Source organism: Uloborus diversus, chromosome 6, assembly GCF_026930045.1.
Source record: "Uloborus diversus isolate 005 chromosome 6, Udiv.v.3.1, whole genome shotgun sequence".
Classification (NCBI taxonomy): Eukaryota; Metazoa; Arthropoda; class Arachnida; order Araneae; family Uloboridae; genus Uloborus; species Uloborus diversus.
Genome location: NC_072736.1, coordinates 141,891,138 through 142,035,316, shown reverse-complemented (window position 1 = coordinate 142,035,316; position 144,179 = coordinate 141,891,138). Strand labels below are relative to the sequence as shown.

At 32.6% G+C, this 144,179-nt stretch overlaps 1 protein-coding gene across 1 annotated transcript; it reads left to right on the top strand.

Moving 5' to 3' along the window:
• Positions 1-32,555: 32,555 nt before the first annotated feature.
• Positions 32,556-111,612, top strand: LOC129225014 (agrin-like). The gene is made up of 15 exons (XM_054859561.1): positions 32,556-32,754; positions 34,432-34,662; positions 38,597-38,812; positions 44,334-44,609; positions 57,229-57,441; positions 63,912-64,006; positions 69,216-69,330; positions 71,868-72,083; positions 73,605-73,838; positions 88,400-88,552; positions 88,774-88,866; positions 91,173-91,337; positions 93,573-93,716; positions 95,351-95,596; positions 111,590-111,612. Exons 1-15 carry the CDS (start codon positions 32,556-32,558, stop codon positions 111,610-111,612), a joined length of 2,619 nt encoding a protein of 872 aa, XP_054715536.1.
• Positions 111,613-144,179: the final 32,567 nt, after the last annotated feature.

The window sequence follows — 144,179 nt, the reverse complement described above, 5'->3', positions numbered from 1 at the left end:
ATTTCTGATACTTTTGCAGCAAAAATATTATATGGGTTCTACTATTGATTTGGATCTTCCAGAATCTACTGTTAAATTTAAAAAAAATATATACGTTTGGCCATCACTGTCAGATATTGCGACTGTTGAGAATTGTTCTATTTTTTGGGGTCCCTTTGAATCATAGGTTTAATGTTTCTTTTTATGTGAAAACAGCTATAGTTCTTAAAATAAAAACTGCATGCCGACTGATGAAACAGCAATAATATCAATATTTTTTTTTTCATGTAACACTTCAAATTTTTATTTCTCTAAATGCGTGTTTAACGTCACGATGTGTGATTAAATATTAATTTATGTAAAATTATCTACTTTAAATTAACATTAATTATGTTTCTTATGATGATGAAATTTGTATGTAATCTGAAAGTGAAAAATAAAGTGATTTTCCAGTTCTATTAACAAGTGCCAATCACTGGATCACAAGGTGTCTTACACTGCGGTATCAGGTGCAAATTACTGGTGATTTGGATACCTTTTTATACATATATTTTTATAAAAAATATCCATTTAAATATTTTTGCTTTTAGTGAACTGAATAGATACACAGATGTGTATTCTTTGGTACAAAAATATTTACAAGTAAATATTCCTTTTCTAAGAAATGAAAACAGAGGTAAGTTTAAGGATAAACTCTTAAAGTGCCAATTACTCGGGTAGTTACCCTAGATATTTCCAAGTTGTAGAAACTTGTTTTACACATCTAGATATATCTTAATTTAATTTTTGAATCGTGATCAATTTCTAAGTATTTTTACCCTTTATTATTGTTTTTTATTTGAGCCAATGCTACCCTTGCGTTAAGGTTACTTTGACCCAAAGTGATTTTTCCTATTTAAAATCATTGTAGAACTAACTAATGGCAAAAAAAAAAACGACGTGTTCATTGGGGAAAATATTTATTTGAAAGATAAATATAGTTTACAAGAAGTTTCAGTCCCTCATACTTCTGTTAAGGAAAATTATTATTATTATTATTTTGAATGTTTGTACATACCTAGTTATTGTCTCAGAAATTACTTTTAAAATTTTAATTATTATTACTAATTTTTAAGAAATTATATTTTATTTACCTGAATAAAAATAATTAAATTAAATTCAAACTAAACAAAATTTGTTGAAGTACCAGAACCCATTTTATGTAACAATATAGTTACTTAAATAGATTTGGAAGTGTCCCCTTTAGCCACGGCTGAGAATATTTAGCCAGACAATATTGCCAATAGCTATTTCACAGCTAACAGATAAACGTCTGCTTTCGTGACTGCTATTACTGCTTTCTAGATACTGCAATCAGCTGATGCCATTACACCAGCAATTTAGTAGAGATCATTGCTCCAAAGATTGATTGCAACAGGGCGTAGAAAATTGACTTCTTCCAAAATAAATAAATTTGTGTACTTTGCATGTTAGGGTAATGGAAAAAAAACAACTGAAAATCCATATATTTAATGCTGTAGAATTAAACTACTCATATTTTATTAAAGCGTTTATTGGAAAAAGATAATGCTGTACATTTTTGTTAGAAAGTATGAAAGGACTATTTGTTTATTTATTAACACTTAACGCGTTTGACGTTTTCCGAGAAATTTTAGTGATATGCTTAATAGAAACTATGTCTTTGTTTTCTGAGTTTCCAAAGAGATACTTCACACACACTGACACATACAGACGTTTTATAATTTTATTTTATTTAATTACGTGTTTATAATTTGATTGAAATGTTAATATGTACATTAAAATATGTACCTATGTTTTTAGCCTACTTTCCCAGTAAGAGTCAGAGAAAGAAGAAAAAAGCATGAAAGAAGGCGTAACGCATCTTAAAAATATCGCTAAAAACGAACAAAAAAGGTCAAAAATAAAATAAATAAATATCGAAAAATTAAAAATAGGGTTTTGAGATGGAGAAATTTGTCTGTCGGTCTGTTGATCAGCCATCCCCCCTCTCTCCTCCTCACTAATAACACATTCTTTTTTCTTCGAAAAATCTCACCAAGGGAACCTCATTCCCTTTTTTTATTTTTTTGGTTTGAACAATTTTTCGTTCAATTTTGAGCAGTTCAAAAAAAAAAAAAAAACTTAGCATTAGCGCCTACGGGGAATTTCAAGGCAAACATAAATCCCGAACTTAGAGGCAAATTTCCTTCAAATAAATTTTGTAGGAAACAGTTTTGAGAAAGGGCATGTAAACAAAATATCTTTTTGATTTGAACAATTTTCAGCATTTCAATTCCCCTAACATTAGCGCCTTTGGCGAAACTAAAAGTCAATATCGATCCTAAACTTAAAGGTGGATGTAATTTTGTTGGAAATTGCTCTTGATGACCGACTCCCGACTACTAGAATTTTAAAGCACTCGACACCTATTTCGACTCCTTTACTCGAAAATTAATATGACTTCGACTCCCTGACTCCAACTCCATAGCATTGAAAAAAAATTAGACACGTAGAGAAAATGACTGACTCCGAACCTTGAAAAAGTCTTCAACGCCGATTCCGCCTCCTTTATCCTTAAATAAGTATACCAACATTACACAAACATTGGAAGAGTTACGGACTTGGAGGGAAAATAACCGACTCCGAGTCTTTAAACTTAAAACCTTCGACTCTCGGCTTTGACTCTTTTACAAGAAAATGATATTGACTCCGACTCCACAGCCATGGTTTTTGCTTTGAAATAATTACTGCTCATATGATTTGTTTTTATTTTCACGCTAAAGATTAAATTTATGTATTCAGTGTTTTGCGGAGAAATTCGGAGTCATTTATTTTCTAACATAAAAATACGCGCAGAAAATGTTTTTTTTTTTTTTTTTTTTTTTAAATGTTAGTTGACATTTTTTTCTTTTTTTATTTATTTTTAAAAGTATATTAATTCATTTTTAATAACTTTTCGGCAACAGGGGGAATTTTCTTCTTCTTTTTTACATAATATATTTATTTAAATGAACTTACTATTTTCCATTCGTTTACTTTCTTTTTGAAAGCGACTAAAGATTTTTTTAATGAAAAAAAAAAACCTGTTTAAAATGTGCTGCTATTTTATTTGTTCGTTCATTTATTTTTTATGCATATATTTCTTCAAATGAGTAAGGTATGATTTATTTTTAGAAATCAGGTTTAAATGTTCAAAAGTTATGTTTAAAATAATTTGCGATTTTTGCTAATTTAGAACATTAATCAGATACTATAAAATCTATATTGGTATATGGTAAAGTAGGCTCGTTTAGTTCTAGACGGAACTTATTTAAAATAACTTTACGACTGTATTCTATATATTTTTCCTAAAATTATGTATCTTGGTGACGAAAATAGTTTGAAAATTATTAAACTAATTTCTCGTGAAATTGATTTTACGACTTTTATTAACAAATCTTTTTTCATAAATTTTAGATGCGTAACTTTAAGTGCAAATTTGATGGTTTTTCTAAAAAAAAAAAAAAGAAACATTGTGAAGTGAATGTGCTTTGTAACAAAGCCTAATACTGAAACTTTAAATGATAAAATATTACTGCGATAAAGGTAAGTAGAAAAAAATTTTTTTTTGAAGCTTACCCAAAAGTAATGTAATTTTAAAGGAATGAAATAGTCTTCTTTGGTTTTTCCTTTATTATAATTGTTATAAAACCCACTTTTACTTTCTTCTATATCTAATATATAGAAGAAAGTATTGGATTCGTGCAAATTTTCGAATTTCGAAGGATTCGAACGTTTTGAGGTGAGCTAAGTCCATTTCGACTATTTTTGGAAAATGTCTGTCTGTCTGTGTGTGTGTGTGCGTGTATGTGTGTGTGTGTATGTGTGTGTGTATGTGTGTCACGTCTGTGTGTGACCAGTTTTTTGTGGCCGTTCTACAGCAAAAACTACCGAATGAAATTGAACGAAATTTGGTACACATATGTGCCCCTATGTGAACTTGTGCCCATTGGTTTTTGGCGCGAATTCCTCCAAGGGGGGTGGAGCAATGGGACGTTTTTTGAGTTACGCGTGCTTGCTATTCCTCAGGAAGTAACTAGCGGAATCAAACAAAATTTGGTCCACATGTTGCCCCTAACAGGAGCAGGTTCTGATTTAAATTTGGTGTCAATAGCTCAAACGGGGGTTAAGTTATAGAACGTTTTTTGTCGTCAATTGTGACTGCTGTATCTCAAGAAATAACGAACGGAATCAAACAAAGATTTTTTGACAAGTAGCCCTTAGAGGGTATAAGAGCTGATTTTATTTTGGTATCAACAGCTAAAAAGGGGGTAGCGCAATCTCCTGTTCTTTTTTTCCATTGTGAGTGCCCTATCTCAAGAAGTAATGCTACGTTCTGGTTGAAATTTGGAATATATGTGAATCCATACGTAAACAGGCTTTGGTTCAATTTTGACTCCAATCGCTCCAAGAGGTGTTGATTTTTTTTTTTTTTTTTTTTCGAATAAGAATAGCTTTATTAATGCAGCAATAAGAAAGATAAATCGTAATAGATTGTCGTCTGCGTATTTCTCGTGATTTTAATTGTATGGAAATGATCGGAAATATTATCTCAATGGTTTAAAATTTTTAACTGTTGCCATCTTATGTTTGTTAACAAATAAAATATTTGTAATTAATTCAAGCAAGGCTTTTAAAATAACTTTCAATTTTCGCTCTTTGCTTTGCTTTTGCAATAATTCTGACATTAGGATGGTCATCAAGTTTTTGCATGTGTGATTTTGTTTTTGTTAGGAATATTGCTTCTTCGTCAAGCATGAGGAGGGATCAGAAAAAGGAAAAATATAGAAGAAAGTTTCGTGATGGCCACAACATACTAGTTTCAATATGAATAGGGTGTTCTAGTTTAAACTGCAAGACCTATATTTTCGCAACCTTAGCTCTAGATGCATACTTCTGATTGCAAAAATGTTTTCAAACCAGATACAGAGTTAAGATATTGAAAATTTTAAGCAAAAATAAAAATAAATCAAAAATACAAAAGTTTTAAAGGACTACACAAAAGTTGAGATTGGAATTTATCGTCCTTTCACAAGAATGGCAGGCTGTCGAAGTAGTAAAAAAACGTATTTATATTTTTCATTGCTATTTAAAAAAAAGAAAAAATGCATTTAGTATGCCATGATACATAAAAAACACAGTAGAAAACCTTGTACAATTTGAAAAAAAAAAAAAAAAACACACACATTTTATAAACACGTATAATTTAAAACCCTGGGTAATCGTTAAAATTTAACCAAAAGGTGTTATTGACGGCAAATGTAAAGTATTGTAAGTCAAAAAACGCTGCGTTTCATATCTCGGTGAATATGGTTCGTTATAATGTCAAACTTTTTGTGTTGAAATTAATTTTCAATGCAGATTATTTCCCTAACTATAAGTTAGAGGATCTAGGACCCGTATAAAAAGTTCATTTTTTGACTCGTTTTTATTTTGCTTCAAACTTTCAATATCTTAACTCTGCATCTGATTTTGAACTTTTATCTCTTTTGGCTTTTGTGACATAGTATACTATGACTTTAGTGATTAATTTTCGCAATCGTTAGTCTTAGATGCATACTTCCAATTGCAAAAATGTTTAAAATCAGATGCAGAGTTTAGGTATTGAAAGTTTGAAGTGAAAATAAAATTGAGTCAAAAAAGACAAAATTTAACTTTTTAGACGGGCCCTAGGTCCCTTAACTTATATTAAGGGAAATATTCTCCATTGAAAAATATTCGTAACACAAAAAATTTGACTGTTGTACGACCAAATTAAAGGAGATATTCAATTTCAAAGTTTTACGGGGTCGGACAGAAGATGAGATTCGAACTTATCGGCCTTTCGGAAGAATGACCGGTTGTCGAAGTAAAGAAGCGAAGTATTTGTGTTTTTCATTGTTATTCAAAAATAAATGCTAATGTTATGCTATGATACGCAAAAAAACACACTACAAAACCTTGAAAAATTTGGAAAACCTTACTCCATGCACACATAACATTTTAAGCACTTGTTAACCTCTATATTTTCCCCCAAAAGGTGCTATTGACTACGAGTGAAAAGTGGTGTATGTCACAAAACGCTGCATCATCATATCTCGGTGAATATTGGCCGTACTAATTTCAAACTTTTTGTGTTGGAACCATTTCTCATTGGAGATTATTTCTCTAAACATAGGTTAGGGGACCTGGGGACCGTATAAAAAGTTAAATATTGTATTTTCTACTCCTTTTTTATTTTTGTTTCAAACTTTTAATCCCTAAACTGTGCATCTCATTTTGAACATTTTTGGAATTGGAAGTATACATCTAGTACTAACGGTTACGAAAATAAATGTCTTGCAGGTTAAAAAACGAAATCTTATATATATATATATATATATATATATATATATATATATATATATATATATATATATATATATATATATATAATTAGAGTGGTCCTTATTTTTGAAGTTGTTGATATTTTATACGACGCCCCCTCAATTTGTTCCTTTATACAAATAAATGATCCATGCAAAATTTTTAACACGTGCCCCTAGGGTCCCCTTTTTTGAGTTTCGAGGAAAAAATTGCGAATTTTCTCATTTTTTTGTAAAAATATTCCCAGGGGTTTCATATTTAAAGTAACTACTTTAAGTAATACTTTAAAGTTTTATAACTTCTATAGGTGTTGCTACTTCCAGACCAACCATTCTCTCACTTTCATATGTACCGGGTCTGAAGTAAAAACTCGAAGATTTGTGGGAAAATTATCAAAAGTGTTAAAGTTCAACGTCCTAGGGGCACGTGTTATTATTGACCGATCGAGTTCAAATTTTGCACCGATTACTTTTTATTATAGTGTCACAAAACTAGGGGACGTCACTTGTTGAATTACAAAAAAAAAAAATTTTCCCATATAAATAAGGACCACCCTAATATATATATATATATATATATATATATATATATATATATATATATATATATATATATATATATATATATATATATATATATATATATATATATATATATAAAGGGTGTTCCTTATTTTTGAAGTTGTAGATAATTTACGTGACGCAACCTCAATTTGTTCCATTATACAAGTAAACAATCCTTGCAAAATTTTAAGTCAATCCATGAAAATTAACCCGTGCCCCTACGGCTCTCTTTTTTGGGTTTCTACGAGAAAAAATCGGATTTTCTCATTTTAATGTAAAAATATTCTTACGTTTCATATTTAAAGTAATTTTAAACCTCAATATATGTTTCCACTTCCAGACCTCTCACTTTCATTCTGTAAACTTTTACATTTTACAGAGAGTACATGTACACCCATGGCCTAGGATCAGGCATGCCGCTATTCTGCGCTCGTTTCAAGCCAAGCGGCAGGGAAACATTTCTTTCCACCAATATGGAATCAAGGGATTTTAAAGGCCATTAATGAACGGCCTAGGCCATAAATGAATGATTTGCCTCCTCCAGGCTTTGAGAGTGTTCATTTACAAAATTTCATGTGTATGTAATAGGTTTGGCAAATAGGTTCGCTAGGTTTCAATGCTATATATATATAATAAATAATGGCAATTCTATTTTCATTCGCTGTTCTTTAGTTATATATACTTAATGTTTCTGAAATTTTTAATTCTTAAAGTGTAAAGTTTGAAAAATCCTCGATTACTCGAACATAAAATTACACTCTATTTTCCATATCTAAAATATAAATAAAAAAAAATTCCAGATTGGAATAATTTAAAAATCTATACTTTTAATTAATTTTCTTCTATTTCAGTTCATAGTCCTTTTTTATCATCTAGTTCTTATTGCAATTCAAAAGATTTAGAAACAGAAATGGGCATCTATCCTAACTTGTTGAACCTTTTTTCTATATCTTGTTTACCACGACGCAAAAAAGCTTGACAACTATTTATTGATATTTACTAGTTTTTCATCACTGTTAAACAAATACTACATGAGGGACAAAGATGATGTTCATTTATTTACAGCCTGTGTTGATGAAGTAAATTTTAAGTACAATGACCTTGTGTTCAATCGTACATCGCCTAAGAGAGCAAGAGAAAATCTTCGAGAAGTAAAATCAAATTTCATGAAATCAAATTTAGATTTTTTAGTTATTCACTGCGATACAAAGCTACATCCAGATGTAATTGGAAAAAAAAATGCCGTTAGGCTTACCGTGATAACTTTAGGTCCCAAAGTTGAACAGCTACTCGGGATTTCTGAGATATTTCTTCAGTTGTATATGATAGATGATTAACCGTTCAAGCTGTAGTGTTTGATACAACGGCTTGCAATACCTTCCGTATAAATTGTGCATGCATTTTTTAGAGCGAAAACTGAACGGTGATATATTACATATGGATTGCAATAATTATGCACTTGAAATTGTACTGCAGAGTGTGTCTTTAAAGAAGTTCTTGCCTTTCTTAGTTTTAGACTCGATATTCCATTATTTAAGCGCTTCAAAACTTTGTGGAAAAATCTCCATCATTCTGAACTTATAACATTTCAATCAAGTACACATACCACTTAAATTCTAAAAGACGAAGTTTATGATATATTATTGTGCGTAAAAAGCGGAATTGAGAAAGATTACAGAAAATTCTCATAACTTGTAATACTATTTCCAGGTGAAGTCATATTTCCTGGATATGTCTTCGGAAACCTGGAGCTTATCCCTGAGGGTGGCAAAAGAAATTTACTGCTTGAAAATTTATGTATTTAGGAAACAAGTCCGAAAATGCTGTTTTACAATTAAAGGTTTTATGAAGATACGGGTTTTCGCAGCAACCTAATCTAGGCTCCTTTAAATAATATAATGTATCTAAAAAACTAGCAGCGCACAAAATGATGACAAACTTCCAACAGAAGCAGTGATTAAAAAATAAATCACTTATAGTATTTAGGGAATGAACTAGTACCTTTGTCCGAACTGTTAAAGGAATTAACTTTGAAGATAGGAAAATACTACTCGAAAAAATTCTTGCTGATAAGGAAGAGGTGTCTGATGACTGCATAAAAAATTTCAGACAACAGAAGATGATTTGGAATACTTTCTTAGTAAAGATTTTCGACTTTGTAGAATCAATTACAATTCAATAAAACTGTTTGATAAGTTATAAACACGAAAAGATGTTTTCCTATTTGATCCTGATTCATGACAAAATGAAGGAAGCTCTTTAAAGAGGAAAAGATACCACTAAAATACTGAAAGTTGTGAATGATACAACTGAAAGAGGAGCACAATCAATAGAAGAATTTCCCAATCAATTTACCAAATGTGATTTGCAAAAACAATTTATTTTAGAGACAGTCCAAGACTATCGGGAAAAAATGCACACGATTGAGATACATTAAGAAAAGATTACGATTAAGGTAAAGTTTCTAAAGCACTATTTCATTCTTATTCAATGTAAAATCTTTAGATGATATGAAGCAGTTAAAAAGATTAATTTTAGTTCTACCACATATCAAAAATATTTTGCAAACCTAAGAGAAACAATGTACGGGATCTAAAGTAAAAATTCAAAGATTTGAGCGAAAATTATCAAAAGTGTTAAAGTTCTATGTCCTAGGGGCACGTGTTATTACTGACCGATCGAGTTAAAATTTTGCACAGATTACATTTTATTATAGTGTCACAAAACTAGGGGAAAAAACTCACTCCGAGAAACATCTTCGAGTGCTCATTTTTGACCTTTAACATCCTGAACGCTTGTGTACTTACTACGAAAAAGTCATTTACAGCACAGACGCACAAAATCTACCATCTGCAATTCCCAAAGTTTTTGGCAAGATATATGACTCATTTTTTGAGTAATCACGAATTGCTTCTTGTTTTCACTAGACCGTTAAATGACGTCCGTGTCTTTTGATTTTACTTTTCTATGCTTATAATGCAGGCATCCATGTGCCTCGGAATCAAATTATTTATACAGAATCTTCATGGCTTTACAATATTTTTTATGCGAAAGCAGTATCCAGTACACAACATCCAGTATGCACCTTTCCTCTGGCATTCATTTGAGATTTGACGTCTTGAATCCAAGTTATGGTTGCGACAAAATGCTTTAACAGAAACAAGAAACCTAACGATTAGGGTCCTAATCATTTTGTGATTGCGAAAACAAATTGAATTCAAAGTTTCAAAATTCAAACTATTTTTTTTTTTCATTTTTATTTTTTTTTATAATATATTTTTTTTATTTTCCCCCTTCTTTTAGCCTCGTCCATGAACAAGAAAACATCAGAAAAAATGGAAAATCCACCAAAATCGACTATTAGGTTTTTAAACAAATCGAAGAATGAAAAAACGATAATCTGCGCATACGTTACCGCATATTCAGCTCAAAAAGCTGTATTTAAACCGTAATATAATGATCATAATCATCACGAACAACTACGAGTATTGACGATTTACTTTGTATATAATCCCTTCTGATCAATGCAATAAAATATTTCGGATATCCCTTCATTCTTTCGTGACTTCGATTATTACCCTGGTGAAATGTCATTCCACGTACTTGGTCTCATTATAACAGCTTTTTGTTTCACATCATTACCTGTAACAAGGAAAATTGATTCCAACAGTTCCGCAAGTTTGGATTCTTGAAGTAGAAATAAAACGAGTGAAGTTGAGAGATTCTTATTGCATATCGATATCGTTGCCAAATCTTTTTAATCCCTCGAGAAAGAATTATTGAATAGCAGAACAATAAATTTAACTGCACGCTTTTATTAACGATTGTTAAATTGAAGAATAAGCATTTGAGAGGCCTTAAAGAAAGTTGGAATTGAGGATAAAATATCCGGTTTGACGATTCAAAGCTACAAGCATTGTCATTAAAATTGAACTCTTGCGCTTGTTTTATAATATGCTATGTTATGAAAATTTGGGATTTTATTTTTCATTTAAGTATTTAGGAAATATTGCATTTTGGTTACAAATAGTTTTGAGAGAATCTGAACTTGTGTCTTTCAACAAAACGTTGTGATATTTTTTTGATTACTACTTGAAAATTGTTTTGGGCGGTCAAAAAATATATTTATGTCGTAAACTTGAAACATCCAAACGCTCTTATCTGAAATCCCGATTTTGTTTGATATAGCCCGTTTTAACGCAAAACCTGAACACACTTTAAATTTTTTTCAAAATTTTGTTTCGATGAAATATGGAAATATCGTTCATGGCGTGCACATGCTACATTTGAAACTTCTTATCTTAAAAACCAATTATACTAGATATAATATAACGTTTTTATACGTACCAACTTTACATATTTTGATTTTCTTTTTAAATTTGTTTTGAAGAAGAATAACAGTTTTAACCAAAGCAAACCTTCATTGACAAAAAAAAAAAGCAAAGTAGCTATATTTAATTGTAATATTTATCAACATTTGGAGCGTTTTTAATATCGGAAAAAAAGTAACTAATTCTTATGTGCAGTAATGAATTTTGATCAAAGAGCATAGCTAAGGTTTAAAATGATTTCTTTTTCTTGGTTTGAAATTCAAAAGCAATTTAGAAGTTCTAATCTAAGGTGACAGCAAAGTTTCTGCCATTTTTATTATTAAACTAGCTGCATTGCGCGGCTTTGCACGGTCTACCACGAAAATAAAAGTTATGTCAAGTGACGCATGTTCAACAATCGGGCTTCAAATAGAGAAAAAAATAAATAAAATTTCCCGTTAAAATAATCATTCTTCAAGAAAGAAAATGGCAAATCAAAAATTCTCGAATAAATTAAACGCAACCCTCCATAAATAAAACAAAAACTCTAAAAAATGAACAATCACCAAATAATAATTAAAAGGGGAAATTTTTAGCTCGGAATAAAAATAAAATTTTATTTAGTCAGAGCCGAGAAAAAAAAATGCCAACCTTCTGAACGCTAATTTAAAATGAGATCGCGTGAACGATAGTTTTACAGTTTTTCGACACTAAAATCGAGTTCCATTAGGTTTAAAAGAGCTTTTTAATTTTTTCCAGGGGATTTTACAGCTTTTTCTTTTTGAAATTCAAAGGAAGTGACTGAACTCTGTGGTTATTTTTCGCGAGCTTTCAAATGGTGCCAAAATCGAGCTGGTTGCATAATTATTTTGGGCAGAAAGAACCGCTTAATGACATTTTCGGGCTTTAAAGTTGAAACTCGAAAAGTTCGGGGTTTTCTTTGGCGTTCGAACCCCCCCCCCCCTCCCCCTATGTTCCTTCGCAGGTGCCTAAGTACCTCCCGGCCACATTTGGTTCAGATCCGACGAAAACTGGATTTGTAAAGGGAACATACACACATACATTCTTAGCTTTATCTATATAGATATATGACTTACATAAGTTATCACCGACTGTTAGACTTAAAAGTGGCATCCATTAGCATCCAGAATCTTTAGCCGGCGTGTATTAATCTGTCCTTTGCGGTCCTTTTACTTGGAGCTTTAGGACGCAGTGAATTTCGTGAGCACTCGGAGCAGGCCTGCTTCATAGTTGAAGTATTTAAAATTAAGATGATTCTCAACAGAGTGAAAAACATGGTAGTTTGTTACTGAAAGGTTAGGTGTGAGTTAAAACTCTCTATTCTCAATTAGTTAGTCTCAATCACTCTCAATAATAGACGACTCTCAATTAATTTGTCGTATGATATCCACGGTCCTCCACTCCACGCCAATAAGGGAGTAAAATACTATTAGCTAGTCGTTGGTTCAACCTGGTTTCAAACAGCGTGTGTGGAACGATTTGGTTCCACATACGTGAAGTTTCACAAGCGTGATACATTTATGTGTTCTTCTGAAACAACTGTATTTTATTGCTGTGAAAACGGAAAGTTTAACACATAATTTAGGTTCGAAAGGTTAGTGAAAGTAAAATTTTAAACAAGACTGTTCCCTTCCATATTTTTTTTATTTCTTCTTTAATATAAATTATTTACCAGTTAAACTTTTCTTTAATATACGACGAAACGAGATCCAACGCTCAGATTTCAAATTTATAGATAAAGAATAGTTGCTGCTTATATTTTTGACTTTTACGTTTGTTTTCAGCAGTTTTGTTCCAAAAAAAAAAAAAAAAAACACACAAATAGATTAAAATTTTTTAGAAAACTCCAAACTACATCTCTAAAAGAGAAAAACAGGAAAATAAATTTATTGTTTAAGAAAGCATTTTTATTGTTCTTGTTTTCGGCAAATATGTTTTTTTTTCGTATCCAAAACATTTCAGAATGCAAAACAGTTTATCCCTTTGAAAGTGTTCCTGTTGTTTAACCCGAGATTTATAAGCGTTTTATGAATAATTGATAAACAATGTTTATTATTATAACTGTTTTTATAACTTTCAAGCTATTGTTTATTTAAATAATAAAGTCCAAAACAACCACTGGCATTTCCTGCCCACATTTCACAGCAAAATGTATTCATAAAATAAAATATTAAACAAAATGCATTTTTTAAAACTGCATTGATTTTTTTCCCACAATCATAGCGAATTTCTAATTTTTATTCATGGAATCCAACTGAAATTCATTCAAGCTGAAGTATAAAAAGATTCAACTATCAAAATACGCTGCCGAAACTAGAAATGTAAAAAAAGTGAGAGAAATGTTAAATAAATTCATTTATTATTTCATTTTTACTTTTGAATTCGCTTTTCAATAAATCATAATTGGAAGTAAAATATAATTGAAAAATTATCAATCGATTTTTATATGAAGTTTATTGTTAAACAGGACTAGGTTTCTTTTCAAACACAGTCACAGAAGTTATCAATCTACTTTCATTTAATTTGCTTTAATCATATTAAGTGAATATAGTTTAATATAAAACGAAATATAAAAGTTGCCTGTTTAGTAACAATGAATACAACTTGTGAAGAAGTGTAAATTTGTTAATATGCTTTTATGTTTTACCAGATTTTCTTAAACCAATAATCTCAATTGTATGAAATTTTACTGTTTATTATAACACATTTTTTACTTGGAAAAATATACGTTACAATTTTTATGTTTTGGAATAAATGTATTTGCTTTAATAATTTTGTGATTAAAGAAAAATCTATTAAAACGAATCCAGTTTTTTGAATATGAAACGGAAAAGGAAAAATGGTATTCATAAAACTTAATGCAATAAAATGTGTTAAAATTGTATTCAATATTTAATTTATCAAAAGTCATTTAGCTATGATTTTACTAGTACTTTCTTTCTTTCTTTTTTATTTTTTTTTTATTTTTGTTTCTGAAAATGGATTACAGTACATATAAGTGCTTAGTTTATAAAATCCAAAATAATTGGATTTTGCCTTTTTAACGTTAAAAGTTCTAATCAATTTGTACATAAAGTGTTCAAAATGGGGGTCATCAGGAATATAAGATAAATTCCAGCCTTAAGAAATCTTTGCTCAGGTTTTATTGTTTGTTAAACTATCGGTTGCCGGAATGTCTACAATAAAATTTGCACATGCGTAAAACCTAAAAAATTGAGCTGTTTTTTTTTTTTTTTTTTTTGTAGTTAGCTAAAGTTTTGGAATTTGTAAAGGTAGAATTTTAACATGTAAAGTAAAATATCATTTCCATATTTGCGACTTATTACGTATCGGAGTAAAATGACAAATGTCAGGAATTAAAGATTTAGAAACGAAGTTGTATTTTGCCCTTACAAAAGGATACTTTATGCAACAAACAAATTTATAATTTGCTGTTGGTTACTCGGCTTAAAGTTTAACTTTTTGAACGCAAAGAGAGATGGTTACAATAAATTGTTATTTTTTTCCAGAATGAACAAATTGCAAATCTAAGTTTAAGCACTCTTGATAAGAGAATTTTTGTTTACACGTCATTTTAAATTTTAACACGCTTTTATTAGCGTCACTTGTATGTTTGTGGGTAACGCTCCTTTGGACTAAGAAGTAGTGGCTTATTACTGTTAGTACATTCCACCACTTTATGAGCGTTCGTGGCCAAGCGGTCTAAGGCGCAGGTCTTCGCTGACGTAAACCTGCGGGAATCATTGGGTGTACGTTCTAATCCCGTCTACACTAAAATTAAATTTATAACCTTGCAACTCAATTTTCGCCCACTTTTTGTGATCGGATTCTTTTAAAATTTGGATTGCAACCTCAGACCCGATGACAATGCAATATTCAATAATCAAATTAATTTATAAGCGACAAGTTATTAGCTTGTTCTAATTAACATGTTTTCATTAGCTTAACTTGTCTGTTTGTAGATATGTTTGTGGGTCCAACTTTCCTTTGGACAAATATCCAGTGTCTTATTAGAATTACTTACAACGTACAAATCAGAGCTGCGGAGTGTAGCAATGTTTGCACATGAATTTACCAGAAAGCATTCAAAATGTCTGATGCAAATAATGCAATAGAATACTAAGATACATTGCATTATAAAAATCGAACACACGCACAAAGTTTTCATTCAAGAGTTACAAGTGTTAGCAACATTTAGTATCAAAATCTTATTTGAAATAATAGTTTAAAAAACTAAAAAAACACGCTTTTGTAGCAAAATGAACTAAAAAGTAAAAAAATAAAATAATAGTTTAAAAAACAAAAAAAAAAAAAAACACGCTTTAGTAGCAAAATGAACTAAAAAGTTAAAAATTATAATTGGATGACAAGCATATAAAGTGATTGTCCAAACACTTAATTTTACTGTAATAGAAAAAAAAGCGTGGGGGGCTTCTTATCTTGTCTTAAATTTCTTCCACTTGTTATCCATGCAAAAAAGTAAATAGGCAACCCCCCACGCTTTTTTTATTACAGTAAAATTAAGTGTTTGGTCAATTACTTTATATAATTGTCATCCAAATGTTATTTTTAACTTTGTAGTTCGTTTTGCTACTAAAACGTGTATTTTTTTTAGTTTTTTAACTGTTATTTAGCTGTAAATTTGCACCTTCAAAAGAATTTGAAAATGACCACTTTGCCTCATACTATGGGGCAAACGGACAGTAAGAACACTTTTGTTATGAAATGTTTTCTACGTGTTTATTTTTTTTTCCTTTAAAAAAAAGGAAACTAGTAAATACACACGTAAATGAATTTATAAGTGAAATGATGAATTTTTGATTAAAAATACTTGACTGATTTTTAAAAAGTTGGGAATAAATTAGTTAATGATGACTAAATAAACTAATGTTTCAGATTTTTTGGTTATAGGAATACATTAATAACCATGCAAATTGATTTGAAAACGAAAGGATAAATAAATGAAACACACAATCCCACCTTGCCCAATTCGCTTTGTGTAGCAAGCACTGTCACATTCTACTATCCAATTAAAATTTAAACACTCTTAATGTTCAACAAGTAAGTGCTACATTGAACATTAGAACTTACAGTAGGTCTCAATTAATATTTGAGAGGTGAGTATGTTATTACCATTTCAAATATTAATTGAGACCTACTAGGAGTAGGTTTCAATTACTATTTGAAATGGTGATAACAAGAACTTTCTGAGATTATAAAGACAAAACAATTTTCTGACGTACCACAGAGTATTACAATATCACAATCAAATTTTCAGATGTAGCATGATATTCAGAGAAATTTCCTCTAACTGGAATTAACAGAACATTGAACAACATTGGTAAATATTGCGTGATTGCGCACCACAAAAAAAAAAAAAAAAGCTCTTAAACAGTTTTTGATTTTACTCTCTTCTGCGATTTTATTTTACTCCAATTTCCCCTACAATATTTTCATTAGTTTGAATAAAATAAAGATAGTTCAATGTCCTGAAAATGTGAAACCTAATACTTGTTACATACTGCATGAAACTTCATAACACCTGGAGCTTTGTTTTCCGGAAGGACATGCACTCCAAACTATTGTCGTGTGGTTAGAAATTTGTCATGTTTATGAAATTCAGAGTCTCTAAAATATTTTGCTAAGTTGTTGAAAAAATAACGTAGTGAAGTACTAAAGCCAGGTTTTTAAGATCGTATACAATATTTTTTTTATTTTTTTATTTTACATAACAATCACAACAAATGCTAATTGTTTAGCCATCATAAAGTAATTAGTTGCTATAACTTGTTACGTGCAAAATTCTTTAGACTTCTATTTACAAAAGCCCTCGCAAATAGGCCCTACGATTTAGAACATGTTATATGAGGATTTAAACAAAAAAATATGCATTGATTTAACTCGGGTTATAGCAGGAGAAGGCATTTTTAGAGAAAATACTATGTTTGAGGTTCTTGGTCCGTTTCTTTACATTTTTACCCCTCTTTAAAGGAGGAAAAGAGAAAATTCAACCTGGTTGTTACTTAAAATAAAGTGATTTTGTGATATTTCGGAGGCTAGAAATACGTAATGAATTTTGTATGCCTATGCAATATGCCCCTTTGATAACAGCAAAAGTATATCAGTTATAAGGGAGGAAAGTATTTTTCAATTGTAAATAATCATTGTTAAAATAATATTCTTCAGCAAAAAAAAAAAAAAAAATCAAAGCTATTAATCCAAAGTTTTTTTTTTTTTTTTGCAAACACTTCAATTTAAATGTAAGCATTAAAATTAGACAAATTGAAACTAAGGGTATGAACTTGTAGTAGATAGGTGTTTTGGGTTACTCCCTTTTCAAGTTAAAAAAATAGCTAAAAAATTAAGAAACATGCAATACACTTTTCATTCTTAAGTCCACTTTTTACACTTAAGAAGACTGTTCTTAACCCTAAAACACATGTCTCTTTTTTCCTAATTGCCATTTGAGCATTTTTAAGTTTTTATGTTTATCGTAAAAGCTAAAAGCGTTTTATTTGTAACTACCAGTTACACACCGGTACTATTTTTTTCAATAAAAAAACTCTGTAATATCACATAGACGTATTACATTAATATTAAAAACATAATTCAGCTCGAATCTTTTCGCCCATAATGCCCTATTTACTTATTTTAAGCACCACCTTGTTCCCAAAAGAAAAATCACCTATGACTTCTCCAATCCACATCGAAATTCTTCTGTCACATCCAACTAGTCTCTTTTTTTCTACTGCTCTTACTCCACCCGACATTATTTGTTTCATGCCATCCAACCCTCCTGGGAGAATTAAGTGGTCCGTTACTCGTAGTGTCACGGTTCATTACCCCACCTTTTAACGCACGCACACGGTAGTCCCTTGGGCCACCCTCCCTCCTGCTCTGTCTTGCCCTGCGAACAGTAATTGTGCCCTCTCTGGATTATCCTTGGGGATACCAGGGGGGTTGTCGAGGGAAGGTATGGACGTGACTCTGGATCGCTTGATTCGGGATCAGACGATGCCTTTTTGCTGCTCTTTCGCTGTTCGGCTGAGGTTGGAAACAATAATTTCTTCTTTTGCAATGAAGAGTGAAGTTTTTATGTGTGTGACCCTTTGTGTTTGTCTTTCTCGATTGATGTTGCGCATTTTCCCTTGTAGTTATTTTTTAAAGAACTTTGTCAGTTTTTTGAATACAGATGATGTCTTCTTTCTTTCTTTTTCTTTTCGTAAAAATGTGTGGAAACCTTTATTTTACCTTTTAATTTCTATATTGAAACTTTCATGCCTCCTAAATTCACATAGCACAAAGATGGATTTTTTTAAGTTATAGTGAACAGTTGAAATAAAATAAACTGTTAATTTATTAATTTTAAACTATTTTAAACTGATTAAAACAACAAAGAAAATTGTTCTTCAGCATGTAGACCAGTGTAACTCATAGAACATATTATATATATATATATATATATATATATATATATATATATATATAAATGTAGCGCTTCACGTGTGGGTTGCTTGCTGGGTAGAAGGAGGTTACAACACATATTATAAGAAAATACAGCAACGTATAAATGCAGCACCCATAAAAATGTTTCTAATTTGCAAGAGAAATCACCGGATAAATCTGGATCCAGAGGATTATAATCGTAATCCTCCTTTTTTGTGCCCGTAATCATAATCGTAATCAATTATTACAGTCCCTCGTAATTGGCTCCAAGCATGATGTAAACCATACAATGTTACTCATAGATTTTGTTTTCAAACCTGGTGCCACATGTAGCACTTCACGTGATGGTTGCTTGCTGGGGTAGAAGGAGGTTACAACACATATTATAAGAAAATACAGCAACGTATAAATGCAGCACCCATAAAAATTTTTCAAATCTGCAAGATAAAGGTGATCCAGGGACTCATTCGCCCTCATTGAGAAAATTGTCAACTTGGACGGAACGTAAATGAACTAAAACCGATATACTTATAAAACACGCTCAGTCAATCGTGAAACCGGTAGCTAAAAATATTTTTCACAGCAATGAAAAATCGGCATTTGTGTGACTTGTAGCAATTCAGGAAACGTTTTGCAAATATATTTGATTTTACACGGAAATAGAGGAAAATTCAATCCTGAAAAGGTCCACGGAAATAATCAATAACTTTTCGAATTTCTTTTTTCTGTGTATATACCGAGACGTGGTATAACGATGTTCTCCTGCATCTTAATCCTTATAGCATAATTAAAAAATGGTGAAATAGTTAGCACTTAAATAAAAATTGAAATACTTTTTCCTTTTAATTTCTTCATGTTTATAGTCTGGAGTTTAAGCCCTATTTTTTTATACATTCATGAATAGTTCTTATCCGTCTTAAACGAGCAAATTAAACACTTTTTTGCTCTTAATTGGAACTAATTAATACTAAAAGAAATTTAATTGTTTCTCTAAACAGCTTCCTTTTTTTTCAGATGTCCCTCGGGCAAAGAAAATTACAACCATTGAAAGTAAGTAATTTTTTGTTTCATTCACTGAAAGAAATTTACTTAATGGTAGATTGAGAAATCTACAGAAAATCTCGCTTTTTCGTAACGTAGTTCATAGGTTACTAATTGCCCCTAAATTATCAGTTTGTTGCAGAAATATTTTTTTTTCAATTAGCTAATACTTTTAGATTAACAAATTGCGGTTACAAAATAAGACTTCTGGTACTAATTATGAGCTGTAAATTTGCAAATTTATTTATACATATTGAGGACATAATTTAATTTGAAAATCACGCTTTATTATTAATGTTTTTTTAATTCTTTTGATTACAAAACATTACACCATATCATCGCCAGTAGAATATCTTAGTGTTATTCCTGGGATTAGATGTCTTAGTGTTGCTCTGACGCGAAGATATGTTTTAAAAGATACTAGCAAAAATAACCGGCGTTGCATGGGTCAGTAATAATTGTGAGAAACAATCGCTACTATCTTTCGTTATCTGTTTTAACTGAAAGAACTCAATACACACAGCTTTGACGTAATTAAAAATCGAGCTTCTTTCTTACCCATAAAAGTGAAATAGCAATAAGTATAAAGAACGAAAGAGTATTCATTTAGAAACGAAAGAACGAATTTAAGAGCCATTGTCTAGAAGGATCAGGCAGGTTGTGATTGTTGACATTTTTAATTTTCTTTATTTTTGCAAATGTTGTTCCTTATCATTAATGTAATGTTTGTGCAAAATATGAGCTTTGTCTGCCTTACCGTTTTTGGGAAATTAAATTTTTTAGTTTAGGGGGAGTGGCACATTTTTGCGTGTTTTTCAAATTTGCAGATTTTAAAGTTCTTGTTGCTTTAAGCGCCCCTATAATGACATGGATTTTTAAATTCTATACTATTATATGGTCTTCTTAGATACTATTACAGCTGTCAAATCGGTGTCACTACGAGGGCGACGGTCACGAACTCCGTTTAAAAATGACCGAAAATGAATTTTTTTACTACATTCAATGCCGATTTTCTCAAAGCGCCATCATGATGACACCAACGTTTTTACATAAATTCCTAGCTACACTTGCATACATCAAAAATATGTAACAAAATTGGTGGCACTATAAGAGCGCCAGAAGATATTGGAACTTTTATGTGATAAATTTCACAAAAATTCAAATGTTTAAAACCTAACTACTACTCTCGCCCTCATAGCAGAGATCTGAAACTAATTAAGTTTGATAACCAACATGTTCGTCTAACATATGAACTAAAAAAAACGGTGTCACTCCTATTACTTTCGAAAATAAAATCATTCGAAATTAGTACGTTATGGAGTTATTTAAAAAAAGACTTTTCTAATTCGAATGGCTTTTTGCACGGTTTGTTTTAAACTTTAATATAAAATTACAGTAGTGACACCTAAAATAATATGTCTCTAACGCTTTTTATTAAAAAAAAGCTTTATAAAAAGCATTAGAAACACAGTAAATCGATATAGGTACAGATGGACGTATTGTGTAATGTGCATTATAAGCTAAAATAGTCGTATTAATATTCATATTTTTTCAACCATACTAATTTTTTTATCTTTTATTTATATTTAAAATGCAACTACTTACAACATAATGTCTTGAATAGTTATAAACATAATACACTGGTGTGCAAAAGTTAAGGACGAGACGGGTTTTTCAATATAACTTTGTACAAAAGCTTTCCAAATCAACACATTTAATACCGTAAGATCTCCAATACGTAAGGACATGTGTAATGTAAGCAACACTTACTAAAAGAGAAATCAGAGGGATAAAAAGAAGCTTTATTGAAAAAGTAGCATGGAGCGCAATGCGACTGAAGGCCGAAACATCCCTGTGATGGGTGTCCAGCAAGAAACATCCGGTCTTTAGTATGGGATATGATCTCCGCCGACTGCTAGGCAGATTTCACAGCGTCTGCCCATGCTGAGAATGAGGGTGTCAATGAGTTGTTGAAGCATTGCTGCCCATTCGTCTTGCAGCGCCAATCGAAGCTCCCGAATCGTTACTGGTGGTAAGGTACGAGATGCCAAGCGTCTGCCTAGAAAATCCCATACATGCTCGATGGAATTGAGATCCGGAGATCGTTCCGGCCAATCCATACGTTCAATATCCTCACTCTCTAAGAACTGTTTGGCAGCTACTGTGCGATGACATGGTGCATTGTCGTCCATGAAAAGGAACTGCGGACCCATAGCGCCTCTAAAAAGACGCACATATGGAAGAAGAATCTCGTTACAATAACGAGTCCCGTTGACTGAACCTGAGTCGAAGATGTGAAGGTCTGTACGACTACCAAGCATGATGCCTCCCCAAACGAGAACACCGCGACCTCCATACCTGTCCCTTTCAATGATTTTCGAGGGATTATTCCCGGCTTCCCCGCTCTCTCCAGATGAGTATCCGATGAGAATCGCTACTCAGACTGAATCGGCTCTCATCTGTAAAGAGTACTCGTCCCCATTCATTGTCTCTCCAATTCCGGTGTTCCCGGCACCACAGAGAACGCCTTCTCCGATGGGCAGGCGTTAGAGTTACACACCGTATAGGGCGTCGTGTAAACAGACCACCACCGTGCAGTCTTCTGGCCACGGTAAGACGCGATATCGGTCGTCTAGTCGCCTGTGTCGTGTGTCTAGCAATTTCTCCCGCTGTCTGCCGCCTGTTTCTTCTGGCCTGTAAGACAATATACCGGTCATCGCCGGGTGTGGTTCCTCGTGGACGACCACTACTGATCCCCCCGATAGCTGTTCCTGTAGTTTGAAATTGTCTCCAAAGTCGTGAAACGATGCTGTGAGCAATTCCGAACTCTGCAGCTACACTTGTCACACTGCGGCCTTCCTCCAACTTCCCAATGATTCGATCTCGGGTAAAAACATCCAGATGTCGTCTAACAGATTGATTATTCGCCATTTCTTGCTGAGGCAGCAACTCGGTGTGATTTTAACTGCTATACGGCGTGCAATCTCTTTGCCAGAAATACTGATCTTACACCGACAACATGCTTTATACTACTCAGACACTCCCCCATTACGTCTGCCTGCATATCTGCGCATGTGCTACCGTACATCACCTTACTTAATCTCCTGATTGGTCTTTCTGTCCGCTCTGCCTCTTCGTTCAGCTGATATGCTAATTTTTCGACTTCGTCCTTAATTTTTGCACACCAGTGTATATTATATAGCGAGTATTCAGAATCTGAAACATAATTTGAGGATGACGTAGACTAAAACAAAGAAAACATAAAAAATCAAATCACCCAGTTTCAGATAGACGGTCATCTCTTATTGATATCTGGTAATTTTGTAGCACTAAAGCTTGGGAAAACATGGTATCCCGGAGAAGTAGTAGAAGTTGACCATTTGCTTATCTGAATACAACTAGCCCCCTCATAGCAGAGATCTGAAACTAATTAACCAACATGCTTGTCTAACTTTGCACTAATAAAATTATTGTAATTCCTACTACTTTTGGAAATATAATCATTCGAAGCTAGTATGTTGTGGTGTATTTTTTTCATTTATTATTATTTTTTTTAATTTATTTGTTTATTCATGTATTTTGTTAATTTAATCTTAGCACATCCAGATAGTGTTTTTTACCATATTTATTTTTAATTTATTAAAAAGAATTAACGTTTAACATAAACAGCTTTGGGCAGTAAGAGCGTCTTTATCTTGAATAGAAAATGCTCGTTTTGATATAGGTACAGGTGGATCTATTGTGCATAATATGTTTAGATTATCATACCAATACTCGCTTTTTTTCCGGTGAAATAAATTTATTTATTCCAATCCTTCTTGCCATGCATTTGACCTTTACTTGCAAATGGTCAACTTCTATTTCTTCGGGATACCATGTTTTTCCAAGCTTTAGTGCTTTAAAATTACCTGATATCAATAAGACATGACCGTCTTTCTGAAACTGGGTGATTTGATTTTTTATGTTTTCTTTGTTTTAGTCTACGTCATCCTCAAATTATGTTTCGGATTCTGAATGCTCGCTATATAATACATTATGTTTATAACTATTTAAGATATTATGTTATAAATAGTTGCATTTTTAAAATAAATAACAGATAAAAAATTAGTATGGTTGAAAAATATGAATATTAGTACGACTATTTTAGCCTATGATGCACATTACACAATACGTTCATCTGTACCTATATCGATTTACTGTGTTTCTGATGCTTTTTATAAAGCTTTTTTTATAAAAAGCATTAGAAACATATTATTTTAGGTGTCACTACTGTAATTTTATATTAAAGTTTAAAACAAACCGTGCAAAAAGCCATTCGAATTAGAAAAGTCTTTTTTTAAATAACTCCATAACGTACTAATTTCGAATGATTATATTTTCGAAAGTGATAGGAGTGACACCGTTTTTTTTTAGTTCATATGTTAGACGAACATGTTGGTTATCAAACTTAATTAGTTTCAGATCTCTGCTATGAGGGCGAGAGTAGTAGTTAGGTTTTAAACATTTGCATTTTTGTGAAATTTATCACATAAAAGTTCCAATATCTTCTGGCGCTCTTATAGTGACACCAATTTTGTTACATATTTTTGATGTATGCAAGTGTAGCTAGGAATTTATGTAAAAACGTTGGTGTCATCATGATGGCGCTTTGAGAAAATTGGCATTGAATGTAGTAAAAAAATTCATTTTCGGTCATTTTTAAACGGAGTTCGTGGCCGTCGCCCTCGTAGTGACACCGATTTGACAGCTGTAATAGTATCTAAGAAGACCATATAATAGTATAGAATTTAAAAATCCATGTCATTATAGGGGCGCTTAAAGCAACAAGAACTTTAAAATCTGCAAATTTGAAAAACACGCAAAAATGTGCCACTCCCCCTAAACTAAAAAATTTAATTTCCCAAAAACGGTAAGGCAGACAAAGCCCATATTTTGCACAAACATTACATTAATGATAAGGAACAACATTTGCAAAAATAAAGAAAATTAAAAATGTCAACAATCACAATCTGCCTGATCCTTACAGACAATGGCTCTTAAGCATATAAAAATTTGAAGAATTTCCAAAATATGAACTAACAAAAACAAAGATCACTAAAAAAAAACCGTGCGCTTTATTTAATTAAATAGTAGACACATACAAAAAGGGGAAAAAACTCTCTACTATGTTCCCCTAAGTGTGCAAAAAGTAGAGTTTCCAAATGTTTAAATTACTTTAAACCTTTTTTTTTCTGCGGAGAAGCCTTGATTCAAAATTTTCAATATGATTACTGTTACTATTGATGTTATAAGGCATTGAGTTTTTGTAACAATGTGTTTTGTATTTAATCATTTAATGGGGAAAGTACATGAAATTTACTGTTTTCGATCATAACTTTTTTAAATTACATGAAATGTACTGTTTTCCACCATAACTTTTTTAAACTAAATTTTAAGGAATAAATTATAGCCTAAGTTGCTCCCTGATAATGTAGCTATCCATGGTGAAAAAATGGTTAAAATATGTCCAGTAGTTTTGAAGTTTACCCCGGACATCCCGACAGAAGTTGCCATTTATGTATATATATAAGGATACAATTTCTAAGAAAGCAATAAATGTCATGCTTGCTCCAGAGAAGCCTTGATTCAAAATTTTCATTATGATTAATTTTAATATAGCTATTGTTAGGCAACGAATTTTCGTTACAATAAGTTTTATATTTAATCATTTAATGGGGCAATTGCATGAAATTTACTGTTTTCGATCGTAACTTTTTTAAACTAAGTTTTTTAGTAAAAAATTATAGCTGAAGTTGCTTCCTGATAATTTAGCTATCTATGGTGAAAAAATGGTTAAAATCCGTCCAGTAGTTTTGAAGTTTACCCCGGACATACATACAAACAGAAGTAGCCATTTATGTACATCGATTACATTTTTATAAAGTTTTCATTCGCACAAATTCCTTCAAAGTGTACTGCACACTAGTACCTAGTATATCTCTTCTTTTACATGGTACAATATCACAACAAAAATAACAATTGTAGAAAATTTTCATTAGTTTACAGACCTTTGAACAGTTCTACAGAAAAAAGAGTTTTTCTATATTATATCATTCCCTTTTTTAATGTAAAAGAAGAAGACATCTTAATATAAAACAACTAAATATAGGATGTTTTTAGGCTAAGAAAACATTATTGGTGCAGCGGTACCACAAAAGTTAATGAATCTTTTGTCGAGTTGTGATGTTACAATTGTAACACAACACAATTGTTGTTACAATTGTGTTGTGTTACTTATTCCACTCGGGAACCCGAGCCCGAGTAGCGATTCTACTCGATTTTAAGGCAGAGGGTTTACGGCTTCCGTTTTCATCGAGCGCCTATTTCTAGGTGGAAGTTAGTGATATTCCGGATATCCGTATCCGTATCCGCGGATATCCGAGGGAAAATAAAGATCTGTATCCGTATCCGTTACTTTTTTGACGAATCTTAAACGGATCATTTCTATTCTAAAATTTTTTAAATATTTGAATAAAAGACTCTTAAATTCCGTTTAAATTAGGTTTTATTCCCTAAAATTTAAATTATAAGGTATAATTTCAGAAATCAATTTGTACCCCCCCCCCCCGTTGCAAAAAGGAAGGGAAAATAAGTTTTAAAAGTGTGTATCAGTGTGTCTTTTTGTGACACCGTAGCTACTAAACAGATGAACCGATTTCGATAATTCATTTTTCGTTCAAAAGGTGACTCGATCGAAAGTGTTCTTAGCTTGGTCTCGTTTTTGTAGAACTTTAACTGCCGGAGATATTAATTAAAAGCCAATTTAACGTTTTCCACAATTATGGTGGTAAAAATTTACCCGTACGTTAAAAATGTTGGCTCTAATTGAAAGAACGAAGTTTCCTGCGTTTGATATTTATTTGAAACTTCCAACTTATATTCAGTAGGAGCTATAATCTTGTTAAGTAAATTTTAAATGCAATTCTAAGCCTTTATACTCGTGATTAGTAGCGATTTCATAGTCCGAAGATAAGGAGAAAAAGCTCAAAGATTTAAAATTTTTACCTGCTGTCAGTTCATATTTGTTAACAAATATATGTTCTGACCCGCGAAATTCAACCGAATATGAGGTCGGCTCTCTGGAACATGTTTTGTTTTTTTAATTTTTAATTTAATATTAGTTTTTATTATTGATTTGGGGTTTCTGTTATTCTTCAATTTTGTTTTTCTCGGCATCATTTAAAAAAAATTAGACTTAAATCTCTATTTCCTGTTTGTAAAGGTCATCCCGGCTCTGTATTTCGTCGTCGGAGAAGTTCGGGGAAATGGGTCAGCGCTGCATTTATGCTGAAATAAAATGGGAAAAATTATTTCTAGCCTGTCCAGTTGCAACTTTACACTCTTTCTCCTGTATCCTACATCTACCGAGTAAGCTAGAAATAATTTTTCACATTCCATCTAAGCATTAATGCAGCGCTGAACCATTCCTTCCGACTCTCCCTCAATTTTAACGGAGATTTCTTTAAAGAGTGAATCATAGTCTTGATTATATTTTTGTCGCAGTAGACATTTTTTAAAGAAACTGCCATTATTCTGACGGGAATACCTTCCGTAACAAATTTTACACTTGGATAGTTGAAAAGGGTAAAAAAAAATTGAGATCCGTATCCGTGGACCTTGACACTAATGATCCGGATCCGTAGATCTATTTTTTTAACGATCCGGCACATCACTAGTGGAAGTCCGATTTGGCTCAGACAACACGATAGATGGCAGCACCACCTGCGGACAGTTCGATAATTTAGAACCAGATCAGAGGACGAATAACTTTCTGGTCTTGTACCCCCAGAGGTATCGTTTCATTTGGAGCACATTGTGACCACGAGCATATTGAACGTCGCCCAGTCACCATTAATGACGACGGTGGATCTTCGACCAGCGAGGATCGAACCCGAAACCCTCCGGTCACAAGTCCGATGCCTTACCGATCAGGCCACCACGGCCCAGAGAACAATTGTTATTTTTTCTTATATGACACTTGTCAAATTTCTAGGTAAAATGAAGTGAACGCGTGATAATTTTCTTGTAGTAAAGATTGATAGTTTTCAATGGAAAGCAATTAGATTTCTGCCACGTTGATGGGAAAAGAGCTACTATAACAATTATATTTCGATCACATGCTTCACTCAGAGGTATTTAGGAAAATTACATCAAATTATAAGGTATTATATGCCAGAATTCGACTCTAATTCCCTGACATAATTCGTATCGTAATCGTTTAAAATGGTTTCAACGAATAAGCAATTTAGAGCATTTACGAAACAATTAAGTGATTTTCATTGAGATCCATCTGTGCTTTGTTTCACTCCTAGTATCACTGCTTGAAAACAAAAAAATGTTCGATTCCTCTTAATACCCTCTGTCACCCTCCTTGGGGTTGTAGGCAGTTTGCATTTAGGTCAACTTTGGCACATTAATTTTATTTGCATCTTTGCATTTCAAAGTATAAATAGAAATCGCCATTGAAGATGAAAAACCTTCAATTGCAAATAATTAAATAAATAAATAAATAATGGACCAATTGAACCAATGAGTCAATAGTTAAAATAAATGAATCGAAACCAGTCTCCTTTTGTGTTCAAACTATGTTCCAGATTCTGCCTGAATCTTTGATTTTTTTCTTAAGATATCGGAACCACAATTCAGTACAAGAAAACGTTCATTGCTCCACTTTAAGTTAATTTTCGCAAAATAGCATCAGCTACGGTACCCTCTGAGTATTGATGATAGTATAATTCTTATAGGGATTCTTCCATTACTTCTTGAGATATAAGTGCCATTAGAGTAAACACTAAATTTCGCCCCTCGACTTGGCCACACTTGGCGATTAAAAACTGTCAAGGCAGTCGCGAAAGCTGGTCTAGATTTCTCCTCCCTCCTGAATGAAGACGGCGCAAAATTATTCATTATGAAAGTTATATTTGTACGCTTTATATTTTATTGGTATGGTGATTTTATCACCTATAATTTTGGAATCTTTTTTTAAATATTAATTCTATTTTTCAGAAAAGATATGCAATTACAATAAAATAAAGCAACTAAGGAATAAGTAAATTCATAAAGTAAAAATTTACAGAGCAAAAATGGTATACTGGGACGTAAAAATTAGTGTCAGAAAAATTTAGTTGATTAAAATATGTTTTAAGCTCCATCATGTAAAAAAAATAAATAAATAAAAGTATTGAAATTATTATATTGGAAAAGTGTAACTAGAGATACAGCGCTTTATCTAAATGAGTTACCTTAAGTAAAGTATTGCTAAAATTAGCTCGTTTTGACACTTAAAGCGTTATGTCATATCCATTTATCTCTTTAAAAGGAAAATAAACAATCATCAGTTTAAAAGCAACATTTTAGTACTCATTAAATATTATTAAACTTTCAAAAGTCATGGTTTTTTGCACATTTTCTGCTTAGATACCTTAAAGCTTTTTAAAATGTATAAGAGCAGCAAAGATCAATATATGGCAAAGCGTGGCAAGCTATTGACACATTAAGTAATAGCGAAATTCTTATTTGTCGTTTGAAATGCCTCGACTTACAAAACTGATTTTAGTTATTGTACCGAAACATCAAAATAGCTTTTTCTTTAAAGCAGCGGTTGATAAAAAATGAATGAAGTCAGTTGTTGCCATAGTAACGCCAACTGAAGCTGTAAAAAACTAATCATCTTTTTCTTAGTTTCATTTTTTTCCCTTCAGCCTTGTTGTTTGAGACTGACTTCATTCGTTTCTCGAAATATTCTTTTTGAAGCAGAGAAAAGTTTTTTAAGTAATTTTGCTGAAATTTCAGCGCTCCTTGTCAGTGGTTTTTATTTCTTTCTTGAAGTTTCTAGACATATTTTTAAACTAATTTTAAAATATGAATATTTTATAGGTTCTATTTTCATGCTTTAGTTTTTCTTTTAAAGAAAACAAGATGAAGATATAAGGATGTAAAAATGTAGTCAAGATGTGAAATAGTGTAATAAGTGACATTTTAACAAATTATTTAAAATGTTTCTTTAATATAACGTTAATATTAACTAATGAGCTGCTAGTTTTATCCTATGTATTTATCTATATCTACATTTATTATATTAGTGAAAAAAAAATATTTTTCATAACTCACAGCGTGAAAAATCTATGAATACATAAATTACGAAAATAAATAAGAAAATAAATCGGGTAGTATTATCTGATCTCGAAAAACAGATTACGTTCGAAAAAAATTGAGAATTTCAGTTTCTTGGTGGTTTTATAAAAATAACTAGTGGTACCCGCACGGTTTTGCACGTAGTAGAAAATTAAAAGGTCTTTTGGTTTGCCTGTATATTTACAAATAATATATGGTGAATTTCTCGCCAATTGGCTTGCCCATGTTACGGTTTCACGTTATGATAACTTGGTAATTTACTCGTCCATCTTATGATAATTTTTCTCGGGAAAATGTCCTTAAAATTGGAATAGAAAAAGAACAAAATCAAATTTTCAAAAAATCGCTTCGAGGTGCACACTCCCATGCTACAAACTAACTTTGTGCCTAATTTCATGAAAATTGGCCGAACGGTCTAGGCGCTATGCGCGTCACAGATATCCAAACACCCAGACAGAGATCGAGACATTTTCAGCTTTATTATTAGTAAAGATTTATTTTTTTAAACTTTAAGACAAAAATTTACAGCGTGTATTACGATGTCAGAAAGACATTTTCTTTTTTATTTTTCAATTTAAAGAGAACTTTTTATTTTTTCAAAAATTTTTGCATTCACAAAAATTGCATTACACTCAGTTTCCGCAAATTTCATAGTGTATTTGGTTTAGGTTACAAAAATATCACAAAAACGTCGGTGTGACAGAGTTGATCCGTGGACGAACTTCTGGTTTTAGAATTAGAATGATTGTTTTTGAGCATGTACTACAGGTTACACTCGAGAAAACGATTTCTTTTATTTTCAAGTCGCTAAAGTGCAGAGAAGTTGCGATTGAGGACGACAAATTTGCCAAAGAAAAAATTTGGAAAGGCATTGAATAATTAGATAAAAATGGAACAACGTTTAAAAGCACAAAAAGGATAAAAAGTTTTTAAAAACGCAGACATGTTTCGGAGGCAATAGCCTCCTTCCTCAGTGCGAAATGAACGAATGGATGAATCGAGGTCAAGGGAGAGTTTAAATGCGTAACCGGAAAAAACATTGACCAATCAGCTATCAGCGAGTGCTGAGGCAAAATATGACGTATTCTAACCTCTCCCTTGACCTTGATTCATCCATTTGTTCATTTCGCACTGAGGAAGGAGGCTATTGCCTCCGAAACATGTCTGCGTTTTTAAAAACTTTTTATCCTTTTTGTGCTTTTAAACGTTGTTCCATTTTTATCTAATTTACCTTGCTTAAAGCTATCGCTTTCCAATCATTGAATAATATTTCTTATCTCCCGACGCACTGAAATGTCTGGAAAAAAAGAATAAAATGCGACTATTTACTTTTTTAAGGCTTTAAAAAAATATTTGTCATTTTTTGTTTAAGTTTTATACACTGGAAGTGTTGCAAAAGACATGACTAATATATTTTTCTTCGCGAAGGGGGTGAGATGTATTAAAAGGGTATATTTTGCGACACAACCGCTTAACTCTCATTGTTTGCAAAGTATAATGTTTATTTTATATTAGTTCAGAGAATCTTCAGAAGTAGAATATATCAGAAAATTCCGTCAAAATAAAGATATTATCTCTGGTTTCAACTTTGTGAACGTTAGCATTCAGTGGGAGTAAAAATTTCCCCGTTCTACTAAATTAATGTCTCTTCTGCCAAATATTCCTTTAAGTTTATAGGTATCTGTAAAAAAAGCAGAAAATATTAACATTGTAATATTTTAATATTCAAACATTCAACAAAATAAATTATATTGATTATTATAATTCACCCAACACATTATTCCAGAGATAATAGAGTGGGAACAATACATTTTTAACTGAAAAATCCCCTTTTGATGAATTTTATCTTGAAAATTGAACTTATTGACGGTCTTTTTTATTTTTATTTGTCTATTTTTGTAAAATAATCTTTTATCATTTTTTTTTCTTTTTTTCAAAATTATGAGGAAAATTAATTTCAATAAAAATGCACCAGCATTAAAATATTTCTTCACATCCATTGTTCAGAAAATCAAAACATAAATAGATAATTACAGAGCTTTAATAACTTACAAAAAACTACCAATGAATAATAAAAAGTACAGTCAGATCTCGATAACTCGAAGTTTATAACTCAAATATTCCTTTATCTCGAAGTTTTTATCGGGTACTAAACTCTTGAGACTGTTGTGGAAACTTCTCATAACTCGAACTACCAATTCTAACTCTCCATTATTTATTATTCGTGAAAACGAAAATAAAAATAATTGTTGAGAAGGAACTTCCGATAACCCGAACTTTTTTGCCGGTCCATAGGATTTCGAGTAACCGAGAGTTGACTGTAATTGTTTGCAGGTGATGTAAATATGTATGCGTATTTTTTGCGTAAGTATCAAAACTAAATACTTCCGAAATGAGATGTAATACAAGATATAGTTCCAAAAACAGAACGAGGCAAGCCAAATGTGCCAAAAACAGGGTGAGATTCAAGCTAATGATCCAAAATATAAACCAAAAGTTTACGCTATTTTTTTCCCTTTAAACTTCAAAAAAAAAAAAAAAAAAACGCTGATAAATATCGACCTAACGTCACAAAATAAATCAATTTCTTCGAGTACTGCTCAATGAATATGATGTTTTTCTAGATCCATGTGATAAAATGCTCTGCACGTTCGGTGCCGAATGTCTTGTTGATGACACGACCAATCGAGCTTATTGCCGCTGTGGACAAACTTGTCCTGAAGTGTTTGCTCCCTTGTGTGGAAATGACGGTGTCACATACTCCAGCGAGTGTCAGCTACGTCTGTCTTCCTGTATTCAACAGCGCCCAATCTTCTTGGATCGTCAAGGAGCTTGTGGTATGTATATTTCACTGCAGATCAAAATATTATGCCAAAAAAAGTTGACATGTGAAAACCACTTCATGATATTTTTCCGAATTGATATTCAAGAGGAATTATGGAAAAGAAGATGATATTTGTTGAATTACCCTTTTTTGAGACATTTATAGTAATTAAAATTTATTAAGAAGAAATTATCCTTATAACACTAAATAATTGATTTAGATATTTTTAACATGTCATTTTAGAATTTTAAGCCTATATGTTTTAAATGGTTTAATAAATAATTTGTTTTAATTGATGTTTTTATATTATTTTTGCCACTGTAATTGGATTTTGTCTGTAGTGTGCAATACGTTTAATAAATAAATAAGTAAATAAACTTTAAAAAGTGTCCTAATTATTCACGTTAAAAACTGCTCAGTAAAAAAATAGTTTTTGTCACCTTTTTTAACATTTTAAGGAATGTGTCCATACCAAAATCCTAATGCTGGCTATTTAAAAAATTAATGAATAAATTCGGCTTTTTTTTCATACACGGTCGGATTTAATAAATATACTCGCTGAAAATTGTTATGTGGGGGAAAAAAAGGAAGCTGATTTCCGAAAGCCAATCTAAATAGATGAATTGGCACTATATGGACTTAAAAAATGACCTGTTTCTAAAATTGTTATTTTTAAATTGATATGCTTAACGCCACTCCCCCATTTTAGGAAGAATCAGATTAAAATACTCGATACGATTAGAACAAAATAAAGTTTCCGCTTACCCTACTTAAAAGACTAGAATTTATTATAATGAGATGTATTATAATTTGAACAATGCAAAAATTTCGTTCCTGCCTGAAAAAAAGGGGAACTTGATGAAAATATATTTAAAATTTTCAATATGCTATTTAAAAAGCGACTAAAAATCCGAATTCATAATGTATCGTGTCACATAAATCTTGTCGCAGTTATGATTTTGAAAATTTTTATTGTATAAAAGTGAAAAGATAAATTTCAGCAGAAGAAAATTGTACTCTTTGGGAACCTAGATAGTCCACATAAAAATGAAAATTCTGATAAACGAACATGGGTGTAAACAGTTTAACCAGCATAAAACTTTAAATTGCATTTGCAACTAAAAGCAGCATTGAACGAAATCATTGAAAAACATAATAACTGGACTATAAAAAAAGAAAACTTAAAATGTGCAAAACTAAAACTATAAAAAAGTCAATTTTTGAATCATTTCACGTAACTTTACGGCATAGTGCGGACTGAAAACTCAATAAAATGTAAATATTTCTTTTAGATATGAGGAATGAGGTCAAAAAGAAACATTTGAATGGCATTAGAAAAGAATGCCATTAGAACAAGATATATTAAACATTTATATTTTCATAAAAAAATTGAAAACTGACCATTTTCCCATAGTTGTGGAGAAAACCAAGCCTCGATAGAGGACTCTAGTAGTTGTTCAAATTCGATAATATTTTATACTTGTATTGCACTTACAAATTCGCAGCTTTTAGTAGGAAATTGCAAATTAAAATTCCTACCTACTGTTTCTTTCGACCCATCCTAATCCTCACTACTGGTTTGAAAATCGAAATTACAGGCTACTGGTATTATTGCGAACTTGTATTCTCACATTCTCAACGGATGGAATTCCCCATGGAAGTGGGTTTATTAATTTGTGTTTCAATTTAGTTGTACAAGATCCATGTGAAGGTAAAGAATGCCGGTATGGTTCTTCCTGCAAGACAACTCTTGATGGGAAGTCAGCGCAATGTGTTTGTGCCGAAAGTTGCTCATTCTCCGACGACGATGCTGTCGCTGTTTGTGGGTCAGACGGGAAAAAATATCGTAACGCATGTGAGCTGAAAAAGACATCTTGCAGAGAAATGAGACACATTGAAGTGAAATTCACTGGCGTCTGTGGTAAGAATAACATTTTACAAACGTTCTTAGAGAATAGTATAGTTTGGTTCGTGTAGCTTTAAGAAGACTTTCCAACAGTTAAAAGAAGCAAAAATACAAGGTTTATTTATCTACCTTAAAGGGCCCCGTCCCCTTCTATATTCTCTCACCAACCGCCGTTTGCCACCTGCACAGATGTCCGGCCCATGATGACAGAGGGGTGAGACAGGATGAAAAGACTTCCCCTGGTGCAGACCACTGGGCTACAAACTAATTTTTTTGCTAATTTTCATGAATATCGGCCGAATAGTCGAGGCTTTGTGCACGTCACAGGGTGTTAGTAAACTCTTGGGGAAAACTTGACGGGGTGATAGTACACATCAGGATAAACAATACAACGACAAAAATAAGGGCCCCAAACGTCTTACGAAGGACGCCAAATTTTAGAGTCCAAAATTTCAAATCATCATAAAAAACAAAAAACCGATGGTCGATTCGTTTGCGGTTTTCGTTAAAACTATTCGTTTTATCAGTATTTTCTTGAAAATAAATTTTGAAGCTGTAGTTTAAAAAATGCAGATAGAGGGCGCTTTAGACTTTGCAGTAACGAACAACTATTTTTGAATTTCATTAGATTTTTTCTAATGCGTGGAATTAAACTTAAATTTTCAGCTCAAAATTAGAATCATTGGGCGTGATTAAGTCGCGCAAACTAAACTGTGTTCAGAAGTTAAAATACACTCTGCCACAAAAAACATTAACACAGAAAAGGAGGAGAGGGAAAGGAGCGATCTTCCCGAAATTTCAAATGTATTTGGTCTATGACTAGATAAGGAAATGATTACAAATTCAGAACCAAAAATTGTTTTATTAAGAAGTTATGACACAATAAAGGTTACAAAACCGTAAGTTGTACAGTGTCCTCTAGCAGCTGTACAAGGCGTGATATCGAGTGAAATAGGTTACCTATAACTAGTGATGTGGATCGGGTAAATACCCAGCGGGTAGGTAAATATTTTTTGGGTATTTACCCTAGGCCTGGGTAAATACCCCAAAACTGGGTATTTTACAAAAAAAATGCAAAAAGTGAATGGGGTTTTAAAAAAAAAATCTAAATATGAAATAATTGGTAAAACTGATACATACATATGTATTACACAGTTTATGATATTTTTTATTGAAAGACTTGATGAAATTATGAAAGAAACACACCGTGAACCAAAGAATCTTTCTTTTCAATGCCATAATTGGAGAAGTATAAGCAATTCAATGATGAACTTCAGGATTTCAAAGTCACAATCTAGGTTAGTCATATCCAAAATGAAAAAAAAAAGCATGAGGGATGTTTGGAAGAATAAACTGAGAAGTTATTAAGACTATGATGTTATTTATTTAATTGCTGTTTAAGTGATAATGTGGCAATTATAAAACAGTTTTCACATTAATAAGCAAAAAAAAAAAAAAAATTCCAGTGTAAATCACTTTTTCTGTGGCATACAATTGAAATTGTGAAAACGATAAAACAAAGCTGTGAATTACAAGCAATGTTCGTCAAAATTCAAAACCAAGAGGTTTTTAAAACTTCCAGTGAAAGTCTAGATGGTGCAGTTATTTGTACTGTTTCCAAAGCTTAAAAGCTAACAAGTTTGTACTTCAAACTCTAACAGTCAGTGAATCACAGTTGTCCAGTGAATTTAAGAAAAGGCTCCATGATGAAGTTTTTTGGCTTCATGTTGATAAAATGGTTCATATTTTAGAACCAATGGTGAAGTTGATTTTATCTCTTGAGTTAAATGATCTGCAAATACATTTGGTCTATAGGCAGTTCAACAAATTACAGATCACATTACTGGAACAGCTTCATATGTCCCCTTTTCAAAAAAATGAAGAAAGAGAAATTTTGAATAAGTTTAAAGAAAGGAAAGAATTTGGCATTGGTCCAATTCATCTTGCTGCAGATATTTTGGATCCAATGATGCAAGGCGGGGATCTGAAACCACCCAATGGTTTAACGTTTATCTATCAAGTTGTGAAGCATATGAAATTAGATAGTGTTCAACTGAAGACTGAACTTGTTCATTATAGGAAAAAGACTGGGATATGGGGAAGGAAAATATTGTGGGAAGGATTAGACAGAATGAATATTTTGTTATGGTGGAGAAATTTACGTGGAACCAGTGTAATAGTAGAAGTGGCTTTGTGAATTTTAAGTGCTCATGCCATGCAGGGACATATTACTGGGCTGTAAAGACTAGAACCTTAAAAAAATTGATGTTTGCTTTTTTTTTTGTAACCAGTTAAGCTTTTTACTTTTTGTAGAATGGCTTTTTATATCTGAAATTTGGGTATCAACATTGATTAGGTATATCCAACACATTTAATGTGAATATCATATTAGATTGCTAAGTTGTTTCACACAATAATTCTTTAAATATGTGATAAAAGTACAATTTTTGGGCAAAAATTTATTGTTTTGTATATGGTTGGTTATATATATACATAGTGGAATAGACAGAAAAGTATTTTAGTCGAATATAAATTTCTGAAATAAATACCCGGGTAAATACCCATTTTGGGTATTTACCCGGGTATATACCCTGGGTATTTACCCCTAAAAATAAATACCCAGGTATTTTACATCACTACCTATAACCAATTGGACTAAATCCGAATTCATCATTAAAGATAACATGTCTCCTGTCTGTCACAAACCAGCTAATCATGTGCAGCGAAAATTCAAACCATCGCAATGGACGCCGGTTCGAGACGCCAACGTCTTTCAGTCTACTCAGGATTGTTTTTCTTAATACCATCAGTTTCTCGGAAAGTGTTAAATGGCATGGAGTTAATGTTATCGACCTTGTTGATACGGCAGTGGCCGCTCCTATGATGTATGAGCTTCGCGCTCATTTATGCTTCTAGAAAGCCTTAACCGACCTACTCTAAACTACTACCACATTCGCTCCGGCCGATGTGGTGGCAGATACGCGCGTACAACCAACCTGCTTCTCTGAGACCGACTGTTCATCCCTTTAAAAAATTCAACAATTGTTCGTATACCTCTAAAAGTGCGTCCTAGTCAAAATGCCCTTTGACACAAGCTTTCACACTTTCAGTCGTACTTATCTGCGCATCTTGTATGCGCCTTGTATGCGCATAGCGTGTTTATCCTTTCGTCACTGGCAACTCATATTTGAAATCATCTCTTACCAAACTACATTTATGCCGAGTTTGCTGGTTGCAGCTCAATTTATTCTTGATGCATACATTTTTTGTGACAAAGTGTATTTCAACCTTTGAAGAAAGTTCAGTTTTCACTACTTAATCAGTCCCAACAATTCCGATTTTGAGCTTAAAATTTAAATTCAAGCATTAGAAAAAATCTAATGAGATTCAAAAATAGCGGTAAAAAATAGTTGTCCGTTACTCCAAAGTTTAAAGCACTCTCTATCTGCATTTTTTAAACTACAGCTTCAAAATGTATTTTCAAGAAAATACTAATAAAAAGAATAATTTTTTGCGAAAACCGCAAACGAATCGGCCAATTTTTCCGTTTTTTTATGATCATTAGAAATTTTGAACCCTAAATTTTGATGTCACCTATCTCCTTCGGAAGAAATTTGAAATCCTTATTTTTTCCATTATATTTTTTGTCCGGATGTGTGCGCCCCCCCCCCTTAAAGTTTTGCTCAAGAGTTCAGAAACACTCTGTAGATCCAGACATCCAATTTTTCTGCTTTAATTATTAGTAGAGATTAAGGCAAACCACTTCATTAAAATATTGAAACGTTTAAGAGAAAAATAAAACTATAAATTAGTGAATATTTAAAAACCGATTGTAAAATTGAATCGAATGCAATCAATATGAAAATCAATCTAGCGTGAAAGATGAATATATGAACTTAGCCAAATGTATGTAATCTCATACCTTTTTCTTCTTTTCACTTCATTGTAGACCCTTGTGATGGATACGAGTGCTTACCTACTCAAGTTTGTCAGTTGGATGAAAACAGAAATGCTATTTGCCGTTGCAACTCCGTGTGTTCACCAGATTTTCGTCCAGTTTGTGGTTCTGATGGTAAAACGTATACAAATGAATGCACAATGCGAGTTGAGGCGTGTAAATCTCAAAAAAGCATAAGAATCATCTACACAGGAGAGTGCTCAAGTGGTAAGCTTTTTTTTCACTTCACAATAGAGTGGGTCGAAAAAAACGTTTTTTTTTCTTTTCGAAACGCCGCTATACCGCGGAAAACTTGCCTCTAGGTAGGTTTGTTTAATGCAGGTGAAACAAAGAAAAAAAAATTGAGTCCCTAGCTAGCGCATTGTACTTGAAATTTCGATTATTTTCGAAAATCAAGTCATTTTGCAACTTTGTTCGCAGTTCTCAGCTAATAACTGTCTGACATTTTAGAGCAAAATAGTAAGTATTTTTTAACGTTAAACGCAAAATATTCGTTGTGCAAACGATTACTCGAAATACATGTGGTTGATTTTTAAAAATCGGCTAAAAACACGGTAAATGACTGACATTTTAAAAAATACCATGTCAGTCAGTTACCGTGCTTTTGATATTTTTTTAATCATCCAAAACGTATTTCAAGAATTAAATTATACCATTAAAGTCAGCTTAAAAGATACAATAATCTTGGGTAAAATATCGTTTGCACAGCGTATATTTTGCTTTGAATGTGGCAAAATACACACTGTTTTGCTCTAAAAACGTCAGTCAGTTACCCGTGAAATTGACTATGTATGCATATGTGTGTGAGCGCGTGCACGCGTGTGACCGTTTGTTTATTTTGCGATAAGGTTAGAATATTACTGATACGTTATGCAGACGTGCATTTGTAATGCTTTTAAATCAAAACACCTTTACAAGTCTCAAAAGTTTTTGTAACTAAATTGGGAAATAACATATTTCTTGTTTAGCTACCAAATTGTACTTCTCTTCATCAAAAATTCAGCAGGGATTTTTTTTTATGCATCCCAACCACCCCATTTTTGTTTTGATTGGACAACTGCAGTAAAAAAAATGTAATTTTCTTTCAAACTTGAAAAAAATAACAAAAAAATGCTATTTAGAGCATTTTTTGATGTTTCTGTGAGTGTTTTTTTTTTTCTCGTTTAGACGAAAAAAAGTGACACAGGCGGAATCTTGTGCATAAAAATGAAAAGTTTTTGGTAAAAAACAACTCACAGTTTAAAATGAACGAGTGCTTTTAAAATTTGGATTCATTTGCAGACTTACTTTTTTTTAAATATTAAACTTAATTGTCTTGTTCAAAAACTTTATGTTCATTTTCTTGAGAACTCAGAAATATAATAACTGCAAGGTAACTGCTTAAATTACTAAGAAGCCAGGACTAATTTTATGAAATATTTTTAACACTAAATGAAAAAAAAATCCCAACTAAATCTATATAATAGTTAAAATGTGATGTAAAACTTTATTGTGCTTGAATTCAGTCAATTTATTTCTTTGCTTTCCGCAGAAAGAAAGTTCCTGCATGTTTTTTTTTTTCTTCTTACTGTAAATACAAAGCATTATGCTTATCTCTAGAACTAATCAGCTCTTGTGATAAGGGAGAGAACAAAAAAAAATTTTGTTGAAAATCCCATAGAATTCGAGAAAAAAAAAGCAAGAGACGTAAAAAATAGGAAAGAGTTTGTGTGTTTTTTCTTGTCAATCAGGATGAAAGAGTTCATTTACAGTTCGCAAGAGTGAAATCACTTCATGTTAATGATTTACAGATTTTTAATAAAATGTTTACCGAAAGCTAGCAGTGCCAAACAAATACATTACATTTCTTATTAACTGCTTATCTATTGTAATTTATTTGTTTACTTGCTCTAGCTATCATTTATATGGATAATAATCCCAAAATCTCAGATAAAAATAATTTGACGAAAGTGAAACAATCGTATAACTAAAAAGATTTACTACTTCGTTTTAACCGTTTAGAGTACAGCGGTTTCGGTTGAAGTCACTTTATATATATATATATATATATATATATATATATATATATATATATATATATATATATATATATATATATATATATATATATATATATATATATTAGGGTGGTCCTTATTTTTGAAGTTGCAGATATTTTGCGCGACGCCCCCTCAATTTGTTCCATTATACAAATAAATGATCCCTGCAAAATTTTAAGACAATCCATGAATATTAACACGTGCCCCTAGGGCCCCCTTTTTTGAGTTTTGAAGAAAAAATTGCGTATTTTCTCATTTTTATGTAAAAATAATTCTAACGTTTTATATTTAAAGTAATTTTGAACCTCAATAGGTGCTGCTACTTCCAGACCGTCCATTCTCTCATATTCATTCTGTAAAATTTAACATGTTACAGAGGGTACATGTACACCAATGGCCTTGGGACAAGCGTATTGCTCTTCTGCGCTTGTTCCAACCAAGCAGCAGGGGAACGTTTCTTCCCACCAAGATGGACACAAGGGATTCTATAGGCCATTAATGAATGGCCTAGACCATTAATGAATGATCTTTGACACCAACAAATTGCTTCCTCCAGGCTTTGGGGGTGTTGATTTACAAAATTCCCTGTGTATGTAATAGGTGTGGCAAATAGAAGCGCAAGGTTTCATTGCTATAAATATAAGTAATTGCAATTATATTTTAATTCGCTGTTCTTTAGTTATAAACATACCTAAATGCTTATACAGTTTTTAATTTTTAAAATATTAATTTCGAAAAATCCTCGATTACTCCTAACATAAAAATATACTTTATTTTCCATAGCTAAAATATAAATTAAAAAAAAAATATCCAGATCAGAACAATGTAGAAATCTAAACTTTAAATTAATTTTCTTCCACTTCAGTACATAGTCCTTTATTATCATCAAATTATTGCGATTCTTAAGATTTAGAAACCGAAATGGATATCTATCCTAAACTGTTGAACTTTTGTTTTCTACAGCTGGTTTACCTCAATGCAAAAAAGCTTGACAACTATTGATATCTGCTCGCCTATCATCACTGTTAGACAAATGCCATTAGGAATCAAGATGTTCTTCATTTGTTTACTGCCTATGTAGATGCAGTAAATTTAAATCCAAATGACTTAGTGATCAATCGTACATTCCTTAAGAGAGCAATAGAAAATCTTCGAGAGGTAAAATTAAATTTCATGAATTTAAATTTAGATTTTGTAGTTATTCACTGGGATACAAAGCTACATCCAGATGTAACTGGAAAAAGAATGCCGACAGGATTACCGTGATAGCTTCAGGTTCTAAGATTGAACAGCTACTCGGAATTCCTTAGATATTTCTTCAGTTGTATATGATATCTTAGAGGATAGTTCTATATTGCTAACTGTTCTAGCTGTAGTGTCTAAAAGACGAAGTGGATGTCATATTATTGTTCGTAAAAAGCGGAATTGAGAAATATTAGAGAATTCTCATAACTTGTAATCATATTTCCTGGTGAATTTCCTCCTACAGGGACATGTTTTCGGCAACTTGAAGCTTATCCCTGAGCCACATGGGTGGCAAAAGGAATTTTTGTTTGAAAATTTTTATATTTAGGAAACAATTTAAATTGACCTTACATGAAAAGAAAGCCCTTCAATGCCGTTTTACAAAGCTGTTTTACAATTAAATGCTGTATGAAAATATTGTTTTTCGTAGCAACCCAATCGAGGCTCCTTTGAATAATATATCTGAAAAACTAGCAGCGTAAAAAATGACGACAAACATGCAGCAGAAGCAGTGACTGGAAAATTCATTAATCACTTATGGTATTTAGGGGATAAACTAGTAGCTTTGTCCGTATTGGATGAAGGAATTAACTTTGAAGATTGGAAAAGACTAGTCCAAAAAATGCTTGTGATAAGGAAGACGTGTCTGATGACTGTTTAACAAATTTCAGATAACAGTATAGGTGATATAGAATACTTTCTTAGTAAAGATCTTCCTCTTTATAAAATCAATTACGAGTCAATAAAATTGTTTGATAAGTTGCAAATAATTAAAGTTTTTTTCCTATTTGATCCTGATTCACGTCAAAATTTTTAAGCTATTTAAAGGGAAGATTGTAAAATACTGAAAATTGTGAATGATACAATTGAAAGAGCAGCACAATTAATCGAAGAAATTCACAACTAATTTACCAAATATGAGTCACAAAGCAATTTCTTTTACAGACCGTCCAAGACTATCGGGAAAAAATACACACTATCGAGATACATTGAGAAAAGCGTACGATTAAGGAAAGTTTCTAAAGCATTATTTCATTCTTATTCAAAGTAAAATCGTTAGATGATATAAAGTAATTAAAAAGGTTAATTTTAGTGCTACCTGACTGTAAAAATATTTTGAAAACCTAAGAGAAACGACGTACTGGGTCTGAAGTAAAAACTCGGAAGATTTGTGGGAAAATTATCAAAAGTGTTAAAGTTCAACGGCCTAGGGGCACGTGTTATTATTGACCGATCGAGTTAAAATTTTGCACACGTTACTTTTTATTATAGTGTCACAAAACTAGGGGGCGTCACTTGTTGAATTCCGAATTTTTTTTTCCCATATAAATAAGGACCACCCTAATATATACATATATATATATAAAACAGGAGATACAATTTAAGACAATTTTAAAATAGAAATTCAAAGAAATTGAAAAAATCAACGACATTAAACGCCATTGTGAACTTTAGGACCAATCCCCCCCTTGAGAAAGTGTTGGTCCTGGGTTCACCTTTTTCATTTTCCATTTTGATGTTCTCGCTTTTTTCATTTGCTTTTTCATTTGTATTTTGACTGTTTGTGTGAATATATATATATATATATATATATATATATATATATATATATATATATATATATATATATATATATATATAATTTTTGGGTGTATAGTATCGGACCTCGATTCCGGAATGCTAAAGACCCCGACCTTTCTGGATTCTGGAATTTTACAGATTTTGAATTATGACTCAAAAAATAGTGAAAACTCTCTTGTTGTGCATTATGTGTGATTTTTTTACTGGTTTCGTTAATGTTCGCAACAAATTTCTTTAATCATCTATCTGAATGAAGATATACTTCATTAATCTAAAATAAAAGTCTGAAATAATTTGCCTCGGCGTTTAGTCCATGGATTTTGAGTTTTATCATTAAACAATTTGTCGACTGGTACAATTAATATATCATATTTATTCTAAAAATAGCTTTGTACATTTGTTAAATAGACTTTGTATTGGTACTAAGAAGAAAAACAAACAAATTACCGTGAACTAAAAGTGGATGTTAAACGATCGCTACAAAATTACAGCAAAACGCAAATTTATGTATGACGCGGCGTCGAAGAAACGTAAAAATAAGTTGAACTGAAAGTACATTGTCAACAACAGCCAGTATCCAAGTGTTAACAAATTTCAACATTTCAAAAGAAAAAAAAAACACTTTTTTTTTTAAATTCCTTATTTTAATTTAAGGAAACAATTTCCGGATTTTGAGTCTTCCGGATTTCAAGGATTCCGAAACTTATGTCTCATACATATACGTATTTTTCAATTGTATGCATTTCTTTATGTCAACATACGTTTTCAGATATGCTAGTTCCGGTAGTTTTTTGTTTCGGTAGATATAATTTTTGTATACACAATATATAAAACCCTGATATTAACAAAAAAAAATTATTAAGCATTTTTTAAGTTATACCCTAAACCAATCCCTTCCAATCCCTCAACTAATTCTTTTGCAGGAGCAAACCCTTGTGACAACCTCCAGTGCGGATCGTTTCAAGAATGTGATATTGACAGGAATGGAAAAGCAACTTGTCAGTGCGATGACAACTGCGAGTTGGTTGTGAGACCCGTGTGCGGCTCTGACGGGGACACATACGACAACTTGTGTGAAATGAAAAGGCGAGGTTGCGTGTTGAAAAAGTCCATCAAACTCGCTTATAGCGGCGAATGCGGTAAGAAAAATATTGATAGATTTTGTGTAGGAAGTGGAATCATATTTAATCAGCAACAATCATATGTAAAGAAATTCAATGTAAATGCTGAATAATTCATAACTAAAAAAAAAATTAAATAAAACATATGTAGGTTTGGCCTACCAGTGAGCAGAATTTTATTTTCGAAAATTAATAACACAGTGAAAGCCAGTAGCATTAGCTACATGAATCTATTATTTCAGAAAGGGCGTAAGTTCAATGGATTTCCGTAGGACTTAAGCCCTCTCTGAAATAATCGGTTCACATGACATTAAGATCATTTTAACTAATGTAGTCTGGCTATGTTTGGATGCTACTGGAAAGCAGATAATTTTGATGAGCCTACCTTTATGAGGAAGAAAAGCAAAAATTTGATTCGTTAGTTTTGCTCATTGCAATGTGAATTTGTTTAATTAAGAGGATAACGCACGCCTGCAAAAATCGGAATTCCAGCAAACTGATAGATGATTCAGTTCCCGTCTGTAAACCGGATTTTAACCTTTCTATCTCATTGGTGGTCATATAGTAAGTTATTTTCATTTTTAAATGGAGTAGACCCTCATTTTCCTCTGATGCGACATTAAAAGTTGAAAAAGAATTCCCCTTTTTTCAAAATCCAAACTTTTGAAATTGCAGATAACATGCAATTAACTGGATTTTAGCGAGTTAATTCTCCCTTTCATCTTATCGGAGATAAGAAAATGTTTGTAGCTATTAAAAACAAATTGGATATCTTTTACATCTCAGTTCGGTCACGTTTTCTAGGTGGTTAAAATGAAAAAAAGGGCCCATCTTAACTCCTAAAAGCAGTATAGAAGCACAGAGTTTTCTTTTTTTGAAAAATAGAAAGAAAAAAGTTACAGTGTTTCCAATTTATCTGAAGAAACTCTTTTGAAATATATATATATATATATATATATATATATATATATATATATGTTTTTTTTTTAAACCAAGGGACGTTTATTAAGCGATCTCTTAATTGCTGTTAAACTTTCTTGAATCACATAAATGTTTGCCCAAATGTAGAAACTATGACCAAATATACTACATTTAATATAGGTCTATGCAAGGATGCCCATCTTCCAACATCAATTTCATGTCCTACCCCCTCAATATTATTAAAGGCCTCCCAAAGAACGAGCATCCTCCCATAAAAGTTAAAAGTACCCATAAAAACACTCCCCCCTTAAAAACTTCAATGACGCAGTCTGCATCATCACCCCCCCCCCTTGTGGGCACCCCTGAGTCAATGTAGCGAGAAAAAAAATGGTAATTGCAATGCGTTTTCCTTTACCAAACAAATAATTGCTAACAGATGCAAAATTCTGACCCAAGAGTTGGAAGTTTAAAAGGATCAATCGACAAAGAAAAAACAAATTTTTGTTATTGTCCTAAAGTTTCTTTACGAATACAAATGTTTGATTTCAGACTGTAAAAGTATCACATAGGAGTTAGCAGTTAAGAAAATGTAATTTCCAAATAGTTTTTAAAACTCAATTATATTGCTTTGAAGACTTTTTTACTCACCCAAATGTATGTTTTTGGATCAAAAAATGTGACAGCAGATAACAATTCAAATATAGGTTGCTGCACAAAGGGCAAAATTTGAAATGAGAACAGTATGAAAAACATTGAACATAGACACTTCAGATTAATTTCATATGAAATGGATAGTAGTTACGTTACAAAAACTAAATCAGTGTTGTTAAAGGTGCTTAAAATATCGGCTCTCAGAACGAAAATTGGAATTTATCCCCAGATGCACAATGTGCTAAATATGTGCGGCACGTAGCCAAAGACGGTTTAAAAGTCACTTAGCAACAGTTTGTAGTTGATTTTGGGCAGATTCTTAAACTATTAACCTTTTTTAATTTTAGTTTTCTTAATTTGTGTAAAATATAAGAAAGGTTTCACTGTTTGTTTGTTGGAAAATGTAACTTGAGAGTACTAGCACTTTGAATTTGAAATTAAGGAAGTGATTTGTTTGTAGTACTTTGACCTCCTCAAAACGCATTAATTTTTTTTCTGTAAAAACATAACCGTCTAAAGAAAAAAGAAACATTTACATATGCCAGAAAATGCAGTTTAGAAACATATTCAACTGTTTTACGGATCTTGAAATGTAAAAGTCCATTGGAAGAATAAACATACAGTATGCATCTTTTGATGAGTGAAAACTGTTTTAAATGCTCTTGTGACTGGTAGAAACTAATCTGAACTTAAAAAAGCATCTTTTTAGTTTTTAAAATAGACCTTAAAACCAAAAATACCTATTAGAGAATGAAACTTTTTTTTTTTTTTTAATCCTGAATTGCTATTTGGATTCATAAAAACTTGAAACAATGTCCAACTACTGAATCTGTTCCTTGAAAATGGAAACCAGGGCTGCGGAGTTGAAGTCGGACTGATTTTGGAGTAAAGGAGTCGGATTCGGGAGTCAAAGTTTCAAGGTTTCAAGTGTAGGAGTCGGTCATTTTCCCTCTGAGTTCGCAACTCTGCCATTTCTTGTCGAAATCCGACTGATTTTGAAATAAATTAGTCGGAGTCGGTGTGAAATATTTTACAATTTCTGGAGTCATGGTTGGCCATCTTCCTTCCAAATCCGCAGCCCTGATAGAAACACCGTTTGACTGCTAAAAAGCAGAATACAAATGTATCTTCTTGAACAATGGTACGGCATATTAGAAGATAAAATGTATTAACTTCTTGTGTATAACCGATTATGTTTACAAGAATCACATTTTGATCACTTAGAACCCTCTATTTTGAGCAAAAACTAATGGTTATATCTTATTTCAAGGCCTTTCTCCAACTATCATTATTTCATGAAATGCACTTGTCCTTCCAGCTACCCAAGTGCATTTATTTCGTAACTTCACTAATTAGAAAAAATACTACAATATTTTGTACATTTTTGTTTTACAGTACTGTTTCATGGTCTGATAAATCTAAATTAGTAAACCTAATTCCACCAAGCATTGAGAAAAATTTACATTTTTCAAATTCAAAAAAAATATAACTCACTGTTGAAAATGCATTTAAATGCTAAAGTTAATGCAGTAAAAAGAAGATGAAATAATAATTTAGAAGGTTTGATATATCTTGTAAAACGGTTTACTTTAGTTTATAACTGTTCTATAATGTATATCAAACCTACTAAATTACTATTTCATCTTCTTTTTACTGCGTTAACTTTAGCATTTAAATGCATTTTCAACAGTGAGATATAATGTTTTCGAATTTGAAAAATGTTAAAATTTTTTTTCAATACTTGGTGGAATTAGGTTTACTAATTTATTCCATATTAAAATATTAAATAGTTGCTAAATTCAAGAGAAATTGTTAAGGGGCTTTAAAACCAAGTATATGTATATCATACATACATTTTGTTAAGTACAAATTAAAAAATAATTTTAAACAATATTTATAAGCAAGAAGATTTCATTAGAGAACACAGAGGAAAAAAAACATAATGTGCTTCCATTTTAAGTGATTACAAACTGCATCTCCAAATGCATTTCGTATGCATGGAATTTTATTTTCGTTTTTTACATTAATAAATGGACTTGAATATTTTAGATTATCATCTTTTGATTAGTTAAGTGCTATTTAGATGCAAAAATATGGTGATTTTTTATGCTCTTAAAGGCCATTTTACACGGGAAAGAAAGAAAAAAAGACATTGCACATTATATATTCAAATAGACTTTAACATATTGAACAAAAAGTTCACAGCTACACTGCTTGCGACACTGCTCCAAACTAATGAATAATTCGAGCTTCAATATCTGCGTTTGAAAGATAATATTTCGCCCGAGGTATATAAAATATTTTGATTCACAACGCAGAAAAGCGAAAAAACGAATTTTTTACCCCTTGTCGAATGAAAAGAAACTAAAAGCCAAACTTCTTTCGCCATTTTTTTCGCTCTATGTTTACATCATACGGTTGCCCCCCCCCATCCCCCTTAAACCAGTTCGCACTTTCACCTTCCAAGAAAGAGGGTGCAAATTGTTTTTGCGGCAACATCGCATGCCTCAGGGGTAATATCAAAATCTCTAAATAAAAAAAATATAATAAAATAAGAACCATGGGGGAGAGGGAAGCATTCGAAAAATAATAAATATGAGTCTTTTGCTGCGTAGGTAAAGACATCGAAGAAGCTATTGGCTTTGATGGATTTCCCCTTCATGAAAAATGCATTTTGCATTCACTGTTAGTCTTACTTTACTTTTATAGAAGAAAATTACTTTTCGAATTCAGTTCCGCGTTTACTTTTCTTCAAAAGTAGCACTTTTCTGCCACTGTTTCGCCCGACGAAAAAAAAGTGGTTATAAATTGAAATAGGAACAGATTGAATTATTACTTTAAGATAGGAAAAAAAAGCAACGTCAAAACAGATGAGTTTTGAAAATTTATTATACAAATCGGTGACATTGTCAATTGAATTTTAGAAAATTGACTTTCGGGAAAATATGTCTTGCAAAAGACGCAAAATTAATATCCTTTTGTAGGCAAAATACTTTCTGGCTCCAGAAGGAAGTACCACCAAACATAATTCAATTTTATTGCAAAAATAACAATACAATGTAATGCCAATTACTTTTATGCATTTGTAACCTAACTTATTTATTAGGGAACATACTTATTTATATAATAGCCAATTCATTGATCGAGTAACGCTGTCATCATCAACAATGAAACTTGCGCCAGAGCATGCGTGACGGCATTATTTCATTGTTGAAGCATCAAAATTTCAGTTAAGTTATTTAAATTTGATAATATTATTTGAAAATGATTGACATGCAGGGAAATGCTTTATTTTAACGCAAGGCTGAACTGGATCCGGTAACTTAACTATCTTAATATTAACACTGTCATTTAAGGAAAATAAAGAAACGAAAAAGTGGTCAACAACTAACGCTATCTACTGGGGTTTAGGGTTAATCCACTAGAGTAAGGGTTAAAATTTCAACTATTGAAATATTCCCAAACCTCCAATTGCTTCGTTCAAATGTAGAAGCAATTTTCTCCCGCCATAGCCTTAAAGGGCGATTCTCTAATTCATAAAATAATAGTGCTAGTTTATAAGCAAAATGTTGAATGATAAATATATTTATTGATCTTTATACTCACACGAATGTACAATATTTATACAGAACGTGGTCTCTAACTTACACCCTTGATAACATAGTGATTGCAGTACAGCCTCGATTATCCGGAATAATTGAGACCAAAATGGTTTGCAACCAAACTACAAAGTGCCGTTTCTAGCAAATTTTGTCATTTATAGTTCGCCTGCAGTAGTGTTCGACTGACACTCCAAAAACTACGTCATATTGGTTGTTAAATTTGTACTATACTTCAGTCTACGTTCCATGCAGTGGTTTTTTGTTTAATTAAAACAAAAACGTAATATTTTGTGCATTTATGGTTCACTTCTTATGAACATAATTTAAAATTTTTATTGAAGCAAATAAAATTTTTCAATTTTGCAAATTTGTTCCGGATAAACCGGCGATCCAGATAAACGGGGGATGGGTAAAGAAGGTTCTACTATAAGTTCAAATCAACTAAGCGTCATTCAAAATAAATTGGAGTTGGTTGGGGGAAATGAGTCACTGGGGTAAGTGGGTCACCCCCCTAAAACTGAGATAGGGATAACGTTTTTAAACGTTTTCACACTAATCATGTCATATTTCATCACAGTCATGGATTTTGCGTATATTTGGGCTTTGTGGATTTTTTTTCTAGGTCATAGCAATTAGTCAAAAAAAAAAAAAAAATCTGAAAAATACTTTTTTCTTTGTGAGTTCAAGCAACGTTTTTCAAAGAAGTGCTTCCAGGTAAGTTTTTATAGGGTGAGGATTTAAAAATCAAAGGCAACTCTGACGAAAGATTTGTATAAGTGAAATACAAGACAATTTCGATGCATAGCAGGAATTGATAGTTCAGCTACAAAACTGCTAAGGTTGGTGATTATGTAATGGTGAAACATACATCAAAGTAAACTATAAAGCATTATGTAGGTCCAATGTTGGAAGTTGATGATATACATTAAAAAAAATACTGATGAATTTGCAAAAACGAATAGAAATACTGGCTTTTTACTCTCCTTGTGCAGTTGCTGGAATTATTACTGAGGGTGAAGTTCGGTGTGACGATGGTTCTTCCTTAGCTAACGTAAGACGGACACCCTTTTAGTGTTTCCAATTTAATTTTCAGCTTATAGTTTCGGCAAATTTACCTAAATTGACTTTAATCAACTGTAGTACATTTATTAAATACACTTCTATGTGTAAAAACAATACATGTATCTATAGGCTTTCAATGAATTCTTCAGATGTAATTGTTGTGTTTTTCGTTTCAAAAGTTTCCGTCATATAGATTTAAAAGACAGTAAATATCTCGTAAATAGATGCGTTTATAAGAAAATAATTCACACAAAAAATTTACATGCTTTATCAAGTAAAATCCCCTTACCCCTTTTGTAGATATGATTGATTTAAATTTAAATAAAAGGGGTTTGACACACTTACCCATTATTATGGGGTAAGTGAGAACCCATCTAACTTTTAAAAAAATATAATCGTTGAGAATATTTGCATTATTTTCGAAAATAATGATGAACTTATGTTTATTAATAATGTCCAAGATAAAATAAAACCATAAGTTTAAATTTTTTTGGCTTCAAAACTTTTGTAGAAGGTTTCGAAAACGAAAGGGGTCCCACTTACCCCAACCAACCCTAAGTCAAAATGCATAATAACCAAATAAAACTTGCATTAATTTCACTCATGAATTCGGAATCCCTCCTAAGCTTATCAATCTTGTCAAAATGACTTTGCGAAGCGTAAAATGCAGAATTAAGACGATGTCCGAAGTATCGGAGGTCTTCTATACTCAGACAAGGAGACTCTCTGTCTTGCATTTTGTTCAATTTAGCCCTTGAAAAGGTTATACGAGACTCAGGTATCAACACTAGAGGCACAATCCTGCAGAGAACTATACAGATATCGGCATACGCGGACGATATCGACATCGTTGGGCGAAGAAAACAGGATGTGATCGGGGCATTTGTTGCCCTTGAGAGCGCTGCCAAGGAGTTGGGCTTGGCTGTAAGCGAGGAAAAAACTAAGTTTTTGGTTGCGAGCACTAGAATTCATGATGTGCAGTCGCTTAATATTGGAAACTATACTTTTGAAGGAGTCACCCAGTTTAAATTACTTGGGTGCACTTATTACCAATAAGAATGAGTTTAAAGTTGAAATTGGAAATCGAATTTTGATGGCAAATAGATGCTACTTTGGCTTAAAGAGCCAATTAAAATCTAAGTCCCTTTCCATTAATACAAAAATAAACCTATACAAAACCTTCATAAGACCAATCATTTTATACGGTAGTGAGACATAGGCAATTAATAAAACAGGAAAACAGACTTCTCATTTTTGAAAGAAAGATCCTTCAAGCAATTTTTGGAGCAGTAAAAGAAAATGACATTTGGAGAAGTTTATATAACTTTGAAGTATACCGTAAATACAGACAAAGAACATCTTAAGAGTAATTAAAGCCAATAGAATCAGATGGCTGGGGCACGTATTTAGGCGTGCAGATCTGGATCGATTAAAAAGCTAACTTTTTCGAAGATTGAGGGTACAAGGAGAAGGGGAAGACCAGCAACAAGGTGGCTGGATAGTGTTGAGAAGGACCTTAAAATTTTGGGAGTGAACAGGTGGAGAAACCTGGCAACGTGTCGTACCGCCTGGAGGAAGCAGACGGAGAAAGCCTTGGCTTGCACCAGGCTGTTGTGCTGATGAAGAAGAAGAATTTCACTCATAGTTTCAAATAAACTCGATTGTATTACAACAATTTTACTTCTTACCAGGAAACATCACGAGTTCAGTAATCATGAAAAAAGTTAAAAATGGTCGCATTCGAAAGAGTATCTTTAGAAAAAAATTTGACCCAAATATTGGGTGCCCTCGTCCTTTTGTTTTTGAGATATGGGGGGTCAAAGTCTGTCGAAATCTTACGAAAGTTCGCCAAATTTAAAGACTTGGCAAGAAATGGAAAATACCACGTGATTTCATCGCCTGCGTCTAGCAGGACTCTCATTTCCATTTCTGGTCATCTGCAAAGCGCGTAAACGATGTTTCGAATTAACCCTTTACTTGTGTGGGTAAAATTAAAAAGTAACTATGAAGCCTGTGAAATGGAAACTAGTGAGCTTTATCCAGAGGAGCTACTACTTTATAACGAAATTGAACGTAGGATTTAACTTTGTAATCGTGATAATAATGCATTTCAGAATTTAAGTGCATTTCAAGTGTGTTTTACTTAACTAATTTAAGTTTGTACTCTTGTAATGAAATGTGCTGTAAGTAATTAATAATTATGTACGAGAATTAATATGAATAAGTAAAAAAAAAACATGCTTATTAAAGCTTATATGTTGAAAATAAAATGGAGAGTTTTTGATGTTGAAAGAACATGATCATGGATTGTAGTATCCCAGCTCTTATTTATTTTTTCAAAAGTTATTATCATTCATGAAGTTTTATTGTCTGACCACTGCTAGCGAAAATGTTTAATTTAAAATCGAAAAAAATAATAATTAAAAAAAAAGAAAACAACGGATAGTAAATGTCAAAAATTTGCACAGAAAAACTAACGATGTCGGAAATTACTTCATAACAGATTCTTATCAAAAATTTTATAGTCGACGTTCATTACAACAACCCCTGTAGTTCGAAAAAGTCTGTTACTGCAACTGAAAGTCGCTATAACGTAACTGCACATCATATTGCATGTTATTTAGTCATTTTTAAAAATACTGAAGTCACTTTTACCAACTATGTTTCACGTTAAAAGGGAATTCAAATACGAGCAAAATAAAAATCAATACAGTTTTTTTGTTTTCTTTTTTTTGACTTGTTAGAGGGTTTACACATAACTTGAAAACGATACACATAACGAAAAACACACTGGAAATAACTGACAAAAATCGTTTTTTTTTTAATTTGAGAACATGGTTTGAAATCTTTAAAAATGTTGTTTTCTTCGTATTTAGATACTGTTGAAGATTTCAGATTTACGACTTTTCAAAAAAAAAAAAAAAAAAAAAAAAAGACTTTAAAGTGTGTTTACCGTTTCTCTACGGTTATCATATTTTTTTTTTTTTTAAACAGTTTCATCATCGAATAAACTCTTTCAGTGGAAATATTTCACCCGCAGAAGCATAAAAGTTTTAAACATCAGTTTTTTAACAGACAGTCTTAAGAATAACAAAAAATTCCATTGTTTTTACAATAAAATAAAACAAATATTTCGGGCTGTGGCGTTTTCCCCTATACAGTTGCACGTTAATATCCCGGAACAGTGACCAAATATGGAAGTGAAATGTCTTGTCAGATGCAGATGTTGAATTCGCGCCGTACCTTCCATTTCGGAACAAAACTCGCTAAATTTGGCGATTTTACTAAAAATTTCGGCAATTTTTAAGACATCATATTTCGATAACGTGGTCACGAGGGCACGTAGTTTCAGTGCCATAAACATGTTTTCCAATGCTCTTTCGAATGCCACCAATTTGGAATTTTTTTGAATTTTCTTGATCGTGATGTTTCCTGGTTAGTATTTTTACACGGATTTTTTGTTAACTGCGTTAAAATTATTCATGACTACGTCAATTTTCAATGGCGTGCGAAAATCAAAATACATCCCTCATGATATACTGAGTATTAAGTCTGGCGGTTTTAATCAACTGATTCGAAAATAGATAAAAAAAAGGTCTTATAATTTTAGGACTTTTGTACCATGCAGAACAAATTATAAGCAATCAATAATACTGCCTTTAAGTTATTTCGGTTGAGTTTCCGTATTAAAATAAATGAATATTTTTTTATCGAAAAGTCGGATCAATTTAAATGGCTAAGGCACATAAGTGATGAATTTTGATGAAAAATAGCAATATTTTCTTGGATGACACAATAGTTTTAGTTATAGAAGTCTAAAAAAATTAAATACTTTGAATTAAAATTGCACACATTTTGTGAAGAAATTGGAAAATACCAAACGTTTTAAATTTATCACACTTCGTTGGAAAACGCAATGATTTTTGATGATCACGGTCGTAACCGTCAAAATCCGGTTGCATTTTGTTTTCAAAATGTTTTACAAAACATATTGAATGAGCGTATTGTACTTATAAGACTAAAATAAATTCATATGATTTTCTCAAATTATAGAAGGGCAATATTATAATTAAGTTGCTTTACGGACAAAAGAAATAAAGGCAATGTATCGGTGTGTTCTACCTTTAAGAATATTTTTTCAAAGGAAAACAAGCAAAAAAAGAATGATGTAAACTTTAAAAAGGTAAACACTATTTTCTGTTGAGTTCTGATCTTTTCGCGCCAAATAAATATATTTTAACAGATTAACCTAAATATTTTAACTTATATAAATATTTAATCACAACTGCATGAAAGTTTTGTAATTTAAGCTTGACAAAAATCTCTGAAACTGTATTAAGTAGCATGGATATTTTACTCTGATCATATGAGGTAGTAAGAAGCAAAGGGATGCAAGTGGCAAAATTAAAAATTTAGAGGTAACCAGTACAAATGGTAGGTGAACCTCTTCACTGTCTTAGAGTAAGAAATAGTACTAGAAGCCCTAGTAGGTGCTGCTGTATAGCATGATTTAGAAAAAAAATACAATGAAAGCCTACCTAGAACCTAACCTTTATACGCGTTTTACTCAAAACTTGAAAATGCCCACTTACATTCCTTTGCTTGTCACTGCCTCATATGAACTATTAGTTAGCTTAACTGCAATTTATCATTAATGAAAACAAGTCGAACTTTTAATTATATGGGGGAAACTATTTTTTTAGTATTGATGTGTTTATAATTTTATTACAAGCACAATTTAGTGTTTTAACTGCTTTTTTGAATTACAATCATACAAATAACATTGACTACACAACCTAAAACAGGTTTCACTTTAATATTTTTAGTTGAAGTTACTTCATTAATAAATTTATTTATTTCTTATCGGTTTATTTTTACTATTTGTTTTAGTTATACGTTATTGAGCCTCTATTTCCCAGAAAAGATACTAAATGTGTATTAAATACTGGTTTTTAACAAATATTACCTTGAAAATTTTTAATTAGATATAAACTTTTAAAACTCAGTAATCCTAAATAAATAAATGCAAACGTATATGCATGAATTAGCGCCCTGCACACAAATAATTCATCCTTTCCTGAAGGACATGTAAGATAAAACATGCAGCACAGCCCATGCAAAACTACAACTATATTTCCTAACAAAGAAAAAATATTTTAAATAACTTCGCTGAAGCTCAACAGACGCTACGAAAGGGAAACGCCGAGCTGCATACGATATATTTAATTATGTTCCATATCCATACTGCCAGTGCGCATTACAAACAAGAATTTGTAAACTAAAATGGCAGAAAATTTTAAAGAAACATGGTTTGAAAGCAAACTTCGTTTTTCTTGCGCATTAGATTTCTGCACGAGATTTCTTTCTTTATAAGGTTTTGTATTTTCTTTTTTCGAATTCCTCTTTTTTCGAAAAAGAGGAGAAACCAAAAGGTGGGTGGTATCACGGTGGGCATTTTTTATACTCATTTTTTAGTTTTATAAAGTTATAAGATTATAACTATTTTTTACTACAGACATTTGTAAAAATTGTGGTTTTTTGAATCAATGAATGTTCAGTTATTTAGCTAAAGACTTGAATGAAAGCACAATGAAATTAAATATCCTACTATAAATGCAGTGAGTTATCTATTATTTTAGAAATATATTTAAAAATGCGTAGTTTAAATGCATATTTTTAGTTAAAGACGCAGTGCAGGCTTAAATACGCCAAATACAATATTATTTATGTTGTTACATGATTAAGAAGATAATGAGGTAGCGTGGAGAAAATTACGATTCAAAACTAACCCGCAAGTATTAAAAGGTTGAGAAACACTGGTTTAATGTAATGACTAGTAGTTGTATATGAATAATAGTTCATTTCAGGTAGAAACATATGTGCAGAGTTTTACTTATTGTTTTTCTTTGAATCCATCCACTAAATATTTCTTCAATTGTATGTCCAAACATCTGAGTTTCTGCTCATTCGTTATTTTTTTATCTTGCCAATTTATTTTCAATGTTTGAACAAAGCAAACTTTCCTACAAGAAAATCGAAAAAATAATTATTTATCCGAAAAAGTGGATTGTGTCACTGTTTTGTATATTTATTTTTTTTTTTTAATTTTGCTTCCAAGTATCTCAATTTCTGCTAATGTGCTAAATGTTTTCCTCCCCCCCCCCATGTCTTTTTTTTCTTACATAGGTTTTTTTTTACTCTGTTTGAAAATTGCGCCAATGATTTTTTTTCTAAGAAAAAGTGGAGTACGCCATTGTTCCTTCAATTTTTTACTGCCAAGTATCTCAGCTTTTGATAATACGCTCATCTCTCCCCCCCCTTTTTTTGCATATTTATTTTTTACATTTGAATATAGCAATCTTTTCCGTTTGAAAATTGTGAGAATGATTTTTTTTTAATAGGAGAAAGTGGACTATGTCACCAGTACCATTGTTCCTATGGTGCAATATGCACGGTTAAAGGAATATTCCCCAATTGCGAATGTCCGACGTGTACCGAAGAATTCGAACCTGTTTGTGGAACCGATGGCATATCCTACACTAACAATTGTAAACTAAGAAGAGAAGCTTGCGAACAGAAGTCTGAAATTGCTGTAGCCTATACTGGTTTATGTAGTAAGTACATTAATTGCACTGGAACATTCGCAATGAGGTGATGATTCGTAAATTGTAAAAGTCTAAAAGACGGTTTTGATTATGAAATGGCATGCCATTAGCTGGATGAGAGGGAAGCTGATTCAATTGAGGCAGTGAGAATCAGAGAGATGTAAGTACCAAAATTAAAATTTTGGACCATTATTTGTTGATCAGTACAAATAATGGGGGAAAATCCCCTGTTTTGGAAAAAGTGATAGCACTAATTGTACTGGTAGGTTATGAAATTCAGTATTATTCAGAAAAAAGTTCTAATAAAAGCCTACTTAGCATTTTACTCAAACCTTTAAAAGGTCTACATACATCCCTTTGTTCCTCCGTGCCTCAATTCTTTATTAACACTCAAATGTATTTTAACCTCACTTATCACTAGTTATTTTTTTGTTTTCAAAGGAATATTGAAAACGTATTTCTTTAAATCGGAATTATGAAAATAATCAAAAGTAAGGACACTAAGCTACGTAAATCTGCGGGAATTTCTAAAGAAAGCTGACAACGTAAAGAAGGAGCCGTAAACAACGCAATTCTGTTGAAACTCCTAGAAGAGACTCTCTATAAAAAATATAAACAAAATAAAATAAAAACCCATTGCAGTAAACAGCATGAATTTTTAGGCTTTCCGAAAAGAGAAACTTAATCAAAAAATAGGGCAGCGTGTCTTTGAGGGAATTTAGAGGAAACTCAAAATGAAAAATAGTAAATATTTTGTGAAATTCTAAAGAGAAACCTTAAACTGAAACAAAGAGCAAGAACAACGTGATTTTGCGGAAAATTAAAAAAAAAACACTTTGAACAGTAAACAACGTTGATTTCTGCTAAAAATAGTGTTGTAGGGTATATGGGGAGAAGGTAATTGTAAAAATCTTTGTTTGTAGTAAAAATCCTCTTTCTTTTTTTCTTTACAATTTTGCATAAAGAAACCTTGCAATATGAAACTGAGGTTCGCGAATAGGTAGGAGTAACTTTATTTGGTTTGCTTTATTACGGTTTGGTAGAAGAATATGCAGTAAAGTAAAATAGTGAGGCAACACTCAAAAAACAACAATTTCAAAAATGACGAAAAGTACTCATGTTTGAACCAATCGCTGAGTCAAAATGGCTCCGACTGTGTGGTATTAAAATTTAAAACATTCAAACACTAATCAAATACTCAAATCAACAAGTGCTCATTTTTGAGGCTATTGTGCTTATATTTGAATATGTAATAATTTTTAAATTGTGTATTAACCAAATTATGTAGTCATTTTTGAGTATAAAATAATTCAGCACACTATTTGAAAACATGGGTACTCATATTTGAAACAAAATGTTCCAATAAAATTTAAAAGCATGAATGTACTCATTTTTGAAAACTTCATTTTTCTCAGTGAAAGTGCAATGAAAGAATATTTCATACTGTTTCTTTGTCCCCTATCTAGACATATTTTAGGCATGCTATTCAAGCTATTGTTGATTCTAGTAAAAACACAACTTACCTCAGGACTTAAAGGTACAAGATAATACTAGACACTTTCAAAATCTGATGCTACCATTTACTTGCCCAAGGCAGTAACCTTTTCATCGTTACATATGAAAAGATCGAAAATACAAGTCCGCGCCGTTTGCCAAACTAAATTTTTATGTATTTAAAACTAAATTACATAATGAAGCAAGCAAATGTATTCTTTTCAATGTGAACCCCTTGATTTTAAGAGTTCTCTTCTTCCGTTTCATAAGAGAAAATAAAATTTTCTGTTAATGTCAATTTATGCATTAACGGAAATAAGTAATGCATGTTTAATTAATATTTAAATTTTAATTTTTACAAACTAAAGTATAAGTAACGGTACTTCTGTCAAATTTTTATACGAAAATTTCGTTTTGGCTAATCAAATATTTACTGAATGAACAATTTTGGTATTTCAATTGTGCTCGAAGTTATTCAAGTATTATTTCGTTTTTTTTTGCCCCTTTGTCGTCATTTAGAAATTCATAATTTGCTTTCATTTTTCTAGTTCAAGGAAAATCTTAATTGCGTTATACATTCATGAATCAATATTTATCCTTATTAGTTTTTTTCTCCTAGCATAAGCAAATCTGATAAACAAAATAAAAATCTTAAATTAGTGAAAATGTTTTACAGAGGGGTTTTCTGAATGAATTAGTAATAACTGATGTATGCATATTCGTTCTCATAAATTTATTAGCGATACATATTTCGTTTCATGCCCCTGAAGGTCTTAAATAAAACTTAAGAACTAAGTTCATTAAACCAAGAAGTAGAAATATCGATTTCTTCATTTTAATTAGCCGTTGCTGTCTTAATTAGGCTATTTTTTTCGATAGTTCACTATCTTTGAATCAGGGACATGCCTCAGACATTGTTGAATTAAGTTTTTATTCTTTTTTCTTTCGGATTGTAATAAAGATGTGCTTGACAATTCGTTTGATTTAAATGCAAGCTAAATTAATATTACGGGGTATTAGTGTGTAAAGATAATTCTAAATTTAACCGTTCCGTGTTTTTCTGCTGTGATTTTATTAGCCGTGTAATTTCTTGGTAGATTCTTATGATTATTTTGGGAGCATGAATTAGGGACCATTCATTAATTACGTAAGGGTTCCGACGGGGAGGGGGCTGGAAAAATGTCTACATAGCCTTGCTTGGGGGGGGGGGTCACACTTATTCTTAAATAATATTTTCCAAGTCGATGCTTTATATCAGAAATCACGCGGTCAAGTGGTTTGGCAGTGATTTTACTTCATTTGCGTCTGAAAGGTAAAAAATATATATATATTAGGTTGAGTTGTTTTTTATTTCTTTTTCAAAAAATGAATTAATGTAAAATATAATAAAAGAATCGCACTACGTTTGGCATGTTTTACTTTTAACCAGTATCGCATCATGTACAAAGATATGTTACATGTCATGTACAAAAAAAATGTCAAAAAAACATTGTCTAGATTCCAGGAAACATTCCCTTACACAAAAAGGTTTAATTCAATAATAGTGAATTTAACAACGATTCCAGTGATGTAACATTCGTTATTTATTATTTTAAAAAACGAAATGGAATCTTACGTAAGAATAGGGAGTGAGGGTTGAAAATCTTACGTACCCTTACATGGGGGAGGGGTCAAAAATTGACAAAATCATACTCACGTAATTAATGAATGACCCCTTACTTCTCAGCTGCATTACATAACAGAAACGTTAAAGGTTTAAAGTTTGTTTAAATGTTATTTTTCAAATCATTGATTTATTTTCTCTACATCTAAACAAGTGCCAGTTAAAAAGTAAGGTAGTAACTGATCATGCTTTTTACACAAATATACCTTACATTTCAACAGAACAAAATATCAGAGATCAAAAACGATGAAAATGCCAACACCTCAGGTCTCCTTCAAACGAGGTATCTTACAAGTAACCCTACCCAAGTGTGAATCTCCGATTGGAATTAAACTTTGCACAACGATAGAACGCTGAAAAGTACTGAACAAGCATTTTCTTTTATCGGCAAGATACACCTTTAACGGGGTAGAATTTACCACAAAATATTGGATAATTTGGACATTAGAGGGTACAATATATTCTTTTATTTTAAATATTGAATTCCAAAAATTCAAAAAAAAAAAAAAAAAATGATAATTTGAAAAAACTAAAACTAAAGTTGATGTGTTTCAAGATTTTTCTGAAAATACTGTTTATGGAGATAAAGCACACACGTCCCTCGTAATATTATCCTGTCACGGGTAATAACCTTAAAACTTAAATCTACGGTAAGAAAGTCATGTCATGTATGAATAGATTTAAAAAAATTTTTTTTTTAGCTTTACTACAATTTTTAAATTTTCATTCTACTATAGTTAAGAGAGAAGTTACAGTCATTTGTAAGAACACACTTTTCATTTTTTTCGCACATTTTGAGCTTTTTTTACTGGCTTATATTTCAAACAGTTTTCAAAATAGAAATCTAAAAATTGGCAAGACTACTTGTTTTGTCATATGTGTCCTTCATGCCAAATTGTATAGAAATCTGAAATGAGAAAGAAGGTGATTTTTCTTACATCAAAGGCTTTTCTCAAAGGCAACTTGCCGCGCGACGAGGTAAGATTTGCCAGAGATAGTTTACTCCTATAAAAAGAATTTTCAGAATTATCCCGAAACACGTCAACTTATAAAATACGCCGCCAGCTCAGTTATTTCATCCGAAGACTGCAGTTTCGTGCTTTTAGCACTCATTAGCCCGGTATAGGAAGTAACTAAGCTGGAAGCGGAAAACCTACTAAAGGAGCCAAGAGAGCCGAACAAACTGGTAGCTAATGTAGAATTAGAACACCAGACGAGTGACCGAAGCTATTGGTGCGGTTCAACTCTAAGATTGAAGGCAAAGCTTGGTATTTTGCAAAAAGTTCGTCAGCTTTAGTTGAAGTTTTTTCACTTTGTCAATCATTACTGATTTTTTTTTAAATTTAAAATAAAATAAGGTATTGTACCCTGTAATACCCAATTAGTCAATATTTAGGGTAAATTTCAACTCGTTAAAAGTGTTTGTTGCCAATAAAAAGAACCGCTGGTTTAATATTTTAAGTGTTCTATCGATGTGCAAAGTTTTATTAAAATCGGTGATTCACATTTACGTAGAGTTACTTGATAGAAGAATCTACTTTCGATAGGGGGATTATTGGGTAGTGAAACCAGGTAGAAATGTGTAGGAATCTCCAGTCGTTCTTCACACGACTGAGGCCTAGTGTACCCGACACACCAGGCACATGTTCCACTACACTTCTCATCCTGATAAGCCTAATCAACGTTTTAGTTAAATAAAACGGACTTAGCCAAGCGTCTGCTCTACACATGATTAGACTAGTTGAGGGTCAACTCGGTTCAATTTTAATTGCGTTGGGGAGCAGCTGCTGGAATAAATTCGGCTTATTGGAAGATGGTATTAGAAGAAAATGCCTCGTGTGTGAAGACAACGAAAGTGCCAGTCAACTAGCTGACAGGTAACCTTTTCGAAAAGTTGATTTCACCAACCAAATAGTGTGTAGGAGGCCTTAGATAATTTTCAGCAAAGTGATAAGGAAATACAGAAATTAAAATATAAAAAAAAAATAAGTAACAAAAAAAAAAAAGTCTTGGAATAATTATTAATAAATTTGCTTAATATTTCCAAGGAAATTTAATGAACTGTAACTAAGCGAATCATTTCGTTGCACTTAGCTAAGTGAAACAAAAAAATATCTGCTATTTATTTCAATGCACACTGATAAATAAAAAAATATGTTTTAAAGGCATTATTAAAAAGCAGAAAATGTATGGCGAAAAGCAATTCTTCTAAATTCAACAACGTTTGCAAAAGCATGAGCTTCAGTTTGCATTAAGCGCAATAATATTCGGAGAATAATTAGCTTGAAAACCTTTTATTTCTTTTTCTTTTTTTTTTTTTTTGAACATCTTGTTCTTTGGGTTGGGTTCCTATTTGTATCTTCTGTACTTTGCATAACAAATATTTAAAAGATCCAGAAGGGAATGAGCCAATTTGATCGTAAAGTCACCGGATTTCAAATTACATTTTGCTACAATAATTGAAAGTTTTTTTTTCCTTCTAAATATGAAAATTGTTTGCAACATTGCAAAAAATGTGAGTGAAAAACTCATGAACAACTCTCATTCACTAATGTAGAGAAACTAATGGGTCAATCTGTCTAAATGTCCATTTTACTCTTGCTGAGTAGTTGTTTTGATACGGCTTTGTGTACCGCTAGTGTTTTCGTGATGTCTGTATGTACGTATATAATTATGTGAATCGGCTCGTTTCAAACCAGGGGTGTAATTCCGTACTTATTTATTTGTTCACACTAATTTACAAGTATATTTTTTTTTCTTTACATAAGTTCAAAGTTTTTGCGTAATTTTGGGTCTCTGTCGCCAAAGAAGTATCACCTTTCTTTATATTTGAAAGCACAATTTTCTGTTGACGCTTAAATTAGAGTAATAAGTTTCAATTAATAGAAACATGATATTGCACAGAAATATCATAAAACACATTTTGTTCATTATTAAGTATTTAAAAGCAATGTGTTTTAAAAATATTCTTTTTTTTTCATTTTTTAGTTTACTGGAAGTTTCGAACCATGAAACTTATAACGAATGCTTTTGAATGATATAGCTCTTATATTTAAATTTTGAAATTGACAGAAATTGAAAATGTCCACTTACATCCCTTTGCTTCTCACTGCGTCATATAATTTTGAAAAAAAATTTTGAACAGTGATGAAAGGAACCACATTTAATTTCAATGCTTTATATGCATGTAGGCTGTTTAGTGAGAACGTCCCGTTTTTCTCTTTTATTTTTCCTGTTTCAATGTTGTTATTTATGTATTACTTTATTTTCGATGTTTATGCTATGCCTGTACAAAGGTTTTATATTCTTTTCCTGATTTTAGCTGGTTGTGAAAATAAAAGGTGCGAGTATTATGCAGTTTGTGAAAGTGATGGACGCGGGAACGGAAAATGTGTCTGCCCCAAAACTTGCATAAAGGTACATTGTGTTAATCATAACCTTGAAAACTTTGTTACGTTAGCTTATTAAAGGCTATTAAATGACAATTTTTCCGAATGTATGGATAGTAAAAAATTTATTGCACATGGAAGCAATATTATTTACTGAAGAAAGATTCCGTAAACTTTTCTATATGGAACTGGCAGCTGTGTTGGTAAAGATAAATGACCTTGACAAGTGTCAAGAGAAAATTTAGAGAGAATGAAATGACGGAAGGAATGAGATAGCTGCATTTATTTCGAAATGAAATGTGAAAAATTAATTCTAGCTCATCCAGAAGGTGTAGACTTTTGATTGATTCCCATTTCTTACATCTAGAGGACGAGCTAGATATTTTTTTACATTTTATTTCGACACAGAATAACTGTCCCCCTACCTCCAACTTTTCTTAAGTTAAGCTTATTGATCCATTATAAATAAATTGAAAAGGCAAAAAAAAAAAAAAAGAACAAAATCTTAAGAAATATTTTAAACTTTATAGTGAAATAGGAGTTTTCGGTAAAACGTACTATTCCCCTCTTTACCCCACCTTTCAGCGTGTAAGCTTTGGTTGTACCGCACGGAGGTCCGTGGAGTACATTTTTCGTATACACACTTAACCTCCTCGCAATGCACCCTTCGTATGGCTGGGTTGAAAGGTCGGCAAAGGTTTGTGGACATTCTCTGTGGCGGATCGTCGGGGAAGGTCTCAAACTGGGCGTCAGCCCAGTTCACCCATAACATTTCCGACGCTATATAGAAATATTAGTTTGTAAGGTAAAGTGGAAATGTCAATGTTGAATGAGTTCTTTGTAGAACATAACGAATTAATTAATCAATAGTTATCCTGAATATGAATTAAATTGCTATAAAAAATTTCAGACGGCATTTGTGAAAAGTATTTCTTTGTTTTGCTTACTTAATTAGTTTCTCACACCCTGAGAAAAGTAGCACAACGAAGAAAGTTACTGTTGGTCAGGGATATTAAAAAAAAATTGACATGACAAAACGGGAAAAACTGTTTGTTTTAAGAATATTGGAAACACAGCGGAATCGGAAGGTTTATAGCTTCCTTATAAGTAACTACTTCACACCTTACTGATGTTCTGTTCCAAAACAAATTTATTTCCTCTGCTCAAAAAACAACTCTTTTTCATTTGTGATAGTGTTTTTCTAGTTATGTAATACATTCAACGAAAACAAGTGATTCTCCATTGTAATAAAGTCTTTTAAAAACAATAAAAAGAACTGATGTTCGTATGTTTAAAATAATCACACTGCTTTTCGCTAATTAATGTTTTTTTTTTTTACAAATTTTGCTATTAAATGGAAAATAGGGGGAAAAAAACATTTCATGAAATATAAAATAATTCGTATTTTCAAAATAATTTAAATGGGAAGTTTAAAATATAATATGAAAATTGCAGTGTAGTTAATTGTACTTCTGACACAAATAGAGCTTATTTAATGGTATTCATCAAAAGTAACTTGTTACATGCAATTAATGCTTGACGATGAAGTTCCGAACAAATGCTAGTTTTCTAGCACGACAACAAACGAAACCATGTTAATAGAAGACAAAAAAAAAAAAAAAATATAAAAAAAAAAAAACTCGCGGAGTTTAACCCATTTCAAGCCGAGCATGGAAATTCTATAAAATGTGGTAATATTTTCTAAAAATTGGATTTAAAATACATCTATTAAGACATAAAAAAAGTTTCTTGAATAAAAAATATTCAATTAAAAAAAATAAAATGGTGAGTATACGCACCATTGGCCAAATCAATTAACAAATATTTCAGTGGAACAATATTATTCTTAGTCGAATTTTCGCAATTTTAAATGAAAATTTTCGAAGCATTTTCGATGTAAATGGACTGTGCATTTGAGGCACAAATAAATCGTGTGGTTTTTGAGCACTTTTCATCGTCTGCGGGCTGTTTCTTCGTGTTCATTTATGGTATACGAGGGGGGACCCAAAAGAAACCAGACTAATGGTGCGATGTCAATCCTAGATGTAGTAGAGTGTTCTCCAGCTAGATGGCTCAAGTAGAGACCTTCACAAACCAGCTGTGCAAGTGGCGTCAGTTTAATTGATACCGTCTGATCGTAGGGTTATTTTTCTCAGGTGCTGTTTCTTTCCGCCTGCGAACTCATTATATGGCAGATTTAAAAGAGCAAACTAAACTTGAAATTTTGCTTCTCCTGCTTGAAAAGTCGGCAACGGATTAGCTTACCAAATGTTTCAACAAGCTTTCAAGACCGATGCTATGAGCCGTACATAAGTTCTCGAGTGGTTTGGGCGCTTTAAATGCGGTAGTATGAATGTTGAAGATCATGCTCACTCTGAGCGCCATTCAACGTCTTGAAATGATGAAAACGTTGAAAAAATTTGCCAAAAAATCAACGAGAGTGGTCGTTTTACGATTGACGAAAATTTAGAAGAAACAAGAGTGAGTTGGAGCTCGCTAGGGCAATTGGAAGGATGGTTCCTTCACAATGATAACGCTCCCGTATACACAACCTTTACTATTAACCGCTAACTGGCTTCTCAAGGGTGGCCAGTCGTTCTTCGACCACCCATTTCGCCAGACCTGGCCCCCAATGATCTTTTTCTGTTCCCGAGGATGAAAAAAAATCTGAAAATGAAGCGTTTTGAGGATGTTGAGGCTGTAGAAACTACTTCGAAATGGGCACTGGACATGGTCAAAGTTAGAGAGTTCCTGGGGAGCTTCTAAGAGTGGAAAAAAGGAATTAACAAGTGTATTGCATCTAAGGGTGAACACTTTAAAGGAGACAAAATAAATTTTGTGAATAAACTAATATATAATTATTTTAGAACAAAAATCCGGTTATTTTTGGATCCTCCCTCGTATGCGATTCTATCAGTTCGTATTTCTCTCGGTAGAGCTGTGGATGATTTACGACCCTTGTTTGGATGTGTTATTTGTACCGTATTTTCACCAAATAGATTGTCTTTGAATTCAGCTTTTAATAAGGCAATCGCTATGTATGACCTAAAGTCTGTAAGTGGCATTTTTGTGTTACTAACAATTCTATGTAGCTTCCATGAATTCACTATCACACTATCAATAATATTTGTAAAAAATGGCCACCCCAATTTTTTGTTTTGAATTGACCTGCATTGTCATGCAGGTCAACGATTCCCATATACTTATTGTAGTCCAAAATAAAGTTCGGTTGTGGAATAGAAATTTCCTTTCTTTCACGTTTGGCATTTACAATTGGCAAAACGATCCCATTATTGGTAACAATCGTTGCTACAGCATTGTCGTTCTATTTGATAGTCAATGTCTTCGCATCCTTGTTGAATGCAAAATCATAGGAACCCCAAGGTTTTTTTTTTTCATATTTTTTCATAGTCATCCAATACACATTCAGCAATGCGATTTTCGTGAGCTGTTCCAGATGCAAAAGAAGAAAAAAACGTTTTCTTTCAAAATTTCGAATGAACTGTAGGAAGAAAAAAAAGTATATTTTGTGCATTTTAGGTTTTGGAACAACGTTAAGTAATTTCATAATAACACTTGTTCCTAATGGCATTTTTGTCGATTACTGCTAGTCTCAGCACCTCCTTACGGAATAAATTGGAAATGGTATCCGTTTGATGAGCACAAACACCAAAGTTTGAATCCAAACCTTACTGGCTATCCCTTTATGAACATTTTTTATGAATGCCTTCCAAAGTAAGGCACCATCTCTTCGTCAACTGACTAATTTTGAGAAAAGATTCCAAATTGTAAATGCTTTTTTTTATATGCAGGAGAAATGGCCGTAATTTAGAAAACTTGTCTGTTTTATCAAGGCAAGAGTTATCGGATAAATGGATATTTTGTTTTATGATTTTAAATCTGATTCGGCTCGTGCTTTTCCAAATTATTGGCAGTCCTTTATCCTCATCTAAAGACCAGTACATATCTACTCGGGGAAGAGAATGATATCCAGAAAGAATTAGTATTTCTAAAAATCTTTTCAAGTCGGTTGCTGAAAATTGGAAATCGTGACTATTATTGTCATTACCATATTTTTTTGAAAAAAGAATAGACAAATCTATTAAGACACATGATTTAGACACATCTATCAGACAAATTTAAATGAAATAACAACAATTTGCAAAAAAAAAAAGAAAGAAAACGTACGATTCCTTGAATAAAATCTAGGTTTTCAATTTTTGCTTATTGTTCATGCATTCGGCCAATGGTGCGTTTACGCACCATTAAATTTGAATAACGATTTATAAGATTTTTTATGAAATTATTTTTATTTTTATTTTATCTATAGAATTTACAACTTTAACCCGTTATAAGAACGTGTGATTAATCTCAAGTCGATTGATTATGCAATTTCAAAAACTCGAATTCGACAGTCGACGTTTCAAGGTAAAAAACAAGCATATTTTGAAATTTTCTCTAAAGAAAGTGCTTGCTCCAAATGAATTACTATCATTTTATAGATGCCTTCAAACCCTTTTAAAATGGCATAAAAATTACATTTGTAAAAAATATACGAAACAGCGTTAATTAAAAAATCTTCACTGAAATGGTGCGTGAAAATGCCGAAAATGGGTTAAAACATTATCCAAAACGTCCAAAATAAAATGACATTATATATTAAGAAAAGTCTGTCTTAATAGTGCTACTGGATATGTTAATTTTGCGAAACATTTAATGCAAGTCTTGCATGTATTAACATTGTGTTTTGTGCGCTAGTGGACAAATTATAGGTTTCTATTTATGAAACATAATTTTGAATTTTTTCTTCAGGTACTTGTTTGTGGAACTAATAAAATTACTCTTTTTATTGAAGGTAAAATTTGAACGTGTAGGAAAGAGCCATCGAAACATAATTTTAAATTATTTTTTTGGTTCAGTTTCTTGTTTGACGAACTAATGAAATTGTTTTTTTGATTGACTGTTAAATTCGAATGCAACATGTAGGACAGAGCGATCTACATATAATTCGACTTTTTTGTTTTGTTTAGTTTCTAGTTTGTGGGTATAAAGATATTACTTTTTTTGTATCTAAAATTACATTGCAATATGTAGAAAAGATCAATCAACGAAAAAAATTGAATTTTTATTTGTTTAGTTTTTTGTTTGTGGAACTAATGAAATTACTTTTTTACTGAATGTAAAATTTAATTAAACATAAAAAAGAGTAATCGAAAAAATTTTAAATTATTTTTTAGGTTGAATCTTTAGTTTGCGGAACTGATGAAATAACGTATTTGAATGAATGCGAAATGAGAGTGGAGGCATGCCGGAAAGCGCAATACGTTATGGTAGTTTCTAAAGGACCATGCAGTGAGTATGAGTATTATTTTCCTTTACTATTTTAGCATACCTAAACTCTTCAAAACTAAAATTAGTAAGCATGAGTACGAGTACTTAAACTGAAACTCAAAGTTTCAATCGATATGAAGAAAACAAAAAATCATAAAAGCTGTCAGTTTGACAAAGAAAGGGCACATTTTAACATTGTTTTGTTATGATTACTTAAAGCAAAAAATCTTGAAAAATTATCTAGTGATGCCAGTAACAGTCGTACCTTTTGCCCTTCCTCGGCTTTTTTTTTGCTAATTAGTCCGTAGATAGCTGATGTGGCACTGGTAAACATAACGTCTGGGGCACAATTAAAGCGACCGTATCATCTCCGTAATATGAATATTAGTGTACGTGTTTAAAAAATGTGTCTTCATTAACCATTAGTATTTTTCTACAATCAATTCACAAATTTATTAATATTTTTTAAAATTTATATATTTATGTATTGATTGTTGATAAATAGTCGGTCAAGAATTCAGTGTTATAGTGCAGTTAAATGAAATAAAGAAGACACAAAATATTTTACTTTAATACTAAAAATAAGTCTGAAACCATTTTAAATACCTTTTTATGCTTCTTACGAAGCTTATAACCAATATAAATAAGGATATGCTTCTGAGAAAACCGCTCATCCTTCATTTGAGGTTGAGAAAAATGGAAATTTAGGTCGATGTTTAAGTGAATTTTTTTACACGAGTAAAATAGGGGATACCGGGGTTAGTTGTTGCACGGGATAAGTTGTTACATTTGAATTTAAAATTAACCGCCAGGAGAAACTGACTTTCCTTGCAGTAGATGATAGCATTCACCCATCTGCATTCCCTGACAATTTTTGAAGGGCTTGCAGTCAGTAGCATGGAGAGTGCTCAAGGAAAATGGTTTTTTGAGTCTGGAAGTAATTTTTCTTTCCGCTGTTATTTTTCTATTTGTGGCGAAGCCGTTGTAGATAACGAGTTTATTTCTAAATAACGTGAAAGCCTATGTTTTTAGATAAGTGCTAACATATTTAAAAGTTTTGTACAAATATATAATACCAGTAATATGTGCAAGAACTAAAGTGGCGTCGTATGGGGCAAGTTGTTACAATTTTGTTCGGGTTAGTTGTTACAAGTAATAACTTGTCCCATGTAAGTTTTTATTTAATATTATGTTTTCTTTTTAAATGTGATATGGCGGGGAACTATAAAAACAAGACAGACAAGGGCAAAACACCTAAAGAAACATACCTGGATGTGGCTAAATAAGTAATTGCAGGTAGTTCATTACAAAAGGCAGCCGATGAATTTCAGGACACTAGAAAGATTCTGCAGCGAAATGAAAAAATGCTACTGGTGGTAAGTCTTATTTCTGATCTGTTTTATTGCATGATTTAATTCATATAAAGTACTGTAGTTGGATGATGATAGTAATAATAGTAATAACTCTGATCTCTTTCATTCTATGATTAATTTATTGTTAATATGTATGGCTGAATACATAATAATAATAATTACAACTGATAATAATAATAAATAATGCATTATTCGAATGTAGGTCTAACGTTGCAGGAAGAGAGCAGAAGTGAAGACGGTTCGCAAGCGGAAACCATAGCCAGTTAACAGCGCCAGTTAAAAATGTTTTGCAAGCCGAAGCTGGGAAACAAAAAGCTGCGAAAAGGAAATTGTATCAACCAGAGAAGAAAGCAACAGACACAAAGGCAAAAAAAAAAAAAAAAAATGCAAAAAGGTGCGTAAGGTGCGTCCAAACAGTGCGTCCTTCGGATGAAGACGATGAAGACTGGTTCTGCATAAAGTGCTCTAAACCGTACTCAGAACCCAAAAAAACAACTAAACGGCTTCAAATGTAGTAATTGTGACAAATGGGCACATGACCGATGTGCTAAGTATGATAAATTATATGCTTGTAAAAGCTTTACTTCGGACAATGATAATGATATTTTATTAGAATAAGTCAATAATGAAGTGAATCTGTAAAGCCAAAAAGTTTTTGATTTTTACCGTGGTAAAGAATTTTTAAAATTGAACAGAATAAACAAGAAAATGTGTAAAATTCATTTCATTACTAAAATATATCTCATGTAACCCAAATACTGTAACAACATGCCCCTTGTTGGGGTAAGTTGTTACAATCTACATCCATTAAAAAAAACTTGAAATATTTTGGCGTAGTGGCTTCTAATCATTTTTTAAAAAATATGTTATGAATGTTAAACAGTCTAGATGCATTTTAAAGTTTCACGCGTGTAAATAATTGAAATAGTTTAGCGTAAAAAAAATATTGAAAAAAATTGTAACAACTAACCCCGGTCTTCCCTACTTCCTTTACTATGAAGGACTTCTTAAAAGGAAGTGTAAAGCATAGCACTATTGAAATAACTGTATTTCGTCATTAATATACATTATTTGTGCCCTCTTTAGAACAAGGCAAGTTTGCTACAGTCTTGTTAGATTGTATTATAAGAACATATCATTTCTTCCTGTAAACCCTCCTAATCTAGAAAATGTTACTTTTCTTAGATCTTTGTCAGAATGTTCATTGTAAATACGGAGCTAGATGTGAGGAAGGGCGATGTGTGTGTCCTACTGATTGCCCACATGTCTCTGAAACTGTGTGTGCAAATGATGGTGTGACGTACAGAAATGAGTGTGAAATGCGACATGCTGCGTGCTTGCACGATCAAGAACTAAATATGCTGTTTTATGGAGAATGCGATGAAGTGGGTGAAACGCAAGGTAAAATCCATATAATTAAAAAAATAATTTAGCTTAGTTTTAAGGTACGGTATTTAGTGCAACATTATAATCAAGTTTCTTTTTTTAAACCACCCTACCAAAAACAACAAAAAAAAAATTTAATGTATGTATTTGTGAAATGTTGTTTGTGTGGGATATCATAGCTCCTAAATTGGATGAATCGAGTTTGATTTGATCGCGAGTATTCCTACAGCTATAATTCAAATATTCATATAGACAAGATTTAAAAAAAAAAAATTAATCGAATGTTTATTTTTGGAAATAAATAAGGTTCAAACCTCATACAATTCTCTAACTCTCTAAGTTTTGAACCTTGAAAAAAGAACAATTTGGCTTCAAGTAATTTAATTTATTTATTATTATCAGTATTATTATTTTGGCGATTATGCTTTGCAATATTTAGATTTGGTTTTAATATTTTAAAGCAAAGCAGGTTCTTTCATTGTTCTTTTTTTATGCTTCAAATTTGCGAATGAATGCATAAACGCTTCCCTTGGTTCATAAAACAAATAATTTATCATAATTTGTGTTGTATACTAATTTGTGACACAAAATTTGTTTATACTGTATGCTTCCCGTTATTCACAAAACGTATTACGTGTTACAAATTAGATTGTACGCAAGCATTGCTTACATATTTCCTTACATATTTTACATGTGTATCTGTGTAATCTATACATGAATTATTAGGTTAAAGCAGAAATTCAGTATAATTCATAAGATTTTCTTGCAAATGTAGCTTTTTGCTTTATTTTGAATCTTCGGTGTTTTTACATAAAATGTACTATTATTGTTACTGGTATGTAAATTATTGCAAAAACAATGAAACAAGACACATTTTCAGAAATTAAGATGTAAAATTGTTTGGGATTACAAAACGAGGGAGCTTCCCTCGAAAGATATTTATAACAACGGGTATTTGTAAGTTAACAATTTTCAAAATTTGATAATAGGAAAAAAAAATCATGCAAACAAACTGTCCGAAAAAAAAAGTACTGAAGCAACGGTTGTAACAGCAAAAAAAAAAAAAAAAAAGCAAGAATATCATTTAAGTGATATGTTCTTTAAAAGTAAAAAAAAAAAATCATTTTTAAATATTATTTTAACAAAAATGTCCTCACAGATCAATTTTTGGGCCTTTTTAAGTACTAAAATATGACAGTATCCGACGCAAATATTTGTAGAAAAAGTTCTAAAAGGGAAATCTGCACTTCAGAAACAATTTATTGTTCTTTTAAAGTTTAAGATTAGACCAAGTATTAAATTAAGTGTTGGAAAGAATAGTCATGACATTATTATATGTATTTGAGCTTTATTTAATGCTCCGATGGTAATAAAATACGTATCCCAAATACCGGAGCAACTTATTTTCAAATAACATTTTCTTCGTTCAATATTAAGGAATATCTTTTTTCCATCAGTACTGTTGTCTTATTACTAAAATTGCATCCCGATTTGTGCTCAAATATTGATTCGCACAAATTGTTTGTCATTTTTCAGACGAGGGATCTGGGGCTGAAACGGATTGCGAGGAAAGAACTTGCAAGTACGGAGGTACTTGTGAATACAACATCGAAGGCATGCCCTACTGCGTCTGCGATTTCAAGTGTCCTTTGGCTATAGAACCTGTGTGCGGATCCGATGGGAAATTGTATGATAATGAATGCAGGCTGAAAGAATCTTCGTGTCATCTTCAAAAGAGTATAATGCCAGTTCATATTGAAATGTGTGAAGGTAAGGGACACTATTAATATTTTATTTTTTATTGTCAATTATTAAATTTAAATTTAAAATCTAAAAGTCACATTGAAGTACCCCAACATAGTTCTATGCAATATATTTTTAAAATTCAGACAGTTTGAAAATTAAATATTGCCAGCCATTTAAAGTAAGAGTTCCAAGTTGTTGTCCCAAGGAACAACATCCTATTGTACCTTGTGATACAATCCTGTTGTACTATGGGAAAGTCTTCACGATTCAAGAAACAGCCATATAGTTAAACCAATTTTGCACCAAAAAAAAAATCATTCCTGATAATGAATTAAATCATGAATTATAATAATAAATTATGAATAATGAATTACGAATTATTATAAAACATTAAATGTGTTTAAAACACTACATAAGAGTAAACCATTGTTCCATGTTCCTAAACATATAATTATTAAGAGTCATGCATATGTTGTACCTTGGAACGTGTCCTAAGGTACAATATGTTTGGCTATCTCGAGGTACAATCACCATGTGATTTAAGAAAAACCACAATGTTGGTCAATCTAGATGCAGTATTATTATTTTCCCACAACCATAATATTGTTACAAATCCTGTAAATAGTAATTATTGTAGGAACGTAACCTGTAAATAGTTTCCCGTAATGAATATACAACCCCTTTTTCATTCGGCTAAAATATACGACCCCTATTCCCTTTTTGTTCATTGATAAAATTTGATAACGGTCAACGCATTTCGAGAAGCGTGTGGAATATTTGAGAAAATTCTTTTCGGTGTATTTAAGCCGTTAGCGATGGATAAACAGTGAGTTTCGATTCAGATTTCGAACTGAGTGTGTGTATTAGCTCTGTTTATAGCGAGGCATTTCGCTGTGTTGTTTTCGTATTTGGAAGTAAATACGTGTGTAAACGTTGAGTTTACGGTGTTGTGTGATAATTGCTGATGAATAATTTAGCAGTTGTTAACGGTTTTTCCTGTACATAGTGTAAATAAATTTCCTGTGTTTTATCAAGAACTGTGTCTTCATTTCAAGAAAGTGGAAGTCGCACCGAATCCGTTACAATTGGCGCCCAACGTGGGGCTTCTTCTGGACTTTCTTGGAGTAAGTGTGACTTTGGACATTTTTTCATAAAGACTTTTTTTGAATTAGGACTTTATTTTTATGGTGATTACTCGCGCAATGGATGAACAATTAAAACAACTTCTTGACGCAATCACCTCTGTGAAGAGTGATATGGCGGCTAATCAAGAACAATTAAAAAGTGACCTGACTGCAAGTTTTACAGCCAATCAAGAACAATTAAAAAGTGACTTGACTGCAAGTTTTACAGCTAATCAAGAACAATTAAAAAATGATATGGCAGCTAATCAAGAACAAGTAAAAAATGATATGGCAGCTAATCAAGAACAATTAAAAAATGATATGGCAGCTAATCAAGAACAATTAAAAAATGATATGGCGGCTAATCAAAACCAATTGAAAAGTGATTTAACGGTGCTGAAAAATGACCTAGTTTCTAACCAAGAGGAAATTAAAAACGATCTTACTTCGGTAAAGACTGTGATGGAAAATAAATTTAATGAGATAGAGCATCGAGTTGATGCTATCGAAGAGAAATTTGAAGAAAAATTAAGTTCCGTGGAAGGCCGATGCAATGCTGTAGAAAATAAACTGGAAGAAGAAGATAGAAAATTTCATCAACTTAAAGAAGACATCTTTAAAGACCTGGAAAGGAGATTGGCGACCGCGGAAAGCAGCTCTGTACAGTTTGGCGCTCCCACATCGGTTGCTCGACCGTCCATTAAACTTGCCACATTTGATGGGAAAACTTCGTGGCAGGTTTACAAAACTCAGTTCATGATAGTGGCGGAAGCGAACGGATGGGACTCTGCTACCAAGGCCTGCCATCTTGCAGCATCCCTGAGAGGTGACGCAGCGGACATTCTTCAGAACCTTCCGGACGGCCAGCGCCTGGATTTCGCCGCCCTCACATCTGCGTTGGAGCTTCGCTTCGGTGAGAAGTGCCAGAAAGATTTCAGCCGACTCCAGTTGAAGTCCCGTTTCCAGAGAACCGGAGAAACCCTGCAAGAGCTCGCGGCGGACATCGAAAGACTGTCTCATCTTGCTTTTTGCGACTGTCCTGCGGATGTTCGGGACAACCTGGCACTCAACTACTACATCGACGGGGTTCGAGATCCGGAAATCCAGAAAGCTCTACGGATGGCGGATGTCAAAGACCTGAATTCTGCTGTTGTGTATGCGATGAAGTTGGAGGCCGCCCAGCAAGCAACCCGCAAGGATCGCCATTCGATCCGCGGCGTCAAAACTGATGAGCCTGATCCGGTTTCGTCACGCTTTGCTGAAGTGGAAAATCAAATAAAAGAAATTGCAGGAATCCTCAAAGGGACTTCGGCTCCCAAGGACCAAAATGGACAATCACTTAAGTGTTGGAAATGTGGCGGCGAGGGTCACTTGCGAAGAAACTGTGAAGCTCGCCAAGAAACCAGAGGGAAGAGCACCTCTCCCTCGCAGGTCCAGGAAAACTAAGCCATGGCAATCTCGCGGGGCGGAGGTCGCCAAATTGGAATGAGCCCCATCTTAAAGTTTTCCAGATTTCATCGACGAGTGGCGGCAGTAATGGACTGTTTGTTTACGCATATGTAAACGGGTTTCCCTGCGAACTGATTATTGACACTGGAGCCAATGTTACGATCATTAGAACAGATGTGGCTCGTCAATTTGGACTCAACATTCTGTGGACGCCGCCCTGCGTTACCCTCCAAACTGTGACAGGTGACAAGATCGAGATTGAAGGTAAAGTGAACTTAGAAATTGTGTTTGGAAATGCCATTTACCATCATACCGCATTCGTTGCTGCTATCATAGACCCCTTCATTCTCGGATTGGACTTTTTAAAGAAGTATGACTTCAACCTCGATTTCAAGACTAACGAGCTGCACTCGACGAGAGAAGACATAGCAGTCTTTCCCGCAGAAAGTGATGTAAAATCCGCTCATCAAATAATTGCCCAAACAGATTTATCAATTCCCTCAAGGTCAGAATCATTAATACCCGGCTCCATTGAAGAAAGCAATAGTTTTAGATTTGGACTCATTGAATACCCCAACTTAAGCAATAACCCAAAAGGAGTGCTGGTGGCATCTACGCTTGTGGACCTTTCCAAGGATGTAATTCCTGTGAGAGTCGCCAACGTGAGTGAAAGGCCAAGGAATATCCGGAAAGGCGAAGTGTTAGCAACTTGTACTCCCGTAAACTGCATCATTAGAAGAATCAATTCCCCCGAGACTGTGTCTTCTGAGTCCTTGACATCGAAGTTAATTGGGAGTGCACCCTTATCGAAGGATCAAAGAACTGCTGCGGAACAATTGGTGGACGACTTCAAGCATCTGTTTTCATCTGCATCGGAGGATGTGGGCCGGACGAATTTAACGCAGCATAGGATCTACACTGGAGAACACCCCCCTATTAAACAGCATCCAAGACGACTACCGTTCGCCAAGAAGGAAGAGGTTGAGACCCTCCTGAAAGAGATGAAGGAGAATGATGTAATCGAACCGTTATCCAGTCCTTGGGCCTCTCCCATCGTCTTGGTCCGAAAGAAAGATGGCTCCACCAGATTTTGTGTCGATTACCGACGGCTGAATGAAATCACCAAGAAAGACAGCTACCCTCTTCCACGGATAGACGACACCTTGGACACTCTTTCCGGACACAAGTGGTTTTCGACCCTGGACTTGAAGAGCGGCTACTGGCAGGTTGAGATACACCCTGATGACCGAGAAAAGACAGCTTTTACAACTGGACAAGGCTTATGGCAGTTTAAAGTGATGCCCTTCGGCCTCTGCAATGCACCAGCTACGTTCGAGCGTCTTATGGAGACAGTGTTAAGAGGACTTTCTTACGAATCCTGTCTGGTCTACTTAGACGATATCATCATCGTGGGACGCAGCTTCGAAGAACATCTGGCAAATCTTAGGAAGGTGCTGCAAAAGCTTAAGGAAGCCAATCTGAAGTTAAGCCCGTCCAAATGTAATTTGTTCCGCCGGGAAGTGAACTACCTTGGTCACATCATCTCTTCTGAGGGTGTGCAAACCGATCCAGAGAAGGTATCTGCGGTCAGGAGTTGGAGTCGTCCCGAAAACATCCATCAGTTGCGAAGTTTCCTGGGGCTCTGCACGTACTACAGGAAGTTTGTGAAGGGTTTTTCCAACATTGCACGACCTTTGCATAAGCTGACGGAGAGCAAGCAAAAGTTTGAATGGTCCAAAGAATGCGAAGATGCATTTTTACGACTGAAGGAGGCTTTAACATCAACGCCTATCCTCGCCTATCCTCAGCCTGAAAAATCCTTCATCCTGGACACTGATGCGAGCAACGAGGGAATTGGAGCTGTTTTATCCCAAGAAATTGACGGAAATGAACATGTCATCGCTTACTGGAGCAAATGCTTATCAAAGTCGGAGCGAAATTACTGCGTCACCAGAAAGGAGTTACTGGCCATAGTGAAAGCTGTAGAACACTTCCATCATTACCTCTACGGCCGAAAATTTCTGCTTCGGACAGATCATGCCTCGTTAACTTGGCTTTTGAACTTCAAGAATCCAGAAGGCCAGATAGCCAGATGGATACAGCGGCTCCAGGAATATGACATGGAGATCAAGCATCGAAAAGGGTTATCTCACGGTAATGCTGACGCTTTATCAAGGAGACCCTGTCCTGAGAACTGCCACTATTGTTCCCGAATCGAGAAACAGTATGGAACGACTAGCCCTACCGCCTATCAGGTGACAGTGACTCCAACATCATCAGAACCTGATCCATGGAGTGATGACCAAGTTCGAAAAGATCAACTTGAAGACCCCGACATAAAACCAATTTTAGAGTTCATGGAAAGTGACAGTCGACGCCCTAGCTGGCAGGACGTTTCCATCTTCAGTCCTGCAACAAAAAGATACTGGGCTTTATGGAACTCACTCCATTTACGGAACGGCGTGCTACACCGGAAATGGGAATCTGACGACGGCAAGACATCTAGGTGGCAGTTACTACTTCCTCGATCCAGGATTTCAGATGTTCTGAAAGAAATACATAGTAGTGCGACTGGAGGACATTTTGGTGTCTTGAAAACCCTTAATAAAGTTCGGGAGCGCTTCTTCTGGAGCAAGGCGAAGGATGACGTGGAGAAGTGGTGCCATTCTTGTGACGCCTGTGCTGCTCGTAAAGGACCGAAGAAGAGAAGCAGAGGGAAGCTACATCTGTACAACGTTGGAGCTCCTTTCGAACGAATTGGGATCGACATCCTGGGTCCTCTACCAAGAACTGCTGTTGGGAACAAATACATTCTTGTTTCTATCGACTACTTCACCAAATGGCCGGAAGCATATCCCATTCCAGATCAAGAGGCTACCACCGTAGCAGAGACTCTAGTCCAACATTGGATCTCGAGATACGGAACACCTTTGCAGATTCATTCCGATCAAGGGAGGAATTTCATCTCTGCTGTGTTTAAGGGCCTATGTCAAATTCTCGGAATTGAGAAAACTAGGACAACACCACTACACCCACAATCGGACGGCATGGTGGAGAGATTTAACCGCACAATCCTGAATAATCTCTCACTTATGGTATCCAGAAATCAACAGGATTGGGACAAGAAGCTACCTTTGTTCCTGCTGGCCTACCGCAGTGCTGTCCACGAGACTACCGGATATGCCCCATCTCAGATGCTCTTCGGACGAGAGCTTCGGCTACCTTGTGATCTCGTCTTCGGTCGTCCTCCGGGTGCGCCTTCATCGCCTGAGGAGTACATCCAGGATCTCCAGGCCCGATTGGAAGACGTTCATAACTTCGCACGAGAGCGAATCAACATCGCGGCGGAGAAAATGAAGACCCGATACGACACAAGGTCTACTGGACATGAATTCAACGAAGGCGACAAGGTTTGGTTATGGAATCCCATCCGACGGAAAGGTCTGTCACCCAAATTGCAGTCGCATTGGGATGGACCCTACAAAGTCCTTAACCGACTAAATGACGTCGTAGTGAGGATCCAGAAATCACCTAATGCAAAACCTAGGGTTGTACATTATGATCGGTTAGCCCCATACTATGGCTATAGTTCATGAGTATTACGTAAGCAACCATGGTTGATCACATAAAAGTTGTAGATAATTTTTGCTTTTAATGTTTAGTAATATTTCTTGTTATTATTGTGTTTTCTGTGTCTGTTAGTTATTAATTAATGTGTATATTTGTAAACTTGTGATAGAAGTTTGGCACCCTTTTTGGGGATTGTACTGCCCGGGACGTGCAGTCCTTAGGAAGGGGGCAATGTTACAAATCCTGTAAATAGTAATTATTGTAGGAACGTAACCTGTAAATAGTTTCCCGTAATGAATATACAACCCCTTTTTCATTCGGCTAAAATATACGACCCCTATTCCCTTTTTGTTCATTGATAAAATTTGATAACGGTCAACGCATTTCGAGAAGCGTGTGGAATATTTGAGAAAATTCTTTTCGGTGTATTTAAGCCGTTAGCGATGGATAAACAGTGAGTTTCGATTCAGATTTCGAACTGAGTGTGTGTATTAGCTCTGTTTATAGCGAGGCATTTCGCTGTGTTGTTTTCGTATTTGGAAGTAAATACGTGTGTAAACGTTGAGTTTACGGTGTTGTGTGATAATTGCTGATGAATAATTTAGCAGTTGTTAACGGTTTTTCCTGTACATAGTGTAAATAAATTTCCTGTGTTTTATCAAGAACTGTGTCTTCATTTCAAGAAAGTGGAAGTCGCACCGAATCCGTTACAATATTTAAAGTACCTCTCTTTTATAACAAAATAAAATTCAGTTGATTAGTATTACTAATTCAAAGACAGAAAATGAAATAAGAATGAAGAAAATATTTACTTTGGAGTGATAAAATTTTCTCTGTCTAACAAAATTGTCACTTTAACTCATTTAATGCTGATTTTTACTATGGCATCATTTAGTGGGGAAGGTTACTATTAGAAATTACGAAAACATGGCTGCTAAAAATAGACTCTTAGAAATTAGCAGTGTCCCAAAATACAACCCTCTCCCCTAGACTTTAAATATGATATTAAACTGCCACAAAGTTTAGTATTTAATGAAGTTTAAATTTGAAACTTAACTCCCTTTTTGAAAAGCTTTGCACTTATAGTGCTAAATTAAAACTATGTTTTCGTTAATGTAGGTTAAAAACAAGAAATGTGACTAGACCTTTAGGCAGTTAAAAATATCCAAAATTAATTTTAGCCCTAACCTTTCGGAGTTAGTAGGCAGCATTCGTTTAGCATTTTATTTTTGATTATTTGTTTCCTTTGCCTTTTATAAATATCAACCAAAGGAAAATGGTCAAATTTTTGATTGTGGACTAAATTATTGAGAGATCATTTGGCACACTCGTAACTACATTATAATGGGTGTAAGAAAAGTGTTATATTCTGTTTAACACCAAACAAAGTTATTGAATTTCGAGCATTTTCTCAATTATACCTCATTGCAATCTGAGATAACTTATCAGTAAAAAATCACATTAAGAAATGCAGTTTTAAAACAATATAATCATGTTGATTAGGAAGAGTTTGAGTATCTCGTGCCCGATATTGCGTAATTTTAAATTCAGAAAGACAGTCAGAAGTCATGAAATGCAAGATTAGACGAATTTTATAAAATCGATTTTCAATTTACATTCTAAAAATGCTACTAATTGCGTTTTTTTTATTAGAAATGTACACTGCATGACAAGTATTCTGGCATGAATGGGAATGACTATTTTTTGCTTTTCATTTTTTCACTATAACGGGTATGGCGATAGTGTCTTTCTGTAGGAAAAACTAGAGAGGATTGACTCAATTTTTGGTTTTTTATTCCCCCCCCCCTTTTTTGTAGAATAGTTAGAACGAAAAAATAAATAGTTTGTAATTTTGTGCATTGTTATTCTTAAAAATAATAGCATAATTCTAAGTAGAAATGGTACAAAAAATAATTACATTCATCTGGTCTGCAAACGGGTCAAGTGTCCTTAGAGCTAGGGAGACTTTACCCAACACCTAGAGAGACATGATCCCCCTCACGAATATAACAAGTTAATATATTAAAGTCAAAATCGCAGGTTTGATGGTGGTTTTTGCTTAAATACGTGACACTTGATGTGAATATACAAAATGTTCACTGTTTAGGTTAAGTGCTACTTTTTTTTTAAATTAATCAATCTTACACCATACCAGCAGAGAGATCCATACATCAAAAACGCAGGTTTGATGGTGTTTTGTATTTTAATAAGTGATACTTAAAGTAGATAAACAAAATGTTCACTCTTTAGGAGAAGTATATTTTTTATTACTACTATTAATCTTACTCCATATCAGCAGGAGAGCAGAAATCGAATTCGAAACTTTATCTAATCAGATCTAAGCAATATTTCAGTTATTTTACAAAGTAACAACTCATTGATGGACTCAAAGATTATTGGTATTTTAGTTATTTGTCAAATATAAACAATTTTTAGATCAAAATAATATATTTATTTTTTCATAAAAAAAATAAATTAAATTTAAAAAAGAAATCATGCTTTTATATTCACAATATTCGAGTTATTGCTTGAAAAAAAATTTAATCATTAGACCTAAATCACAATATTTTATTTTTCGAAAATAAAAATTTATTGAAAAAACGTCAAATTAATCAGAAACATCAAATTAGTCTTTGGGTTAAGTATTCCTAGTTAGCTTGGGTCAAAGCTCCCTAGTTACTTTTCTTTTGTTTACATGAAGTTTTTAACAGCTTAGATTAAAGTTACATAAAACTACGGTATATCAATAGATAGCTAGAAAAGTGACTAACACATGTATATTTTCAAAATTCATTTCCCTCAAAACTGGAGGGAAAAATCTAAAAATATCCAAAATCTTCAAAATTTATTTTTAAGGTGCAGTATCATTTAACACTGAATTTCTTGAAAACCACTAATAATTTTGGAATGGCTTGGCCCTGCAAAATACTGTTGTCTGATTGGTCAACCAATAATATAACTAAAATGTTCCCTAAATATCCTTCCCTAAATATTCTTCATGGGTCAAGTCTCCCTACTTTCCCCTATGTATGTGACCGGTTTTTATGTGGCCACTCTAGAACTTTTCTCTTTTTCTGGCCGAACAAAATTGGATACACATATGTACCTCTATGTGAACTGGCGTCCATTTGGTTTTAGCACCAATTCCTTAAAGGGGAACGGAGCAATCGAATATTTTCTTCATTATGCGTGACTGCTATATCTCAGGAAGAAAAGGGCTGATTCAGACAAATTAGTCCACTAGTGGATCTTAGAGGGTACAGGTGCTGATACAATTTTGGTGTCACTATCTCAAATAGTGGATCATTCGAACGTTTTTCACGTTATTGGCCGTTTTCCACGAGAAGGCATTTCACCCCGCCTTCTCGAACGCATAGTTCCATTTTACGCGAGGGTGATCGGTAAGCGGTTCACTCTGCTTGTAAATAAGACCACCAGACAACCTGAACTTTTGGCGTGCATTTTAATGTGCAAAATAAGTTTTAGTATCCATTACATTACTTGCTTCACTTGTCTGTTATTACTTTCGCTATTCTTACATTTCTAAAACTTCTGCTTTTACTACAAAATGCTATGATCCGAATATATCTGCTGCCGAAAACAGCAAAATAGAATAATTGGATACCACGTGACGAAGGCGGAGTCAAGTGCTTTCTCGTGGAAAACGGTCAATAATTGTGACTAAACCTATCCCAAGAAGTTATGGACAGAATCTAGCAAAAAGCGGTCCACAAGTAGAGCTTAGAGGGTACAAAACCTGATTTGATTTTGATGCCATTTACTTCAAAAGGGGATGGTGATATCGAACGTTATTTTTGTTCATTATGAGTGCTATATCTGAAGAAGTAATGCTACGATTTAAATAAAACTTGAAATAAAAGATACCCTACAAGGAAACAGGCGCTGATTCAATTGTGGCATTAATTGCTCACGGGGGGAGGGGGCTAATTTTGAATGCCTTCTGTAGTTGATTATACCAACAAAGTGATAGATAACTCACATTAAAATGGTTTCACACGCGCGCAAGCATTTCACGCGATTCAAGAGTTAAAGACGATCGAATAAACCTCGATGATTAAAAATTTCTATTTGTTGCAATCTTCTATTTGTTGACAAATAGAACGCTTGATTTTAAAATAAACAAGGCTTGGAAAATTTAAAATTTCGCTTTTTGATTCTGCTCTTACAAGGAATTTTCGATGTTTGGAAACTGGTGCGGTCATCAAATGTTTGCGTGGGTTTTTTTATCGCTGTTTTTTATTGCAACCATATGTAAATAAAAATTTCCCTATTATTTTTTACTTATTCAAAGGAAAAACATTCCTTGTTCAGGCATTGGTGCTAAAAATTTGACGCCAAGAAATAAAGGTGGACAATTTCCATATCATCAAAATTTTCCACTTTTGCGGAAAGCTGAATTTTGTAACTGCGATTATACGTTAGTTTCAAAAATGCATAATATAGATATAGAAGACAAGCTCGTGATGTCCACTACATACTAGTTTGAATATACAATCAATCAAATTTATTGCTATCACCAATAATAAAGCGATAAATTATTTACGCATAATGTACTGCTCATTTTATTTCAGCCACACTTTTGAGACATGATTCATTCTAAACGAATTTTCATATTCATTTTTTAAAGATATATTCATAGTGCTTCTCATAGTCTTAAAATTCTTGCTGTATAAAATTACGTATCATCCATTTGCTATGGTACAGAAGTAATTATTTTAGTGGTAGCAAACATACTTAGGAAAGTTTACCTCGATTCCCACTGCGCGTTTGTTTGTTGAAATTCAGACAGAGTCCCATGGGAAAAGAGAGTTTTCCGATCTTTTCAGCCTATTGCATAAAACATTCGTAAATAAAAGAATACGACTCGGTAATTCTCAACACTTTTCAGAATTGTGAAAGCAAAATAGTCTACTCAGAAGTTTTGAAGTATTGTAGAGTTTAAATCGAGAACAAAAATTAAAAATAAGAATTAAAAAACATCTAAATGACGTTTTTTTTTTCTCTTTATGATCTAAGCTCAATAGTTTCAGTAAAATAATATTCTACTAAAACTATTGGGGTTTTGCAAAACGTTATTAGTAAAACGTGTTTTATATTTACTAAAACTTTTTTCCAAAACTATATATATATATATATATATATATATATATATATATATACAGTCGAGTTCCGATTTACGCGAGGGATGCGTTCCGAGACCCCTCGCGTAAGTCGAAATTTCGCGTTGTGGAAAGGGGTAAGTGTAAAAACTTTTATAAACATACCCATACAATTAGACCCTTGTAAACACCACCTCAAACTGTTGAAAACCATTTTTTAACTATACACCACTGTTTCTCACATAAAAAACTGAATTCTTACTTATATTTAAAACAAAAAACCGTTTTATTCAACATAAAAAAACTGCTACGATGCACAAAATCAATGGGAAAGAAAGACGTAAAATAATCCACTACTGTACGCACATTATGTTGTAAGAAAAACAAATGCACTATAGCTGTACAATAGATCCATAAATGATATTTAACTTAAAAAGGCGCAGATGGTGATGATTTATACTGCGTGATCAAACCGTTATTCTTATATAATTTTTAATGCGCAATACAGTTGCTTCACCAGTTCTTTCCTAACGTTTCCATTCTGCCTGGTTTCTTAAATTCACAATACAAGAGCAGCTTCCATTTTCTTATTTTTTGCATTTTGCTTAGAAACTACTCGGTGAACTTTTACGGATTTCCTTTTCTTACTTTTTAATTGCAGATATGAAAAATTTACTCATACCTTAATTGTCGTGCTACCTTCGACGCATTTTATAATTGTTCAAGCGCATAATCTTTAGCTTTTCTTTAACTGACAGAAACTTTCTCTTTTTCATTCTATCTTCAAACTTTAAATGAAACAGTGCTCATAAGTGTCATCATATTTTATCAATTTCCCCATATAGAATGACAAAAATAAATGGAAAATGAGGAGTAGTTATTTGTATATGCGATGTTTAGATTAGTATGGTGTGGGAACTTCCACTCTCAGTGATGCCAAAGGGATGAAGGTCCATTCACGATTTTTTTTTTTTTTTTTTTTTTTTTCGCATCCTATAACTAAGCCGATTCTTACACACCGCGATTCCCTTCGGAAAATTTTCGTGTTGCGGGCGGAGAATTCGCGTTAGGTCTAAAATTCTTTAACGGGGAAAAAATCGCGTTATAGTCATTTCGCGTAAGTCGGATCCCGTTGTAGCGGGAGTCGACTGTATGTATGTATATTATATATATATATATATATATATATATATATATATATATATATATATATATATATATATATATATATATATATATATATATACACAGTGTTAAGGCTAAATTCCGTTTCTAACCCCATAAATTCTGAACGTCATAAAAGTTGGGTCTAAGCATAGTGAAATTGTGAATTAAGGGCCATTCATTATTACGTAAGGATGATTTTGGCAATTTTTGACGCCTCCTCTTCCCATGTAAGGGTAAATAAGATTTTCAAGCCCCTTCCCCCTCTCTTACGTAAGGTTCTATTTTGTTTTTCGAAATAAAAAATAACGAATCTTACATTACTGGAATAGTTATGTGTAAAGAAATAATTACTAAAAGGATTCTAGACCAAATGTTTTTCCGATAAATATTTTTTGTATATGATATGATACTAATTAAAAATAAGACATGCCATACAACAGTGCGATTTTTTATTATATTTCACACTATTCATTTTTTGTAAAGCAAGAAAAAAACAACTCATCCTAATACGTATTTTACCTTCCAGAAGCAAATGAAATATGATCCCTGTCAAACCACTTGACCGCGTGATTTCTATTAAAATATATCGACTTGGAAAAAATTACGTAAGAATAGGTCTGACCGCCCCCCCCCCCCCAAAGTAAGTGTATGTCGATATTTTTCCCACTCCCCTCCCCCTCGGGACCCTTACATAATTAATGAATGACCCTTTAAGAAAACCCCTTACAGCGCCAACTGGCGGCAAAATCCAGTGTTAACTCTGTTGTTCAAAAGCGGTGCGAGATGTAATAATTCGTTTACCAAAGTAGCTTTGTATCATGAATCAAATCTAAAAACTATCTCGTATATAAAAACGATACAAATGGAGGACTTAATACGCACGTTTTATTGATTGCATTGAACGAAACTATCTTTGCAAGAACGAGGTTCGTTGCTCTGCAATGCTGAAAATGATGTATTTCGCCACAAATGCACGCCTAAACACGTTATAGCACTTCCCACTGCACATTGTACAGCATGGCAGATGACACGCTGGTGCAAGCAATCGTGAATATGATATCATATTTCCTGTAAAATCAAGTAAACTAGGGTCCATTTTATTCTGCCATCATATGCGATGATTTGTTACTTTAATGCATTTTACACATTATCATTACTGTATAGAAGATGTATTGTTCCGCTTATTTCAATGATGCTGAGCATCTTTGTAAGTTGAGTACACGAAATAAAACCATGTATATCAATAAAGACATCCCCCCCCCCATTGTAGTTGGTGTTAAATCTGCTAGTCCAAACGACTTGATCAGAGTTCGTGTTTTTTTCTTACGTCATTTATTCTGAGTAGCACGTTGCTTGTTGAAGTTTAGTGAGAGTAGCGCAGTAGGCAATTTTATGGACAGTTGTCCGTTTTCCTTAAATTCAACTAAAAAGACTCCGTGTCTATCCTAAAACACAGGCGCCATAACCTTGAGTTCTGAAAGTGTGATCTGTCTTGACTTTAACTTATGAAGTCGTGCGACACATTCCATTGTTTGACGTTTGGACTCGGTAATGTGAGAAACAAATGTTTCATCCCGTGTGACATGTGGTCTAAAAATTTATCGCCATTCTCATAATATCTCTTCAAAAAAAAAAAAAAAAAAAAGATCGGAAGCCATTCTCTTCATTTTTAACCTTCTCCAAAAAGGAGGACGTTTTTAGTCTTACCGTATGTTTTTTTTTTTCCACTCTCATGGTCTCACATGAACCGCTTTTTACGATTATTTGTTAAATGCTTTCTCTATTAAAATCCGCTTAACCAATTTCTGGTGGCAGCATTTTTTATTATTTTTAAGACTTTACTATCGTATAGTAACCGTTGAAGAAACAAATTCCTTTATTCTTACCTTAACTCTATCAGCAAAAATTGTTTTTAATCACTCTTTTTAAATTTCGTAATATTAATCACTTTGTTTAATTAGCCATTGGTGGAAATCCTACATTTGAGCACGAGCGGAAATTTATTTTTAAAAGCAACTCAATTGTACATACTTAAATACTTAAATTATCCATTGTGAAAGTAAAAGTTTACAAATTTCCGTTTGGCAGTAAGAACAAATGTATTGTGTAAGAATCATTATAAACCGGCTTAATTTCGTGATTTTTACTTTCACAGAAATAAGAGAAGTACCTTGCGACGGTGAAGTTCCCTTATTGGATCCAGCAACAAATAAGGATTACTACTGTGGAGATGGGATCGGATCAAAGCTGTGCCCTCCTGAAAGTTACTGCCATAAATCATCAGCATTTGCAAAATGTTGCAAAGAAAGTAAATATAAACTATTAAATTAATGAAAATGAATTTTAAGTACTTAATGTAAATAGTCATATTTAAACATTATAGCCATTTTTTTCAATATTCATCATAGTCCATGTAAAAAACTTACAAGCATTTGTAGTCTATCTTTTGTACCAAAATTGTTTTTCCCGTGCAGGTTAGTAGTGCAAAAAATACAATGAAAAAATAAAGATATTTCTTTTAATTTTCAGTCATCCTCATAAAAACATGCTCTGAATCCACGTTTGGCTGCTGTCCAGATGGCAAAACACCAGCTCAAGGTGCGAACGACGCAGGGTGTCCAAGTAGGTTACTGTTTTATAAAATTGCAAACATCTTCACATATGTGCGAAAACTTAGTGTCATTTAAGTATGTTATCCTAATAATAACTAGTGTACCTATTTGATATTGATATTATAAACGTAGATGACAGGAATGGGCGGATCATTTTTAAAACATGATATTCATGGTAGCCTTAGCACTGGCTTAGGGGCGATAACTGACTAATAATTCATGGTATGCTTCTTCGGAGAAAGTAATTTATTTTAGCGCTTCAAACTTTATGTTGTAATGAAATTTTAGAAAGTAACTTAGCGTTTCATCAGCTTCTTCTCGAAAGTGCTTGTCGCATAGTTTTGAAGAAATGACATTAGCCTGCGGGATATTTCTTCACCATGAATCATTTTCCTCTCCGTCCTTTGGAAAACTGTACACGCTTACGTATCGAACATCATTTTTGAAGTCGATGCTTTTAGAATTTATAGCAGTTAAATAAAAAACTAACGTAAAACGTTATATCTTAAGTACTTGGAAGGTGAATTAACATATAAAAACAACGACACATAAAATATGAGTTACAATAAATAGAAACCAGCAAAACAATTCAAAATCATCGAAAATAGTGAAAAGAAAAGGAAAAAAACAATGTTGTTTTTTTCAAACAAAAGACCATTTTAAAAAAATAGCCAATAGTAATAAAGGGAATAAAGGACTCATCCATTGCAGGGATGAAAATTGTCCAATCTTTCTTTGTGACAAGTTATCTGCACTTGCTCACCATGTACTACATTATTATGCTCCAGCAACCGGTTGCAACTGAAGTTGTATGACCGTCACGCCTTCCACTATGGATAGCCCCCTATGTTCTCCTATTATAAGGTTTGAAAGCTGAATACAAAAATGTCATGATACGTTGAAATCTGTCGAAATAAATTGCATGTATCAATCGCGTTTAAGTATGGAAAATCATTATCTCCCCTGAATCCACAAAGGGTCACAGTATGGTGTGCCATACCGTCGAAGTGGACAATTGGGCCGATATTTATTGACGGCATTGTCACAGGAGTGATGTACCGAGTTTGGCTAAGACGTCACTTTGGCATGACAGTTTTTGGAATAGTCTTGTTTAAACTATAATCGGGTACAGTATACATTACTACGGTTCAGATATCTTTGGTCGCCGACAGTGGCGTAGCCAGGATTTCATTCAGGGAGAGGTCCGATCAGTGGCGTCGCCAGGAAATTATTTGGAGGAGGGGTAGGAAAGTTGACAAATTGAGATGGAGATCTTCTTCAAAATAAGCAAAATAGATTTTACAGATGAAAATTTTATTTGTTTTTTTCTGACAAGTAATAATTCTGAATGCATTTGAATTTGAAACAGACAGCAAAATTTGATGCAAAATAGATTCCCCACTTCCCCAGGAAACCCACGCAGGGATGAAATTCTAAGGAATTTGGAGGGAACTAAACAAAAGGAAGTGCCTTTTGTTAAAGTCTAAACAGGTACATTCTCAGAATTTGCAGCTACTTTAATGATACAAGGGAAACCAATGTTTTGGAGATTGCAGAGAGGAATATTTTCGCACACTAGCGAAAAATTGAGAATCATCGCAAAAAACCTCAACGCCTTACAGCGCTCCCTCATTTCGTCCCCCTTTCCCCCCGCCCATTTTATTTTATCAATTTTCCCTTCCAGGTTTTTTTGTACGTTATACATTGTGCAAGATAAACATATATGCGTATTTTTCTTGTTCCATTTTTTTACTAACAGAATGCATTTTCTTCTGCTATCATATATTTACACTTGTCATTTCGGAGGCCCCCGAAATGACTAAGCCTTATTTCCTTGCCCCCGCCCCCCCTTGAGTACGCCAATGGTCGCCGACTATTCTATTTGACAGCTAGTTTCGAAACTGTTATAACACGCTAGAGCTAGAGTCTGGTTGAGTCAAGTGCATTTTTAGGGTGTGGAAAATCATCATCTCTATATGATTTCAACACTGAATCGGAAAATTGTTACTGTATGGTTTTCCATATTGTCTAAGTAGATAAATTGTCCGATATTTACTAACGGTATGGTATCGTTATTACTAGAGGTATGACATAATTACGGAACCGACTTTTAAGACTACAGTCGTTAACGGTAGACATTTCGTACATCTTGTACAATAAAGGTATTCATATCGTTATTTAATAAAATATATGTCATGCTCTTGGATGCTGCCGTTTTTCCACAACGATAGTTTATTTTCTATCATATTTCTGGTCATCCTGTATTTAACAGATATATGGTCCTTAGAAACTTGTACTCGTGTCTTCTTTATGCAGGTGTGTGTAATTGCAATCGTCTGGGTTCTTACGGATTAACTTGTGATCCTATTTCAAAGCAATGTTTCTGTAAACCTGGTGTTGGAGGGCCTCGTTGTGATAGATGTGAGCCTGGATATTGGGGTTTGCACAGAATAACAGAAGAAACTGATGATGGATGTACACGTAAGATTTTTTTTTGTTTCTATTCCATAGCAACTTTACAGTAACAATATTGTGCAAAGTCAAACCACACTTTTTGAGAATTTTCATATAATTAAGTTGTGTTCAAATTTTAAAACGATTTTGGCTTTATCTTTTGGATAAATGTTAAATTATGGTTCGCATGAGAAAGTTTTGATTTAAACGATTAACCGTCCCGCCGCGTGTCCAGCGATTTCCACAGGCAACGTAGAAGTAGTAAAATTTGCTTATCCAGTGATTTTCATGTGTATGTCGTAATTTAAAGATCTTATTCCGCTATTTTATTGTTTTAATGTCAGTAGTACATTTTCGGAAGTTCTATTTACACTGACCGCTTGTTCCTTCTAATTTTATAAAAATAGAACTAAAAGTGTGATGTTAGTTGCTTAAAAAATTGAAAATGTCCATGGGACTTGAACCACTTAAGCCCCGAAGACCTCTTTTAACACAAAGCACTTTGGGCTTTTATGATATAAGTTGTCAGAGTTAAAGCGGATCACATCGTTCATGGACTTCATCCACTTTAGCTCTAAACTCCACATTTTCCAAAAGGTACTAAATACGTTAAATGCAACGCATCTGCACTGTAGATAGGAAATGCGTCGTAATTTCTATGCCCGAAATCTTTACAGAAGAAATGGCTCTAAAAAGTAAGGTGAAGTTACAGCCTATTTAATTCAATTTTCACTTATATTACTTTCAAGACATTACGAGAGAGAAAATAATACATTTAAAAAGTAAATTTAAGCTACAAACTTTAAATTTAATTCTAGATTAAAGTTTACATACTTGGGTAACTGCTTTAAGCGACTTCATTTAAAACTTTTAAAAGAGGATATACAAATTAAAACTTCCTTCAAAATTCAGAAAAATTCCCTATCGGAAATAATCCAATTTTTATGCCCCATTACTTTTCATAATCTTGTATCCTAAAATTTTCTTCAAATAGTCGGAATTCGTATCCCTTACGTCTCAATTCCTAAAAACTAAGCTGTGTTTAAGCTATGCAGGAAAACTCCAGAAAGTTGACGCACATAAAAAAATAAATAAATAAATGGAAAATCTTTTTGAACTTGAAAAAAAAAAAGAAACGTTATAAATTCGTCTTATTTGTTTAGAAATTATCTTATCGTTGGAGTTTTAAGATCAAACGGAAAAAAAAGACTTTGAAAGGGAGGCGAATGCAATTCTGCATCTATTTTAAATAAATCCAGTTAACTCAAAGAGTACTGCAGTAAGATAAAGTGCCCCTCTGAAGAAAAGCAAACAGCTGCCTTTATCCGTTTCTTATTTCTCCTTCTTTTAAACGTAACAAAATTCCAAGCAGAAAGGAAAGTATTGCTTCTTAATGCCAAAGGATTTGCATTTCGAATAGGATATACAGAAAGAATAATCGGAAAAGAAAGTACACTTTAATTTTAAAGCACACACTTTCACAATTCAAAACAAACTGAGGAAGCAATTTTGAAGCATTTCTTAATTTATTTCCCTACAGGAAATGAATAAATACTGATCATTAACAATGCTCTTGCATTTAAGATTTGATTTTCTCACTCAAGTTATATTTTTTTATGTATAGATAAATGGTACAGTTACACATTTTTAGTCTTTAATTTAATTATGAGTTTAGTATTTTGTTGGACTTTTTGTTACTACTTAGAACTTTGGTGAAATTTGCTCTAATATCCCGTGAAAATAGGACAATGAGCAATGTTAATGGAAAATAATGTATACTTTAATTTTAAAGAACACTGCCACAACACTGTGGTACAACACACATACTTTCTGTGTACACATCATGTGAACTTAATTTTTAATGCACACTGAAAAATTATGCATGCTTTTATTTTCAAGCACACTAGAAAATAATGTACACTTTAATTTCAAAGCATACATTTTCACAATTCAAAACAAGCTGGCGAAGCAATTTTGAAGCATTTCTTGTTTTTTTTCCATCCAGGAAAGAAATCATTACTGATCAATAACATTGCTCAGCCATTTAAAATTTTATTTTCGCGTCGACAATGCTTTTTTGTGCTTTGTAAATGTTGAAACACAGTTTCTGTAATGTGTTTCTCTTATGTTCTGTAATGAAATTGTGAGTTCCCTGATCTGTTAGATTTTGTTTTACCGATCAAGAATATTGGGCACATATTTCCCTAAAATGTGTACATAATTTCTTGTCAAAAATAAGAATGCATTCCATTTTTGTTTCAGCTTGTGCTTGTGATTTATACGGATCCGTCCGAGACGACTGCGAACAAATGACTGGTAGATGTGTATGTAAACATGGAATACTTGGAATGAAGTGCAATATATGTCCCGAAGGAACTGTACTAGGACCTGATGGCTGTATGGATGGTAGGAACAACTTCTAACTGTTTCTCTCGCATATTTAGTACTGACTACATCTCGTAATTTCTGTACCTCATGCCTAGACTAACGCAAGTCCAAAAAGGGTGAATTTTACTGCATTGTATGTAGATCCTATTCCGCATTGAGTCATAACTATGTAATTCTGTTTTTTTTAAATAACTTATTTATATTTACTTACAAGTGTTATGATAGATCTAGTCCATCCTTTGTTTGCAACAGACAAACTTTTGTATGCTGACCTCCTGCAAAAGGGAGATAGTGTGACTTACATTAGCCTGACTTTGAGGTGAAGACTTTATTTCGAATACAGCTCTGAACGAACATACTGGTTTTTTAGTCAACAATAAAGTATTTGAAAATGCATGTAACTACTATTTCATGCCGTGGTACCCACAAGGGATTGCCATTGTGCAGACTGACACACAATTGATTTTTTTTTGATGAAAGGGAAATAAGGGGTCTTGATCTGATTAATGAAGGTATAGTTATTGGGGTGCTCCTTTAGAGATGGGTGTGCAAGGAGGGATGTACATGTTCAGATGAATAGAACTTGAACTCAAGCCACGTATGGTTAAACCACACCAAACAGTTTTGCTTTCTTCTGATGTAGCACTTGTTTCACATGCTCTAAACAGACTGCGGAGTCAGAGTCAGATTGATTTTAGGACAAAAGAGTCGGAATGGGACTTCGGAGTTGAAAAGTTTAAAATTTCAAGAGTGTTAGTCCATCATTTTCCCTCATAGTCCTTCACTGTATTAAGGTTGCAGAGTAAGAGCAAGAGTTTGAGTCAGACGAAATTACGTGCGCAGGAGTCAGGGTCGAAGTTTCAAAAATTTTAGGAGTTGGAGTTGGTCATTTCTCTCAAATCATCAACAGTCGATATTTTTACGATATAAATCGTTTAACTACTGCTGAACGTTTGAAAATTTCTCTGTTGTTCTACAGAAAAACCCTTCTGTGTATAGACTTTTACGGAAGGATTACGGAAAATCAATTTAATAGTTATATTGTGCGAAGAGTCCGCCACATTGGGTTGGAGGCATTGGTGAAAGGTAAACAAACTCGCAGCATTAAAACATCTAAGAACCAACATCCGCCTACTGTCCACCTCTTGCAAGGTGAGTTCCGCTGCCAGACCGATTAAACGATTCCACTTGTTGAAACGGGGTTGAGAAAAAACAACTTAAAAAGGAGCGGATTTAGTTTCCAGTGTTTTTGGCCATTTAGCGATCAATATAATTCAGGTAAGAAGTAGCCAGCGGTACAGGATTTTCTCTTCAATAAAAGGGTTGCAATGGAAGCCCAACTCTGAACCTAACAATTCCTCTTCTTATTGAGGTCTCTCCCTTGAAAGAAATGGACTTGCTCAAGGCCCTAGCTCAACTTCTCAGAGGTGGACAGTAGTTATAGTAAAGACCACCTCCAAACGTACTAGTGCTGTCCAAAGGCGGCTATTAGGCTGATATATTTCTTTATATGTAATGAAAAATTGCAGTAATATTTTATTAATAAAAATATACCTCAGATAATTTTATATTTGTGTGTATGTGTTGTAATGATAATTGAAAAGGACGGTATCTGCCTGGTTTGTAAAATACTTGTTTTTCTCTCAATACAGAATCAATTGCTCAACCTGTTAGTGGCTCTTGTAAGGAGCTAGTTTGTTTCCATGGAGCAGTATGTCAAGAAAAAGAAGATGATTTAGCCCAATGTATTTGTGACTTTAGCTGCTCACCGAAGGATAACAAAGATACAGTTTGTGGATCTGATGGCAATATTTATAGCTCAGAATGTCAAATGAATCTCTTTAGCTGTCGATACCAGAAGTCAATCTTTTCCGTTCCGCTTCTTGCGTGTAAAAAAGGTGAGATTTTTTTTTTATAAACGTTTTATTACTCATTTTGAAATTAAATCAAATTGATCAGATATAGTTCAGTTTCGCTATTTACTGCATAACACATATCAATGTTCATTATAATGTGACATTATTTAAGATACAGGGTTAATGATATCGAATCTCTAGAACGAAAACATCCTTATTAAACCTAAAAATCGCATAAGATGTTAGAAGAAATATTTTGCATTTTATTTTGTGAAAATGTAGTCACAAGTGTGTAGGATACAATTTGATTAATAGTAAGATAATGAAACAATTGAAGTTTAAAACTAAACAAAATAATTTTCTCAAAAATTTGAAAAAAATACGGTTTGGTATTAAATGTATCAAAGTTATACAGGTACTTTCCAAACATTTTTTATCTTTTTAAAAACGGGTGAACATGAGCTACGAGTGGGACATTAAGTCCCATAAACGTAGCTTTTTATAAATACAGAACAAATCTTAAAACATGGACTTAAATTTGCAGTTGAAGTTAGCTATTTAGCACATAAAAAATAGCAGTTGGAGCATTTTCTGTATTTTGGTTGAACGTAATGCTTCTAACTTCTTCATCTAACTTTCTCCGCTGATACAATTAACTCTTTCTCAGTTCAAGAAGTAGAAAATTAAGTAAGTGGAATGTTTAACTCATTAGTATTTTTGTAAATTTTTTAACTTTGTTAACCAATTAAATAACTTCCATAGAAGAATATTATTATTATTTTTAAAAATTACTGTTCGACAATAACGCACAGAAAAGTTAGCTATTTATCCTGAAATGAAGACATGAATAAAACAAATACAGTAAACTTCCGATTTTTAGCGGCTTTTTCATATTTATATATAATTTTTTTAACTTATGATTGTGTGTTATTGTTAGATTTTAGGTTTTACATATATTTTTTACATTCAACATTAGTAGATGCAATGTAGCAATGCTCTTAGGTTATAATTTTAATTTCATATTTGAGTGTTATTAATATTTTTTTAGCTATTGTTTGCACTACGTATCGTTATTTAACTATTATTCGGATTTCGTTTTCGCTTGCGTTCGGTTACCGTGCCACCCTATTCCGCGGATAATCGGGAGTTTACTGTAGTTATTTTTGTCTGTAACGTTTTGCATGCATTTTGACCAATATGAGATAGGCCACAATTTCATTAGAAAAATATGTCCCATCAATATAACGGTCACTAGATGTACAGAATTATTTTTTCTCGAAGTTACCTTCTAATAATTACTAAAATTTCTACTTGATGCGTTTTTGCATGATAGTAAGATCTCATCTTTTTGCGACTATAGTATACAGTGCTGGACAAATTATTAGACTAAAGAGTTTTTTTTTTTTTGCTTTTTGTACACTATTTGTATTAAAATACTACTTATTTTACTGTTAAAGTACAGGACATACTGTACACTAATTATTACGTCATTGAAGCATAATGTACTGTTTGCAGGTGGCAGCACTGTCTGCTTTGTTTATGTTCTTTGCTTATCTACCTACCAGGAACATAACCTCAATCAGCTTAAACAGTTCACTAGTTCTTTTTATTAGTGTGTTCTGTTATATTTAAAGTTAGTTTTAGGTAAGTTAATGTGTCTATAGGTATGTAATCAATAAAGAATTTGCTTTTAAAACAGTCTTAGTCTAATAATTTGGCCAGCACTGTAGTTTTGCATTTATCACGCTGGGATCTGTAGGAGGCTATTCCATCAAAAGGGTACCCTGTTTTCCCGCACGTAAAAGCTTATATATTGCATTAGAAAGTAATAATTTTAAAGGTGATAAACAAAATACTTTGCTCACAAAAATAGACATACATTTGTAATTCTCAATCAACAAAATTCGTTCATTACCCTTCAATATTAATAGTTTCAATGAAAGATATGCGCTGTAACTTGCGCCATATATATTGATACGCATCCATTTTGTTTTATAGATTTGCAACGGAAGTCACAAAAAGAGTCTAAGAAGAATTTAAAGTCGTCTAATAACATAGCGATAACCGAAAGTAATGAATTTGAATATTCAAAGTACAGAAAGCAAAGAAAGGTTCGAAGATCGTCATTTGCATCGAAATACGAAAGTAAAAGAAGCAATGGTAAAGGTAATCTATTCTCATGCTGTTTAATTAGCTTTTCAACTTAAAATGTGATTCAACCTTTCATGAATAGCCATTAATAGCGGTTACCCTTTTTATTTTGTTACAATATTTGATTCAAAAATTCTGTGGGAAAAAAATTATTGCGGTTTGGTAGTAGAAGAATGTGGGGCAAAGTAAAATAGTTAGGATAACTTATTATTTTTTTTAAATGAACAAGTTGGAAATTTATTCCGAAAATTGTGATACATAAAGAAAGAACGATATGTTGTATAATAAAACTTGTATTGAAGCATATATTTTATATATATATATATATATATATATATATATATATGGGCACTAATTTTGTTCCTCCAAAAGGAGGTGGATATTTTTCAATTCTTTTTTTCATGAGGCAAAGTGAAAAATAAAAATATTTCGATTTTTTAAGGTATTTTTAAACAGATAAATGCTTAACAAAAGAATAGGTAAGTTAATATATAAGAAAATATAACTAAGCGAATAAAATAATGAATGATTAAGAAAATAACTGAAGGAATGAGTAAAGAGAGAGAAGGGAATTAGTAAATGAAGTTTTGTAAATGAATTAATCAATAAATGAATATATACGTGAAGTCAGACCAAACAACGTAAGTAGAAGCACAAATTTGTAAATTACAGCAGACACGTGTTTCGGCGTTACAGGGAGCGCCTTTTTCAATGCAAAAAATAATGAGCTTATGGATGAAAAGACATCCGACAAAAGCTTTTGTCGGATGTCTTTTCATCCATAAGCTCATTATTTTTTGCATTGAAAAAGGCGTTCCCTGTAACGCCGAAACACGTGTCTGCTGTAATTTACAAATTTGTGCTTCTACTTACGTTGTTTGGTCTGACTTTACTATTCAGCACAAAGGTATTTATTTATCTTATCGAATATATACGTGGTTTGTTAAAAGATTGAACTGCTAAATGAAATCAACTATTTCACTTGACTCCATCCACTTTGCCCCGCCTGAACTTGACTAACATTACAAAGCATTTAAAATACAAATAAGCTTAATATCCACTATAATATTAAAATCTGTTCCCGTCCGTCTGTCTGTCTGAAGATCGATCTTCTCGAGAACCGCTGCGGATCGAGAGTCAAACGAGATACCGATCAATTCGAAATTTTATAAAGAAAAAAACAATAGGATCAATCTCGTAATTGTGCGACTTTAATTAGCTGAGACATTAATTAAAACGTTAATTAACATAACGTTATTCAGGAATTTTTATTTCTTTCCTGTTACCATTTTGCACATGAATAAGCAAGTAAAATTCTAATAATTGTTTTTAAAAATATTTTTTTGGCTGCTGTCCAAATCTTAAAACAACGTTTAAATCTAGAATTTCATTTCAAATTAGTTTAAAATTTGTTACTCTATTCGGACATAGTCTTTATTTTATCGTCTGTCTTTTTTTTTTATTTTTTACATTCAACGTTCTTAACTCTTTTCAGCATGTTGTTTCTTTAGCTTATGTTTATTGATTGTAGTGTAAGTTTATCATTCACCTGCCTCATATTTTGGTACATTTAGGATGTGCGACTAATTATGTTCATTTTGTTAGACTTTTTCCCGTAACATTGGTTAAGTTTGCGATGTGTAATAACTCTATTTTTCCTCCCTGTTTCTATTTTTGAAATGCAGCTTGTATCGTTATAAGTACATGTTAAATTAAGATTGTTTGGATTTTTTAAGTGAAACAGAGTTGAAAAAAAAATATTGTTTTTAAGGATTTTAACTAAAGTTAAATTGGTTTATGATAACTTGGTATTAAATTAATGCTTATTGATATTTATTTAGTCTTGGTGCTTTAGTTTCACGTAATCAACCAAAAAGTATGTGTCATTTTATGTAAAAAGCTGATTGCAATTGTACATAAATATTTCAGATATAGTCTATCAGATGTAATTCATTTTAACATGAGCACAGATCATAGTTGATAATGCATATATTTTCATCTTTTGTGCTAATTGAAAATACTCATAACTTGGATCATTGATAACTATGATTAACGTTAAAGAGATTTTTGCCAAAAATATACTCTACTGGTGTTTTGCAAACCTTGCATTCCGCGTATTTATTTACTCCTTAGCGATTTAGAAACGGATGTCAGAGTAATACAAAAACATCAATTGGACATCGCTTTCATTTTTTAAGTAGCCCGTGCAACGCCGGGCACGCAGCTAGTAAAACAAATAAATAATGCACTGAATATTAGTAGGTTTCATTTAATATTTAAAATGATAATAATGATCACCTTATTTAATAAAAAAAATGATTTTTGACTTATTTTAAAATATTAGAATATAAGCATGAATTTTTGAAATTTGTTTGTGTTATCATATTTATTGATTCTTAGAAGTAGTTTTTTCTTGACTGGAATAGACTAGATGCGTTACTTCATTGTTAAAATATTAGGCTTTTGTTCTGGTAACCCTTGTGACTTGTTCACTTGTGACGCCAGCAGCGAAAATGGAAACAACGACTAAATATCTTTCAAGATTATATTTTTAAGAGAAAAATAAGTCAAAATTAAGAAATTATTAGCTCATACCATGCTCTTTCAGAGAAAAATATTTTTGCAAAATAGGAACCGTCCAAATTAAATCACGCCTTTTTTTTATTGTTCAAAAGTCGAATTCGACTTCATGTGACGAATAATAAATACTCAGGTTACTATGTACATATCAGACTATCGTGGAACGACAATTTCTTATTTATTCCGGGTTGATTAATCATTTGGGAGATTAGCATCAGTTTCAAACTTTAAATATAGTCAATAAATTACTCGCACGAACATGGGTAGAAATACATACACTCACTTTTTAAGTATTTTTAAAGAATTCATTGTTATTTATTTCAATGCCCAACATTAATTGCGCACAGAGAAACTCTTTCCGTTTCATGTAATACTTTAAACGTTTTTGGGGATGTGGTATTTTCTGAGACATTCTATTAAGAACTCGAACTCTTGTGAACAATGTTTTAATTTTTCCTACGCGTGTAGAAAGATTGTGCGCGACGCGGCCAGAGTTGGCAGGTGGAATGACGTTATGAGTAGTGGTGGAAGAAAGTATTGATGTCGATGTTCTTATGTTTATTGATTTTTGTTTTGCATTCATCTTCTGCCTTTAGCTATTAAATGTTCATCAGTTTACAAAGTCGTCATATTATTGCGTGATAATTACCCCTAGATCTACCGAGATCATTACATATACAGGGTGTCCTGGAAAAGACTGACTGTTTTCAAAAATTTATAACAGGAGAAAGATTAATGATAAAAAACAAATTCTTGCAGAAAATTCATATGGTGAGCGTTAAATTTTTCCCCTCAGAGTTCCAAAATTTAGTTCAAAAATGCTTCAATGGATGGCGCTGCACATAGTAAGCCTCCAAGTCCAAGAAAAAAAGAATTGATTTTTACTGATTTTTCCTCCAATTGCGACATGGGTTTACAGCCGACGATTGATTGAAAATGTTGCTTTGTTCTTTTGTTCATTATTTTCGAAAAATCATAATTTAGTGTTTTGTCTTTTTTTTACGGGCTTACTATCTGCAGTGCCATCTATTGGAAAATTTTTCAACTAAAATTTGAAACTCAGGGATAAAAAAATTACGGGGGATTAAAACCATATGCAAGATTTTTTTAAAAAAATCATTTACCGTTTTCTTATTAATCATTTTTGAAAACAGTCTGTCTTTTTCAGGAAATCATGTATGTATGAGGGACGGCACGTCTGGGGGATTTAACCGCAACGCAATGACGATTTAACCGCAACACAATGATCGTGAACGAATAAACATTTAATTACTGACGGCGCAAGACAAAGACATGAAGAACATAAATCACAAAACATCAACATCTCAACATCAACGCTTCAACCTTCTCATCTTACGACATTCTCTCGTCAACTGAGATCGCATACGCACAATCTCACTACGCGCGTAAGAACATTGAAAATATAGTTCATAAGAGTTCGAGTTCTTAATGTCCATAGAAACGTCTCAATAACTCTTACTTATATATCTTTACTAATAATAAAGCTCAACGTCTGTCTGGATGTCTGTGACGCGCATAGCGTCTAGACCGTTCGGCCGAATTTCATGAAATTTGTCACAAAGTTAGCTTGTAGCATGGTGGTGTGCACTTCGAAGCGATTTTTTTGGAAACTCGATTTTGTTCTTTTTCTATTTCAATTTTAAGAACACTTTCCGGAGCAAAATTATCATAAGATGGACAAGTAAATTACGAAATTATCATGACGTGGAATGGGAACGCGAATGAGCATAGCCAATTGGCGAGAAATTCGTCATCCATTATTTGTAAATATACAGGCGAACCGAATGACCTTTTAATTTTCAACTGCGGGAAAAGCCGTGCAGGTACCACTAGTATATTAATAAATCTATCACTATCTATCTACCTATATCTTTGTCTATCTGTCTCTCTATGTATCTATCTACATATCAATATACAGGGTGTCTCAAAAGGTCGTTTACAAACTTAACATGCTGGTCTGTCATATCATGATGAACAAGATTTACATAGGAACATGTGTTCGCAAACGCAATGCTGGCGCACTCCATGCACACAAAGTCAGACACTAACGGATGCACAACATGTCACATATCTATTATACAAAGACGGTTTTATACAACATTTTAGTCTTTTAGGAAAGCTTAATGCAGTTGCTAAAATTTGAGTCCTGCCAGCTCTCATAATCACGTTGCAACGACAACGCAGCGATCAGAGAAATCTTGTCAGAATGGATCGTTATTACGACGGTCGGTACTTCGTTCGTTGCGACGGTGTCTGACAGTTAAAGGCAGCAAATTTCAACAACAGCTATAAGCCTTCCTTGAAAACTAAAATGTTGTGTAAAATCGTCTTTGTGTAATAAATATGAGACATGTTCTGCATCCGTTAGTGCCTGACTTGGTGTGCGTAGTGCGCCAGCATTGGGCTTGCGAACGTATGTTACTATGTAAATCTTGTTCATCATGATATGGCAGACCAGCATGTTAAGTTTGTAAACGACCTTTTGGGACACCCTGTATAGTTTTTAAATAAGTCCTATTTTATTGTCTGATAAATTAAAATGTCATTTGTGTCCTTACGAAATCTTTTAACAAAATTATACTCATGTTATTTTTAAAAAAATGGTCAAAAACTAAGAGTACGGCTCTACAAACTTACAAACTTTTAGCAATGTGTACCTAGATGATTGATAATTGCGGCAAAACAATAAAAAATTAACTTGTAAAATTTTCAATTTCTTTCAAGTTAACTAATCATTTTGGAGAATTGCATCAGTTCCAGATTTAAAAGGTAGTCAATAAATTACTCGGGGGAGGGGGGGGGTAACACATACATTCGTTTTTTAAATATATTTTTATTAATTATTATTATATATTTTAATTATTTTCAAAGAATTCCTTGATAGTTATTTCAACCCCCTTTTTGACTACGCCCAGAGATGCATTTTCCCGTTTGCTCTAATGCTTTTAAGTTTTGATGAGGGGGGGGGGGAGGAGAAGATTCAATTCTAAAGAGTATTGCATTATGTACCTAGCTTTAATTTATCAATATCTCCCATTTTATATATTCCCCATCTATATAGTATGCTTTTCTAACAATCTATCTATCTTTCTATATGTCGTTTTTTAATTTAAAATACAATCTGTATTATCGTTTATAAGTCAAAATGTCGATTGTGTCATTTCAAATTCTTTTGGCAAAAAATAAATAAATAAATAAATAAAAAGAAATAATCATACTGGGAAGAAACTAAATTACAATTTTTTGTTAAAAAATTAAGAGAAAAGTTTTAAAAACTATCAAACATTCAACTATGCGTACCTAGATTATTGATAATTGTAGCAAGACAATAAAAATTTAACTTATAAAGTTTCCTATTTTATTCCAGGGTAATTAATCATTTAGGAGATTTACATCAGTTTCAGACTTTAAATGTAGTCAATAAATTACTCGGAAGGACAAAGACAAAAACATATACACTCGTTTTTTTGTGAAGTCTTTTCAAAGAATTCCTTGATAGTTATTCCAACTCCCTATTTGACTACGCCCAGAGATACGTTCTCCCGTTTACTCTAATGCTTTTAAGTTCGGGGGAAAAAAGATCGAAGACTGATTATCTCCAGAGAGTATTACCTTACTTCTAGTTTTACTTTTAGTGCTTGTAGTTAGAACTTTTAGTTGATGGTCCCATGTACGCATTGATACAATTAGTCGATATTATAAGGATAAAAAAAACTTTTTCGAAAGCATTTTTTCTTTTCCGCGCGATTTTTTTCGCGCTTTTAAAGGACTTAACTTTGCAAGCGAAGAGAAAAATCAACGATAAGTGAGGAAAGAAGATACCTTAAGCAGCGTTAGGAAGGAAACAGGGAACGGAGGGCGAATTAAATTTAAAAGAAAAAGTTTGTTTTTTAGAGGCACCACATTACTTAACATGTTCTCCGAGTGACTTACAACAAGGAATTTGTTATTTTTTTCATTCATTCAGCGAACTTGTTTTTAAGATAAATTGGAAACTTAGGAAGGGAATAAATTCAGCTGATTGAGTTAAAGTTTTACTCTAGGTATATGAAAAGAGAATTGTGCCTCGTTCAAGTCACAGTGCAGAATGGTAATGATAACATTTGCTACTATTTTATGCCTTCGAGTATTAAACGTGATACTTTTTAAATAACAGAATTTTTTCTATTTATAGTGCCCCTCCCCCTTTTTACGAATTCACTTTATTATTTATGTCACGGGTGACAGTTATACATTTTAATAATATTTTGCGAAATTTAACTTCGGTTGCGAAATGTGTTTGATCAAATTATTTTTCCCCAAATACATTGTGTATCAAACGAGGGAACGGAAAAAGACCTTGCTATTCCAGAAAAAAATACTTGCGTTTAAATATATTTTGAGGACGCTGAATTCAAAGGTATGAGTCCAGTTTTTCGCAACTTTTCAAATTTTTGAATCATAAGCGATAGAAATATAGCATAATGTGGTACATTTCAATGGGGTAAGTTTCAGTGTATCGGACTTGGGACAAAAGCACCAGAAAAAAAAATCAAGCACTTTTAAATATTAGAACTGAGCTTGGGTTATTTCAAATTTTTGGACACCGAATTTAACATAGAAATTGAAAAATAATTCGCTATTTAAGAGATTGACCAATGACTGCCGGCCTCTCATAAGCGTTATATTGGCTCATTACTGAGGCATAATTCCATTGAAAACCTGTTTTGAGGCTGTAAAAAGGTATGATATAAAAAAATCGCATAAAAATATGGCTCTAAAAGTTCAAACACAGGCCCAACACTTTGAATATGATTACTTTTTTCAAGTGAGCAACCCTTTGTGTCCTACTGGATTTAAGCGTCTCGTGGAAACTGTACTTAGTCAAGAAAATTAGATACATAATGCACATAAGCATTGTTTATTTACGCGTTTTTTTTTCAAGGTATTACTATAATTCTTACCAGATGGAGGGACCACTATCCACTAGAGTTGCGGCAAACCTAAACTAACAGCATTTGTGAAGGCAGATTATAATGACAACGTTACAACCTTGTCAGATTAGGTTTGTGACCACCAAAGCGTATAAATAATGACTCAAAACTTCTAATATTGATTTAAAAAAACAATAAATGCAAATTATTTTAAAACGATTACTGTTTAATAATATTCACTAAGATTTTTTTCGATACTTATCTCAAATCTGTCGACAAGGCCATGGCGTTTACGACTACACTCAACTCTTCGTTAAAAAGAACAGAACAGAAACTATTTGTCATCAGCATTATAAGATCACCTATTTTGTCCTCACAATTTCTTCCACAACACCCATCTTCTCGTTCGCCTTGTTTTATTCCCCTCCCTCGCCGTCGTAAGGCTCGTCAAAGGATTTTATAGCAGCAATTTCAGCGGTGACTATCACAGAAAACAACCCCCCGAACCCAGTCGTCGATTTCAATTACAGCAATTTTCCTCCCTCGGTACTTGGGAACGTAGTGTCAATTTAAAGAAGCGAAACACGCCGGACACTGCATCTCAAACTTTCTCCAAAATTATCTCGCCGACTTAAGTACCAGTCTGTTTCTCGTATCGTCCCAAACTATCTGAGGATCTTTCCTCTGCGTTTCGGGTTTGAATTGAGTTTAAACACTGTGCAACGATTTCGATGTTCGCCCATAAAGTTGAATGTGGACCCCTTTATGACGCCACGGGGCATCTACGGAGAACAATACTTTGCATTTTTTGTTTCTTTTTCGAATATCTGAACAGCGTGTTTCTAATGGTTTTCTGTTTAGTATTCGTTGGATGTGTCTTGTTTGTGGTTTCACTAAGAAACTAAACTACACTAACTATTGTTTTTCTTTCTATAAATTATATAAACAAGGCTTTTGCCAAATATATGGGATATTCTAAATGTGAGTAACGGTCTTCATTCATTTATGTTTTTATTTATTTATTTATTTTTTTTTTGTTGCTAAATGTTTCGATAGATGAAGTTTAACCAAACTTTATAACAATTGTTATTGATTTACATTAGAAGCAGCTTTTTTTAATTGACATTTTTTCTAATGGCTAAAAAAAAATATTTTTCGTTATGTCAAAAAACACTCAAATGTTTTCTGTTAACTATCATCTAGACTAGAAAATCATCTGTCAAGGTATGACGGGTGAAAATTGCTTCTACATTTGAGCGAAGCCATTGTCTGTTTAGTGATAATTTGATAGTTGAAATTAAAACCCTAACTCCAGTGGATTAACCCTAAACTCCAGTAGGTAGCGTTCATTTTTGACCATTTCTTCATTCCACTGAAATAACAGTTTTACCAGTAAAACAGTTAAGTTACCGGATCCAGCTCAGCCTTGTCAAAATAAAGCACTTCCCTGCATGTCAAACTTTACCAAAAATTATAAAAATTATCCGCGGCGCGAATTTTATTGTTGGTGACGTCAGGAGCGTTACTCGATCGTTAGCTGATATATGTATTAGGATGTGTCTTGTGCGTGGTTTTGACCAATAAACTAAACTGCCTAATAGCTTTTCTTTTTTTAAATAAAATTGTAATTTTTTGCTAAAATTAGAATACAATCTATTACTAAAAAAAGGGATCTAACAAGTACATGGAGGAAAATCTAAACTTTTGTAGACATTGTCAATTTGGTGAGTATGTGAGCTTGGTTATTTTAAATGCCAGCGTTAAAAGTTTGATTGTTTAAAAATATAATTTAAAAATATATTAATGATTCCTTAATATTTATTATACTATATTTGTTAAATATTTATTACTGATTCATTGTAGCAGCACATTATTTAATGCAATTTTTCTTCTAATTACTTATTAATGTAATTGTAATTGCGTAGCATTAGAAAGTTAATCTATGAAACATTTTAACGTAACGTATGATACAATGGTCCCATTGTGATTAATACAAATACTTTGGATTTATAGGTTTAATGGAATTATATTACGTATTCCCGTTTATCTGCTTAATAGATCATTAAGGTATTAAAACTTAAGGTTTTAACTCATAAAAAAAAATACTGCTCCAAAGAAACAACCAGTTGATCATTTTTATAAAGACTGGCTATATTATACACAACGCACATACAACTACAGTCGAACTCGCTTAACACGAAACCAAAGGCGCCGCAATACTTGCTCTTTATACCCGAGTGCTCGTAAAAAACGAGTTCATGAAAAAATTATAAGAGTTCATACATACTTGTTTTTGTTTGCGTTTTAAGTATCAACTTTGTTTATTTTCTTTGATACATTTGACTGTCTCATTCCTCTTATTGTTTTTTTTATTTTTGTTTATTTATTTATTTTCTTACCAATTACGATTGCTAATTGTTTTTACTTGACTGTCCTTGACGTTCCGGTTTCTTTTTCAACCCCACCGTATTCTACAGGTGCGGCTTCTCCGATCCTGAGCAATGTCCCCCGGAATCCGCTTCTCCTGGTCGGTGACGTCCATGTCCTACATACACGCATGCTCATACACGTACACACTCACACACCATACACAGTCACGCACACGCGCCTTTACACACATACACGCCAACGTGCATTCACACAGGTCTACGCACACACAGAAGCCTACCCATACACATGCACAACTATACACACGTTAGCACACAAGAGGAAGGGAAGGCTAGGGGGACCCCCCCCCCAGGAGCCGCTTTTAGAAACAATAACTTCAATGAGTAGGGTCGTGTCGCTGCTCGTGATTGCGAAAAACATAAGTTGAATTCAAAATTTCAGAATTCAAATTAGTTTTTTTTTTTTAATTTTTTAAAAATTGTCATTTGCACCCGTGGTTTCGAAAAATGTTTGAATTTTTCTACACACATGAAGCTCTTGAGTACATGAAAGGTTATGTTAAGCTTCAATTTGTTCATATTTCTCGTTATCGTTTTCCCTTTCATTTATTCATAACTTTCGGTTGACTTCAGAATGATAATGGAAGTTTTTCGAAAAGGACAAGTTGAGGAGGAAGTCAATAGAAATTTTATGAATTCCAAAAATATTGTTCGCCTTAAGCGGGGTTCGCTCGTTAAAAGCAAGTTACGTTCTCTTAGTATTAACATCACAACAATCAAATCCTTTTGATTTCCTCGTTAAATCCGCGTTATCTTTAAGTCAGGGTTCGTTATAAGCGAGTTCGATTGTAATAGTTTCAGTCAAACAGTATGACGATACCTGCTAATATGGGAAACTCATGTTTCTTTCTATACATGCATTCAGCATCTGCGAAAAAGGTCGGAACTAGTTGAGGATTTGTATTATACAAAAGAATAAGTGATGTGAGCTTCAGTTTTGGAGGTCCTTTTAACAGTTCTGAATTAGTAGGTTGTACCGTTCTTATACGTTGAAACATGTAACTTTATAAGTTATTCTTTTTTTTGGCAAATTTTATATTTCTTCAGAAAGAAATTAATAGATACTGGAAAATGAATATGAAAATGGTGATGAGTGTGTGATCACTATTAAATAATCATAGGTGAAGAGTGCATTTGGCGTTACACAGCCTGAATAAAGCTCAATACAGACTGCCTTAGTAACCGAAAAAAGAATACCTTTTTTTCGACCTGCATTAACTCGGTTGTTTTCAAAATTTTAAAAGTATTTTTCCTAAAAGAACATGCTGAAAAACATAGAATTTACCATTTTTTTAAAAATAATTTGACAAAGTTTAATGATATCTATTAATTATTTTAATCGGTGCGCAGATTTAAACTCATTTTTACGCTTCTAAACATGACATAACAAGTGACGAAATACCATTCACTGATGATATTAGAGCACAGCGCAAATTCATAACCTTGCACACGATCGACAACAAAGCATAAACATTTAGTTCGGCAATGGAGTAGCGCGTCAAAGTACATCACTTGTCATAAAGACCACGCCTTATTTCCAAAAACGGATGGTTAAAAAATTTAAATAAAAAATAACTGATTGGAAAATAAAAGTTTTTTCTGGCTCCACGATATTTTTTTTCGCTTATTCCATCAATTTCAGTGACAAAAGTAGTACTTTTGACTGAAAGAAACAACCCTGTTTGTTTATAAAATGCAATACGTTGTTTCCTAGTTCTGTTTTTGTGGTATTCTTTATCTTTACTAATAATAAAGGTGAAAGTCTGGATCTATGTCTGTCTGGATGTCTGTGACGCGAGTAGCGCCTAGATCGTTCGGCCGATTTTAATGAAGTTTGGCACAAAGTTAGTTTGTAGCTTGGGGGTATGCACCTCGAAGCAATTTTTCGAAAATTCGAATTTTTTCTTTTTCTATTCCAATTTTAAGAACATTTTCCCAATCAAAATTATCATAAGATGGACGAGTAAATTACCAAGTTATCTTAACGTTTAACCGTAACACGGGCAAGCAATTGGCGAGAAATTCACCATACATTATTTGTAAATATACAAGCGAACCAAAAGACCTTTTAGTTTTCTACTACAGGCAAAGTCGTGCGGGTACCACTAGTTTATAATAAGAGGCAATCCGTTTACAGAAATAGTTTTTTGATTTTTTTCCCCATAAAAGCTGTACCAAGCATTTTAGCTTTAAGCCTTTGAATTGAAATGATCTAAATCACAGAATGCTGAGCTTCATTTTAAGCATAATAATATGTTTTCTTAAGAATGTTAGTTACAAGTGAAAATAATAAAACGCACCCTATATTCAGTGCTTTTACCCTATATGCTTTTGTATAGAAGTTTGTAAGATGTAGGATTTCACATTCAGCTTCCTTCTCCTCTCGAAAACATCCTTTATTGTTACTAAATTTTAAACGTAGTATGAATAACATTTCAATAAATATTATCTTATGTAATGATTTTGTTTTTAGAAAACAATTAAGTAAAACCAGTAAAAAAAAGTTGAGACCATGACAATATTTTTTCACAGACATAATCGGTTTCCAGACTTATTTTTTGGAAATGCGTAAAGAACTTGACACCTTAAATGACGCCTTCAGACTGATTAATATTTAATGTTATGCGCATAGATAGTTTGACAAAATGTTCATAATAATAAATCATAACAGACGTTCCTTTCAAACTTGAGACGTCTTCAGTTGTGTAAATAACTTGATTATTGTCTAATCAGCATTTTCAGCGTAACAATTGTTCTTCTTATTTCAAACAATGATTTATGAAAGGTTGAAGACAAAGATTGAAGAAATTGATTAGATTTCGTATACTTATAGTTATTTTAATTAAATATTTGCTGTACAAATAAACTAAATCCAAATTTCCGTTGTTTTCATTGGAACTTAAAGGAGCCATTCTGTGAGCTTAACGTATACGTTGTGCAATATTTTTTTGAATATAGTTAAGAAGATTTTTGTTTCTAGTTAAGGTGTCTTTACTAAAAAGTAACACGAGTTACATTATTTTAAACTATTTTTGTGCTTATGGTGTTTGTTTGGGAGGATGCGCTTTTTTAATTCCTTTTCGTCACAATTAATTTACCGCAAACTTTGCTGCTGCGCTTTCCAAAGGTTCACTTTCAAAAACTGATACAATTATAATTCTCAAAAGTTTATAAAATGAAAATCTCACCTATGCGCAAAAATAACTGTTGGCAAGAAGTCATTTAGAGTTTCAGAGTAAAGAGTAGATTTATGATATTGTTTACGGGACTACGTGCGCTAAATTTCAATAGCGTAACGCTCCTAAAACTTATATTATTAACTATACGTAACAAATGAAGTACAGTCATTCAGAGTAATTTTGAGCCATGTTTTCTCAATTTCAAACTGTCTCACTTGTAGGTTTCTCCTTAAAACTGACATTATTAACTGAACGTATCAGATGAAGTAAAGGCATTTAGGGTCATTTTGAGCCATGTTTTCTCAATTTTAAACCGTCTCACTCTTACTTTTCTTCTTAAAATTGATATTAACAGAAAGGTAACGAATGAAGAATAGTAATACAGGGTAATTTTGAGCCATGTTTTCTCCATTTTAAACTGTCTTACCCGTACCTTACTTTATTTAGTGTGCTTTTTGCATTAAAGTGGAGAAGAAAGAGCCTAGGAATTGAATTAAAACTTTATCCATGAAAAAAAAATAAAATAAAAAAACTTAAAGGCACAAATTTTGGAAGGACATTACACGTGTTGCGGCGTTATAAGGAACACATGTTTCAACGCAAAAGAAGTGAGCTTTTGTCGGATGTATTTTAATCTATAAGCCTTCTTTTGCATTGATGAAAGCTTTCCTTGTAATGTCGAGACACGTGTATGCAGTTTCCTGCAAAAAATTGTGCATTTATTATGGTTTATTTTTCTTTTAGTAGAAGGTCCCACTGATGAATAGTTTCCAGATTTAAACTAGTATGTTGTGGCCATCACGAAACTTTCTTCTATATTTTTCCTTTTTCTGATCCCTCCCCATGCTTGACGAGGAAGCAATATTCCTAACAAAAAGAAAATTACACATGCAAAAACTTGACGACCATCCCAATGTCTGAATTATTGTAAAAACAAAACAAAGAGCGAGCATTGAAAGTTACTTTAAAAGCCTTACTTGAATTAATTATAAATATTTTATTTATTAACAAACATAAGATGGCAACAGTTAAAAATTTTAAATCATTGAGATAATATTTCCGATCATTTCCATACAATTAAAATCACGAGAAATACGCAGACGACAATCTATTACGATTTATCTTTCTTATTGTTGCATTAATAAAACTATTTTTATTCGCAAAAAAAAAAAAAAAAAATCAACACCTCTTGGAGCGATTGGAGTCAAAATTGAACCAAAGCCTGTTTACGTATGGATTCACATATATTCCAAATTTCAACCAGAACGTAGCATTACTTCTTGAGATAGGGCACTCACAATGGAAAAAAAGAACGGGCGATTGCGTTACCCCCTTTTTAGCTGTTGACACTAAATTAAAATCAGCTCTTATACCCACTAAGGGCTACTTGTCAAAAATTTTTTGTTTGATTCCGTTCGTTATTTCTTGAGATAAAGCAGTCACAATTGACGACAAAAAACGTTCTGTAACTCAACCCCCCCTTTAAGCTATTGACACCAAAATTGAATCAGCACCTGCTCCTGTTAGGGGCAACATATGGACCAAATTTTGTTCGATTCCGCCAGTTACTTCCTGAGGAATAGCAAGCACGCGTAACTCAAAAAACGTCCCATTGCTCCACCCTCCTTTTAGGAATTCGCACCAAAAACCAATGGGCACAAGTTCACATAGGGGCACATATGTGTACCAAATTTCGTTCAATTTCATGCGGTAGTTTTTGCTGTAGAGCGGCCACAAAAAACTGGTCACACACAGACGTGACACACATACACACACACACAGACGTGACACACATACACACACACACACAGAGACAGACAGACATTTTCCAAAAATATTCGAAATGGACTCAGCACACCTCAAAACGTTCGAATCCGTCAAAATTCGAAATTCGAAAATTTGCACGAATCCAATACTTTCTTCTATATATTAGATATAGAAGAAAGTAAAAATAACAAGTATCAAATCCATTTTAGAATGAACTCTTATTCTGATTCAAAGATATTTTTCTTTTAGGGTTTAAGCTTGTAAAAAGGCCGGAGGGGAATAAAACATAAACCATTTAAGCAATGAAACTTAAAACCCAGAAAATAAAATTTGTTATGTTTATAAACTCCACCTTTGCACTCTACAACCTTACAAGATTTCTATAATTTTTAAAGTTGCGTTGAATGTTACAATTTAGGTATAATTATTTCAATACATTCAAAAAAAAAAAAAAAAAAGAAAAATAAATAAATAAATATATATATATATATATATATATATATATATATATAAATAGAAATATTGAATAGAAAACCTGTTTCGCAGCAGCACTGGACATAAGTTTTTTTTTCTTTTTTTTTTTGGAAACAACGCCATAACTTCATAAATAATTCATTGAATTTCAAAGGTAAGGCATCCTTTGAAAGATTTTTTCACTGCTCTAGGCGAAGAATATACAAGAAAAAAAAGAGAAGAGAAAACTCATATTTGCGGTTTTTTGAAAAAATAGGTTTCTTCTGTATTTAATACGCATTGCTTTAATGTATGATGGCCCCCAATAAACTCGTCATAGCTAAGTAGGTTAGAGCGTAGTGTTAAAACCACGAAGTTTGTGGGTTCGCTTCCACCACGGGTTTTGTCGTTTTTGAATGAGCTTTTTCCTTTGAAAATTTTGGTCCGAATTTCCAAGAATCTATAACCTGAAGTCATTGCAGGTTTCTGAACCACAGTTGTACTTTTTCATTAAAATCAGAAAAGAAAAAAAAACATTTGTTTGAGCATGGTAAAACGCAATATCAAGAATAATATTTCTTGAGTGCTTTTTTAGGAGTAGGGAGGGGGGGGGGGGGGGGGGTTGCTTCCTTAAAATTTCATAAAACTATAAAATAAAGGCCCAATTTTATGTTTGCTCTCACCTTCATCGGCAAAAATTAAACCAAAAGTTCCCACGTGTTGGCTAATAACTTATTTTAAACTGGCTCTAAAATAAACCGGCACGGATACTAAGCACTCTAAATAACTGTGCACATTTTAACTTTACTCAAATTAAAATAATATAAAGAATATCCTTTTCTAATTAAAATATCTGTATTTCACTTTTCGAGAATCAAACCACGTCAACAAACGTTTTCCTTACTAAGCGTTTGACTTTTGATGTAAATTTTTAAAGTTTGTAAAAGCATTCAAAGGCGACTTCATATTTTTCTTTCTATTCACACTTCACATTTCGCGCTTTCATAAAACGTCACAAAGTTTCATGGCAGGTGCTTCTCCAACCATGAAATGCCTTTACATTTATTGAACTAAGGTCCGGTAATAAAAATATGCTACAAAATCACATTTCTTCTTTTCTCCAACTGGCAACTCGACTTTATGAGAGAAATTTGCGTATGCTCCATAAACTATTTTGGAGCCGAGTTCGGAGAAACGAAAAGGCACAAAGTCAGAAAAAAGAAATTTCTACATTTAGAGCGAGAGAAAGAGGGGCTGACTTTCTCCTTGCATTCATTCAAAAACTCAAGAAAGATTTACTGCTTTCAACTGCTTTAGAAACGAGATTTTACTATGTCGACCGCATAGCGAAATGTAAATTTCGACATAAGGATATTATGGTGAAAGTGATGTGTTTGTTTCTCTGACTGTTTTTATAAAACCGGTGTTCGACAAGTCAGGTGAAACAATCACTAAAAGAAGAAAAAAACCTTAAAATTCTGTTTTTTCATGCAAAATTTTTGATTTTGTGTCAGAGCTTTTCTTTTACTTTAAAAGCGCAGAATATACTTGTCTACTTGCCATAAACGTTGTCTAACTTTTAAACTCGTGTGTCGAATGTTTTATAGCATTTTTTTTTTTTAGCAAACTTAATTTTACAATGTTCGTATATTTTTTCTTTTCTATACAAACATGAATTACGTCGAATGTTAGACAATCTATTTTCCCTCTTTAACAATATTGTATTTGAAACAGTTATTTCTTATATCTCTCGCTTGTCTTAGGCTCTGAACCATTTCAAATTTACCCTTTAATGATAAAATATTTCATTTATTAGATATGTTTTGATATAAAAAAGATGAATTCCATTAGAGTGAAGGATAAAAAATTCATCCCTTTAGTATTATAATTCTTAAAGTATCAATATGTATAATATCAAAATTTAAAATAAAAAGCTTTTCAATTGTATGAGCAAATGTGTTTCATTATTTTCTTTTTGCCAAACAAAACAAGAAATAATGTGAAAAATTATTATTAATAAAAGTAAAATTTTGCATCATAATTATCGAAGGTACCAAAAAAGAAATACATCCAATTTTCCAGATCTATCATGTTGTGTGAAAACCATTTCAAACTTTCACAATCAAAATTGCTTGAAACTCTCTTACCCTCATTAAAACTAAATCTAAAGATATTTTTTCTCTCATTTCTATAGTAACAAATAAAAAATATATTAAAAGTGTTATCCTTTAATCTGTTCAATGAAAATAGAAATAAAATATTAGTAATCCTTTATATTCATATAGTTTTTATATCTAAATCTTAATGAAAAAGCTTATTCAGACAACTGAATCGTTTTAAAGTATTAATTTTGTTTCAGACAAAAGGACAACTGGAGAGCAAATACGTGTCTTTCGTTACGTAGAAGTTCCGAACGTAATGAGGACGAACAAGTTTTCTATAGATATAGGCTTCATCACGCTAAAAGAAAATGGCGTTTTAATGTGTTCTGAGACGTTCCAGAACAAGTCTGCTATGATTTTAAGAGTAAATAAAGGATATCTTGAGTTAAGGTAAGAATAACAATTGACGTATTACATTTTTAGTACAAATTAAATTCAGGATTATATATTTTGGGGTATGCGTACGAAGACTGTAAGAAATGTATTTGACACTTGACTGAGGGACAAAAGCTCGCAAACTTAAAGCGTCTGAAACCTCATTACCTTAAAAGTAGTAGTTTTGGTACTACGCAGGGAGATTTCTCCCAGCGAATCTACCAATGTTGACAGCATTCCGAAAATATCTGTTTCCGGAATCGAAGGCTCGGCTATCGTAGCAGCGGTTATGTCATTTCATGTCTGAAATATCGACCTTTCAATCGTCTATTGAGTTTGAGAACAGCCAAAAGTCAAATCGGTCATATCAGGATAGTAAGGAGCCTATTGAACCACAGCTGTTTGGTTTTATACATTCGACGGTCGCCTGGTTTCTGGCAAAAATTTGATGCATGAACGCTGTTCCTTCGTTCCGTCATTTTTCTCGTTATTAGAAAGTCTGACGAGAGCCCTACACACCAGTTCAGTCAACCTTGACAGTGGCTGACGTTATAGACGGACGGGAACAAAAATGTTCAAGGTCATCTCATGCAAGCACGCTTGGTTCATATCGATCAGGCTTACAAAAAACGGATATTTTTCTAACAACTTTTGAAAGGTTTAGTAATTTTCATGAGTTTAAAATTTCCGTACACGAGTGGTTTATGACTCTTTAGAGTATAATTTGGTAATAGTTATGCTTACAAGAAATTAAGAAAATGTCGCGAGTGTTTGAGGCTGAAAATTAGAAATAAAAATGTAATATTCTTAACAATTTAACCTATATTTTAAGCACTTGTTTACTTAAAAAATCACATACATGCTTGTTTTGGACGCAGCAAATTAAAACTGTATGCTGTATCTTATTAAATCATCTTATTTATTTTCCATTCAAAGAACTTTTTCTGCAGTTTAAGCTAAGATGCGAAAGTTAAAATAATGTCATCATACGTTTAGATATTGTAAAAAAAAAGTGGATGAGGTTTATTACTCTTGATATTTTCAGTATCACAAATAGAAAAAATATAAGGCTCTTGCGAGGGAAGGAAACTAAACCTGTACGATTTTAAAGCTAAACATAGAATTTTTCCTTCAACTCACCTATCATCGCAAATGCTAATATTTTCATACGTTACTCCATGGAAAAAAAATGGCCTTATAAAATGAAAAATGTTCTCCCTTGTCTATGTTGGAAAAATTCAAATGGTAACAAAAAATGTCATGAACGGAAGTTCAATACGAAAAAAAAGTGATCATGCAACAAAGAACCTTCTAGGTGCGTACTGATGTATTTGACTGATACCGCGTAGCGGAAATGTGGCAGAAGTGGCTTACCTTTGTAATTGCAGTTTAAAAAACAAAACTGACAAACAAGTTTGGAAAAGTACCTCCCACGCCCAACCAGCAAAAAACAGTTTTTGATAAAACAGTAAATTAAATCTTCGCAAAAGCCTACAGAGACGACTTTTTCTTTCGTTAACCAATATTATTCCGAAAATCTTTAACTTTGTTGCAGTACTGAAAGAATTTGTCTTTATACGGGATCTTTATATCTATTAACTCTCAATCTTTGAGAAGAAGAATCCAAAACACTTCCTTAAAAATGAATTCATCCAGCTTTAATCCGTGCAAAATTAAGGATAGTAATTTTTCTGTTCCTTTGTTTTTAATTTCACTAAAGCATTTGACCCATTTACGAGGATTTAAACCATAAGAAAATATTTAGTGATACTATCAACTAAAGAAAAATAGTATAAAAAGACAGTACAGAATAATACAAAATAATGGAAAGATCTTTTGACAACAACAGTTTCACTACGATTTTACATCTAATATAGGAAAATTGACAAATTTCAAAGCAGAAAAAATTTAAAAATATAGATTTCACTAATGCAGTGGTTCACAACGTTTTGCCCTTTTCGAACTCCTTTCAAACTTCGAAAGAAGTTGGCGGACCCCTTGGGTTCTAGGCAATAAGCAACATGCAAAAAAAGTGCACACACACACATAGACAATAAAATTTGGGAGATTTTTTAAAAATTTGATGCTGTTCCATACTTTATAACATAAACGGAAATATAATTACAAGATATAGAATTACAAATATTGCTACGAACTAAAATGATCGCAAAAACATGAATATGAAACAAACTCACCAAAAAATAAACACAGTGATTATTCTATGTTGAGCTTAAACCAACTTAAAACTTTTAAAATGGAATATTTGTGAAACAAAGAGGTTCAAAATTTGGCTGAAAATATCCTGACACAAGGGTCTATTTATCTCTATCACTAAATCAGAATTCAACTAAAGAATGACCTTCAAGATACCTTTCATGGTCTCAGATTAACTAAATGAACTTTTTTCTTCCAGTAAAATGAGAAAGATCTCTAGGTTTAAGTCATCTTGAAAAGTACTACGAGCCTAACTGTTTGATAAGGATACTGCGCACATTAATCATTTGATTGCTGAAGAATTTTCTTGTAATGACGCTACAAGTGCGGAGTAATATGCATATATTGAATAATAATAGACGGGCCTATTTTTCAACTTTCGTATTTGCTCTAATTTTTACACAAAAGGTGAATTTTAACAAAACAAATATTTTAAGCTCACTTACTACAAGTGAAGTTTTGTACACAAATCTCATAAATTCTTTGTTTAAATATAGCGCAAATTAAGTTGCATGGTTAAATTTCATCGATTCTATTTTTACTCCGAAACCTTACACCACCAAACTTTCACCCACGAAAATTTTCTAAAGAAATTAATTTTCCCATACTTCTTGTGGTTTCTCGCCATTCTTTTTCACTTTCGACAATAAAGATCAAAAAAAAAAAGTAGTCTATGTAGTGTGAAAATTATAGCAACAAACAACAGCGTGATCTTACTTCTACGTATTTTTGACTCATCACACGGTAAAGAAACTAAACTTCAAAACATTTGAGACGCTTGCATATGCTCCAAGTAATGTTTTCATCAAGTTTAATTAACCTTTCCGATCAAAAGCTTCTGAGGAAATGAACGCTTTCAAATTATTTTATCTGAGGACATTGAATTTCACAAGTAGAGCTTTTTCAGCATTGCTTCAGGGCTATCACTCTCAATGAAAGCGCTAAAACCGGCATTTCGCAATGTCAGGCTAAATTTTTTAAATATTAAAATTTTTATTAAGTATGCAAATATTTTTATGGTATATTAAATGTATGAGACCCAAATGAATAAAAAAGGAGCAAAATTTGCTTGAAACCGCTTGAATGTGAGACTTCATCAGAAACAGGCATGTTAAAACTGGTAACTTACTATGTTTAAACGAAAAGTCGAAAGGCTAGTTTCCGTATGTCAGTCAACAATGTTACTTGCTTCTACAAGCAGAGATAATACCACACAGTGGAAGATGCAGAATTAATGTCAATGTGAAGAAATGAACATTGGAAACTTGTTTAAAATCTTACCAAAAATTTATTGGTCCATAGAAACTAAAATAAATAAACTAACAAAATAAGTTAATAAAAATAAACCCTGGCCATAAGCGAAGGAGGAGTTCGCAACTCCCCAACACCTACCGGACCTAACACACAAGAGGCTGACTAACACAAATGAGAGAGAACGATTGGAATCGTTCACTATTTATACTTGCCTCGTTTGCATATAAATGGGCATCGAAGGATGCCAACCTAAAATTGAAACTTTACACGTGCCGAAAGAGTTGAGAAGTTAATCTAATTTGAATAAAGTCGATGTTACATTACATTACATTAGGAATGAGAACGCGGTTAAATATCGTTTACCGATGTCTATCAAAAACTCCGTCATTACATTTTTTTTTTTTTTTTGGCGAACCCCTTGAAAACCTTTCGCGAACCACCGGTTGGGAACCGCTGCACTCTAATGCATGATATAGCTGAGTAAATGCACGATATAGCTGCATGATTGGTTACAGGAAACTGTACAATCAAACAGTTTGTTCACAAAAGTGTTTTATTGCATCAAAACTGCAAGGTTCAGTTTCATGTCCAAAGAGCATTTATTAATGACCTTGGAAAAACACAATACATTTATAAACGAGATTTTAAAATTTTAGAAACATGTGCATTATTAACAAAATGTACTACAGGTGTAGTGCAAAGATCTAATGGATAGGATGATCAAAAAAAATTTTAGAGGATCTTTCAAGCACATCTGTCAATTTTCATTACCCACATAAAATAGAAAAAAGAAATGTTTCACATACTTGAGCCCAATAAATAATTTTATTATAATACCCTTCATGTACTGGATTTATTCTCCATGTAATCATTTCAATTTTCTTCAAGAATTAGTTCTTATTGTAATTTCCAATGAAATATTTCTTCTTTATTAACTGATGAGGGATGAAACCAGCCCTTAGCTTGTCAAAAAACATAGCTTCTTAAAGAACGCATAGTACACTGGAAGCAATAATTTGTTAAATTAATTATTCACCCTCATCCTAAATTGATTCCAAGCGCTTAAAGAAGAACATCATTCATTTTATTTACTCCTGTGTCGTTCCAAAGACACCACTTAATTTGCAAGAGAAATTTATTGATCATTTCGCTCCTACAAAACAGAAATGTATGGATTTTTTACCTCATAGTTTATTTTCGAATTTTTATTTCTTTTCACTTTTCAGGAATAATAAAAATGGATACATGATATAAAAATAAGTTGCACTTAAAAGACACTGATTGCATTTTGTTATCGGTGAACAAAACACCACTTTAAATTATCCGTAATAATTGGATCATGGTAACCAAATAATGTTTAAACAAAGTGGATTTACTTAGGGCATTTTTCTTATTGTTTTATTTTCGTCTGCTGCATTTTGTTTGAAGTCGAATGCAAAAAAGAAATTTCGTGAAATTATTCAAAGCAAATTAGAGCTCATTTAAAAAGAAAATATTTAAGTAAATTGTTACGAATTATGTGATAAATTAACTTTCCATCATTCTTTACTTTGTTTCACCCGTTTTAAAAGATTTTCAATGTCCATTATATATAATCAGAGTAAAAAAGCTAATTTCGCTTGAAGATATTGACCAATTTCCTATTATTAAGCAAATGTTACGAAATGCCTTAAGTATTTATTCTGTTGATGCTTTAATTTACAAATTTTGTTCTTAAATCTGTTAACATTTTATTAAAAAAAAGCATTAGTTTAATTTATATAAATTGCTGTAGTTTAGAGCACAAAAATAAATATCAAAATCATTTTCACTTTACGACTTGCATTTTTTTTTTTTTTTTTGTAGGAAAAACTGTATGAAAACAGATGTTGCATTTTACATTTGAGCCTTTGTTACAAATCTGCGACTAAAATAAGTGGATGCTTATTATTGTTAGTTAATGTCCTTTTAAATATAAGTACCCCCTAACAAGGTGCTATACTTAGTGTTTTACAACAAACATAATGCACGATAAATTGCCATATATAATGCTGCCGCATGGAGATAAAGAGCAGTATCTGCAAAAATAAGTTTTTGAGATGTAGACCCTCGTTTTACGCGGGTTTATTTTACGCGGTTTCGATTATACGCGGTTTTAGATTTGACACCTTTATTTTATTTTACGCGGATGAGCTTCGGTTTTACACGGATGCGGCAATGCAAACAGATAACATTTTATTCTCTTTCAAAATCCAAACTCCCAAAGATTGCAGATTACGCGTAATCAACTGCATTTTAACGTGCTGATAATCGAGCTTGGGCCACTAAAGACATTTTATGCGATTGGTTCCAGAGCTCTTTCCAGAAGTAAAGCTATTAAACTCACACAGTTCAGAACTGTCTGGAAGAAGAGCTTTTAGGAATGACAAAGAAAACCAAAACCAACAAAGTTACCGACTTCGGTGACACACAACCAAAAACGTACACATTGAAAATTTTGAGCCATTCCTAGATAATAGAAATGATATTTCTGATTTGTTAATGAAAGAAAATTCTATCATAGAAATGACGCAAGTGATCATGGATGCGTTAATGCTCTGCAAATAATTACAGAGAAAAATTCTTAATAACTGACAAGACTATCATAACCAGCTCTTCTTTATAAACAGGACACGAAATTAGTTTATGTTTTCTTCGTGCATGTTGTGCATAAAAATCGTTATATGTACATATTAAACTTACTACACAACTAGTCATCACAAGAGTTAAGTATTTTTTTTTATCTACGGAGCCTAACTATTACGGAGCCTAACTTTTAACACTACTATTAGGTCTCAATTTACGCGGTTTCGATTTCCGTGGCATTTCCGTGGAAAGTAACCCTCGCGTAAAACAAGGGTCTACTGTGTTTGAAAAAACTCGTTTCGAGTTCCAAAGTAACAATAGTGAAATGTCGTTATTCGTTTTTTTTTTTTTTTTTAAATTTTATTTATTTATTTATTTTTTTTTGTTCAGCGAAAACATTAATAAATAATTTTACAATAAAGATAAAGCACAATACATGACAAAAAATGCAGATACTGCTCTTTACCTTCTCTCTCAAGCATGGCTCTCTAATGTAAAGAGTAATTACAAAAGATGGAAAAAATATCCATATTGTACATTGCTCAATACTTGATATAATAACGTACTGCATTTTGTTTCTTAATATATTTTTTTCATTTACAGACTGAAGGAAATTAATGAAACAATTATGTTGAGGACAAAGGAACGTTTAAAAATCGGACAGGAACATATGGTTTCAATCAAGCAGTTGAAAAGTTATGTTTCACTGCGATTAGATAATACTTGGCAATCAGTACATGATTACACAAAACTTTACAGCATGCAAGGTTACCGAAGAAAAATATATCTAGGAGCATCACCAATGTTATCTCATCGGTAAGTTAATTTTCAAACGTTGTTTAGATTAAAATTACGTTTTGTATTTTTTAAAATCTTTGATGTGGATAAAAAAATTTTTTGTGTTACTTGTATTTTAGTGTTAAAATGAGAATTATGAATAATTTTGAATATGTAGCACCATATCAACAAACTACATGCAATATACCGATAGCCCGGGTATCCCATCCGGAGACTGCAATTTCGTTCCTCTTATGGACTTATCAATATGGAAAAGGGATAATCCGGGCTGTCAGTATATTTCATGTAGTTCCGCCTATGAGGTGGCAACTTACTCCTTAATATTGACAAGTTTTCGAAATAAATTTAATATTACTTATTAATAGAAACATCAAAAATAAATGTAGTGTAATTGATGTAGGAAAAGCCACATTGTGAAATGAACGGTATGTAAAAGGCAGAAAAACATGTCCAGCGTAAATTGTGTTAAGAATATTGGTCCTTCTTTGCTAATAATAAAGCTGAAAGTCTCTCTGTCTGGATCTCTCTCTGTCGGGATCTCTGTCTGTCAGGATCTCCGTGACGCGCATAGCGCCTAGACCGTTCAGCCGATTTTCATGAAATTTGGCACAGAATTAGTTTGTACCACGGAGGTGTGCACCTCGAAGCGATTTTTCGAAAATTCGATTTTGTTCTTTTTCTATTCTAATTTTAAGAACATTTTCCGAGGATATCATAAGACGGACGAGTAAATTATCAAGTTATCATAACGTGGAACCGTTACATGGGTACAAACCAATTGGCGAGAAAATTCACCACACATTATTTGTAAATATACAGCCGAACCAAAAGACTTTTTAATTTTTTACTCCGGGCAAAGCTGTGCGGGTACCACTAGTGTAAAATAAGAAAGAACGTATATTTGCAAAAAAATTGTAGATTAATGCATACACGTATTTTGTGATTATAAGGAACTCCTTTTTCAATGCAAAATAAGTGAGCTCTTGGGTTAAAGACATCCGACAAAAGCCTTTTCATTCACAAGCTGATTTATTTTACATTGAAAAAGGGGTCCTTGTTACCCCAAAACACGTGTATGCAGTAACCTGAATTTTTTGTAGAATTAAAGGTTGTTATTTATCATTTTACCTTCCTGCACAAAGGTATTTATTTAAAATTATATTAATCCTTGCTCCGCCTTAGTGTTTTTGGTCGAATAATATGTATTTGTTTAGTTTACACGTATCTTAAAGTAAATGTTGTTCATTAAAACAATATTAAGTTCATCATTATTTTAAATAAATAAAACTAACTCAAATTTTGGTTTCCTGCATAGTTGTGATCAGTTTATATAGGTAACTAGAAACATAAGACGATGTATAAAAAGCATTATATCTTGCAGAATGTTTTTACGTTTTCCATATTTAATTTTCAGCATTAAAAGTGATATATATATATATATATATATATATATATATATATATATATATATATATATATATATATATATATATATATATATATACTAGCATTCCCGTGCCCAGCATTGCTCGGGTATTGGAATTAGTAGGGGATAACAGTGCTTGGTGCACCTTTACGAAAATCCCCTATAATAATTACTTATTACCTATAACTTTATCTAATTGTGGGAGGGTCCCGAGGCCCCTGGACTCCTTATATATATATATATATATATATATATATATATATATATATATATATATATATATATATATATATATATATCCTTAACCGATCCTGAACTGTCAGTAACGATAGCTTTTAAAGTATTGATTTTCTTTGCAAAAGCAGGCCATCCACATTTTATTATTATACCTATATTTAAGCAAAAACTTAACATTTTTTTTCTGGTGCTAAAATTATTAAGCTGATGAACTCACCCTGGAGTAAGTTACATAAAATTTGCCGTGTGAAAAACAGTCTTCTCCTAAATCGATCACTGCTACTTTTGATGCATGACCTTGTGTTGGTTATTGCAAAACAAATTTTACAGGAAACTGCACCCTTCTAAATTCAAAAGGATAGTCGTTACGGGATGATGTTCTTAAAAACTTCGTTTCCAGTGGTAAAAAAAATGAAAGCAAAAGACAGCAACATAATTATTTGACTTGAGAGAAGCCTCGAAGAATTACGTGAGAAATAAAAACAATATCAAATTTAAAATTCGCTATCTACAAAAAGTTGAGATGAAGTACTGAATAATGATTTGAATGGATGAAAGCCGTCGAAAATAAGGGATTTAAATTTCAATTACAGGTTTTAGCTGCACAGAAATTAAGGGATTTTAATTAATTTCTCCCAAACTAATTAATATTTCGAAAAATCCTATCTTAGTGGATACTTTCGTAATCATGTGGACATACTTGCCAAATTTCAAGTCTGAGGTTTCAGCAGTATTGGCTGTGCGTTGATATATATATGTATATATATTATCTCAGGACATTGATTTTTATATGTTAAGATATGAAGCATTTCATATCTTACATATATTACAGCATGCTGAAACAATAGTTTACAATTCATGTTCGCAAATTGCTTTTTTCTTTTTTTCCTTTATTTCTTTTCACTTTTTATGCTCCTCAAAACCTCAAAGTGAAATTGATCCGTTTGGTCTAGACTTGAAATTGCTTCGTGCGGAAGAAAAGATTTTAATGCTAAACTGGACATGTAATATGAGGAAGTTAAGGGAAACTTCAAACAAATCAACTAAAATCATTCAGATTTCAAGAGGAAAATAACAAGGCATATATATATATATATATATATATATATATATATATATATATATATATATATATATATATATATATATATATATATATATATATATATATATATATTTCATTTACATGCAAGTAGCAGAACTATATATGTAACTTACATATAAGGTAGTGAGAAGCAAAGTGATGCAAGTGGCAAAATTAAAATTTAGGAGATAGCCAGTACAATTGATAGGTGAACCTCTACTCTGTCTTGAGGCAAGAGATTGTACTAGTAGCCCTGGTAGGTGATGTTGAATAGCATGATTTGGAAAAAAAATTCAATGAAAGCCTACCTAGGATTTTATCTTTAAACGCGTTTTGCACGAAACTTAAAATAGTCCACTTGCATCCCTTAGCTTCTCACTCCCTCATATGTACCTTATGAAAACTTTATAGCGCTGTTTAGTTCTTCGATAAATTTAAATTATTTAGAGGGAAAAACAATATGAACAAACATTTTTTTTCTTTTTTGAGAACGAAATGGATGTAACATAAGTATAAAAATATATTTAAAAAAAACTTTAAAGAGCTTAACATTTCTCATACGAAATTGCATTTTATATCATTACTAGAATATCGCGCGGCAAGGTATGGCGGGTGAAAACTGCTTCCACATTCGAACGAAGCAATTGTATGCTTGGTGATATTTAAATAGTTTACCTTTCAACCCTAACACTAGTGGGTTAACCCTAACCTCCAGTAGATAGCATTAATTGTTGACCATTTTTTCGTTTCTTCATTTTTCAAAAAATTAGTCTTACCACTTACCGGATCCAGTTCAATCCTTGTCAAAATAAAACCTTTTCCTGCATAGCAGCATGTCAAACATTCCCAAAAGTACCCAATATTATCAAGTTATCCTGCCGTGGCGCGAATTTCATTGTTGGTGATGTCAGATCCGTTACTCGATTAGTGAATTCGCTATTATATATATAAGGATTGTATATCATTATACTTTTTAAATGTTCATTTTCTTCCTTTCGAAAAAAATATGCTGTTTTTCAGTTACCCTGGAAGGTAGTGAATTGTTGTAAAATCCTGCACGATAAATCAACTACATCTTTCAAACGTTAAACTTTGTATTTATTAACATCTTTTTTTTAAATGTAATTTACTGTTTTTACGTATTTTTCAAATTTTAGCATTTCTTATAGTTTTTTTTTTTTTAATTTTATTACTATTATTATTATTCTTGGCACTTGAAAGATGAAAAAGCAACAACAAAACCTAAACTTAACTGCAGAAGGAGCAAAAACACCAATATATAATATTATTACAACATTTTAAAGCTTACATCTTCTAGATTATTGTGTACCTCAGTTAAAAACACAGTTCTACAGAGATTCATATCAGCAAAATCGACCATGTTTAAGAATGGTTCATTGGGAATCTCCTAACGTCATCACATTAAAGTCATCACTTGTTTTCGTTTAAGATTTTCACATATAATGTGACTGCTTTTTATTTTAGGATTTAAAAAAAAAATGATGGAACCAAGCTTTACTTCTAATTATCACAAGAGATTAATTCTTTGTATACTTGCAAATTATGTTGTGAGAAAAGAGTTTTTTTTTTTAATCATTTGCATCTCCATGGCTTTTCTTCCAGCTACAGCAACGATGGAAAAGAAGAAAAAGCGAGCTTCAATGGATGTATATTCAGATTGCGTATAGGGGAGAATGAACTAGATGTCAAACGGTTAACAACGGTATCAAATGGCAAATCACCAGCAAAAGGTACTGTTATTTTATTTTATTTATTTATTTTTTTTTTGCTTCCCATTTCAAAGTATTAAATTTATCAATGAATAGTCTAAATATTATTTCCATCTAAACGAAACAATAAAATGCGACCATAATATGCATTTTAATAACTCTAAACGTGTAAATCAAATAGACTCTCATGATTTCAAATTGAATTTTTACAAGTAAGAATCCTTTATTGCAGAAATCATAAAAAAACTGATTCTAATCAATGGTACATAAAACCACAAATAAATGTATATTTATTTCAGCGGAACTTGAAACATGTTGTCGTCAAAGCTTTAATCAGCACAAAATTTACTATATAATATTTATACATTAATGGCTACTTCTGTGTGTATGTATATGTCGGGGTAATCTTCAAAACTACTGGACTGATTTTAACCATTTTTTTACCATAAATAGCTACATTATCAGAGAGAAACTTAGGCTATAATTTATTCATAAAAAACTCAGTTTAAAAGCGTTATGATGGAAAGCAGTAAATGTCATGTAATTTCCCCATTAAATGATTAAATATAAAGCCCATTGTTACGAAAATTCGTTGCCTCAAAAAAGCACTATTAAAAGTAATCATAATGAAAATTTTGAATCAAGACTTCTCCGGAACAAACATGAGTTTGAAGTCATTTGAACATTTGGAAACTCTACTTTTTGCGAACTTGGTTAAACATAGTAGAGCTTTTTTGCTTCTTTGTGAGTTTGTGTTGTATTTCATTAAAAAAAACGCACGGTTTTTTTAGTGATCTTTGTTTTTGTTAGTTCATATTTTGGAAATTCTTCAAATTTTTATATGCTCCAATTCGTGTTTTCGTTTCTAAGTGAATAGTCGTTCGTTCTTTGTATTTATTGCTATTTTACTTTTATGGGTAAGGAAGAAGCTTGATTTTTACTCACGTCAAAAAGGTGTGTTTTGAGTTCTTTCAGTAAAACAGAAAACGAAAGGAAGTGGCGATTGTCTCTCACAATTATTACTGACCAAGGCAACGCCGGGTATTTTCGCTAGTATTACAAATAAGGGTTTAGGTATTACAGGATAAAGCGCATCAATTCCCGGAATTGGAGAGGGTGCTGATGTGAGAGTGGAGAGACAATGTGAAGACGTATGGAATCTCTGGTAAAAAAGAAAGTAATAGCTGGTCAAATAGTCAAGTTTCCGTCATACTATAAAGTTTCTTCTGGCATCAGTTTAGAAATATCAAGAAATTACACTTTAAAGTAAAATTACCGTCTGAATCCCACCACCACCACCGGGGAAGCATATCTCCCACCGCATTTGTTTTAGTTTTTGACAGTTAAATGGCCCTTATTTTGACAGGAAGAGGAAAAATTCCTTTCAAGAGCTTGAAAGGTGAAAACTTTTTTAAAAAAAGGAACAATTTTAGCAAAGTAAGATAGGGTAGACAGGTGCACGCATTTTTTAAAATTTTATGGTTTAACCTAGAAAATTTTAGACAATGTGGTTTCATAAAGCAGTTAATGAAGTCAAAATGTGTATATTCAGTTGTTGCTCAGCTTGCGTTTTTAACCGTAAAAAAAATGTTTTTCGAGTCCAAGTCGGTTGCGTAAACTTGCCCCGGACACGGGGCACGTGTACGCATATTTATTTTGACACCTAACGTGGTGCTGTTAGTATTTTCAACATAATATCTTACTATCCTTAAAATAAAGAAAATGTATTACAGGCTGAATAGCGTATGAAGTAAAAGCTGAACAGACATTAAAACAACGCTGCATGATTGTAAGCTATAAGATGCGAATTTGGTACTTAATTAAAAAATTGATTTTTAAGACTATATAACCTGAAAATACTCAAGGTTTGAGACAGTACTGAGCGAAAAAAGCGTGAACCTGTTTAGAAGTCAGACAGAGTAGTAAGATACAGTAAGAAAGTGCGTAAATGTGCCCCCGATGAAAATTCGTAAACGTAACTCGTCGGCAAGTTTGGATTTATTTTTAACATGCAACACAATTTAATTACTCTTCCGTCCATATAAATACAATTCACAAAAAAAAAGACGATACAATTCTGCTAATTTTGATACATTAGTTTGTTCTTAACTAAGTATTATATATATTTACAATAAGCTTCAAAATGTTCAACACAAAATGTACCCAACTTCGCAAAAAACAGATTTTCCTATCCGTATGCTAAACCGAATCTCGACTGATGCTCTAAAACTTCCTACGAAGCATATTTGCTAGGGAGCAGCATCAATCTGTTATTATTGTTGGCTCTCCATTTATTACTCGTTTTGGAAAAAGGGAACTGCATAAACGTGCCCCAGTCTACTTTACCAAAAGTATAATTGTTCCTTACATTTTTTTAAATATTTAAAAACCAATTTTTCTTGGAAGGTTTGATTCTCTTTTTTCACCAATTTTTCAACGTATGTAAAGCCAAAAAATCAGCCTCGCTTATTCAGCCTTATATCCAAAAAATGTTTCACGTTGTAAAACGTAATAAAAAAAATTAGCTAATAATTATAAAAGAAAATTCTGTAAGTGCAGCAGATTGCATACTAATCGAACCGCAGATATTCAGAGGAGGAGCATAATGTTAAATTTTTCTTTAAGTTACATTCGCAAAAAATTACAACTTTATTAATTTACGTTCGCAATGATAATCAAGTTTATTTATAGAGCAAATTTTTTAACTGAAGCTGTCCAATCTTGCAATGCGGTGTTTTTTTTTTTTTTTCTTTTTAAATGCTTTTTTTTTTTACTTCACTATTATAGTTTAGTATGTGGCGCTTACAAGAGTGATGGCAACATTTGGGGGCAACATTTTACAACAAAAAATATTTGAAAAATTTGTAAAACTTTAAAAAAAACGTTAATTTAATGATTTTTTTCAAAATCATACAAACGAAGAAAACCTGTTCAAGTCTCCTTCATTGCTACAAATATTTATATTTTTTACCTTCGTCTAGTTCTGCAGAAGAAGTGAATCTGGTTTAAAACAAAAAAAAAGCTCTTTTCCTTCTCTCAAGCAAAATCATTACCATAAAATGATCGAAAATTGAGAAATGAAGGTGTTGTCTTAAAACGGTGGGGTGGTAAAGAAAAACCGGAGTTTTTGGATTCAGGGAGTCGATTTACATAAAAATCAGCCGGAATAGTGTCAGAAGAATGTTTCTTGTCGCGAAGCGAAACCTAGATGAAAAATTCATGATTGTCATAAACTGAAATTTAGCTAACTAAATAAATACTTCCATTTACTTGCATTAAGATTTTCTTGCAAGAAAGGTTTTATTTCTTCTTCATTTTACCTAAATTTCAACATCATTGCACAAATAAATTATGATGTTTTAGCATCCGTTAGTAATATTATCAGATTTTTCTTAAGAAATCTCTGGTTCCTTTCAGTGTTTATGAAATAATCCAAGAAATGTGTATGGATTATATTAATATATTTAATTAAAATTTTAAAATGACCGGAAAATGCTGCAGTCTCGGGAAGACATTAATGCGGGCGAATTAATGTTTTGACAAAAATCCCCCTGATTGCAACAATCACCCCATAAACTTCTTGGGTTAAAAAAAAACACTTAAGCTCTTTCTTTTCCGGAATTCTGTCCCAATGTATCTAATATTTTCAACGTTTTTTTTTTCTATTTCTTCTTAGTTGTTTGATATTGTTAAATTTTATAATTTGTTTGTTGTTTCTATCACTGTTCACTTGCTGTGCCATTATTTGAAAAAAGTTTAAGAAAAAAAAATGCATACTTGGAGAAAAATATTCTACAACGATAGCCCACATGAGAGTGCCAGCATTACCCAATTTATTACCAATTTCATAGCCTCAGTTATATCATTACCATGCTTCGTTTCAAAAAAAAAATCTTTCATTGTAATTATATAGTAATATTAACCTGAAATATTACAAAATGAATAAAAACTGCTGAGACGTTTTGCGGAAATAAAATAGGGCTAAGTTTTCTTTTTTCCAAAAAAATAACAACAGAATATCCATGTCAATATTCCATCGATAGTCTTTTTGAAATTACAGTTTAACTTGAAAAACAATTGAAGCATAATTATTTTCTTATTTTTTCCCTAAATTTCTTATGCTTTTCAAGGTTTTTATTTTCTTTCAATTTTTGAATTTTAATCGATGTAATGTTAGATGCCGTTAGTAGTATATATATTTTTTTTTGTTATTAAAACTATCACAGTGTTGTATTAAATTACAGGTCAGCATACTGAATCATTTCAAGAGAATAATATTGATAACTATATTTGCTTTGGATCACGTTACGGTAAGTGTTGTCAAAAGTTTGTAATTGCATGAATTTAGAAACGAATGAATCCATGTACTATTAGTTCTATTACTACTTCTGAAAACCTTTTTCCTTTAATGGGGTCGTTTTCGAAATTTTAAAAACATTTTTTTCCTGAAAGAGCATGCTTAAAAACATTGTATCCGACCATTTTTGAAATAATTTGAAAAAGTTTATTATTTAAAAAAAAAGAAATTTAATCGGTGCGCAGATTCAATTTTATTTTTTACGCGCGTGCACAATACATCACAAGTGATGAAATGTAATTCACTGATGCCATCAGTGCACTGCGTAATATTTAATTAGCTTCTGAATTATCATGACCTGGAAACGCGATAAACAGCAAGTATAGACATTCAGCGCGCAGTGGAATGCACGCCAAAGCCCATCGCTCGTGACGTCATGAAGACCACGCCTTGCTTGAAAAATCGGACATTTAAAAAAATTAATTGCTGAACTGCTCATCTGATAGTTCAAATTTTCAATGTTGTTCGTGTCCTTATGTGCAACTCATGAGTGTTATTCCGGGAAGTTAAATGCATTTTACGTGTAAATTATTTCTTTATTGTACTTATCAGAAATGTTAGGGAAGCTTTATTTGTTTCTTCTTAGAATGTGTAAGTCTAAAAATAAGAGTATTTATTCCTTATATGTTGCACATTGAAATGTATAATTCAATGTGAAGAGTATTTTAATCATCTATCATGAATGCTACCCATTTACTTTGCAATGTTTTTAAGTATAGAAATATGCAATCGAGCAGTACTGTATTTCCGGTAAGGAAACAAGAGAATTAATTAAATTTGCAAAAACATCGATTGATTTTTTCCAGCGAAGAATTCGTCTATAAATCTCATGAGTGATACCGCTCATGAGTGTTACTTTTAAAATTGAAGAGTGAAGTCTGACACAAAGCTAATGTTTGCAAAAATGAAATTTGTGTGCGTTGTTTGGGAAATACTAATTCCAATACAATGGCATTCAACTAACTACATATTTTCGAAGAATTACAGCAAAAACTCTACAATAAATAATGTAATGAGTCCACCGCTCATGAGTGTTACCTCTCTGATGAGTGTTTCTGTAGCTAAAATTTAGCATTTGTAATAATTAACGTTTTCTTGAATCTTTAAAAATTGGTTTTAATATTGACACTTTTGAACTATTCATGGTTATTGCAATGAAAACATTAAATTTTTAATTTACTATGTTTTTATTGAAAACTTTACCCTATATTTAGGGGAAAAAGTAACACTCGTGAGAAAAACATTCTTACAAATACATTTTTTTTTTTTTGCACAAATGCGGGGGGCGGGGGAGGTTCAGTTTTTTCATTGCTATACTAAAAGCCTGAGACATTCAGATAGTTTCAAAATGATCCCTTAAGTGGTTTAACCAAAAATCAGAAATGTTATTGTAACTCATACCTTTTTGTAGCTACAGATACGTGAATTTTTCTTAAAACACTTTTTGGGGAGATAGCTACTTTTGGTGCCATGCACTTCATATGTGATATATTTGAGTAGAAGAGATCATTATTAAGAATCAATTTTCTATTTGTGACTGAAAAATAATCAATTGTACTTGTGGGACTAACCGTGATATAACATCCGCAACACATACAAAGAATTTGTTTCTTATTTATTTCTTTTTAGAAAATTGGTACTTTGCATTATGTTACATAATGGTACCTTATATTCCAGCATCCACGAACTAAATATAAAAGTAATAAATTGGAATTTTGTCACATCGGTGCTGATGGATTGAACAAGTTTCGGTAGATCATGTTCTTTATGAAATAAGTTAGAAAAAATAAAGTAAAAAAGCCTTTCTGCGGAAATAAATTTCTCCGCATATGGTAAACGCTTCAACACATAACTCGTAGTATATTTTACTTAAATATTATTCCTGTTTTACAAAAGGTGTATTGAATTTACAAAAAATGTATTTATAATTTGCGGAATGTAAGAAAAACTTATGTTAAAAGATTATTTTTAAATATTTTAACTTCAATATTTTTTTATTTGCAGATAATCTTAACCAAAATGTTCATCTCCGTCGATTACTGGATAAAAAATCACATCTAAGGTAATGTTAATTTCTGGAAGTATGTATTAGAAATATGATCAAAACAGTTTTATGCTCATAAATATAATTGCATACAGTAAAACAGGTAAAATATTATGCAATATCTGTATCTCAAATATTCGCCAAATGGAAAAAATCGAAAATATTCGTCTTTACAAAAAGTCGTTTTACTTCTTCCTGAATTTGATATTCTAACTCCTGAAGTATGCGTCCAATTTCGGAGGAAATTCAACAAACTTCTGTGGAAATGCGGCCAACAGCTAATAGGAGATACTATCTCAAGACTTATCGAGTGCATCTAGAGAGAAGATAGATATCTTAAAGACGTTATTTTTCGAAAATACCAGTTTTTTTTCTTTTTTTTAAGTTTTGAAACTAAAAGAAGAGGTTCCAAACCATGCGTCCACTAGATCATATTTACGACAGTTAGTGATGTTTCTTTAGAACCCGATGTTGTTTTATATTTCTGTGATTACTACTAATTTTGCAATTAAAAACTACCAACTATCTACGCCTAAATCAAAATAGTTTTCGTTTCAAAAAAATCAATCTTTACTTGTCTACTAATAAAGTTATATTTTAATGCTATGTTATATCCCCCAACTTACAGATAAACTGCTGATACATTGTAAATTTTTGTCCATATGATCTAGAACAGACGTACCTAAAAGTTCCAGGATTCAAGCTATATTTCGCACCAGGGAACGCAACGCATTATTATTTTCCTGGAAGGAAATTATTCCAAGCGGCAACAATTGGGAGCTACATACCAGGGTTATTCATGGAAGAATACAAGTCACTGTGTACTTCCAAGGCGTTCCACAGAATGTACTCAAGAGCTTGGATTTAGTCTCTGATAACAAAATTCACAACTTGACTATTGAGAAGTAAGTGCAAATTCTTAGTTTAATGTAATGAATGTCTTGTTAGTTTTAAAACTTCAAAGATAAGCCTAATCTTAATATTTTTACTTAATATTAGTATAAAGACGCGGGCTCAAATCCGAATTTTGGAGGATTTTCAAGATGCAGAAAATTTTCCGCTTCTATGTCGTATGGTAAGGCGACATACAAAAAGCTCCTTGAGTGCTCTTGTTCTTGAATGATCTTAGAAAAATTGAATTCTGTGTTGGTGTTCAAATGAAGATATACGAGGAAAATACTTTTGAGTAAAGAATCAAAACAGTTTTCCAGTCATAATAAAAATGAAAAAAAAGGGGGGGGGGACATGGGAGGGTAACGCAAACAAAATTATTACGCAAAACGGCATAGAATTGAAAAATAGCCTATTTCAGTTAAAGCTAGATAATTTGCCTAGCCATTCCATTAGCTCCAATTAATTACGTTACTCGAAAACACCCCCCCCCCCCCTGATGTAATTTTGCTTGACGGATAAACAAGTCATTCCGAAATCTTCAATTAATGATTTCCTTTTAAAAAGCACATTCGTTGTTGATTTAGCTAAATGGATTAGGAAGCCATCCTAACAGCATCAAATTACGATGTCAATCCAAAGCTATTTTGTTATATTATGAAACTGATGTGTTACAAAAGAAGAATGCCTTCCTAAAGTATTTTTCTATTTTATTACTGCAATTCACCACTTTCTCTGCCTACATCACCACATCAATTTGAAAGTAAAATCTCATTCCTTCTCATCCCACACTGAAGCGTCGTTTAAATTAGGCATTCGTAAGACTATCGTCAGTATTAATGAAATGATAAATAATGCTCCCCTAATGCCAAGTGTACACACATATTACTTGCTTCTAATATATAATATATAATCTAATTAAACACTATATTTTGGACTTAGACCATAAATGAGGTCAGTTATTTTCAACAAATTTGACTACCTCCCCCCCTCCCCGTTGTCACAAAGTGTCACCCTTCACCTCATACCCTACTTTCGTCATATGTTGTCAATGGCTTATTATAATCAAAAGACACTGATTTCTCATTGATTATCTTACTTCCTTTCTAACGTCACAAACTGCACATTTCTACTGGCCCTTCAACACTTCAAAACGTTGCATTGTTTGTAAGTCGGCCCCTTATACAAATGAAATTAGTCCAAATAAAGAAAAACAGTGCCTTTAAATTACGCTTGAATAGAAATACACCCAAACCTATTTTTATGCGGTGAATAGGGACCGCATAAAAAAAATCACTTTAAAAAATTGTTCGAAACTTCACCAGTAGCTTTAAAAAGTTGTTTTCGCAACACAGTTAAAAAATATGTTTAATATGTTTAATGCGGTGGATAGCGACCCCATTAAAAAAGTTTCACATAGAAAATAACCCAAAACTTACAAAATCGTAATATTTATACGAAATCAAATAAACGAAGTGGATAATTTTTCCCCGAATAAGGAAAATTTTGGGAGGTCACAGTGACTTCCATCGTGGTGCCTATGTGGTCCTTTGTAAGATACTGTTTGGAATTTCATATCAATTATTTATGTTTGTTTTGATATATTTGGCTTTAATTAAATCTCAGTTTTCATTTATCTTGCAAAGTCACAAATGCAAATTCAATTATTGTAACGTATTTCCCGATCTTAGACAAATGCGTGCCTTACGTCATGAAACGACGAAGTTCCTTTTTCATCTGATTGGCCGCCGTTCTAACACCGGGAAATGTGCATCTCAAATGCATGTCTTGAAATCTATGCAAATGACTCTGGCTGACTATATATATATATATATATATATATATATATATATATATATATATATATATATATATATGTTGTTTCGGTAGCTCAGCTGCTCTCTCTTTTAAGGCGCCGTATTTTTCTTGGTCAACTGAGTTGACTGTTTGCTGTCATGCTCTTAATTAAGCATTTTAAAATTGTAAACTTAGTCAGCAATCCTTATGTTTAAATTACTGGAACCTCGATTAGATAAATGACTCATCGTTAGTCATATTACAAATTTATTAATAATGGTTTCGTATGTTTACTAAATTGTCAATGCTTCGAGAAAAATTATTTTCCAATTTTATATTTCATATGTAAATAGCTCATCAATCATATCATTGTACTCTATCATCATGGAGGAAATAAAAAGAAATAATTTCAGCTACAGGTATTGTTTTCTGCAAAGGACTCCAATTACACTCTGCAACTCAAAAGGGTACTAATTAAATCAGTCATCGGTGCGATAACTTCATTAGATCTATTCTCATAGCACAATACATCTACTACTTTGCACTCGTTGTTTAAAAAAAAATCAGTTAAGTTCCAATCTAATTGAAATTTTAATACACTGCACTACCAAAATTCGCAAAATTTTTTTAAAAATCGCATAAAGAAAGACCGCATAAAAACAGGTTTTGGTGCAATAGTGAAAATAACTTCTTCGTGTTCAGTGTCTGTAAATATTTTCAATTAAATTGCATAGCTCCATTATTTAAAAAAAAAATGCTTTTAATCTAAATATTGCTCACTTTTTAAAAATATATGCCACTATTTTTCAGAACGAAGACGAACATACACCTCTATATCAACAACAGAGCAATAGCTTCTTCCCCAAACAAAGGATGGTTTTCTCGGTTTGATTCTGGAGAAATTCACTTTTTAAGTGAGTATTATCATTTTTCTACAAAAGGTCAACATGTTTTACCGTCTTAAACCATCTTTCAGCTTGTTTTTCCCCCAAAGTCACGATAAAAGAAAAATGTTTATTATGATGATAATCATAGTAATAATAAAGATGTTATTACTACCATATTGTTACAGTGATGTGGTCCGCCAAGCCTTTACCTTTAGCAAAGAAAAAGTTTCATGTTGACTGCTACATTATGGTTTTCTGGTACTAATAAAGCAAAAGTTCTGTGAATTTTTAAAAAAATTAATACAGGAATTTTTCACAGTGAAAACTCCTAACATTCCTCAAACAAACCAAAGTGTTGCTTAGCTAGTGGGCGACCCATTGATGCAAACAAGTGATAAGCGTCAAGAGCTTAGTCTGGTGAATAATCCGCATGGGCAGGACCTTCCCAGCTGTTTGCTTCTATAATGAGTCGCGATCCCGTTGTGCCGTATGTGATAGCGTATTGAGCAGGAAGAAAAATGACTATGTGCAGCCTCTTTTGGCATTCCGGCCTTTTTTCGATCATTAAACTGCTCAAATCGGTCTAATGACGTCTATAACGTTTAGTATTCACCGTATCCCTAGGTTTTAAAAGCTCATAACAGACCACGTTCATCTAGTCCCACCAAACACAGAGCATCGCCGTTCTACTGAATTCAGTGCATTTCAGACTTTGAAACCTTCGTTCACATGTGTCTTGCACGTTTATCAAAAGTTTTTCGAAGAAAGCTGTAGGATTCGACAGCAGTTTTCTTGAAACAAATGCAAGGAAATTATCACTCTCCGTGAATGATCTTTGTTTGGTACGGACTTTGAAACATTAAATACCAGCAATACGACTTCACTTTTCCAATTTATCACTCGTGCGCGTCTAACACTTGTTGATGGCACAAAAAAAGAGTGCAGCGTCAATTACGCCCGTTACGCAGTGTCAATTACGACGCTTTATAGCATAAAGTGTCTGTGTTGTCTGAAACCTGCATTTTATACTCGTATTCCTGGTGAAGAAGTGCTGTGAAATAGAATCTTCCTTTCATCATATGGTAAAATGCTCATTTGCTTTTTTAAATGGGTTTTTCCCGCGTTTAAAAGTTCCATATTCCCAATTCTAATTTTACATTCATTATAAACTTCTCACCAATTAACACCGATGCCGTACTTACTCGAAGTACACCCTGTGTATATAGAGCTAAGTACGTACTGCGTACGTATAGTGTACTCAAGTGCGAATTCTTCGCACGAATTATCTAGTATGGAATAAAAAATATATTTTTGAATCAAGGTCTGTTTTTTTTTTTTTTTCTCATTCTTGTTTAAAGACATGTCGACTGCAACGTCGAGGTTTATAATAAAAACATGCATCAAAGCAATGTCACATTAAATCACATAAAAGTGCTTGTAAGAGAATTTTATTTATTTTTTTTCAGAAGGAAACCTACCAGTCTTTAGGAAAAAGCCAAGATCCCAAGAATGTTACAAATGCCAAGGTTGTGTACAAGAAATCCTCATAGATGACACTCAGTTTTATATTGATCCTATCGCTTCCAATGACTTGAATTGTAGTTCTTGACACACTTGAAAGCTGTGATATTACCAAATAAAAAGTTTTTATACAATAAAACATTCAAGATCAATTTTGCACATATCAAGAACAGTAAATTTAGGTTCGAGTAGGAAAACTTTAATACTGTTATGTATCACTACATATCATGAAAGTACTAGCGTATTAGCTGACATGTTTTAGCCTCAAGAAGAAACAGAAAACAATGAATGAATCTTGGATTGCGATTTTTTTTCATTAGTATTTAAAGACAGAAAGGTACTGTTGGAGCTTCTGAAGATACAGGAAACTGTGTGAAAAAACACGGTATTTTAATCTAAGTTGACATTGACAGGAATCATGGTTTTTATTACATTGTGTTTCTGTATTTGTGTAAACTACACTTCATTTATTTGAACGTTTTTTTTTTTTTAAATTTTTCCGTGCTTAACTGGAAATTAACTGTTGAAACTGCACAAAAATATGACATTAAAATAAACACCACTCAAGCGTGTATTATGTAAGCTGTTATTATAGCTTACGTTAGAAAAGTTTTAATAAATTATATTGAAGAAAGAAGATAGATAAATATGATTAAACAAAAATAAAAGGAATATTAAGAATATACTTTAAACCAGTTGTAGCTGTTTTTTTTACAACTGCCAGAAATGGTTAACAGTTTACGCTTTTATCTACTTAAAGGTAAAGAAAATCAATTTACAGGATGGTTACAATTTGAAGTTATCATGATTGCACCTACATAGACCTCGTTCTAATAGACTTACGTTATTGAAAAATCGTATGCATGCTATATATAAGCCATTGGAAATAAAATTTGTATAAAAAATCAAAAAGTCCACATTTTAAACTCCTAGTGAGGTAGGAGTGCATAAGGGAATAACACCAATCTAAGGATTTGCATTCAATGCTCTTTCCATTTGCTTCATTCCCCTACTCAAATCTTGTTATTGCTTGAAGTCAAAAATATACGCAAATAAAACACAATCATTAAAGAAAACACAGCATATAGCTATTTCAAGGATACAATGGAGCCTCTTCATCAGTGTAACAATGCTCAACAAACAACAATAAAGTCATATGAGAGAGGTGTGTTCTTTGACGACTTTCTTGTTGTGTATTTAGCATTGTTACATTGATAAAGAGGCTCCAAGGCATTATTGTATCCTTGAAATAGCTATGTGCTGTATTTTCTCAATAATTTATGCTTTATTTACGTTGGTTTTTCAATTCAATCTTATTTTATCACAAAGGTCATTTGATCAGTTTTAATTTTACTTAATATGTCTTGTTCAGCAATAGATCAAAAGGATCCATTATCAATTGCAACAACTTCGTAATGAAAATTGTAATTGATAAAGAGGCTAAGAATACTTGGTGGTGGTAAAAAATTAATTAGTTTTTTCTTTTGGCATATTTATGTTTCCCGTAATCTGTATATAAATCCAGTTTCAACGACATACACTTATAAGAGTGTTAAGAGTGTGCTTTTCTTTTTTTTTCATGGTCATCCTGTATATATACATGATCTAAAACTGTTATATGGAGACAGTGAGAGGCAAAGAGATGTAAGTGGCAAAATTAAAAATTTGGAGATAACCGTTCAAATGGTAGGTGAAACTCTCCTCAGTCTAGATGTAAGCCTACCTAGAACCATATCTTTAAACGCGTTTTACTCAAAACTCGAAAATTTCCACTTACATCCCTTTGCTTCTGATTGCCTCATATGTGATTATTTGCGAAAAAAAAATGTCACAATTCCTTCTTAAATATTAAAGTCCATTTAAGCTGCAATGTACTTCAGCTTAACAAAACAAAAAACAAAATGGTTAGACGCAAATAATAATTATAAAACTTTTGTTAAAGACACTTAATGGTACAACTTCCATATCCCTACTTTTTCAAGAGATGTCTTTTTTCTAAGTCAAAGCGTGGTATTTGAAGAGGACGATTAACTTAATCAGTAGCTGACTTAATACTTGAATTGCAATGTAATAAACACAAATTTAAAATAATATCATATATAAAATACTTTTCTACACTAATTACACTTTAAACCTGAAACTTTTAAAAACTGAATCTTAAATATATCTGCGCGTTAAATAGAGGACATAAGTTTAACTAAATAGATCGAGAATTATATGTTTTATTAGAACAAATTCAAGAAAGGAAGGAATTGAATTATAATTAATGTGAATCGAAACGGAACTGAAATATTTTGACGGAAGTTTATAGAATGTAGGGGGAAAAAATAGCTCAATCGAAAACTTTTAATTGGCGAAAGACTAGTAAAAAGGAAGGAAGTAAAAAGTTAGAAGGATTTTCCTGTCATGTCTTTTTGTTATTTTTTTTTGTAAATTACAGTTATTTTGGAGATTACTAATAAATAATTTTTATAAGAAAATTTCAGTTTGCTGTGTGTTTTTTTCTGCTTGACTTTTTCTACACAAAACTCATATTTCACACAAAATTTTTGGAGCAAACATTTTTCAATGTGTTTATCTTAACTAAAAAAAAAAAAAAAAACAGGACGAATTCTCACCTCAGAATACCAGGGAAATATCCTGCTGTCGTTCTGAAATGACGAAACGCTTCTACCAATACACTTTTCTCGTAACATTTTTGTTAGATTTTTTCCGTTACGGAAAAAAGGATTTTAGGAAACAATGTATGGAAATTCCGTACATCATTCCCTAAAGTGTTTTCTAAGGATGGGCGAGTGTATCAATTTTGATTGCTTAAACTCATTCGGTTCTTTCATGTTTGCTTGTCCTTGGGAGCATGTCCTTATATAAAAAATATAGTTGCTTAAAAAAGCGAAACTATTCATAACTTAAGATTGCTAAATTCAGTTTCATCCCAACCCCTCTTCACTAATACCAGATTGATTTTTCTAAACTAATACGAGATTGATTTATTTACGTTGTTCTTGGTGTTTTTTTTTTTTTTTTAACATTTTCAAGAAAGTTTTAATGAAAGCTACGGAATACTATCGAACCTCGGTACAATAAAATCTCCACAGACTGGCTTAGAAGATCGCTGTAACCAAGGGATCGGTTACCACATCCGACTTTTCAAAAAAAGTCGCAACTGGCTAAGAATTTGTCTACAATGAATGTCGTTATTACACGATAAGTCTATAAGTGATTACGGTAAAAATAAGTAAAATATTAGAGTTAAAAATTGTATCAATAATAAACTATTTCTTTTTCAATTCATAGCATGTATAGAGGCTGTTATTTTTTGGTTGTAAGGTATTGGAACTTGTGAACGATTCGTTGATTTATCTGACCAGAAAAACTGGCAAGGAACGTAACTGGGACAAGTGCTATAGAAAGCTGAAATATTAAGATTTTTTTTTGGATCGCTTAAGCCACATTTCCAGTGCTTGGTGATCTTTACATGCGTTTGAAAATATAATAAGGACGTTGGGCTTTGGAATTAGTTAAAAAGTTCAGTAGAACCGGCTCACTATAGCGGGGTTCGACTGTATAGACATATTACTGCATATCCATGAGAAAGTAGATGTGCTTTTTAGTTTTAAGTTTAAAGGGGTTTTTTTTAGAGACTAAGTGTTTAAAAAAAGAACGTCTTTAAAATGAAAAAAAAAAAAAAGATATGCACATTGAAACAAACATAAATTGCAAGAAAAAACAAGGTAGAATTTAATTTTATCAGAAATTTAATGATATCTTTTAGAGAAAAAAAGCAATAAAAACTTAAAGCATTACTCTTTTTTCATTCTTTTTTCACTGTATTCGATCTGAAGAAATAAAGTGAAGAAAACAAAACACCTGAACAATAAAAAAAAAGAACGAAAGTGGACGAACACCCACAAATGCAAGCATATTGGTCCAATGTACTTAAGTTGCATTTCTTTTTCCGCAACAACGCCCTCCTTTTTTTTCCGTTTGCTCCCTCCAGTATTATTATTCTCTTTCTTTTCCAACTCCCAGAATTTTCCTTTTGTTTTCGCCTTTCTCATCTTTCTTAAGCTTCAACAGACGTTGCGCCCCTTTTTTCTCTCCCGAACCCCGGCGATATATCTTCCGCGAAAATAAAGCCTTTTGCGATTGGAAAAGCCTCGCCTTGCTGCAGCGAAAGCGCTTTGCCCTGTCATTTTGATAGACAGCGGACATATTGGAGGACAGAAGAAGAAGGTTTTGGGGTGCTGCTCGCCCCCTCTTCGCCCCTTGCGGATTACCTGTCAATAGAAGGACTTCCCTGTCGCCTATTCCCGTAATGTACCATGACGGCAAAACAACAGGAGAACGCACCTGGGTACGCCTGTTAACTCAAAGAGCTCGCCGGGGAGTAATTGTTTGCCATGAAACCGCTTTCTCTCCAGGAAAAGGTTATTGTTGAAATTATGACCAGACCGTCTCTTCTCTTAATGATAATGCTGGCTTAGCGAGAAAGGATGAATTTCCGGGAAGGTTCTTCGCTTTAAAGCCGGATTTTGATTGTTTGAATGAAGGATTTTGAAAAAATGGGAAAATAATTTATCGGCAAAATCGGAGGTTTATATTTTATGGGTATATAAAAAGGCATATAAGAGCAAAGATGTACTGAATTTGATTTGAATTAAATCTTTGGAGCGCGTTATAAGACAGAAGAAAGTTGTTAAAGAAACGTATCCGTTTAATTTAACCCTAAGTCATATGACGGTTCTTATTACCAACAACCTTTTTGAGCAAAATACTATTTATAAATACTTTTTTATTTATTTTAATATTATCATAATAATTATGATTTTCATTTTTATTTTCTATCCATTTTTCCTTCCCTAGCCAAAAAAAAGTTACAATTAAATAAATAAACATTTTTTTAAAGCAACTACATTAATTTATGACAGTTCATTTTCGTAGCTTTGATCTACTTTTCGTTTCTTTTTATAAGGCTACATATTCCTTGTTCTGTTTTTTTTTTCTATCAGCTAAAATAATAACGTAAAAACAAAAGTTAAATTTTATGTTAAACAAAAACAAATAAATAATTTTTACGCAAACCACGTCATTATTTTCGTTCATGAAATGCGTCATTGTTCATTAATTCTGCACAAAACATTATTGTGAAATTTATAATAGTTAGACGCTTTACTACCCGTGCAAAAGTAAAATGATGAAATAAAGAGAAAGAAATTCTACAAATAATTGCAAAAAAATGTCCTGAACACTCCTTTTGAAAGTGAACATACAAAAACCATAAACAAATTAACAAATAAAATGCACCGCCAAAAAAGTTTGTGTCACAAAAATACATAAAATAAAATTAGCTGACAGTTTGTAAATAAATGTCTAAAAAAAGAACTAAATTAAACCCATGACCTTGTAACCAACACAGAGAGCTGGAGATTTGATTGCAAGAAATATTCGTTTGCTAACTATAAGTCATAAAAATTTCATAAAAATGCTGGTGAGCTACAACTTAGTTTTGCTTTCGATGAATGAAAATGAATAAGAAGCGGAACTTAAATGAAACAGGGGGGGGGGGAGGATGTTTTATGTATTAAATGGGATAATGCATCTGCATTTGAAAGCAACAGCATGATCTTGCAAAAAATGAATTTAGTTTGTATGACCTTGAAAAAATAATATAATACCTATCCTTAACCTAGCCCAAACGCGTATAAACCCGTCAAAGAGTTGGAGACATAT

What these genes read in the sequence shown, in the direction of transcription:
- LOC129225014 (XM_054859561.1), top strand. Translation starts at nt 32,556, where the DNA reads ATGCTCTGCACGTTCGGTGCCGAATGTCTTGTTGATGACACGACCAAT. An exon ending in AGTTTCTAAAGGACCATGCA is followed by an intron (nt 69,331 to 71,867) that starts GTGAGTATGAGT and finishes TACTTTTCTTAG; the next exon opens with ATCTTTGTCAGAATGTTCAT. An exon ending in AACTGATGATGGATGTACAC is followed by an intron (nt 91,338 to 93,572) that starts GTAAGATTTTTT and finishes TTTTTGTTTCAG; the next exon opens with CTTGTGCTTGTGATTTATAC.